Below are 144179 nucleotides of genomic sequence, written 5' to 3'. Positions count from 1 at the left end.
TTTTATTTGTGCCTTGCTGGCTCTTTGTCTAAAAGTCTATATAGTTTGGTCCTTGAGAGCTCTGAGCCTTTGTCCACAGTACAAAAGCTTAAATAGTGTTACATCCAGAAACCATTCTTCCATGTGCTGCCCTCAGCTGAGACCAATGGAGTCTGTACACTAACACTGTTCTCTTTTGATATATATCCTCCTATCCCCCTTCTGAGTAGTAATTAAGTATTGTTAATTGCTATTTCTCTGTAGAGAGAGAACTAGGTAGTACAGTGGATAAAATGTTGTGCTTAAAGTCAGGAAAATGCATCTTCTTGAGTTCAAATCTGGCCTCAGACACTTACTAGCTCTGTAACCCTGGACCATTCACTTAATCCTGTTTGCTTCAACCACTCCAGTTGATTTGTGCCAAGAAAACTCTAAATGGGGTTATAAGGAATTGGACACAACTGAATGACATCAAATTCCTATGTAGCTCTGTCACTCTTCATCCAGACTTTCTAGCACTATAGCTGGTCTAATTATTTTAAAGGAGGGTTCAATGGGAAGTTACTGCAGTATAAAAAACAAAGCTAAGCATCAATAGTTTTTCATAGGCAGTATTACCTGTGTTGCAACAAAAAAATGGTGAGGATTTCCATCTTCAATCATGGATAAGAGACATTCAGCACCACTGACTGCATCTTTGAAATGGGAACAACTTCGAACCTGACATCTTTGTGCAATTAGTTTTGCACCATATAACTCCTTCCCCAATGATTCTAATTCCTTTAATACACATCTGGAAAAAAAAAAGGCTTTTAAATATTGGTAAGCATTTATAGGAGAAATGGTTCTTTTTTACATATGTCAGTAAAAACAGGTCATATTTAAAATACATATTATTTTTGCTTTTAAAGAAAAGGTGTTAAAATTATACCATTAGTCATGATTACTATAATGTAAACCCAAACTAATAATTAACTTGGAATATTAACTTCCACCACTCCTATACAAAAGAGCAAACTTTGATTAAAAAAATAGTCAATCAACAAGGATTTATTAAATACCTAATTATCATGTGGCAGGCACTATGCTAGACATTGAGGATAAAAAGACAAAAATGAAAGTCATTATCCCAAAATACAGTCTGTCAAGGAAAATAACATGTACATCAAAGCAGACACAAAATAAGCTTGGACAGATAGACATTAGCAGCTGAGAGGACTCAGGAGAAGGTGCTGCATGTGTAAGGAATAGAAATTAATCTGATATTGCTATACATGGGTGGCATAAAGGGAAATAATATATAGAGACTGGAAAAGGAAGAAAGCAGTCAGGTTGTCAAAAGTTTTAAATGTCAAACAGAGGAGTTTGTATTTGATCCCAGAGATAAGAGGAAAGTACTGGAATGTGCCGAGTAGGAGGGAAATGATGTGGTCAAATCAACATTCCATAAAAGTTACTTTGGCTTTGAGTGATAAGACAGATTGGAATACCAAATTTCAGGCCAGAGAGACTACTCAAACTCATAAGCATTTATTAAGCACCTATTATGTATTGGGCCAGTAGCTAAAAATACAAATATAAAGAATAAATAATTCATACACATAAGGAGCCTAAGTAGAAAATTACAGCAATAGTCTGAGAGAGGTGCCTGAAGCTTGAATCAAAGTGGTGGTGGTGTGAATTGAGAGAAGGGGATGATTGCAAAAGATTTTATACAATTACAAATTATAAGATCTGAAGACTGATTAGACAAGTGGAGTGTGTAACTGTAAGACGTCAAGGACAAGAAGAGGTTTGTGAATATGGTGGACTTGGATGGCAGAAATCTGGGCCAAAAATAAAGCTGTTACTTCAAAGAACTGGTGTGTAGGAGAGGATATATAAGTTCTGTTTTGGACACATTGAGTTTGAGATGTCTAAGAGATCTGAAATATCCTATAGGCAGTTAGTAATAACGGACAGGAGGTCAGAACTAAGACTCACCTGCAAAGAAGAAACCTTGAAATCATGTCAGCTAATGGATCACTAAATGAGAGAATATAGAAAGACCCCTCCCCCCCCCAAAAAAAAGGCAGTTTTGAGCTACATCTATAATATGTATGGATATGACGTGAACAATGAACCAGTTAAAGGATACTGAGAAGGAACAGTCAGGTAGAAGAAAGAATGTGATCAAAAAAATTCAGAGAATAAAGAATCTAAGTGGTGAGGGGGAATAGTGTCAAATGCTGAGAAGACATCAGAAAAAAATGAGAAATGAGAAAATGCCCTTAGATTGGGTGAACACCTAACTGGTAATTTGAACATAATAGTTTTAAATGAGTGATTTAGGTTGGAGGCCAGAATGTATTAGAGGAAAAAACTAGATCAAATAGATGAACATAAATTAGGTAAAATAAAATGCTTTTATATTTTATATGTAATGTCTATGTTAGATATGTATGTGTACATATGTATATAACTATACTAGCATGTTCTATAAGAACATTATGTAGGAACAAACAGGCTTTCAAAAATCACATTCAACAATGGACCACATCTTTACCATTTCACAATTGAGTCAAAAATGTAGGGAATGAGATCCCATTGTACTTATTATTTATTGACTATAAAACAGGCTTTGTGACAAGGTGTCACTCATCTATACATGAAAATCATTGACTATTTCTTGGAAGAAATAAACTTATCCAATGACTGGAATGAGGCAAAAGGAAGATTTATACTTGCCCAAAGTATTACTAACAGTGGAGAGTATTCAGTACAGACTTTAAATCAAGGAGAATTTCCCTGCATTGTAACATCTGCCATACCCGCCTGTTCAGGGATGACATGTTGGACTTCCAGTACATTATCATTCTTGAACTAATTCTCATCTTCTTCAAATTTGGTATTGTTCTTATCTTTGCTTTAATATGAATGTATTATGTTTAACTTTAATGTCTGATGGATTACTCGCCATCTAGGGGAGGGGGTGGGAATAAGGGTGAAAAATTTGGAAAACAAGGTTTTGCAAGGATCAATGTTGAAAAATTATCCATGCATATGTTTTGAAAATAAAAAGCTTAAAAAAAAAAAAAAACTATGTATATATGTGTAAAATAAGAAGTTGGGAAAGGAAAATGAGTTGGACCCAGAAACTATATGGGAAAAAGAAAACAGTTTAAATTGCTTTTGGGAAATTGCAAAGCTTCTTTAATGACCTCAAACTTCCTCTAGAAATGTTGTGAGTCTGACAAAAATTGCTGGGAAAATTGGAAATTAATATGGCAGAAACTAGGCATTGACCCATACTTAACACCGTACACCAAGATAAGGTCAAAATGGGTTCATAACCTAGGCATAAAGAATGAGATTATAAATAAATTGGAAAAGCATAGGATAGTTTACCTCTCAGACCTGTGGAAGAGGAAGGAATTTATGACTAAAGAAGAACTAGAGACCATTATTGATCACAAAATAGAAAATTTTGATTATATCAAATTGAAATGTTTTTGTACAAACAAAACTAATGCAGACAAGATTAGAAGGGAAGCAATAAACTGGGAAAACATTTTTACAGTCAAAGGTTCTGATGAAGGCCTCATTTACAAAATATATGGAGAATTGATTCCAATTTATAAGAAACCCAAGCCATTTTCCAAATGATAAATGGTCAAAGGATATGAACAGACAATTCTCAGATGAAGAAATTGAAACTATTTCTAGCCATATGAAAAGATGCTGAGTCGTTATTAATCAGAGAATTGCAAATTAAGACAACTCCGAGATACCATTACACACCTGTCAGATTGGCTAGAATGACAGGAAAAGATAATGAGGAATGTTGGAGGGGATGTGGGAAAACAGGGACACTGAGGCATTGTTGGTGGAATTGTGAATACATCCAGCCATTCTGGAGAGCAATTTGGAACTGTGCTCAAAAAGTTATCAAACTGTGCATACCCTTTGATCCAGAAATGTTTCTACTGGGCTTATATCCCAAAGAGATACTAAAGAAGGGAAAGGGACCTGTATGTGCAAGAATGTTTGTGGCAGCCCTCTTTGTAGTGGCTAGAAACTGGAAACTGAGTGGATGCCCATCAATTGGAGAATGGCTGAATAAATTGTGGTATATGGAATATTATTGTTCGGTAAGAAATGACCCAGCAGGATGATTTCAGAAGGGCCTGGAGAGACTTACGCGAACTGATGCTAAGTGAAATGAGCAGGGCCAGTAGATCATTATATACTTCAATAACAATACTATATGATGATCAATTCTGATGCACGTGGCTATCTCCAGCAATGAGATGAACCAAATCAGTTCCAATGGAGCAGTAATGAACTGAACCAGCTACGCCCAGCGAAAGAACTCTGGGAGATGACTATGAACCACTACATAGAATTCCCAATCCCTCTATTTTTGTCCGCCTGCATTTTTTATTTCCTTCACAGGCTAATAGTACACTATTTCAAAGTCCGATTCTCTTTGTACAGCAAAATAACTGTTAGGACATGTATACTTATATTGTATTTAATTTATACTTTAACATATTTAACATGTATTGGTCAACCTGCCATGGGGGGGAACAGGATAGGGGGAAAGGAGGAGAAAAATTGGAACAAAAGGTTTGGCAACTGTCAATGCTATAAAATTACCCCATGCATATAACTTGTGAATAAAAAGTATAAAAGAAAAAAAAGAAATGTTGTGAGTAACATTACAGCATCTGACAATTTATAGATGGTTACAACACAAAAGTAATGGAAAGGCAAATGATGGATAAGTGTGGATAGTAACAATGTAGAATAGGTTTGTCACTATATTTCACTGAGCCGATTTTGTTCTAGAAAATGAAGTTGTTAAACTACACACTTTCTGAAATGTAATTATTTCCATTCTAACTCTAATGATAAGACAGTCAGCTCTCATATACAGATCATTAACAATAAAACTCAAATTACATTATAAGGACATTTGAAAGATGGAAAATAAAGTGCTTTGTGAAGTACAAGGAAAAAAATTATCATCAATGAACTTAAGGGAAAAATTTGCAAGAACAGTCACTAAAATTGGGCTTTAAAGAATGGGAAGAAATAAAACAAATTGGAGGACATTCAAGGAATAAGGTACTATGTACATCTCCAATAGCCTAGCAGAGTACTCAGAAAATGTCTAATGAATGTGCTAAATGAAGGCATGAAGTAAGAAAGGGTCTGTCTCTAGCCATAGCTTAGTCTCCAATGCTATAAATATAACTAATGCTAAGAATAATAAAATAGTCATAAGACCTGAGATTTCACTTCTTCAGCACTTTAGATTGCCCTATATGTGTGTATGTATGTATGTGAGTCTATATATTATATACGCCCTCAGCAGGTTGTTTCTATGGCAAAAATAAATTCTTGTTTCAACAACAATACTATATGATGATCAATTCTGATGGACTTGGCCATCCTCAGCAACGAGATCAACCAAATCATTTCCAATGGAGCAGTAATGAACTGAACCAGCTACGCCCAGAGAAAGAACTCTGGGTGATGACTAAAAACCGTTACATTTAATTCCCAATCCCTATATTTTTGCCCACCTGCATTTTTCATTTCCTTCACAAGCTAATTGTACAATATTTCAGAGTCTGATTCTTTTTGTACAGCAAAATAACGGTTTGGTCATGTATACCTATTGTGTATCTAATTTATATTTTAATATATTTAACATCTACTGGTCATCCTGCCATCTAGGGGAGGGGGGTAGGGGTAAGAGGTGAAAAATTGGAACAAGAGGTTTGGCAATTGTTAATGCTGTAAAGTTACCCATGCATATAACCTGTAAATAAAAGGCTATTAAAAAATAAATTCTTGGCCTATCCCACTTTTCTAAAAGTACTTTTAATATGTACCACAGTACCTGGTACACAGCAGATACTTAACAAATACTCACTGATCATATGATTGATGGCTAAACTTCTGTTGATGTGCCACTTTGCACTCAAGCTCTTTCTCCTAAAAAAAAAGGCTTTTTAGAGGTAAAGTGGAGAAATGCTTGGAGCGCTACGGTTGGACAAAGATCTGGATTCAAATCCTGCTTCACTTATCAATGTGAAGCGTGGCAAGTCCCTTCACCTCTCAACCTGTGTTTATCTGAAAAAATGCAAACAGCCCTGCCTGAGAGGATCACTAAGGAACTTTGGTGTCTCCGCCTCAGTTTCCCCAAAATGAAAATAAGGATAATAGCACCTAGTTCATAGGGTGGTAGTGACACTTAAATGTGATAATGTCTTCTTTCTAAAAAAGCGAAAGCGCTAAGCAAGTGCCACCTTGGTGGGACTTCTGACAGAAGTCCCATAGAATCTAATGCAAACTTTGAGCCAAAATGAAAAAACGTGGGAGATGGTGGATGTTCGATCTTGCCAGAGAGATGGATCTTTGGGCTGGGGGAGGAGATTGTCAAATTCAAACCTGCGCCCCACCCCCTCCCAGACCACTTAAGTTGGAGGACTACTCTCCTTATGCAGAATAAAAAACACTTCGATGTTTCCAATGTGTACAGTTCTTCATGGTTGACAAAGTTCCTTCCTCAAACACACAGCCCCGGTAACATTAATATCCCAGTCTAGAGAAAAGGTAACTGAGGTTTGCGAGTTAGTGACTTGCACAGCGAGCTCCGAAAGCCGGGGTCCGAATCCCGGCACGCCGTCCTCGCCCCGCCCCCATCCCGGCTCCGCCCCCATCCCGGCTCCGCCCCCATCCCGGCTCCGCCCCCATCCCGGCTCCGCCCCCATCCCGGCTCCGCCCCCATCCCGGCTCCGCCCCCCATCCCGGCTCCGCCCCCCCATCCCGGCTCCGCCCCCCATCCCGGCCGACCTGGTGGTGCAGAGCTGCGTCTCCCCCATAAGGTAGCGGGGCAGCTGCTCGCGGAGTTGGATGCGGCCCCGCAACGCCGCCTGACAAAAGGTGCCGTCCAACAGCAGCTGGTACGGCTCCCGCACGCCGAAGTTGTAGCGGAAAAAGCCGAGATGCTTCTTCGCGTGCTTCTGCCGCGTAATTTTCATGGCTGCCCGGCGGCGCGCTCACGAGAGGGACAGAGACAGCCTCCCGGCGTCCCGGGAGCCGCCACACCAACAACTGCCGGAACCGGCTTAAGCAGGAAGTGAAGCTCGCGCCTCCCGCTCGCTTCCAGCGAGCCGGAAGCTCTGCGAGAAAACTTGCCTCACACGAGTCCGGAGCCCGAAACGTGCTTTTTTTTTTTTTTTTTTTGCGACTGCGCGCTGCCGAAAGGGCGGGGCTTGAAGCTGGAAGCGCCCGCACATTCATTGCCCAAGCGCGGCCTTTTTGCATCCTGCCCATTATAGGGAAGCTGCCCTTGTGCTTGCCTCTGATCCTGGCGGAGATAGATAGTTAGTAGTACTTCTTCTGTAGGTTGTGAGTGATAACTCCACCGAGCAATATACACTCACGTGCAAACGTTCATTAGGATTAAGACCGATTGTAAGTCTAGAACTGAAGAAGGAGGTTAGAGGCAACTGAAGCCGACGGACATTTGTTGCTTTCTAGGCACTTACAAATGCTTGTTGATTAAGCCACATTTTTGAGGATGTGCTTCTTTGCACTCAGATATATTGCTCGTAAGGGAAAAAAAAAACCCTTTAAAGGCGGCTAGGCAGAGCAGTTCGTGAAGTGCTAGATTTGTCGTCCTAACAACCTGGTTTCACATTCTGTTTTCCAGGCACGGTTTAATGGATGAGGATAAGGCAAAAATTAGTCTGTGCTCCTCAAAAAATTTCAAATAATACCCAACTTGCAAGCCACTGCGTACTTTCTATCTATTTTTCTATCTACCTCCGCGTCTAGGTAGCTACTTATCTGCAGGATAAATTGGAGCTCATCTCAGATCCAGCGTAAAGGCAGAATGGGAAAGATTTCTAGCAGAAGATAGGATTTACAGGAAGTCCGGACAATGAGAAGAAGAGGAGGATTCCAAACATGGGGGACACTCAGTGAAAATACCCCGAGAGTCCAGAAATGGAGTGTCATGTTTGAGGAACTGCAAGTCCTCTAGTCACTAGTCACTAGTGTTGGAGAGGAAAGTGAAGTATAAGTAGACTGGATGTGTAGGAAGGCTTTAAATACCAAATAGATTTTGATCCTTAGAAAGCCAAGGAGTGTATTGATTAGGAAGATGACACGGTCAGACCCGCTTCTTAGAAGATCAATTTGCTAGTGGAGTAGGGAGAAACTCGAGGCAGGAAATAAAACTAGAAGGATATTGTCATAGTCCAGACATGAAATAAGGTTTTGCTCTATAGTGTCAGCTGTGTGAGAAGGATTTCTCCTATATACTAGGAGAAATGTCAAGGCGGAAATAAAAAGATGTGGCCAACAATTAGTTATATGAGATGAGTGAGGTTGAGGAATCAAGGATGACACCTAAATTGTGAGCCTGGGATCATAGGGCCAATTGATGATTTTAAGAAGTTAGAAAGAGGAGTAGAGTTTGGGGAGAAGATGAGCTCAGTTTTGAATGTGTTGAATTCAACATCTACAAGACATTTGGCTTGAGGTGTTCAATAGAGGGATGTATGTGTTGTATGTACTGATGTTAAAATATATGTGTGTTTGTGTGTGTACACATACACATTTAAAAGATGTAAAATTATAAGTTTTAAAGCTGGAGGGGATCATAGGTTAGAGATCTAGCTTGAAAGGGACTTTAGAGATCATTTAACTAAAGCTTCTCATTTTAAAGATAAAATAAGACACTAAGATGCTAAGAAATCTGCCCATGGAGGGTAGTAAGCACTGTTATGGCTGATTATATGCTGATAGTTTTCGTGATGTTGTATGAACCCTGCATTGCTGGTATAAATCCCACTTGGTCATAATGTATTATGTTGTTGATAAGTTGTTCCAATCTCTTTGCTAATAGTTTATTCGAAGATTTTTGCAACAATGTTCATTAGGGAAATTGGTCTATAATTTTGTTTCTTTGGACCCTTCCTGGTTTAGGTATCAGTTACATATCTGTGTCATAAAAAAAATTTGGCAGGATTCCATTTTCTTCAATTTTTCCAAATATGTTTATAGTATTGGAATTAATTATTCTTTAAATGTTTAGTAGAATTCTCTTGTAAATCCATGTAGCTCTGGAGACTTTTTCTCAGGGAGTTTTTTGATGACTTATTCAATTTCTTTTTCTAAAATGGAGTTATTTGAGTATTTTATTTCCTCATCTATTAATCTGGACAATCTGTGTTTGTAAGTATTCATTTCACTTAGATTATAGATTTATTGCCATGCAAGTGGGCAATTATTGCTTTAATTTCCTCTTCATTGGTAGTAAATTCAATCTTTTCATTTTTGAAACTAGTGATTTGGTTTTCTTCTTTCCTTTTTTTTAAATCAAATTAACCAAAGTTTTTATCTATTTTGATTTTTTCATAAAACCAACTCTTGTTTATCAATTCAATAGTTTTCTTATTTTCAATTTTATTAATCTCTCCTTTGTTTTTAGAATTCCTAATTTGGTGTTTAATTGGGAGTTTTTAATTTGTTGCTTTTCTAGCTTTTTTTAGTTGCATACTAAAAATTTCATTGATCTTCTATTTCTCTGTTTTATTCATGTAGTCATCTAGAGATATGACATTTCATTTTGGGTGTTTCTTTCAAGTGGTGATTGATGAATTCTTTCAATGATTATGTTACCCTCTGGTTCTAGGATATCAGGGCAGGTGTTTTTTTTTTTTTTTTTTTTTTTTTTTTTGATGATTTCTTTAAAGATATTGTCCAGTCTCTTTTTTTCATCATGGCTTTCAGGTAGTCCAATAACTCTTAGATTATCTCTCCTAGACCTATTTCCAGGTTAGTGGTTTTTTACATTTTATGATCAGCTATTTTACATTTTCTTCCATTTTTTCATATTTTTTTGTTTTGTTTGATTCATGATATCTCATTAAGTCATTTGCTTCCATTTGTCCAATTCTAATTTTTGGTAAATTATTTTCTTTGGTTAGCTTTTTACTTCCTTTTGCATTTGGCCAATTGTATTTTTAAAGGAATTGTTTTGTTCAGTGATTTTTTTTTCCATTTCACCAATTCTATTTTTTAAGGAGTTATATTTTTTCTGTTTCTTCAATTCTATTTTTTAAGGAGATTTTTTTTTCATTTTGCCAAATTTATCTTCTTATTCAATTAACTAATTTATTTGTTAATTTTTGCTGAGGCAATTGGGGTTAAGTGACTTGCCCAGGATCACACAGCTAGGAAGTGTTAAATGTCTGAGATCACATTTGAACTCAGGCCCTCCTGACTTTAGGGCTGATGCTCTAGTCACTGCATCACCTAGCTGACTCCCCCCAAATTTATTTTTTAAGGAGTTGTTTTCTTTAGTCAATTTCTATACTTCCTTTTTCAAGCTGTTGGTTTTCCCAAAACTATCATAATTCTCCTGCATAGCTCTAATTTCTTTTCCATATTTTTCTTCTCTCTTTTTTAAGATCTTTTTCTGAGATCTTATAAGAAAGCCTTTTGAGATCTCATAAACCCCTCTGAGGCATTATCTGTAGACATTTTGCCTTTGCTATTGTCTTCTTGATTTGTGTTCTGATATTCCCTGTCTCCATACTGGTTTTCTATGGTCAGTGCTCTTTTTTGCCTTTTTGCTCATTTTAAAAAGTTGAGCTCTGCCCTTAGGGTCCACTGCCCTAAGGTTCTTTTTCAGGGGGGCCTCTCATTGACTATTGGAGCTGGTGGTGCTGCATGCTTTCCCATTGTGCTGGATGGGCCTGCCCAAGTCCCACTTGTTATGCTGGATTTTGGGTACTCCCAATTTGTTTTCTGTGCTTGCATTGCAGGTCTCACAGCTGGTCTGCTTTTTCACTGGCCTGAATCAGGCCAGAGTAGCCAACACTGCTATATTTTGGCTAGATTCCCCTTGCCAGACCTTACCACACCTTACCACACCAAATATCTCTGCACTGTGCCTGTGTTGGACAATATTCCCTCTGCCTAATTTATATAGATCTTTTCTGAAATTCTTCCAAGATATCTTAAAGTGGAACATTATTGTACTCTGAATGTTTGTGGGTTCTGTCACTCCAAATTTTGATCAGAGGCTTGATCTAGTATTGATTCTGAGGGAAGGTGGGGAACTCGGATAATGTACTGTCTATTCTGCAAAACCTTGACTGTGCTCCCTCCACCTCAGGGTAGTAAGTAGTAAGCGGCAAAATTAGTGTGGGAACTCAGAATCAGGATTTAGACCCAGGCCAGATGATTTCCCAGATATAAGACTCTTTGCTTTAAATGAAATAACATTTGTAAAGCACTTAGCACAATGCCTGGCATGTATGCTTATTCCCTTTCCTCACCCCACCTTCAAGTTGCCTCCATTACATATTATCAATAGAGTAGAATATCAACTTATTTAATATTTTGGTTTTTGTCTTTGTCAAACATTCCTGACACATAGAAGGAGACATTAATAAAGCTTATTGGATTAGTTTAAATTAAAAATATATATCCATTATACATAAAAATTTTGGTTTAAATAATGAAAGCTGACATTTATTTAGTAATCTCATTTGTTCCTACCTATTAAGTAGATGCTGTTGGTCTTTCCATTTACAGAAGAAGAAACTGGAATTGAAAGATTAATTGATTAGCCCAGTCATATAACTAATAAGTATCTGAGGTAGGATTCAGTGCCTTTATAATCCTAAATCTTGTTCTCTAATCATAATGTAACACTGCTTCTCTAAAGACAGGAAGTTGTGGTATAATGGGAAAAGCCTTAAAATGACAGGCAAAGTTCCTCTGTTTCAATCTGGACTTCTAGATATATATTGTGTGTGTGTGTGTGTGTGTGTGTGTGTGTGTGTGTGTGTGTGTGTTGGGCCAGGGAACATTGTGACTTGGATCTTCATTAGGTTATCTTTCTGAACCTGAATTTCCTCATTTGTAAATGATGCATTAGGATTACTCAATAATAACAATTCATTCCTCAAAGGGAACTATGGGGCTTCTCTAAACTTAAGAATTTGTTTTGTATATATGTATATATGCACAGGTATGAATTTACATATCTATATACATATATACACACAGGTATAATTATATATGTATACTATATATATGCATATATATATACATCTAAAATATATATACATTATAAATATGTTTGTATATACATATATACATACACATTTTACTAGAACTAATATTTTATTAGTATATAGAGGATACTCTTGTGAAAATTTTTCTACCTATTCAGATGGATACCTACAGTTTAATTGTTTTAGGATTAACTCTAAGTAGTAAGAAATTAAGTGACTTGACAATGCTTATGTGGCTAGTTTTGCTAAACATAGAACTTGAACCCAGGGCTTTCTGACTCTAAGGTCAACTTAAATCATATGCAAAAGTATAAATTATATACAATTTTAAATAATGATTCTAAAAAGAAATAAACACAAATACATCTAAATAGCTCCTGTGATTTCTTTATAGAGCAAGCCTCACTAAACCCCATTTTGTTTGAGGTATAACAAAAACCCTCAAGCTCAAGAAAAAGTTGAGACACTTGGATTCTCAAACATTCCTCTCCACTTTCAGGAGGGGAGAACTCATAAAACTCCTCTAGACCCCTGTCTAGGCTAGCCTCTGAAGACTATGATTGGCTCCTACCAATATTGATCTTCTACTTAGTTCTGGTCCCTACTCTATTTACTGCAACAGGCAATAATCATTCTGATTTGATTATAGTCCCTACTATTTGATTTCCTGGGAAAAGAGTTTTATGATTAGACTTATCTTGTCTAGTCACTCACTAGTTCCAGGGTCAGAAAGATAGAATACATACATATCCAGAGAAAAGTCCGTAGTCTATTGAATAAATTTACATTAAATTTTAGACCAGAGTTCTTAATTTGTAGTCCATGGCCTGGGGTGTGGGAATAGAGCTCAGAAGGTCCATGAATTTGGAGAGGGAAAAAAAAAGCACATCTTTAGTTTCACTAACTTTTAACTGATTTAGCATGTCCTTTCATCATTAAATTAAAAAAATTAATAATTTTGAGGAGAGTTTTACAGACTTCACTAGACTGTCATGATAAAAACAAAATAAAACAAAAAAACAAAACCTGTCTTAGACTAAGAAGCTTAGCACTGCCAACCAAAAGGGGCATAGCAGAAAGTAAGAATACTAACTCTTAGCCAGTAAGCCAGGTGATTTTACCTGGCATTGGATAAAGCATATAATCATTAAGGATGAGTATTAAATTGAAAACATTTGATCCTTATCACTAAGAAAGATCAGGTCATCAGTGACCTTTGATGATTAATTTTTTTTAAGCCCTAAGCCTGTATTGGTAATTTGTCTGGCTTCTATATTAAAGAGTTAGGCAGGCAATTGAGTAGAGAGTGATTGTCTAGATATATCTGAAAGGGGTTATGTAGTGTAGTATTTTTAGCACCATCATTTCCAGATTACTTAGTAACTTGTTTTATTTTGTTTCTTTTTGTGGAATGTCATGGCCAGACAATTCATTACCAAATGAATTCCAAGTCATTTAAGGGACATAGGAGAAAACTCTGGTGAGTATGAGTAGGTTGCAACATGTTCCCAATAATGAATTGCGTACCTAAAACAAGGTAAAGGATACTACCAGAAGGTTGTACAACCAGAAAAGGAGTAGCAAGAGCAGTGGATAGCCAGTGACCAATCTCTGGGCTCCTCTGGTATCCATGCAATGCCAGAATATTTAGAAAATATCCCCATTGTATTGAACAGCATCTACAAAGATATGGATAAAATTCTCAAAGGATAAGAAGACTTGGATATATTTCAAAGTGTATCGTTGAAAGGAGAACCGATATCTTTGTGAGTTCATAGATCAATAGTGCTGAGGAATAGATAAGTCTAAGACAATCCTTCCTTTATCAAAAGATTACAATTTAGCAGCATTTATTTACTCCCTTTAGACACTGGCAATAATCATCTCTATTCCTCTGCAGTTTATTAATTTGTGTAGAAAATTGTTAGAATCCTTCCAAAATGTTAACTCATTAGAGTTGATAGAAACAATGCTTATGTAATTGGTTCACACCTTTAAGAGAGTTTACACATTAGAGCTCATACATTAGAGTTCACAAGTCCAGGAGATTCACAAGTTACACCTCCCATAATCCCACTCTCGGAGGAGGAGTTTACACCTCTAAAAGAGCATAAAAGGAGCTGAGTCAGTGGAGTCAGTCTGTGGAGGAGACTGAGAAGCCAGGAGTTGAGCTAGAGGCAGAAGCTGGAAGAGCTAAAAGACAAGCAACAAGAGCTGTTGGAACCAAGGAAAGCTTACCGGGCTATTTTGGAAGAGACAATAAAGGATTGTACTTTAATCCCTGGCTGCATTTGAGGTGATTATTACTTTGAACTGAAACTAAGGCTGTCTCCAGAAGCCCCCCGAGAAACCTGCTTACCAGAGAACCATCATATTTTAGAAAAGAGAAGAACACTATATAATCTATGAAACATGTAAAATCATTTTTAATGGTAATGTGAATGGAGTTGTGTAGAAAACTGAGTCATGTAAAATGTGCATATTAGAGAATCCACCCCAAATGTTCATAGGGACTATTTGGGTCCAACCTGTGGCAAACATTTTGAGTCTATATTGGTCTGATCAGCTGCAGTTAGACTCACTGCAATTTGACTCTAACATCGTGATGTCATTTTGATCTTCAAGAACAAAGGATAACACTCCTGGGCAAACTGGGCAAACTATTTGAATATTGCATTTGGAATCCCTTTATCTCTTGCAATGGTATCTTCTCCAAATTCCTTCTGTCTCTTCTCTTCATACCCTCTATTCTATCCTGCCTCCTATTGCTACCCATCTCTGCTAATTTGTTAAGTGATGGCTAATAATGAATACATCTTAAATATTGGCCCTTCCCTGTGGTATTTTAAATGAGAGCTTTACAAGATTGTTACTCAAACTCATTTTATAACCCACCTAATTCTATTAAGAGTTTTTCATTGTTTTTCCTTGAATTTAGCCCAAGGTGAACAGATTTTGACCTATACCTAAAGAATTTTTCAAGGAAGATATCCAAATATTGAGCATTTATTCTTATCACAAAATCACCAAACAATTTAACACAGTTTGGTTGCTTGGCTTAAGCAAAAGTCCAGAAAACAGAAGTGAATTATATTGGTAAATATGTTTGCAAGTGCTATGGTTCTGTAGAAGGGGTGTCTAGTGACCTGGGTTCCATTCCTAACTTTTATTTTCTATCTGTGGACCTTTATCAAATACTTCAATGCTATGGGTCTTCATTTTCTTATTTATAAAATGAGAGGCTTGGACTACATATCTTCCATGAATCCCTTTTAGCTCTAAATCTATATAGTATTTATTTTCTATTTCTCAGAACCTTATTCAACATACTTTCTCACAAAGGTGGTGGAGAATGGAAAACCAAATAATTTTCAAGGCAAAACTAACCAAACTCTTTATATTCTATAAGAATTCTTTTGACATTTAAGTTTTTTTTCTTTTGAAAGTATAAAAGATAAGGATGATTTGAGGATGACAGTGGGAGACATCTCCTATTGGGAAGGGTTAGTTAACAGCTGGGTTCCCAGCTTCATGGCCAAAAAACAACAGGGACATGTTCCCGTCAGCTAGTTGTCAATTAAGGAAAGCGAGCTGAATATCTGCATATTGTAAGACAGATATAAGATATTTTTCCCCCAAGGCAAATGACAACTACTAAGAAGTGCCTTTCTGCAAAGAAAATTCAAGGGATTTCTGTTTGTCAAAGACATCTTTACCCCAGACAGGAATAGAGGCAATACCTGCCTGTTAGGACATAGTCAATGAGTTGCCCGCCTATAAATTCAGACTAGCAAATCTGTTTGGCATGATGGATTGATTATATGGGTAAAACAATAAGTGCAGAGAACATCTGTTGTTATCAGGTTAGGTGAACAGTATTCAGTACTCTGTAACTAATTTGAATAATGTTTTGCTTTGGGACTGTATTACAAGATACTTAATGGAGTTAATTAATGTGGTGAAAAAAATTAGTAGCATAGGGAGAGGAAAATTAGGAAATGGAGGCAACAGGGGAAATATGCTTTCATATGTCATTTGGGATGAGATAGAGCATCATAGATAAAATAGCTTTCAAAATCATTAAAATCTTTGAGAGATGCTGTCATTAGTTGACTCCTGTTGGGTAAATAAATTCTTTTGTTTGCTTATTTTTAATAGTTTAAAATGGATTTTTCTGAAAAGAAAACTTTTTTGAAGCAAAGGTCCCAGACCCTGCTTTTTATTAATATGGGTAATCCCTGATGAGAAAAGTTCTACTGATGCAGTTACATCTGTTCTGCAATTTATATAGTCTTAGATATTGGTTGGGGCACTGAAATTACCTAACGACACTGAGTCAATGTATGTCAGAGAATAAGAACCCAAGTGTTCCTGACTCTGAGGATAGCTTTATCCCCTGGGCCTCACTGCCTCTCAGCTACTTATTGATGGGGGGAAGGAAGGAATCTCAAAGACCAATTTCTTTATGCATTATTTTACCCTTTTTAAAAATAGTAGATATATTCCAGTTTTATCTGCAAAAACTGGGATTTCTAGTAGCAAGAAGTTTAACATGTTTTTGAAATCTAGCTGAATGAAATTTTTAAGTCTATTATTTGTAATTGGATCATATTGACAGTGGTATTAGATCCATGATTTTATACAAAATAAAAGTACAATTTAATACCTTCACAAATGTTTCTGTTGCAAAATCATTTTTATCCTATTTTGCAATCCATATATCAAAAGACCTGTAGAAAAATGTCATTTATTCTATTATATGTGTTGCAGCAAATTTAAAGACTTTCTTTTCAGTGGCTGATGTTTTGTCTTTTCTCCTTTCATTTAGTTCTGCAAAATGAAATTTTGATTAACATCCTTTTGCATATATGCCTTGAACAAAACCTTATGGTACTTTCATTATATCTTAAATATAAATAAACAATGCATAAAAATAAATAGAAAATGGTTATGCTATGGCATATAAATATTGTTATAAGGATCAAATGTGATAATATTTGCACAGTGCCTGGTATATAGTAGACATTTCCTAAGTGTTTGGTCACTTCTCCCTTCCTCTTCCAAGATGCTGGTGTTGTCTAAGAACTTTCTTTATTTTGCTAGAGGTTCAAGTTCCAGAACTCTTAAAATTTAGGATTGCCTAAGAAATCCTTCTTTTCTTTCTTTCTTTTTTTTATTATTATAGCTTTTTATTGACAAAACATACGTATGGGTAATTTTTTACACTGACCCTTGCAAAAACTTCAGTTCCAACTTTTCCCCCCGTTCCTTCCACCCCTTCCCCTAGATGGCAAGTAGTCCATACATGTTAAATATGTTAAAGTATATGTCAAATACAATATATGTATACATATTTATACAGTCATCTTGCTGTACAGGAAAAATTAGATTTAGAAAGAAGGTAAAAATAACTTGGGAAGAAAAACAAAAAACAAGGAAACAACAGAAAGAAGGTAAATGCTGTGTTGTGGTCCACACTCATTTCCCAGTATTCTTTTGCTGGGTATAGCTGGTTCTGTTCATTACTGATTAATTGGAACTGGTTTGGATCCTCTCATTGTTGAAGATAGCTACTTCCATCAGAATTGATGCTCATATGGTATTGTTGTTGAAGTGTATAATGATCTCCTGGTTCTGCTCATTTCACTTTGCAACATTTCATGTAATTCTCTCTAAACCTCTCTGTATTCATCCTGTTGGTCATTTCTTACAGAACAATAATATTCCATAACATTTATATACCACAATTTACTCAACCATTCTCCAATTGATGGGCATCCATTCCATTTCCAGTTTCTAACCACTACGAAAAGGGCTTCCACAAACATTTTTGCATATATGGGTCCCTTTCCCTTCTTTAGGATAAAAGCCCAGCAGTAACACTGCTGGATCAAAAGGTATGCACAGTTTGATAACTTTTTGAGTATAGTTCCAAACTTCTCTCCAGAATGGCTGGCTCTGTTCACAGTTCCACCAACAATGCATCAGTGTCCCAGTTTTCCCACATCCCCTCCAACATTCGTCGTTATCTTTTCCTGTCATCTTAGCCAATCTGATGAGTGTGTAGTGGTATCTCAGAATTGTCTTAATTTGCAGTTCTCTGATCAATAGTGATTTGGAGCACCTTTTCATATGACTACAAATAGTTTCAATTTCTTCATCTGAAAATCGTTCATATCCTTTGATCATTTATCAATTGGAGAATATCTTGAACTATTATAAATTTGAGTCAATTCTCTATCTATTTTGGAAATGAGGCCTATAAATTTGAGTCAATTCTCTATATATTTTGGAAATGAGGCCTTTATCAGAACCTTTAGCTGTAAAAATGTTTTCCTGGTTTATTGCTTCCCTTCAAATCTTGTCTGCATTAGTTTTGTTTGTACAAAACCTTTTTAACTTAATATAATAATGAAAAATTTCTATTTTGTGATCAATAATGATCTCTAGTTCTTCTTTGGTCACAAATTCCTTTCTCCTCTACAGGTCTGAGAGGTAAACTATACTATGTTCTTCTAATTTATTTATAATCTCATTCTTTATGCCTAGATCATGAACCCATTTTGCTCTTATCTTGGTGTACAGTGTTAAGTGTAGGTCAGTGCCTAGTTTCTGCCATACTGATTTCCAATTTTCCCAGCAGTTTTTGTCAAATAATGAATTCTTATCCCAAAAGTTGGAGTTTTTGGGTTTGTCAAATACTAGATTGCTATAGTTATTGACTACTTTGTCCTGTGAACCTAATCTATTCCACTGATCAACTAATATATTTCTTAGCCAATACCAAATGGCTTTGGTGACTGCTGCTTTATAATATAATTTTAGATCAGGTAAAACTGGCTAGGCCACCTTCATTTAGAAATCCTTCTTTTCTTTCTAGAAGGCTGGATTTGAGGATTGAGTTGCTCAAGAACCTTCCCATATTTTATTTAGGAGCCTGTTATTCAGAATCTCTAGATGATTCTTTGTTAACTTATCACTAATACCATGTGATTATCCTTTCCCTGACTGCCATATGGTTGAAATCATGTAGGTCTCTGCCACTACCCATGAAAAGCTCATTTCTGGCATTTGGAATTATGGAACTTTGGGTCTTTTCTAAAACTACAGGTGAGAGTACATGCAAATTTTGTGAGAGCTATTAGTGGCTCTCTAGGGAGAACTATTCCCCTCATCTTCATTGCCAGTCCAGAGCTCAGTTCTAATCTTAGTTCTGTTATTCATTTAGTCTCACACATAACATAAGGAGAAAAGGATAACCCCACAAATGATTGTGCCTCCCCATTCCCCCAAATCATCTTTTTTAGAACCTTGCAAAAAGTTATGTCTCTTTCCACAAATTTTCTAACAGTATAAGCCAACCAATTTCATCTCCAAATAATTGACAATGAGTAAAATAGGCAACTGATTTTTTCTTTTATTTTCAGAGCTTTATCTGAAGGAAATAAATATATTTTTGTCCTTTCCTTGATTAGACTATTGTCCTAGATAAAAGTCATCTGGACATGAATCAATTCCTAAAATCTAATGCTAGGAGAAAGGAGAAAATAGATGCAATATTTGAGTCCTGTTCTTTTCATTCTACAAAGGAAAAGTGATGGATGCACAAAGGGACCAATGCTGAGAACCTCAAAATTCTTATAGTTTTTTTTTCTTATAACAAGTACATCCAGAACTGATTGGAAATAGATTCTTAATAGATAACCACAAACAACACAACTGTACTGAAACCTACTCAAGAATTGGGGCACTTGGGGCATTATGAGAGATGGATTGGAGAGGGGAAAGAACACCTACTTAAACTAGATTTAGCATTTAAATTTTTATTTTCACCAACATTATATATTGGCTCTCTCAGTTCCAAATAAGACTTAGAATTCCAGATAGAGGTGATGGTTATTGGAAGATATGGAAGAACTCCATTTTCATATTATTATTCTTCTTTTATTATTTTCAGTCTATTTTTGCCAGGCAAGAATATTCTCAATTATGTTATCAACTTCTTTGAAAATGATCTTCAGTTTGCTCCAAAGTCTTTCCATTTATTCCAGGAACACAGAATAATATGAAAATCATACCAAGGAGGCTAGAAGAGTGTGCCCTTTCTAGAGGAAGGTTTGAGACCCCAAATCACTTCCCCCACAGATTAAAGAGGACACAGTTTCAGGGCCCCCAAAGGTTAAAGGGGACATAATTTACATCATTTCTCTGCTCAAGCAGTCCCCCCAAATTTATTTGGACTACCGGGAGGAAGGTCTTATTTATAGGTGATGGCAGCAGCAGCATCCAGTACTGAATTTCAGAATCAGGTCTCAGGTGATTTCAGATTAACCAAATAGTTGGAATTTCATGACTCAGAGTTTGCAAGAAGCAACTCTCACAAGTTTATTAAAAATGCAAGGACTAAAGAGAAAGAATAAATAAAAATGTAGTGAATATGGAGGTTACTGGGGACAATCACCAGAAATGAGAAACCCACCCAGAGACAGGCTGGGCTGGGGAAATGAGGCTCTCATAAATGCCTTCCATCCAAACAGCTTTTCTAGGATAGATACCAAAGAATGTTTTTCCCAAATTCTTGCTTTTGTTTCCTCAAAGAAGTAGCTGCAATGGGTAGAACATGTGCCCTTCAGTGAGTAGGATCTCTTTTGGCAAAAAAATCCTAGAGCCTTACAAGGGAAGGTTTTTACCCAATTAGAACAGGTGAAAACAAAACCATTTGAATTAATTCCTAGTAGGAATTAATGCAAGGGGCACATGTGTAGGCCCTTTTCAGAATTTACTTGCTTGGGAGCCACATGATGGAATGCAGAAGTCAGGAATTGGGGAATTAAAGTTGCCATGGTTAGGGGCAAACAATCCAACAATCCTGAACTCCCCCATTACCAACACAGTTCCCTTGCTGAAAGGCTAAAAAGGAGTTAACTGCTGGCAGGCACCATAAAATGATATCAAGAAAAGTTGGGAGAAAATGCTAGGAGTAAAGTTCTCATCCTTGGAGTGAGAAAAAGTTAGGAAGGAGATTATAGTGAGAGAAAAAAGGAGGCAGATGATTTCACCTTTCTTTCTCCAGAGTTTTCACAAGAGCACTCTGAAATACCTGAGAAGTAAAAGCTGGACTATTTGTGGTTTTGCAAGGAGTTAAGCAGGTTTAGGTGAGGTATGATCTCTTTTAGCAAGCGTCTTGACACCTCTAGAACCTTCTCAGTCTTGCAGGGAAAAGCTTCTATGCAATTAGTAAAGGTGTGGACAAAGATCAAAAGCAACTTGAAACTAATCTCCTCTGGATGTATGCCCCTTCTCTGAATAGGCTTCTGGAGAGGGGGATGTTTAGCAGCTAAAAGTTGGCTTAAAGGTGTTTGTTCTGGTGGGCTGAGGGATAAAAGCCAGGGGTGAACAGGCAGCAACCCCAGCAGTTAGATCTACAAACCTTTTTCCCTTGGCTTGAAGTGAATCTCCCTTCTGATGTCCTTTACAAAATATGATTGAAATCTCTATGGGTTTATGGACAGCTTGTAGTAGCTGTAGAATTTCTTCTGCATATTCAATAGGAAAATTATTTTCTATCAAAAGTCCCCTTTCTTTCCATATAACCCTATGAGCATGCAAAATATGAAAAGCATATTTGGAGTCTATGTAGATGTTTACTCTCATTCCCTTCTCCAGTTCCAAAGCTCTAGTTAGGGCAATGAGTTCAGCTTTCAGGGCAGAAGTCCCAGGGGGCAGTGACTCCAGAGTGTTATTGATGGTCACCACAGAATAATCTGCCTTTTCCCCCGTTTTCAAGAAAGCTTGACCCATCTGTAAACCATTCATCATTTGGGTTGTCAAGAGGAATGTCCCTTAAGTCAGGTTGGCTGTAATAGAATCTAAAGCTTCCTCATGGTTATGAATAACATCTCCTGACTGAGTGGTGGCAGGATTAAGAGTGTGACAAACCTGGAGAGTCAGGTGGGACGTCTAGTAGGACAGCCTAATATCTAGTAAGCTTCCTACTAGAAAGCCACTGATGCCCTTTGGCTTCTAAAATGCTCTGAACCCATTTGGGGGGGGGTTAAAACCTGTAATGGCTGTCCCAAAGTTAGTTTTGAGGCTTCTTCAATTAAAAGGGCTATGGCGGTCACTGCTCTAAGGCAGTCACTGCTCTAAGGCAGAAGGGCCATCTCTTAGGGAAACTGAGTTCAGTTCCTTTGAGAAATAGGCGACTGGTCTGGGCATCTCCCAGGGCATGGCCCTGTCTGTTGGGACTGCAGATCAAGATAAGAATGCAGTTAATTGGCTTCGAATCTCTTAACTCTCTAGTTAAAAAGTTTGTGCTTAAGAAATTTCTCAATCCTGACTAAGGCTGGATAGGAGAAATCTATTTTCTCCCAGATTTCAGAAGAAATATGGGAGGACTTTGGAAGCATCACAAAAAGACCATCTGGAGGTCTGAGAAGAGAGAATTGGGTCCCCAATTTCACCATTAAATCATGCCTCAATAAGGGAGCAGGATATGAAGGAATAATAAGAAATGAGTGTTTAAATAACAGGTCACCAAACTGGCAAGGCAGAGGAACTCTCAAAAGTTCTTAAATTCCCCTGCAATCCCCATTCTATGGGGGGAGGGGTAAGTGAGACCAGAATGCCAGAGCAAGGAAGAAGAAATCCCCATAGCAAAAAGAAATGTAATGGTCTTACCAGCCACATACAGGTGTTGGGTTGTTGGGCGTTGGACTATCATGGTGGAACAAGGGGAAGCTTGACCAAGCCCCAAACTCCTGCCAAGGGCAGGGCATTGAGGGAGCATCTTGTCCCCTGTAGGCAGTTTCTCCTCCAGTGCTCCTCTTAGTCGAATTCAGGGTAAAGACTGGGGAGTTCCCTTGGACAGTTTCCATGACACCTCCAGCATAAACCTCTATGGTTTCCGGAAATGTCAGCAGCCAAAAGTAGGGACTGTTCTCCATGTCTTGCTTTAATATTGCGGTCTCTCTCCTCTACTGCAGTTTGATCCCTATCATTAAAGACTCCAACAGCTGTTTCTAGCAGCCGAGGGGAAGAAATTTGAGGGCCTCAAACTGGCTTCTGCAGCTTTCTCCGTATATCTGGGGCAGATTGTTTAATATTAACATCTACTCAGGAAAGATCAAGGAGGACATTGGCCTTGGACCCCTCAAAAAGTTGGGTGGGGTCCTCAGAGTAATGGCCAGGTTTTTCCTTAGTGTGGCAGAGATTTGATATTGAAAAAGGCACCTCTATTCTGAGTGTCTCTCTCTGAGAGTCTGCTGCTTCTCCCAGGGGTCAGAGGTTAAAATCAGTATCCCGAGGAGGAGAAAAATGGGTCTCACTATTGTATCAAAGGTATTGAGGAGTCGGGGCTGGGAAGTCTCAGGATCTGGTTCAGGTGAGTGGGATAGAGTTAAAGAAATATTGTTGGACATAAGGTCCTGTTTTGGAAGGGATTCAAAAGCCTCTTGATAAGGACTGCATAGGGGAACTAGAAGAGCAGGAAGGAGGGAATTTGATTTATCTCTAGCAAAAATATAAGCTGCATCCTGCAGTGCTGTTTTAATTTAAGGTTTTTAGTTTTGAGATCTTTTAAGCCGAATTTGTCTTGTTTTTTAAAGAGACTTTTTAAGGGAGAATCTTTAGGGATCAAAAGGGATTATCCCATTTTGCCACAAGCCTTAGATTTCCTAGATTCTATAGTGCTTCTTCCTTCTGTTAGGTATCCCTAGAGATGGAGAGATGACAAAACGATCCCTGATTAAGAGGACTTTTTGTCAGAGAACGCAGGAATTCTCATTTCAGTCATCCCTGAGAGACCTTCTCCCTTACCTTTATATTCCTTCATAAGGCTGCTTCTGCTTGTTTGTTCACCAGTACAGAAGGTGGAAAAGGAATAGAACTCCCTATTGTTTGAAGGTGATAACTTATTGGGGAAATATGATAAATAGGATTAAGGCTGGGCTTTGAAGCAAAGGAAAGGAGGCATCGTGATACTTGGGAAAGAAATATGGTTTGTAAATTAAAGGTTCTGCCTCCTGCACTTATGTAGTTTTAGGTAAGTCATAGCTTTCCTGAAATTTACTGCAGAATAAGATGGATGTATTTCTTCTCTTGACCCATTGGTGGACCAATTCAAGTCTTCATTGTCTTAAATCCTTAGCTTCCTTTTCATATCACCAATTATTTTCACATAATCCTTAGCCTTAGGTTACTTCTACCATTTTCTCCTTTTGCTCCTACACATGAACAAAGGTGATATAAATCATATAACCATTCTGACTGGATCCACAAGTTGTGTTGCCTTGGGATTGCTGCTTTTGTTGAATGCAAATGTTTAATTTGGAGAGAATACGTTTATGATCAGTCCAGCACTCTATGCCACTCTATATCATCTTTGTAACTCTCACATCCCTGCCTCTTATTTTTATAATGACAATCTATTAAATGTAGCACTTCATCCTTCCCTTCCCAAATGATTTATCTGATTGAACACAATGAGACAGAATTCACCCTATATTAAATTTTTTGTAAGTTTTTCTAGTTGGGTGGAACAACAACTCAATCTAGATAAGATGATAGTCTAGGTGTGTTAAAGTTTTGGGAAAGGTTAGGGATTTCCACAATAATTTGTTATCTAATATCAAGATATTAGAAGACACCCTGTTTTTCCAGAGCCAAGGCCAACAAGCAGATCTAAGAAGGACTGTGTTGGGTCCTGCCTTTTGTCGTTTTCATCCATAGAAGCCCTACTCCTGTCACAAACCACAAGCACCCCTTTTCAGGGGGACTTCAGTTTGCAAACCTATTTTCCTCACTCTGAAATTAAATTTCTATTTGATTCCTGACCTTCTTGTCTTAGTCTTCTTTGTTCAGCCCTGACCAACCACAGGATGGAGGCTAGTTACAGTCCAGTAGAAAATAATTATTTCTCTCATAGAAGACAATTCTGATGATAAGACGGTCATGAGATGCACAAATCTTTTAGTAGTCAGTGACCATGAATGCTGCTATTTTCAACTCCATTTCTCCCAAAGACTTCCTGCCAGGTCTAGTAGTCTGTGCCTATTCTGGTACTCAAATCACCCAGAATTACAAGTTTATTGTGTTTGGTATATTGATGATAAGTGTGGATGATAAGATGATAACTCTCCTAGTTTTCATAAAAAATTTTTTGATCATTCAGGTACTTCGCACTTCAGGATGATATTGAATATCTGTTGGCCACATCTTTGAATCTGCCCATTTAGTAGGTTCAAACCAACCTAACTATACCTATTCATCTCCTCTCTCAAAACCGCATGAGAACTATCAAATTCTTTATTAAAATTTAGCTAATCTATAAATGTAATATTTCCTTAACTTATTTGTTGTTGACTCATTTCAGTCATGTCTCTTTGTAACCCCATTTGGGGTTTTCTTGTCAAAGATTCTGGAATGAATCGCCATTTTCTTCTCCACCTCATGTTACAGGTGAGGAAAATGAAACCAAAAAGTTGAAGTGGCTTCCCCAGAGTCACCCAACTAGTAAGTATCTGAGGTCATATTTGAACTCAAGAAATGGAATCTTCTTGACTCCAGGCTTGGCACTCTATCATGTAGTTGCCCTGAGTTTTAGGATACTAAGAACTTAATTGTTTGTTGCCTTCACTTGATCTTTAACAAGAGTTTATTGAGCACTTATATGAAAGGCACTGAGAATAAAAAGATAGGATGAGAAAGTCCCAGATTTCAAGATGCTTATATTCTTTTGGGGGTGGGGTGGGGGATAGAATATAATTTGTACATGATATATTCATATAAAAATAAAGATTATACAAGTACACAAACATACATATGTATGTATATACATAAATATATGTGCATATGTTACATATACATCTCAAATGCAAAACAATTTTTGAAGGGGAGATCACTAATATTGGGGAATGTGGAAAAGGTCTTAAATTGGAAGTGATATCTAAACTGATCTTTTTCTCTCAACCTAGTGGAACCCATTGGTAATTTTTTCCTGGAACTTCCATTATCCATTCTTTATTTTCCAGGCTTCCAGACGGTATTTTTGAGTTGACTTCCTATGTCCTTCTTTTCTTCCTCTTTCAACTCCTTTTTATGTGTTATCTTCTCCAATTAGAATGTAGTTTCTAGAAGGGAAGGATTTGTATCTCTAGCACTTAGCACAGTGCTTGACACATAGCAAGTTCTTAAAAAATACATGTTAAAACTTTCTGAAGACATTCTGGGGAGCAAGATGGAGAAATATGGGCAAAATAATGGATTTGGAACTATTCGAATGACTGGATTCAAAATTGTTTATAGTTATTTATCCATGATTTAAAGTTAATTTATTCCTTCTTTGTTTCATTTCATAATTATTGAATTCATTTTCATTTTCTTTCTTTTCTTTTCTTTTCTTTTTTTTTTTTAAGTAAATTTTGTTATATGTTTATTATAGCTTGAAAAAATTCTAGTTTGCTTCTGGTGCTTCTATGAGAGCTGAGTATATTTTGCTTTTAATGTTTTCCACCTATGCCTTTTAAAAAAATCTATATTATTTATTTGTATTTTCTTAATATTAATTAGTTGATAGCTTTGAGAGTTAAACATTATTTTTAGTTTGCTTGTTTTTTTTACTCTCTCTTTTTCTATAGCTATTTTAGATTAACTAGACCCTTTTTAGATTTTTATTATCCCACTTTCAATAAGATTGTATTAAGAGAAACTTCTAGCTCTTTAGTACAGCGAATTCTCAAACTTTTTGATTTCAGGACCTATTTACACTGAAAAATTATTGAGGACTTTTGTATTTTTCCCTTATAACCTATATCTATTAATATTTGCCATGTTAGGAGTTAAAATATTTTAGTGTTATTATGACAAGTTTTCACCTCATAGGCTCCCTAAAAGGGTCTCAGGACTCCTGTTTTCTGCACTCAAGAATTTGGCAACCACAGTTCCAGGGAAATGCTTCAGGGATCTGTCCAAGGTCCTAAGCTGTTTCACGTTTTTTATTCATTGGATTAGACATAGGTAGCTCACTCACCAAATTTACAGACCACACACTGGAGTGCAAAAGATCTTCCCAAGCAAATCGTCTTAGTTTCTTAACGAGATAAATGAAGGATTCGGATAGCTAAGCTGCCTTCCAATTTCAAATTCTCCATGATTTTGGAGAAATTCAAGGGAAGAAAATCTGCAATCAAGGAACACTCTTCATGAACTACATTCTAATAGAATATGAGTTCCTTAAAGGCTGGAACCGTTTTTGGATGCTTGTTTTTTTCTTGTGTGTGAAGTAAGCACTAATGCTAGAAATGTAGGATCTTAGAGTTCCCAACGCCTATAGAACGAGTTATAATAAGTTCTCTACTTTAAGAGTAGAGGGGATGTTCAAAAAAATGTTTTCCAAATTGATGGCTCCTTAGATTATTTAGTAGCACCCCGCAGATGATTAATTAGTGATTACTGAATTAATTAACAGTTACTTACAAATCACTTAAAACCTAGAATTCACTTGTTAGGACAAATGATGTTAACTCATCAAATTATTAAAGGGGCCCTTTGTAAATGGACAGATTTCTAGTTGTTGGCGGAATCTCGTATGCTATTCCCCTCAAAGGGGGATAATCTATGGCAGAGGACAGAGTGGAAGCGGGATTAAACCTGGGTTCAAATCCCAACTCTGATACTGATTGCTACGTCACTCTAGGCCAGTCTCTCCGAATCTCATTTTTTCCATGTGTAAAAAGGGTGTAATACTGAGAAATACTTCACAGGCTCTAGGGAGGATCAAGAGAGATGGCATCGGAGCTCCGCATGCCTGCTGGCCGTCATTCCCGAGAAGGGTTCTTCCGGAAGTTTCTGCTTGAGCATACTGTACGGGACATTCTTGTTGGACTACTAACTCTATCTGGGAGGACCTTAGAGGGATCGCACCGTGCCCTGCGCAGTTAGCGCACCAAGAGAAAGCATTCAGGAAGTCTCCCCCGTGCCGCTCCGCCCCTGCCCCTGCCCCTGTTTCTATCTCCGCCCCGCCCCCGCCCCCGCCCCCGCCCCTGCCCCTGTCTCAATCTCCGCCCCGCCCCGCCCTGCCCGCACGAGAGCTAAAGATAACGCGCAGGCGCAAAAGCCCGCCCCTCCATGCGTCCTCCTACGCCTTACAGCCCACACCTTCATTCGGGACGTCGTAGTTCTACGTCGCGCTGAAGGGCTTCTTCCGGTTCCGGTCTCTCACATTTCTCTTTCCTCCGGTCCTTCCACTAAGATGGCGTCCCGTAAAGAAGGTACCGGCGCTGGCCCCACCAGTTCTACTTCTACAACCGGCGTGGCTTCCGGCAAAGGAAAAGGCAAAGGCAGCTCGGGAGATTCGGCTGTGAAGCAAGTACAGATCGATGGACTGGTGAGTGCGGAGCCCTCCGGACGCACGTGGGCGGGCGCTTTTCCCGGCGCTCCTCACGCCCAGCCCCGAACCCTGCGTTCGGCTCGTATCATTGTCTGCCTTTTGCTCCCCGGGGCTCCTGGAGGGAGGCGAGAGTGGTGCGGTTCTTGTCTCTACTCTTCCGTTTCTCTGGGGGCGCGTCCAGGCTGTGTCTCTGATGTTTTTGGGGAAGAGCTGGAGAGTTGGAGCTTGGTAGGCAGAAAAAAGGGCCAACTTTGGGGCTTGACCTTTTAAAAATAAATTTTTAAAGATACCTTTGTTTTTATGTAGCTGTGTATTTCCTTCTTCTCCCCTGCCCCCTCCTCAGAGTCATCCTAAGTAATAAAGAATTTTTATTGAGGGACGAAAATTTACACCCAACATCCAAAATCTGACAAAATAAGCCATTTTCACTCCTAGGGACTCTTCTCTCCTTAGACTCCCCTTTTTAAGAAAGGTGAGAAAGAGGGAGCTTTTCAAGTCGTCTTTAGTGCCAGGTTTGTTTTTCTTAATTTTGCCATATCAGCTTTCTATCGTCTTGGTGGATCTTTTCCATTCACATTGGTATAGCCATTATGTCCACCCTTCCTCCTTCATTGTGCTTATTTTTTTTGCATCCAAGTTGTCTCATTCATCAGCCAAAAAATCTATGTCAAAGGGGAAAAACTTGCGAAAATTAAAATTGAGTATGCTGAATTGGGTTTTCCCCCCCAACAAACATTGCTTTTGATTCTGTCTTTTTTTAAAAATTGATGTAACTTACACATAGATTTCATTTGTGAAGTGCCTTACACATATTCAGTTATTAAGTATTTATTGGTAATGAGAGTAGTTCCAAATAATTATTTACAGTGCACCAAACCATATGGTGAAGAAAAAGAAAAATTGGATTTGATAGACTATTTTCTTTAATGTTCTCAAGCATATGATCTTTTAATTTTTCTTGGAATTTTTTTGTTGTTGTTTTGGCTTGATTCATTACATATGACAGTAGTTTATATTTGTATGACATAACATTTTATAAAACACTAACATATACAATCTTAGTGGCAACATTTAACTCTCCTTTAGATTAAAGGAGTAAGTGTTGTTCTTTCGGTCTTATAGTGAAATGAATAAACTAATACTCAAAAAGGTAGTGATTTGCTGGATGTCCTAGAGTTACCAAATAAGAGATTTGAATCTAGAAGCAAAGTTTTCTCACCAACAGGTATTTCCATTCCTTAACGTACTTAGATTTGTAGAGTTAGCTAGAAAGTGTTTTTAGCCATCTAGTGTAGCTCCATACTTTTATAGAAGATGCAGCTGATGTCTGGAAGGGGAAGTGACTTGCTGAAGATCAATCTATAAGCATTTGTTAAAGCCTGCTGTGTGCCACAGCCAGCAGCTGTGGTAGTTGTTGGGAATATAAAGAATGATGAAAAGAGTCTTTGCTCCTCTTTTCCTGTATGACCTTATATCTCCAAGTCTTATATCTCTAACAGCCTATTAGAAACTCAAACTGGGTCCAGTTGACAACTTAAATTCAACATGTCCAAAACCAAACTCATACTTCCTCCTCCCCACCTTTCCTCAAATCAAGAAACTCCAGTGTCTTCTTTGATTTCCAGGATCAAATGGAAAATCCTTTGGTTTGGCATTCAAATCTCTTCATAAGCCTGGCCTCTCTTTACTTTCCCAGTCTTCTCGTACCTTACTTACTCCTACATGCGCTGAAATTCTGTGATACTGACTTGCTTGCCACTCCTCAAACATGACATTCTCAGCTCTGGGCATTTTCACTGATCTTCTCATCTCTCCCTCTTGGATTCCTTCTGAGTCTTGCTTAAATCCTGCCCTTTATAAGAAGAGAGGCCTTTCCCAGTCCCCCTTAATGTTACATGCCATTACTCAGCCATTCCTCAACTGATGGACATCTCAAATTCCAGTTCCTTGTCATCATTAAAAGGGCTGCCACAAACATTTTTGCACTTGTGGGTCCTTTTTTATGATCCCTTTAAAATACAGATCAGTAATGACATTGCTGCGTCAAAGGATTTGTACAGTTGGATAGCCCTTTGGGCATAATTACAAATTGCTCTCTAGAATGGTTGGATCATTTCACAACTGCACCAACAATGCATTAGTGTCCCAGTTTTCCCACATCTCCTTTGACATTTATCATTTTCTGTTCCTATCATCTTAGCTGATCTGAGAGGGTGAAGTGATGTCTCAAAACTTGTCTTAGTCTGATAATGAACAGTTTTATAGCCCTATGAGCATAATTCCAAATTGCTTTGTAGAATGATTGGATCAGTTCACAACTCTCTTCTCCAACATTTATCATCATTTTTCTTTTCTATCATATTAGTCAATCTGATAGATGTAAGGTTGTACCTCAGAATTTTAAAATTTGTATTTCTCTGATCAGTAGTGTTTTAGAGCATTTTCCTAATATGACTTTATATCTCCTTAATTTCTTCATCTGAAAACTGCCTTTTCATATTCTTTAACTATTCATCAATTGGGGAATGACTTCAGTTCTTTAAATATTTTTGAAGTGAAACTTTTATTAGAAACACTGTCTATAAACATTATTTCCTAGCTTTCTGCTTTCCTTTTAATCTTGTTGCATTGTCTTTATTTGTACAAAACCTTTTAAATGTGATGTAATCTAATTATCCATCTTGTATTTCATAAATTTTTTTTTTAAATAACTTTTTATTGACAGAACCCATGGCAGGGTAATTTTTTACATTATCCCTTGCACTCACTTGTGTTGTGATTTTTCCCCTCCCTTCCTCCACTCCATCACCCAGATGGCAAGCAGTCCTATACATGTTAAATAGGTTACAGTAGATCTTGGATACAATATATGTGTACAGAACCAAACAGTTCTCTTGTTGCTCAGGGAGAATTGGATTTAGAAGGTATAAATAACCCGGGAAGAAGAACAAAAATGGAAGCAGTTTACATTCATTTCCTAGTTGAACCCTAATATTTATAATGGCAAATTGAGTTTTCTTTCCATCATGTCATTCTGAGTATGTGAGAGTATATATATTGCAGTGATAGAGGTGGTCTATCATGGAATAAGAAGTATTTATTAGATGCTTTCATTGTGCTAAGACTGCAAAGGCCAAACAGAACATTCATATTTGACCCTTTGAAGTTTATTTACTAATAGTGGGAATAGGGGCATCTTATTACAGTTGGGAATAAATTATAGGCTAAAGAGAAATGGATAAAAAAGTTTTTGTAAATATTCATCCATTTCACTTATCTGATTTATTGGCATACAGGTGGGCAAAATAGCTTCTAATTATTGTTTTAATTTCCTCTTTATTGGTGGTGAATTCATTTCATTTTTGATACTGATAATTTGGTTTTTTTTTTTAATAAAATTAATCAAAGATTTATATATTTTGTAGATTTTTTTTCATGAAACCAGCTCTTAGTTTTAAGTATTAGTTAAATAGTTTTGTGAATTTTTATTTTATTAGTCTCTCCTTTGATTTTTGGAATTTCTAATTTGATGCACTATTGGAGATTTTAAATTTGTTCTTCTAGCTTTTTTAGTTACATGCTCAATTATTCATTGATCAGTTTCACTGCTTTATTTTATATAAGCATTTAGAAATATAAAGTTTCCCCTAAGAACTGCTTTGAGTGTATCCCATAAGTTTGTTGCCTCATTATTGTCATTCATTTGGATAAAATTATTGTTTTTATGATTTATTCTTTGGCTTATTTTTTAGAATTGGATTGTTTAGTTTCCATTTCCAGTCTACCTTCCCATGGCACTTTATTGCATGATTTGAAAAAAATGCATTTAATATTTCTGTCTTTCTGCCTTTGGTGATGAGGTTTTTTTCCCCTTAATATATGGTCAGTTTTTATGTGGGTACTATGTACTGCTGAGAAAAAGATATATTCCTCTTTATCTCCATTCAGTTTTCTCGAGAGGTCTATCATAGCTAACTTTTCTAAAATTCTGTTCTCCTTAATGTGTAGTTAGATATCTTGCTTATTTTGTGATTAGATTTATCTAATTCTGACAGGGTCCAAGTTGAGGTCTCCTATGAAAATGACTGCTACAAACATTTTTGCACATGAGTCCTTTTCCCTCTTTTATGATCTCTTTGGGCTACAGATCCAGTGAAGGCACTGCTGGATCAAGGGGTATGCAGTTTTTTATTCCTTTGGCCATTCAACTAGCATTTATTAAAGTGCTTACTGTGTACCAAGCACTATGCTTAACACTGATGATGCAAAGGCAAAAAAATGTCTTTTCCTCCAAAAAGCTCAAAATCTTATGGGGGAAGACAGATTGCAAAAACTAGTTTACTAACAATATCCATACATGATAAATTGGTGTAATCTCAGAGGAATGCATTAAAGTTAAGTAGGATTGGGAATGCTTCCTGCAGAAGGTAGGACTTTAGTTAAGATAGAGAGAATAGATCCAATAACCACTACAGGATACAAAGTAAGTACCATTTACTTTGCACTAAGGTTTTGCACTAAGACTTTGGGATACTTCCATGACCATATTTGATAGCAAAATGCAAACATTTCTTTTTATTATTTAAATTAAAACTTTTTATTTACAAAACATATGCATGAGTAATTTTTCAACATTGACCCTTGCAAAACCTTCTATTCCAAATTTTCCCCTCCTTCCCCTCCCCTAGATGGCAGGTAGTCCAATAATACATGTTAAATATGTTAAAATATATATGTTAAATCCAATATATGTGTACATATTTATAGTTATCTTGCTGCACACGAAAAATTTGGTCAAAAAAGGAAAAGAAAAAAAAAAACCTGAGAAAGAAAACAAAATCCAAGCAAACAACAACAAAGTGAAAATGCTATATTGTGGTCCACACTCAGTTCCCACAGTCCTCTCTATGGGTGTAGACGGCTCTCTTCATTACTGAATAGTTGGAACTGGTCTGAATCATCTCATTGTTGAAGATGGCCACATCCATCAGAATTTTGTTGTTGCCATGTCTAATGATCTCCTAGTTCTGCTCATTTCACTTAGCATCAGTTCATGTAAGTCTCTCCAGGCCTCTCTGAAATCATCCTGTTGGTCGTTTCTTACAGAACAATAATATTCCATAACATTCATATACCATAATTTATTTAGCCATTCTCCAATTGATGGGTATCCACTCAGTTTCCAGTTTCTTGCCACTATAAAAAGGCTGCCACAAACATTTTTGCACATATGGGTCCCTTTCCTTCCTTTAAGATCTCTTTTGGATATGATCCCAGTAGAAACACTGCTGGGTCAAAGGGTATACATAGTTTGATAACTTTGAGCAAAAGATTGCAGTAGTTGGAATATCTAAATTATAATAGTATTTTTTATTGGTTGTGAGGATCACAGCATGGAATAAATTTTAAATGAGTAATAACATCTTTATAGAAATTCCTGAGCCTGAACAATAGTTGTATTTTGAAGTGAAATAGGTTTTTATTTTAAATTAGTTATTAAATTAGACTTTGAATAGTTAAGTGATTGCCCCTTAAAGTCATAGTATCCTGCAATTAATTGAAATTTTTTCTGCTTACCTCTGTGCCAACAATTCACCTATTTTTCAATCATTCAGTCCTGCCTGATTCTTCATGACCTCTATGAATCATATATAATATGTTGGGCTCTTTTGTCCTTTAGTATTTTTGGAGGTCTGTCCAAGTTCATGTTTATTTCCAAGATTCTGTTTTATTCTCTGTTGTCTGCTTCTCCTTTTGCCTTCCGAATTCAGTCTTTTCCAGTGAGTCCTGTCTTATTATATAGCAAAAATATTTAAGCCTCAATATATGACCTTTCAAATACTGAAATAGCCTGAATTAATTTTAAGTATTGACAGATTTCATCTCCATGATATTTGAGGTACTCTCAAAAGTTTTCTCTAGCACCATAATTCAAAAGCATCAATTCTGTGGTGCTCAGTTTTCCTCATAGCCCATTTCTCACAGCCACTTATTATTACTAGAAGAAATTATAGCTTTGTTGGCAAGGTGATAATGTCTGCTTTTTACTGTCCAGATTTGCCATAGCTTTCGTTCCAAAGAGCAAGGATCTTTTAATTTCATGGCTGTAGTTGTCATCTACAGTGATCTTTAAATTCAAGAGTATAAGATCTGAAACTGTTTTCATTTTTTTTTTCTCCCTCTTATTTTCCAGGAAATGATAGGACAAAGATGTCATGATCTTAGTTTTTTTTAATATTAAGCTTCTAGCCAGCTTTTACATTCTCTTTCATCTTTATCAAGAGGCTTCTTAATTTCCTCTTCACTTTTTGTCACCACGTATCATAAGCATATCTGAGATTGTTGATATTTCTCCCTGCAATCTTAATTCTGGTTTTTAATTTGTCCAGCCTGGCATTTTGCATGATGTATTCTGCATATAAATTAAGCAAATGAGGTGACAATATTGTTGTTCACTTACCCAATTTTTTAAAACAGCTTTTTATTTACATTATATATGCATGGGTAATTTTTCAGCATTGATGATTGCAAAACCTTTTGTTCCAATTTTTCCCCTCCATCCCTCCACCACCTCCCCCAGATGGCAGACCAATACATGTTAAATATGTTAAAGTATATGTTAAAGACAATATAGGTATACATATCCATACAGTTATTTTGCTGCACAAGAAAAATTGGACTTTGAAATAATGTACAATTAACCTGTGAAGGAAATAAAAAATGCAGGCGGACAAAAATAGAGGGATTGGGAATTCTATGTAGTGGTTCACACTCATTTCCCAGAGTTCTTTCGGTGGGTGTAGCTGGTTCTATAAATTACTGAACAATTGGAACCGATTTGGTGTATCTCCTTGTTGAACACTTTCAGTTGTTCCCATGTTTGAGTCTTAACAACTGTTTCTTGACCCACATACAGGTTCTCCAGGAGACAAGTTAAAGAGGATCTGATCCTCCCATCTTTTTGAGGACTTGCTGTGATTATTTGTGATCTGCACAAGCAGAACCTTTAGTATAGTTAATAAGGCAGAAGTAAATTGTTTTTCTTGAACTCCTCCATAATCCAATAGATGTTAGCATTGTGGTCTCTTGTTCTTCTAATACAAAAACCAGCTTATACTTGTGGTAATTCTTGGTTCACATATTGTTGAAGCCTAGCTTGCAGAATTTTACGCATAGCTTTTCCTGTATATGAAATGAGTGGAGCTTTGATAGTTTGAATATTCTTTGGCATTGCCCTTTCTTAGGATTGGCATGTAAATTGATATTTTCCAATCTAGTAACTACCCTGTTGAATTTTCCAAATTTGACTGCATATTCAGTGCATCATCTTATAGGACTTTAAACAGGTTAGTTGGTATTAAAGAAGAAAGCAAATGTCTTCTTCATAAATATAGAAAACCTATTTGGCATTGATTTCAAGAATCATAGATAACTGATAGTCTGGAAAAATGGTGTGGTACTTTGAACATAATGCCTGGTAGGAAAGTTGTGTTTTGATTCAGTTTTTGGCAAACTGAGTCACTTAGCATTGTGGTTAGAAATCAAATCAGAAATAGCTATCTAGCTAGATATAAGTATATATCTATATCTCTTTATATTGGTTGTGTTAAAAAAAAATATTGGAAAACAGTTGCTTTCTGGAGAAGTTCTGAAAGTTACCTGTGTTAACCTGTGTTAAAATTATAAATCAAGAACTGTAAACAAAATTTTCATTTTAATTAGAAATCAAGAATGAGTTTTAATGAAAGAGAAAACAAAGAGTAATTTGTGTTGTTAAATTCTGATAATAACAGAGCCTTAGGCATTCGAGTAAAATGAACTATTGTAGATTACCAAAGTAGAAACAGTAATAAAATATGAGAAGAAGTTTAAATATACCTGGCATAAATAATATTGTTAGTAACTTCTGTATCTTATATATGATAATATTTGTGTTTGGGAATTTTTGATTTTCCAGCCTTATTTGGGACTCAGATATTATTTCTGCAGTCTTGTAATATTAACCTCACCTGAAGAAAAGCTGATACATGGAAAATTGTTAACTTTTCTTAGATTAGAAGTAAGAAAAAGAATTGGCAACATGTAAATCTTCCCCCTAGATCTTGGGAATCCTTTAAATGTAGTTTATCTATTGAGTTTCTTTGACAAAGTTTGTTGAGGATGTGTGAAATTATGAATTGGTTTGTACAATTTTTATGAAATTGAAAGAAGGATAGAATTATGTCTCTATTTTCTCTTTAACTTTTATAAAATGTATTAGATTTTAATATGGAAGAAACTTGTAAGAAGCTTCATGATTGTTCAACTTTTCTTTGAGGCCTGACTTTGTGTGCTTGACCATAATGATAAAAACCTAGGTTTTTACTTTCACAATTTCTTCTTTGTGACAATATTTGGCTACACTTACCCACTACATGAATTTAGAGAGAGATTGAAATGATTCATTAAAAACAACAGGATGCAGAGATGGGTGAGGATTTCAAGCTTGGGAGACTGAAAGTGCCAGAAGCCCAGAGAGTGGCATACCTTGTTTCTGAAATGGCAAGAAGGCCCATGTCAGGATCACAGAGCAGAAGTTAGGTGTGAGAAGACTGGAAAGGTAGGAAAGGTCCCAGTTATGAAGGGTTTATAATATATATATATATTTTTTTTTTAATAACTTTTTATTGACAGAACCCATGCCAGTGTAATTTTTTTTTTACAACATTATCCCTTGTACTTCTGTCCCGATTTTTCCCCTCCCTCCCTCCACCCCCTCCCCCAGATGGCAAGCAGTCCTATACATGTTAAATAGATTACAATAGATCTTGGATACAATATATGTGGGCAGAACTGAACAGTTCTCTTGTTGCCCAGGGAGAATTGGATTTAGAAGGTATAAATAACCTGGGAAGAAAAACAAAAATGCAAGCAGTTTACATTCATTTCCTAGTGTTCTTTTTTTGGGTGTAGCTGCTTCTGTCCATCCTTGATCAATTGAAACTGAATTAGATCTTCTCTTTGTCTAAGAAATTCAACATCAGAATACATCCTCATACAGTATCGTTGTTGAGGTATATAATGATCTCCTGTTTCTGCTCATTTTACTCAGCATCAGTTCACGTAAGTCTCGCCAATCCTCTCTGTATTCATCCTGCTGGTCATTTCTTACAGAACAATAATATTCCATAACATTCATATACCACAATTTACTCAACCATTCTCCAATTGATGGGCATCCACTCATTTTCCAGCTTCTAGCCACTACAAACAGGGCTGCCACAAACATTTTGGCACATAGAGATCCTTTTCCCTTCTTGACTATCTCTTTGGGATATAAGCCCAGTAGAAACACTGCTGGATCAAAGGGTATGCACAGTTTGATAACTTTTTGGGCATAGTTCCAAATTGCTCTCCAGAATGGCTGGATGTGTTCACAATTCCACCAACAACCTATCAGTGTCCCTGTTTTCCTACATCCCCTCCAACATTCCAAGTTTTCTTTCCCTGTCATTCTAGCCAATCTGACAGGTATGTAGTGGTATCTCAGAGTTGTCTTAATTTGCATTTCTCTGATCAATAGTGATTTGGAACACTCATATGAGTGGTAATAGTTTCAATCTCATCATCTGAAAATTGTCTGTTCATATCCTTTGACCATTTATCAATTGGAGAATGGCTTGATTTCTTATAAATTAGAGTCAATTCTCCATATATTTTGGAAATGAGGTCTTTATCAGAACCTTTGACTGTAAAAATGTTTTCCCAGTTTATTGTTTCCCTTCTAATCTTGCCTGCATTAGTTTTGTTTGTACAAAAACTTTTCAATATGATATAATCAGAAATTTCTATTTTGTAGTCAATAGTGATCTCTAGTTCTTCTTTGGTCATAAATTCCTTCCTCTTCCACAGGTCTGAGAGGTAAACTATCCTATGCTCTTCCAGTTTATTTATAAGCTCATTCTTTATGCTGAGGTCATGAACCCATTTTGACCTTATCTTGGTGTACAGTGTTAAGTGTGGGTCAATGCCTAGTTTTTGCCATACTAATTTCCAATTTTCCCAGCAATTTTTGTCAAATAATGCATTCTTATCCCCAAAACTGGGGTCTTTGGGTTTGTCAAACACTAGATAATTAAAGTTATTGGATGTTTTGTCCTTTGAACCTAACCTATTCCATTGATCAACTAGTTTATTTCTTAGCCAATACCAGATGGTTTTATTAACCACTGCTTTATAATATTATATTAGAACTGGTACAGCTAACCACCTTCATTTGATTTTTTTTCATGAGTTCCCTTGAAATTCTTGACCTTTTGTTTTTCCATATGAACTTTGTTGTTATTTTTTTAGGTCATCAAAATAGTTTTTTTGGAGTCTGGTATAGCGCTAAATAAATAGATTAGTTTAGGTAGTATTGTCATTTTTATTATATTTGCTCGCCCAATCCAAGAGCATTTAATATTTTTCAAGTTGGTTAGATCAGACTTAATTTGTGTGGAAAGTGTTTTGTAATTTTGCTCATAAAGTTTCTGATTTTCCCTTGGCAGATAGATTCCTAAATATTTTATACAATCAGTAGTTACTTTAAAGTGAATTTCTCTTTGTAACTCTAACTGTTGGGTTTTGTTAGTGGTGTATAAGAATGCTGATGACTTATGTGAGTTTATTTTGTATCCAGTAACTTTGCTAAAGGTGTGGATTGTTTCTAATAACTTTTTAGTAGAATCTCTGGGGTTCTCTAAGTATACCATCATATTATCAGCAAAGAGTGATAATTTGGTTTCCTCATTGCCTATTCTTATTTCTTTAATCTCTTTTTCAACTCTTATTGCCAAAGCTAGCATTTCTAATACAATATTAAATAGTAGGTCTCAGTTATGAAGTGTTTATAATATTAACAAAACGTTTTATATTTGTTCTTGGAGATAATGGCCACTGGAATTTATTGAATATTTTTGTGTGGGGGGGTGTATATGTCTTGGCTAGACCTGGACTTTAGGAAGATTACTTGGTTAGCTGAATGGAGGATGTATCAGTTTGGGGAGACTTTTGGCAGGTAGACCAATTAGCAGACTTTTGTAGTATTCCAGGCATGAGGTAATGGGGGCCTGTACTAGGTTGGTGCCAGTGTCAGAGGAGAGCATGGAGCATATGCAAGATAAAACTTGACAGCAGATTGGATGTGAAACTGAGGCTGATGACTCAGGTTGTGATCCTGAGTGACTGAGAGAAGAGAGATATCTTGAGTTAAATAAGAATTAAGAAGACAGAAGCATTTGTGTGTGTAGGAAGATAATGAAATGAATTGGATATTTTGAGTTTAAGATGTTTATGAAACATCTATTTTGACATGTTCAGTAGACAGCTGCACTTATGAGATTGGTGGTCAGGAGAGAGCTTAGAGATGGATAAGCAGATTTGAGAATCATCATTATAGAGCAAAATGATGTTTTAATGACTTTTGTCAAACAAGATACCTCTTTTATACATATCAGAATCATGATGGTTCTTGGAGTGATGAAAAAAGAAATAATTTTATTTAGTGATCCTCTGATTATTAATATTCGGATAGGAAAAACACTAGGGAGGAAGCTGTTTTCATCCATCTTGGATGAAGTCCAACATATAGTCCATTTGGAAGAGTGATTTCCTATAGATGAGGTTCTCCAAATACTTCTCCTTAAGGACAGTATTGAGACAATTGCATTGAGCCTCAAAACATTGCAGACCCTCCCAAATGAGAGCCTACATATATCCACACCAGAGAAGTCATGTGGATAAAAGAATGCTTATTGAATGGACTATTATTTTCAGTTGAGTGCAAGCACATTGAAACATCTAGTGCAAAGAAATTGGAACATCAGAGTATTGTGAGTTAATATGTGTTTATTCAGAGCCTGCTTTGTGCTAGGCTCAGGACTCTTTACCTTGCTTGGATTGAGCCTGTGCATAGAAAGTGAGGTTGGCTCAGAACTGCTAAGCTGGAGGAGAGGAGGGAGATTGTGGAGTATCTATCATAACTCCCTGTTCTTCCTGAAACAAAGTCCCTTCTTTTTGTTATCATTGATTTAGATCTGGAAGAGATATAGATAGGAGGAGAAAACTGAGGCTCTGAGTGATTGATTTGCCAAGGGTCACAGAGTAAATTCTGAGGTCATGTTGAGCCCTTCTCATCATGCCTCCATATTGGCTGCTCCATCCACTGGGGCTACCCTGCCCAGACGGGTGGCTGGTATCTTGCTTGTCTTGCATCATGGAGATTATTGAATATATGAGAGCTGATGACATAACCAGATGAATTATATATAGAGGAAGAAGAGGGTCCTAGACAGAACTTTGAGGGACTGCTACAGTCAGCAGATGAGCTTAATGAAAATCTAGTAAGTGGGGGCAGCTAGATGGCTCAGAATTAAGTGCCTTTGTTGGGGACATGTATAGGAATAGTAGTATAAAGGACCTTTAAATTGATGAAAAGAAATGAATTGGAGGTGTTAGGTTATAAAATAATGACTGCATTTCATGAACAGATACTTTTTCCCCCTCAAAATAGCAAGTTTTTTTCTTTTGAGCTGTCTCTAAATTTGATGTTTAATAATCAAATAATTATTTGATAGTATATGGCATATTTTTACACTTAAAGTAGTTTTCCCCGTTGAATTTCCTGTGGTTACTTCATTTAACTTAATTTTAGACCATTGATAATACTGAATATTTTCATTAGGCTGAAATATATTACAGGGATTATGTTGATTAAGTGTAGGGAAGCATTATTACATATTACAATATGTGTCAGAAACAAAATGAATTTTGTCTTTTTGAAAACTTTCATATCACAACTTTTTGTAGTTCTGATTTAAATCCTATTTTTTACTTGACTTAGCTATTTATGAAATGGAACCATTGTCCCAAGTGAGCTGTAGAATGTGTTTTATTTAAGACTAATACAGCCCTCTATTTTTCAATTTTATATTCTGGCAATAACTACTTTCTTTTTTCAATGTTAGAAAAATGATCTAAGTTTACTCAAACAAGAAATCTGCCAAGGTGACAGGTCAGTCATTACAAAAAACCAGAATTAAATGAAAGTCCAAATATTGCCTTTAAGTGTATGCTAGGATAAGATTTTGTGTCATTTCCATTTCTTTAAAAAAAAACAAACTGATCTGAGATAATAGCTTTTCTGAGATTGATTGGTATAAGATTTGGGTTGTGGGTCTTTACCTCCCAGAATTTCTAAGATTGGTTTAAATATACCAAATAGAAGTTGTCCATCCTGTCCTGCTGACCTTTTTTCCTACTGGCTACTGGCTGTAAAATTATATTTTTGCCATTTTTCATTTTTTTTTTTTTTAAGAAATATTTTGAATGGATGTAGGGCTCATTCTCAATAAGTAACATTGGGGTGTCAGAGAAAAATTACATTTACAAAGATAGTTAAAAGCATAATAAGTGGGAGGGTCACCCTGATTTCAGAGTTTCTGAATATCTGGTCATCTTGAGATAATAGTTCAGGGTCATGCAGATCTTTCAGCAATTCAATTTTTAAAATGCCATTTTATTAAGTGCTTATTATATGCAAGATTCTGTACTAGACTCAGGGAATTACAAGACAAAAAATATGACCATTCCTGACTTCAAAGAGATAACAATCTACTTGTGGTTAGGGGTGATAGATCTGATTAAGTCCTTATTGTCAGAGATTCTTAGGTGTTTGGTATTCCACTGGAAATCTCCTGACATTGAACTCTGAATCTGGCCATCCAACCACTTCTAAGTTTATCTGATAATAGTATTATATCATCTAATCTTTCTCTCTCCATTTTCTTCGTTATGTCAAAAGTTTTGCTGAAATCTAGATGAACTCTATTCCCAGCATTCCTCTTAATCATTAGCTTATAGAAATCTCTCCATGTTTCTTTAAGTCCACTACACGCTTTTTTTTTTAATCACATTTAATTCAGGAATTCCCCAATCAATGAGCATGTGGGTTTTTGGTTTTTGATACTAGAAAGAATGCTATATATATTTTCTTATATATGGATTTTTCCTTTCTTTGAATTCCTTTATACTTTAGAAGTAAGATGGTTGGAGCAAGGATTAATTATTATGATCAGTTTAGTCATTTTTCTCACATAATTCCAAAATGTTTTGCAGAAATGTTGGACTGATTCACAGTATCATCAGCAGTGTATTAGTGTGTCATTTTCCTCATAGTCATTCCATCATTAGTTTTTTCCTCATTTTTTGTCATCCTACATGTGAGGTGAAAGGTATAGCATTCTTTCTTGATGGATTTTTATTATGAGGGATTTGAAATGAGTGGTTGGCAACTTCTAGATGATAATGTGTATTTGCATTTAATTTCTCTGCATGAATTTTGTAATTTTTGAATATTTCATTTTTTTTCTAATTCCATGTGTAAACAGCTTTTAACATTTACATTTTTAAAATTTCAAATTCTGTCCTTTCTTCCTTCCCTTATGTTCTCTCTGTTACAATAAACAATTTGATATAGGTTATACATATACAATCATGCAAACATTTCCGTACTAGTCATGTTGTGAAAGAAAATACTGACCAAAATAAAGTGAAAAATAGTATTTTTGTTCAGCATTCATACTTACATTATCATTTCTTTCTTGAGAGAGCATTTTTCATCATTGAGTCCTTTTGGATTGTCTTGGATCATTGTATTGCTGAAAATAGCTAAGCCATTCAGTCATAATTGTACAATATTGCTGTTACTGTGAACAGTGTTATCCTGCTTCTGTTAATTTCACTCAGCATCTATTCATTTAAGTCCAGTTTTTCTGAACGCATCCTGCTCATCATTTCTTAAAACACAATAGTATTCCATTACAATTGTATACCATAACTTAATGGGTATCCCCTTAATTTCCAATTCTTTGTCACCACTAAAAGAGCTACTATAAACATTTTTGTACAAGTAGGGCCTTTTTCTGGTTTTCTGTTAGTTTTGTTTTTTTGTTTTAATCTCTGAGGTATAGACTTAATACTAGCTTCGCTGGGTCAAAGGCATGCACAGATATATACCCCTATGAGCATAGTTGCAAATTGCTCTCCGTAAGGATCAGTTCATACTCTACCAATAATGCCTCAGTATCCCAATTTTCCCACATCTTCTTCAACATTTGTCATTATTTCTCCCTTCTATTTTAGCCAATCCAGTACTAGTTGTTAAATGATATCTCAGAGTTGTTTTGATTTATATTTCTCAGATCAATAGTAATTTAGAACATTTTTTCATATGATTAGGTAGCTTTGCTTTCTTCTGGAAACTGCTTGTACATATCTTTTGCCTATTTGTCAATTGGGCAGTGATTTGTATTCTTTAGTTTTCCTTATATTGGATAAATGAGGCCTTTATCAGAAATACTTGCTGTAAAATATTTTTTTCCCCAACTTCTTACCTTTTAATCTTGGCTACATTGGTTTTGTTTGTACAAAATCTAATATGATCAGAAATTTCCATTTTACAGCAATGATTCTCTCTGAGTTTAGTCATTTTTTTTTTTTTTTGCTTTATCGATAAATGTGACATATAAATTATTTTATGCTCCTCCAATATGGTTATGGGGTCACTTATAATGTCAAAGCCATGTACTCATTTTGACCTTATTGTGGCCTATGATGTGAAATATTCATCTATACCTCTCTGCTAGAGTGTTTTCCAGTTTTCTCAGCAGTTTTTGTTATTTTGTTCTGTGTCCAAGAAATGTGGATTTTGGGGTTTATTGTATACCTAATCTATTCTACTGATAAGCCTGTTCCAGATTGTTTTGATGACAACCCTTTTTGTAATATGGTTTGAGATCAGAATTGGGTAGGCCACCTTGCTTCACATTCAGCTTGTAATTCTTTAATGGAAATTTACTATTTGAACAGTAATATTCCATTACTTTAGTATACATAACTTATTAAGCCATTTCCCATCTGCTATCTAGTAATTTTCCAATTCTTTGCTACTACAAAAAGGACTGCTACAAACATTTTTGCACATTGGTCCTTTCTGCCTCTTTTATGATCTCTTTGAGAAACAGACCCAGTAGTGACACTGCTAGATCAAAGGCTATGCAAAGTTTTATAACCTTTTTGGCATAGTTCCAACTTACTCTCCAGAATGGTTGGATCATTTTACAACTCCTCCAGTAATGCATTAGTGTCCCAATTTTCCCATATCCCCTCCTAACATTTACCATTATCTTTTCTTGTCATCTTAGCCAACCTGAGAGCTTTGAGGTGGTACTTCCCGAATTGTTTTAATTTGCATTTCTCTACTTAGTAGTGATTTAAAGCATTTTTTCATTTATAGATGGCTTTAATTTTTTCATTTGAAAATTGTTTTGTTCATATCCTTTGGCCATTTATAAATTGGGGAATTACTGTATTAGAAATTTGACTTAGGTCCTTTATTTTAGAAACGAGGCCTTTATCATAAATGCTGGATGTAAAAATTGTTTCCTACCTTTCTCCTTTCCTTCTAATCTTGGCTGCATTGGTTTTGTTTGTGCAAAAATTTTTAAAATGTAATGCAAAAGTCATTTTACATTTTATAATGTTCTGTAGTTCATGGTTAACCATAAACTCCTCCCTTCTCCAGAGATCTGATAGGTAAATTATCTCTTGCTCTCCTAACTTTGCATTAAGTATCACCCTTGAGGTCTAAATCATGTACCTGGAAATTTGTTATTTGGAGACATTTTGGTATTTTAATCAACTTTGTTGATGCTTTAATTAAAAAAAAAATCCTTTTTTTTTTTTTTGCCTTTAAATTGTTATTTTTTTATAATTATCATATCTTGATAATTTTCTTCTTACCTCTTGGCTATTCTTGAGGAAGCCTCTAGAAATTGGCTTTACTTCCTGCTAATTTCTTTTAATTCTGTGGCAAATGGGTCTTTTTCCTGTTCCTTCAGTAAGTATGATCATATTGAATTGAAATGTCATATCTTTTTTATAGCTTCATCAATTGTTTTTTCTCTTCAGTATTAGCTTCTTATAGTTGTTTAACTTTGACGTTAATTTCAATTCTTTCTTAACATTAAAAATATACCTGGTTTTCTTCCAGTCAACATAAGAATGTTTCATTTTACCTGATAACCTGGAATATTCCTCCCTTTGACCATACAGTATATAGACTGTTGGACTTTGAGTTAGGAAGATCTGAATTCACATTGATTTCAGACACTTTTTGGCTGTATGATCTTGGGCAAATCACTTAACCTCTATTCACCTCAGCTTTCACATTTGTAAAAGGGGAACAATAACTGTGCCTATCTCCTAGAGTTGTTGTGAAGGTCAAATGAGATAATAATTGCAAAGCTCATTAGCAGTATGCCTACCTAAGATCTCTATAAAAATGAATTATTATTGTTGTTTTTAAGGGGGCAAAGGTTTGCTTTTTTTCTCACATAATAATAACTTACGTTCAAAGTTTACTGTGACTTTTCTTCCTTCACATGTCTGTGGTAAAGGTTAAATGTCATCCTGTAGTTGACAAACTGTTGAATTTCGAACCTCGAAGAAGACTAGTATGCATATTTTATTTACCTCAAGTGGATGCATTTGATTGTAGGCAAGGTATTTCATCTTTTTTACTTTCAGTTTTCTCAGTAATTAAAAAACAGTAATTGGTAAATAAACAGGGTTTCAAATATAATGGTCAAAGGGGATGATTTTTGTAAATCAAAACCTTGCGATTCACTCAAATAATCCCCCCAGTTTATTGGTGGAATAAATTAAAGAAAATTATTTAGTAACTTTCTATAATGTCTAGACTAGCTTTCTGGAGGGCCTTGGGAGCAGCCTTGGTCTCAGCAGAATAATCACCACGAGAATAGTCAGGAATAAAATCCAAAATCTTTATTGTCCACTTCACAGTCTGTATCTGTCATAGTCTGACCCAGTCTGCTTGCCTGCCCGCCTATCCTGCAGGACTGTCTTAATAAGCATTTCTAATAAGTACTCTATTCTGCCATTTGTCCTCAGTTTAAATACCCTATTACAATTACATCAATTCTAGAACTATTACATCACCATGCTAAGTACTAAGTATATGTAAACTAGATAACAATTCCACTGAGTTAATACCTTGTTTCAAGTGTACTTCTCCAAAGTTCTGCCCTCTACATCTGCTTTCTTTTGTTTTAGAACACAGATGGTCATGCCCTCCCTGACTTCTCAGGAAGGGAGATGAAAACACCAAATGGAAATGGGGAATCAAACTGGATATTGTTAGTGGGTTTCCTCTGGGTTGAAATTGAAACAGGTATACATAAATCCATCAGCATGGAAGGTATTAAGCAAGCACATAGTAATATATAGTAATATAACGTAATGTTCATAAGTCCTAGTAGTTGTCCAGAACCAATCTATTGTCCATTGCTTCACGTGTCAGGGAATCCAATGATTCCTGCAAGTTTTGAAGTCCTGCAATAATCTCATCATGTCTCAGAGAATCCAATGATTCCTGGGGGTTTTGAAATCCTGCATCAGTCTCAATAACAATTTTTTATGTTCATGAGGCAATTGCCATAACTGCTATTATGCTCTTTCAGTGGTGGGCACAGTCAGCGATAGAACCATCTGATATTTCTTGGGTCTTCTCTGTCTCTCTCCCATGAACAAAGAGAATATGGCTCATTGGCACCCATCTAATTCTTTCTCCATCTGTAGAGATACAAGCAAACCCTTTCCCCCCAAGCAGTTAACCTATGTGGTCCCTTCCATTCACCACTTTCTGGATCTCTACACATCACTTGGCAATTACATTGGAGCTGCTTGCACTGGACACTGCCTTTCTGGTGGGTTATAAAACCTATCTGCTGCAGCCAGTGCATCTTTATCAAAAATCAAGAAGTTAATTGTATAAAGAACTAAATTTAAAAGTTCTCTAGGGTTACCTGTGGCTCCCCCTTTCTTTTGTTTTTGTCTTGATGTCTGTTTCTCTTCTCTACTATTGCCTGTCCTTGAGGATTAAAAGGTATGTCAGTGGTGTGCAAAATCTGATACTGTGCACAAAAGTGTGCAAAATGTTTAGAAATATATGCAGGTCCATTATCTGTTTTTATTGCTTGTGGTCCTATTTTTTATGGAAATTCAAAGGCAGTCTTCTAACCATGTTGGTTTGAATTTCCATAAAAAATTGGACTTGGAAGTTCACTATGAGAGTGGACATACAAAATATAAATCTTATCTGGATGCCTTCTCACTCGCTCTTGAAATTCCTTAAAGAGCCGATATATATTGGAGGCTGCAAATTTTATTTGGGCTGTGGCACCTACTAAATGGGCCGAATCAGGTATTATATTTATATCTCCTGAATAATAAGTAAGAGCCAGCATGATTGCATACAATTCCTTCTGCTGAGTGGACTGAAAAGGAGTTCTGATTACTCTGTTTATAGTTAAATCATGAGAGTATACAGCACAAATGTTAGATTTGGATGCATCTGTAAAAGAGAGTTGGTCCTTTAAGAGGAACCTTAGAAATCCATCACCAATTATGTAATAGTCAGGTTATCTTTAATGGAGACCCATGTGTAAAATTTGGAACCGGGCTAATAAAATTTGCCATTCTGGGATGGTTTCACAGCATACATTAATTTGTGCATTGGTATAAAAGGTGTATATCTTGTCAGGTCTCATCCCAGATAATTGTACTGCTTGCTTAATGGCCTTTAATAAAATTCTAGTCACAAGCACTGGGTAAGGAGTAAGGTCTGGTTGTGCTAGGAAGTTCACCCACTATCACATTATGCCCTTGATGAAGTACTATTGTGGGTGCCTCTTGTGTAGCAAACTGATATTTCCAAGGGTTTTTGAGTCTCTTTCAACCACATTGGATAAAGCCAGTTCAACTTCTCTCAAAGCCTCTTGAGCTTTTTTTGTAAACTGGCATGGTGAGTTTAAAGCACTGTCTCGCCTTAAAATAATCATATAATGATTGCAATTGATAGGTAGTCAAGCCTAACACTGGTTGTATCCATTGGATATCTCCTATCAATTTTTGAAAGTCCTTTAAGGTATTTAGCGTCTCTGTTCTTAAGGACAGTTTTTGTATTGTAAGCACCTGAGTGTATACTTCATATCCTAAATATTGAAAAGAAGGATGTCTTTGAATTTTCTCTAGAGCTATATGCAATTTGTAGTTCTTTAGTGTTTCTATGGTCTTTTGTAGACATGCTTCAAACATTTGCTCCTTAGGTGCATACCCCAAGATATCATCCATATAATGTAACAACATAACTTGCAGCAACATACATGTGACACATAGTAGGGCTATTTTTCATTCCCTGTGCCAAAACTGTCCATTTATATCTTTTATAAGGCTCAGCTAAGTTAATGCTGGGCACTGAGAAGGCAAATCTTTTCATATCCTTTTTGTCCAGAGGGATAGAATAGAAACCATCTTTAATGTCTGTAACCCAAATAGGCCTTTCTCTAGGCAATTGAATAGGAAATGGAAGTCCAGGCTGAAGAGTTCTTATAGTTTCCATCTGTTCGTTTACTTTTCTTAAATCGGTCAACACCCTCCATTTTTGAGATTTTAAAATTGGTTAGAATCTCTCTCAGGACCCATGATTAATCACCAGAATTTATATGCGTTTCGCTTTTAGTTTTGCAGTTATGACATTCTGTATTCATTGAATGTTTTTTTTTTTTTTTTCTCTCAATTTTCTTTCCTTCTTTTTTGGCAAGAAATTGGGGGGAGGAGGATTAAGTGACTTGCTCAGAGTCACATAGCTAGTGTTAAGTGTCTGAGGCTGGATTTGAACTGCTGTCCTCCTGAATTCAAGGCTGGTGCTTTATCCACTGCCCCTTTTTTCATTGAATATGCATTGCTGTTCTTATAGGCTACTTAGTTGCATCTTTTCTTGTAAATGTCCTCAAGTTTCTTCAAGTTTTACATGTTTTTTTCTACATATTGTTATTGCTTAATTATAATATGCCCAGACATTCCTGAATTGGCATCCTTTGAATTTCAGGTCTGTTGATACTACGAAGATTACTCTTGTAAGCATTGTGTTTAAATATAAGACCATTCCTTCGGTTTGACTTTCTTGGGCTATTTGCCCAGCTTGGTCAAAGAATATGAACAACTTAATTACTTTTCCTGCATAATTGAAGTTTGTTTTCCAGAATTATTGAAATTATTGTACCACAATGAGTTAATTGTCTTCTCTTCCCATAGCCCTTTCACTGTTGACTGATTTTTATTTTATCATTGTCAGTTTGGTGTGAGCAGAAAATTCAGAGCTTTTTTTTTTTTTTTTTTTTTTCCATTTCTAATAGTGATCTGCAGCATTTGTTCATGTGTTAGCATGGATAGTTTGCAATTTTTCTTTTGAAAGCTATTTTGTCTTTTGGGAATGATGCTTAGTCTTATACAAAGCATCCCAAAAGTCTTAGTGCAATTTTAAGCATTAATGACTTAGATGGTTTAAGATTGTACTACTACTTAAGAAGCTTAAATAAGTTTTAATGACTTAAACTGACACTAAATATTTTAGGGAGAGCTATGTGGGTTTGTGCTAATTCCCTGCACATCTTACTTTTCCTCTAAAATATACAAAGATTTATATTGATATTAGCAATCTCATGATAATATATGTGCTTTGATCCCTTACTTCATTCTTTTCTTAACAATTGTTAATAGTTGTAATTTTTTTTTGGGGGGGGGGGGTTATGTGACTTCTACATAAGTAGCCTCTATTGCTACTGTATTGTGGTAGATTAATGTACAGATCTATTTTGTATTCTACCAATCTTTTCTTTTTTTTTTTTTTTATTATAGCTTTTTACTGACAAAACATATGCATGAGTAATTTTTCAACATTGACCTTTGCAAAAACTTCTGTTCCAACTTTTCCCCTCCTTACCTCCACCCCCCTCTCCTAGATAGCAGGTAGTCCCAAACATTTTAAATATGTTAAGGTATATGTTAAATTATATATATATATACGGTTATCTTGTTGCACAAGAAAAAATCAGATTTAAAAAGAAGGTAAAAATAACTTGGGTGGGGGGGAACAAAAAACAAACAAACAATAACAAAAAGAATGTAAATGCTGTGTTGTGGTCCACACTCATTTCCCAGTATTCTTTTGCTGGGTATAGCTGGTTCTGTTCATTACTGATTAATTGGAACTGAATTGGATCCTCTCATTGTTGGAGATAGCTACTTCCATCGGAATTGGTCCTCATATGGTATTGTTGTTGAAGTGTATAATGATCTCCTGGTTCTGCTCATTTCACTTAGCAACAGTTCATGTAAGTCTCTCCAAACGTCTGTGTTCATCTTGCTGCTGGTCATTTCTTACAGAACAATAATATTCCATAACATTTATATACCACAATTTACTCAGCCATTCTCCAATTGATGGGCATCCATTCAATTTCCAGTTTCTAGCCACTACAAAAAGGGCTGCCACAAACATTTTTTCTGTCAGTCTTTCCTAGTTCCTCCCCCCCCGCCCCCCCAGGAAATATGGATTGACTTAAAAAATGAATTATTGTTGAAGTCCTTTTAGTTATAAACAGTCATAAATAATACTTCAGCATATTCAGCCAACCTAGATTCTAGTAAACATAACTGTTCCTAAAAGCATATGGGTATTTAGCTAGTTTAAAAAAATAACTCTAACAGCATTTCCATTCCTTAGGGTACAAACTTGGTAGAAGAAACTGGCAGAAATGCCAAACCTAACATGGAATAATAAGTTTTTTGGTTTTGTTTTTAAAGTTTTTTCTATAATCTTTGAGGGAACTTTTTAAAGTATTATTTAAAGAAATATTCAAAGCAAAGTTCATTTAAAAATATAACTAATTTAGGCCTCTTATGGAATTGACAATTAATGGTATGAGTTTGACAGATCAGTTTTAGAAGTTATGCCAATAGAAACAATTCTTCACTGTTTCATTTTCATTATTCAGAGCAGGTTTAGCCAAACTGCTTTGTTTTTTTAAGGGCTTCAGTTCACAGACATCTATCTTAGCTAGTTACAATTTTTATATATATACAATTACAGTTAATTTGTTCCTCTATTGAATTAAGAATTATATACTCGTATCCTTTTTTGCTTCTTATTTTTATCTTTTGGGAAAAAGAAGATTCAAAGTAAGGGTCAAATGATTTTTTAAAGCAATTATTTTTTCCCCGATGCTGTAGTAATTAGTGCAACTAATGTAGTAGGACTACATAGTAGTCTGGAGCTGCATCTACACTGAATAATAAAGAATAGGAGTAAAAATAATAAAAAAAAAAAATCATTTTAGAAGATAACATCTAGTTGGCTTCTTGCAGTTTGGGATTCCTTGCTGAGTATTTTCCAAGTGAGAACAGAAACTTCAGAAGAATGTGGTGACTATATTTTAGGAAACATTATTATATAAGATGTGTGCCAGTGGGAATAGGAATAAGGCAAAGTATAGGAAGTTCAGAACAGTTTACCTTATTGGTCTTTTGTGGCATCTTCACATGGTTTATGGAATTATATTAGTTTATATAAGCAAGCTTCTGGAGAAAGGAAAATATTCAGCAAGTTTTCCCATCTGATCTTTAGCATGGGGTAGTACCTGAAGTGTTAGCCATTTTGTTTTAGAAAATCTCCAAGAAAGAACACCCCTTTCCATTTAATTACTGAGGATTAACATTTTCAAGAAAAATTTGAGCCCCTTTAGCACAACTGCAGGAACTTTTTGGGATTACTGAACTTCAAAAGAAAAATTGATCCAGAGAGACGGATATGTAAAAAAAATGTACATTAAATTAAGTTTTTGTTTTTTGAGAGAAATATAACATGTTCCATTTGCCTTCTTTTTCCGTGTTGAAACATGAAGCAACTTGAGTAAATAAAATTCTTAATTTTTATATTATTTACAGTTAAAAAGACAGAAGAAGAAAGAAATGTAGAGATACAGCAGAGTATATGCTTAAGGGAAAAGCAGATTTTGGATTGAAAAGATAGGTTTCTTTACTGGTTTTGCTACTTACTACAATGTGATTTTGGGCAGATAACTTCTCTCTGAATCCCTTTCTTTATATATAAGATGAAGGTGTTGTATTAGATGGTTCCTTCTATGATACTGGTACTGACAGAAGACTTGCATAGAGAGACAGCCTTTCATTGGGGTAATATCCCCATCTTGTGGTTTCTATGGACATTGCCATTAAAGGCCTAATGCTATATTGCATTTTTGTAACTAAAAGTCTCCCAAGTAAAATACCATGCAGATAAATGATACCTTCCCATCCTCTAGAATGTTCTATCTTTATCCTGTTTCATAGACAATAGCCATATTCTCTTACTGCTTCTTGTAGGAGATAGATTCTCTATTTCTTCTAGTAGCATTGGAATGGGAGAGAAGAAAGAAGTGTTTTACCTCTCTATCACCTTCCTATCTTCCCCATTGATGAGAGAGAACTTCTACTTCCATGGCCTGGTTGGTCCCTATTCTGAAACTCTCAAAGGGTTTCTTTGTTTTATTTCTGAATACTTTTCCATAGATCTCACCAGTTTTTAGGACAAAGGACTGTCTTAATAAGCATTTCTAATAAGTACTCTATTCTAAATTTGTAAATTGAGTTTCTAGTTAATGAGTTTTAATGAGCACTATCACTTCAATGTAAGGAGGACCTACAAAATATTTCCTTCATCAACCAGGTAAGTCAAGCTCAAGTTTAGGATTTAGTCAAAGCTACTGAGGAGTTAGTTGCCTGATGTCACACAATTAAGAAATTATAGAGGAGATTTCAACTCAAGTCCCCCAACTCAGATCTTTATCTGGCATTGTACCTTTACTGTATAATGTAAACAGATACTATTAAGAAGAGGGTGCCAGCTTTTGGCAGTGTTATGGAGCTATTTATCACCACAATGGCAAAAATACAATTTGTTGTAACAACTTTTTTTTTTTTTTTTTTTTTTTTTTTGGCCAACCTGCCTTTTGCATGTCCTCCTCCCCCCATTTCAATTTGAGATAAAGGTTAATAACCAAATTGCTAGTATGTAACTGAATAGTTAATTGTGGTCTGAAGGCAGGAATGGCAAGTGAAAACATAGTCTCAAACTAATGGACAGAAACTTTGAACTAGATAATATTTCAAAGTTACTGTGGTTAAAATAAAAATAACTATTTTATCAGCCTTTTGATAAGTTAATGAATTTACAGGATATAAAGTCTCCTACTCTGGTTCTTTCTGTTGATGTCTCTCTTCCTTCAGTTTCAGTATGCTCCTGTATGGTACATTTTCTAATTTTTTTTAATCAATTGAATTTGGCTTCATTGCAATCTGCTTCATATATTTTTTTTCAGATAAAAGATTTTGGAACTCTGCAAATACCTGTAAAATTATTTATATGGTTTTCTTTTAGGTTGTTTTGAAAATAATTAAACATTACCAAGAAGAAGGACAAGGAAATGAAGTTGTCCAAGGAGTACTTTTGGGTCTGGTAGTGGAAGACAGACTTGAAATCACCAATTGTTTTCCTTTTCCCCAACACACAGAGGATGATGCTGATTTTGATGAAGGTAATAGTATTTCTCTTGTGTCTTTTAAGTATTTTTAAATTAGCTGACATTTTAAGAACATTCTCTACAGTAAACTTTAATTTTCTATTATAAGAATTGATTTGGGGTCACTATTGTGTCAACCTTTTTTGTTTGTTTTTGTAAAGCATGTGAGTGCTTTGGGTATATGTTTTAAAATATATAGTAAAATTTGATTCAGCTTTATCTTCCTTGTCATTTGTGATAATTTGGGAAGGAACTGGATGAAGCTTTTCCATCATTAAAATGATTCTCTAAATATATCATTTACAAGATTTCCTTAGGATATTGTCACCTATTTAAGAGAACAAGCTATTTTCTACCATTTTAGAAAGGCAGTTTCAGTATAATTGAATGACAGCATAATTATTTTGTTTGTGTGGAGGTAAGTAGTTGGGACATTAATGTATTAATTACAAATTTTCCTTTTTATGATATGCTTTTATGTGGCATTGCATAGTATCTGTATTTTAGGTATTTTTATTTCATAAATATGTTTAGCAATTCATACTTCAATAAAACTATGTCCAGAGGTACCAAACCATGAAGGTGGGGGTTAGTGTTGCCCACAACTTTCTTGAGACCAGACCATATTAAAATGTAACTGGGGGAATATTATTGTTTAAATTTCACACTTTTGATCTAGTCTGTTCCTCTAACATTTTTGATTTTGTTTGCTATAGTTCCCCACTTTGAGATTTTCATCATCTAGATTCCCTCCCCTCCGCTCAGCAATACCTAATTATTTTGTTTCTATTGTAACCTTTAAATAATCACTCAGTAAAAACATTTATTAAGTACCTACTGTTTGCCATGCACTGTGCTAAGAGCAAAGTATTCAAAAATGGGCAAAATAGTTCCCACTCTCAAGTTGCTCATAATCTAATGAGGGAGATAGCAAATAAAGTATATACAAAACAGAGTACTGGGAAAGACTTCCTAGAGTTAGGTCTTAAAAGATGCCAAGGAAGCCAAAAGACAGAGATAAGAAGGGAGAACATTGTAGACCTGGGGAGGGACTTGAGGCAGGTAGCCCTATCAGCAAGCCTTTTCCTGGCTCAGTGGTCAATTTTATGTGAAAAAGTCTTCTTCCCTCCAACCCTTCCACACAAAATGGAGGTCAATTGCTGAAAACCATTTAGAAAGCTCTTGCTGAGCTACAATTTAGTCCAAACTCCAAATCTAGCCTGCCTTTTTTTTTTTTTTTAAACACTATCAAATGGTTTGAGTATCTTTTTTTAGGGGGAGGGAAACATTATCTTTATGAACTGTGATTATTAGCAATTTGGGATTATTAGCAATTGGGAAGAATTATTATAGAATTTAGGCAGCCAAAAAAGTTGATGTGATCTTGAGCTATGTTATTGGGTCTAAGATATTGGAAGTCATAGAGTTTTCTGTAGTTTGCTGGTTAGATGATTTCTTAAGTATTATTTTTCATGATAGGTGCCACATTTTGGGAGAAACATCATTGAAAAAGCTGAATTTTGTTTAGAGGAGAGTGACTGTTGAGGGATTGGTTGAAGAAACTGGGAATATCTTGCCTGGAGATTGAGACAGCCTGATGTTTTATAGTGCACTGGTCTTAGAGGCAAGGTGGATCTAGATTAGAGTCTTGCCTCCCATACTTTGTGTTATAATCCTGGGTCAGGGTTCTCATTTAGCCTCAATTTATTTGTAAAATGAGATAGTTGGATACAGTGATCTTTAATAATCTTTTTAAGTTCTTTTAGCATCACATCCACGATCCTATAATTTTGTAAGAGACTGAAGTGTTTGTTGTGGGTATGGGAGGACATGATTCCTCCCTTAAACATTTGAAAATTATATTGTGTGAGTGTAAATAGTTTTGCTTTCTGTGATTCCAAAGAGGATGAGCAGCACTAATATGTGGAAGTATTTACAGAGAAGTAGGCTTTCCTTTAGTATAAGCAAAATAGGATAAAGATTGGGAAGTGGCAGGGAAGTACTTCTTAATATTTTGAAATAAAATAGACTCAGAAACAATTCCTCATCATTGGGGCTAGAATTGAGGTCCATTCTAACTCTGATTCTGAGTGCAAAAGCCCCTCCCCATTAGCCTGAATTAGTGTGTTTTAGTACCTAAACTTGTTTTTCATTCAGGACTTTAATGGAGCTGACAATTGCAGTTTAAAAAATTTATTTTTTGCCAGTCTTAAAACAAACCTGATGTTTTTTAAGCATACTTGAGATTAGGATTCATAGAACTATAGAATTTCAGACTTTATACATTGGTAATTTGAATGATACTATTTAGTGAATGAATTCATTTCAGTGCTCAGTGTTAATCTGAGTTAAGGAATGAGGAATATATTCAAATAAAACTGAATTATATATAAAGAACATTGGGAATACTAGTTAGAAAGGAAAAAATGGATCAAAGACCCAGGCAAGGTAAGTTAGACACAGAAGCAATTGAATCTAGTAGTCTAGTGTTTCATAAATTCAAGAATACTAATTGTTGACATGTGTAAAGAAAAGTCTTACAGATAAAATAATATTTTTAGAAGTAGGGTTTTTTGTTTGTTTGTTTGTTTGTTTGTTTGTTTTTCCTGAGGCAATTGGGATTAAGTGACTTGCTCAGGGCCACACAGCTAGAAAGTGGTAAGTGTCTGAGATCAAGATTTGAACTCGAGTCATCCTGACTTCAGGAGCCCCAAAGAAGCAGTTTTTGTAGTAGCAAAGTATTGACACCAAAGGATGACTTTTGATGAAATAGCTGAACAAATCATGGTATCTCAATGGAGCCACAAGAAATGAAGAATGATGGAGAGCCAAATAGAATCAGGAACCAATTTAAAGTATGAACACAAAGAAAAAAACATTGAGTTTTCCTTCTAAATGGCTCCCTGAAATAAGGTATATCAAATAGCTCCTATATTGTATTTTTTTTTTTTTCAAAAACCAAAAGATGGCACTAACTGGAATAATTATCAATAAATTCATTGAACAACTGCAGTAAATGACTTCTTCCACCTTAAGAATTGTAGTTAGCAAGAAACTTACAGACAATAGAAAAGTCAGAACAAGTATCTTTGGTAGCTTCAAAATGTGTCAGAGACTGACCAAAGATACCAACAGCAAAAGACTGCGGGAAGTGTATAAATACCTATGAGAAATAAAGCAAGATATAGTTTAGTGAAATAAAAGCACTGGTAGAAAAGAATTGGAATGAGAGTAAATGGATTCAAAGAGAAAATGATAAACTTATCCAAGGAGTTTTTTACTCCTTACAAATTCAAGTAAGCCAGAAAAATCAAGAAGCAGTAAGAAATATTTGAAGAAAACCAAAAAGTTGAAAAAAAATCAAAAGAATATTTAAATTAGCTTTTTTCAAAAAGAACTGATCTTGGAAACAGGTAAAAGAAAGATAATTTAAAAATCATCATACTCCCTGAAAACTATGATTAAAAGAAAAACAAATCATCTGAACACTTAGGTTTCCAAAAATAAATGAAAACTCCAATTAGAATCATAGGGTAAAGTAAAGATAGAATCAGCTGATCATGTCCTGAGAGGATCCAGGACAAATCTCAAGAATATTATAGCCAAAATCCAGAGCTTTCTTATTTAAAAAAAAAAAAAAATCAGAAAGCATCAGTTCAGATACTAAGAGATCACAGTCAAGATCATCACATAGGATCTGGGGGATTTTGTGATAAATGAGAGAGGGTCCTTTAATGCATTATTTCTAAAATGCAAAAAAAAACAAGCTTACAACCAAGAATTATTATAACTCCACAAAGCTTAGTATAATCCTGAAGGGGGGAAGTGGGCTTATAATTGAATATAAAACTTTCAAATGTTTTTGATTTTAAAAAATCCCATAATTGAGTAGGAACTTTGAAGTGCAAATGAAGTGAAGAGAAACCTGGAAAGGCAAGGAACAGATTCTCCTTTAAAATCTTGATGTCTTCAAATGATACCGAGAAGGAATTAAATACAAAAAAAAACAGGATTTAAGGATATATTATTTTTAGTCTGGGAGCATCAAGAGAGAAAAAAATATAAAGGAGGAACTCACTATTACAAGAAAACATCAAGAAGGCGGTAAGACTAAAAAAGACTGAGAAGAGGGAGGGAAGCAGCCATTTTCTGAAGTTTACTCTTATTTGAATCAGACAAAGGAGGGTTTGAATGTACACATACACACACACATAGACATAGACACATACAAAGAGATGAAAATACACTAAACTCATCAGGAAAAGGGGGAGAATTTTTAGAAGGGCAGTGCAGTGAATGGAATGCGAAACTTGAAGTTAGGAAGACTTAGGTTAAATGTGACTTCACATACTAGCTGGGTGACCTGGGCAAGCCACTTAATTTCATTTGCCTCCGTTTCCTTATCTGTAAAATGAGCTGGAAAAGGAAATAGCAAATCAGTTCATTATCTCTACCAAAAAAATCCCAAATGAGATCTGGAAATGTTGGACTAGATTGTCATAGGGGTTAAGAGGAGATTAAAAGAAAAGAAGGTAAGTACTTACCTGCCACTTGAAGAATGACTGAATAAATTGAAGTATATGAATATGATGAATTATTTTTATATCATAAAAACCAAACAGGAAAGCAATAAGCATTTAAATGCCTAATGACTGCCAGGCATTAGAAAAGCAAAAGATGGATTCTGCCTTCAAGTAAGTCATAGTGAAATCTGGAAGACAACATTCAAAGTATCTATGTACAAATAAGATTAAAGACTGAAACATTAAGAAACTAGGATGTTGACATGAGGAGAGATGCATTCCAGACTGGACAGCCAATGAAAGTGCACAGAATTAAGGAGGTGGAGGGTGAGGTGAGGGTGGAGGGAAATGGTGGAGAGGTCGTTACTATGAGCACATAAAATGTACGATTGTAAAGGTAGTAGAGGACCCAGTTATAATATAAGAGTATGAAAGTCAAGAGTATTAGTATTAGTATCTAGAGGTGATAAAGAATCACAGGTATGTTAATTGATAGGAGAGGCAGAGGAGTGGAGAAAGGACCTTGGGAGATTGACTTGGCTAGATCTGCAAGATCACCTTGACAGCTGAATGGAGAAATCAGTAAAGTGGATTGAGTAGTGGATAGAGACTTAAGGCAAAAAGACTGACCAGAAGTCTAAGGGTCGTAGCTTAGGAGAGAAAGGAGTGCAAACAAATGTAATGAAGGCGAAATTGGTACGATTTAGTGCCACATTGCATATGGGAGGAGGAATGAAGAGTGAAGAGTTGAGACCTAGGTCTTTTAAACTTGGGTGGCTCTGAGTGTGGTGGTACCCATTACATTAATAGGAAAGTTTGGAGGTTGGAATAGTTGGTATGGAAAGTGAATTGGGAATTTTTTTTTTTAATGTTAACTTCAAAACTAAAAATGTAAATAAAGTTCCATTGAAAGGATTGTGATAGAAATTTTGATGACTTTAAATATTTTTTCAAAATACATGCAAAGATAGTTGTCAACATTCACCCTTGCAAAACCTTGTGTTCCACATTTTTTCCCCTCCCTCTCTTGTCCCCCCTCTCCTAGAGGTCAAATAATCCAATATGGGTTAAATATGTGCAATTCTCCTAAACATATTTCCACATTTAGATGATTTTAAATCTTTACAAAAGAGTACTAATGGTGAAGCCTGCTTCCTTTCATCTGAGAGATAGTTCGGTATGGGTATGGAATGAAGTTTATTTTCATGAGTAATGTGTTATTTGTTTTGTTTGACTATTTGATCTCCCTAAGGTGGGTTTTAAGCTTATTAAAAATAATTTATTTTTAAAAGAACACTGAACTCTGAAGAGTCAGTGTAATAAAGCCTTCACTTACTTCACTGACTCTTCAGTTCAGGCTTTGTTACCTACCCTTTTGATTTTAGCCAAGCTACTGAATCTCTATCAGTAATATAGGATAGTAATACCTCACTCACCTACTGTATTAGGATTGTTGGAAACATGGATTGAAATAATGTATATGAAAACACTTTGAATAGTACAGAACCTTTTATGACTGGAAATTGTTATTTTGGGGGTATGATTTCTAAGTTTAGATTTTGTCTTTTAGCTACTGGTACAACAAACGTTCATACCCAGTGACTCTATATTAACTATCATTGTTTTGGTGCTTAGAATTACAAATAAAGATAACTGTATTCTCTCTTATTGTTTAATGGTTTTACCTTTTTGCCCTATTTTCTCAAGTAGATGAAAAGTTACTGAAGAATAGAGGGACTAGATAGTATTTCTTTCTCTTTTCTAAAAATCTCTTTTTAAAGGATTATCTAATAGGTCAGTGGATATTCATTGAATGTTCTTGGTACACATGAATAAATTGGAAAATATATTCATTTAAATGTCATCAGAATTTGTTGTAGGAGTAGAGAATGCTGAACAATATTTCCATAATATTTATTATGTATCCTCGTGTGGAGATCACTGATAAGCACTGGGGAAAATATACATTTTAGTAAAATATTATGTTTGTCGTTATGGAGCTTATAGTATATTAGGAAGATATGACATAAAAGGAAATTATTTATTATAACCAATATCGTCCTTGGTTTATGCCTAATGACCACAATGTACTAAGTTCCATTATGTGAAAATGCAGTTGTACTGGGCATGTGGTAATGAAGGTCCATATTATGGTGGTAGCAGGAACATTCTTTCTTTCAATTACTAAGCAAAGTTAGTTGGCACTAAGAAAAAGACAACTATATAGCCATAAATTTAGAGGCAATTTTATTTGGCTTTTACTAGTTTTATTTCCTTAAAAATGAAGCTCTATTTCCTATTCCACATCCACAGTATGACTCTGGTTCCTTGTGTGGTTCAAGTCATCCAGTAGTTGACATGACATAGTACAAAACATTTGAATTTTTGAATCTCTCTCAGATAGGTAAGGTCATATTCAGACACATAGTAATCATGGAAGAGTCATAATTTGAACCCAAATTCTTTAAATCTAAATTCTGCACTTTTCTTAAGTGCAGAAATTATTATTTTTCCATTGTTCATTGTTTTGCTGTTCTTTGTATTTTGTTACACATATGCCATTAAGTGTTTATGTATTCATTTTATATAGTATAGCAAAAGTTCATTGAATTTGTGTATAATAATTTGCTTAGCTTTCTCTAATGTTCAATAACTATTTTGCTGTATATGGAATCTTTTTATTATTATTGTTGTTATTATTATTATTATTAACCTCCATTTCAGAATGTGCCTAACTTTGGGATCTCAGTTAAAGATAAGAACATTTTTGTTATTTCCTTAATTTCTTAGTATAATTACAAAATCTTATTGCACAACTATCTTCCCAGTCCCTCAAGTTCATATCTAGGAGTCATCCTGAATTCTTCACCATCTTTTACTCCCCATATCCATCTGTTGCCAAGGCCCGTCAATGTTACCGTTGCAACATACATCTCTTGAATATGCTCCTCTTCTTCTTTCAGATACTGCCATTACTGTATTGCAGACCCTCATCAACTCACACCTGCTTGCTGGTGGGTTAATTTTCCTAAAACTCAGGTCTGACTATATCTTTCCTATCTGGGATTGAATTAAAAAAATCTTGTTTGGCATTCAGAGCCCTTCATAATCTCTAGTCTTCTTATACCTTGCAACCACGTACTCTTCAGATTAATTAACACTACTCTGGCTATTCTAGGAACAAGACCCTCCATGTGTGTAGGCCAAGACTGGCTGCAAGATCTGGAATGATCTCCTTCCTCATTTCTGACTGCTATTCTCTTTGGCTTCTGTTATATCCTAACCAAAATCTCTTCTTTCCCCAAGAAATCTTTCCCAGGCCCTCTCAATTCTTGGACTTTATCCTTGTTAATTATTTTCTACTTATGTTGTACCTAACTTATTTGTATTTGTTTTTGCATTGTCTCTCCTTTTTGATTGTGAGCTTCTTGAGGTCATGAACTGGTTTTTATATATAACCCGGTTCTTTTAACATATTGCCTTGCACACAAGTAGATGCTTAATAAATAAATGTTTGGCTGATTCTGGGAACTTTTAGCAATGAAAAAATATTCTATGGTAAAATCTATCACTTTGCTGCCAAGAGAAAGCAAATGTTTTGATAAAAGGTCCTTTTGAACCAATAGCAGTCATTGTATTTAATCTGAATTCTCATAGCTTTTAGTGTTGTTTATTTTATTGTCTTTATTGTATATAATGTGCTTCTTTTCGTATATCAATTTATATAAATGGGAGTATTTTTAATGCTCTTTCTTCCTAGTTTCATTTGGATTAAAAATTAGATTAATATTTCATTGCCATTTAGTCTTGCATTTCTCAGCATTTGCCTTAACAGTGATTTTATGTTGTGTCTGTGCAGAGATTAGCCCAAGTGAAATTTTTGGCTTAACAGACTATGGACTTTGGGTATTGTTGTTTTTATAATTGAACTAAGTTGAACTAAGAAAAGTCAGAAGTAGATTTTTTTACTTCTTGACATATATAAATGAGACTTAAAATTTTTGTTTTATCAACTATTATGGTATCTGAGGAAAGATGCCATAGAATTCAAAGTGAGTCAGGTAAGAATGTTAAAGGAATTCGTTGGATTGTAGAAATCAACTACAATAATCTCATTTTACAAATCAGTATCCTGAAGTCCATTAAGATGATTTTTCCCAAAGGCAAAACAACTAGTAAGTAACTGGTATTTGGACCTTGGTCTTCTGACCTCAATTACAAAACCTTTTTTTTTTTTTTTTCCCTACTGCTGTCCTAAAAGAAGAAACTGGTTAAAATTTTGGCATATGATCACAGACTTGTATGCTTTTTTCAAATCTAGTGCTTCATGAAAAGCAAACTGAATCCATAATATGTTCCACACAGGAATTGTTAGCTGTTTTTAACTGTTAACTTGTTCTGAGCTATTAGTGTTTATGATGTGTGCACAAGGTTAAAAAATCAGTGTTGCATGTAGTTTTTCTCTCTCTCCTCCCACTCCATGTTTGCTTTCCTTAAATTTTATTATTATTTTTTTTAAATCCTGGGTACTTGCATGTGTCATTTATCTGTGAAATAATGCTGGCTATATTAAAACGTATTTGGTTGAAGACCTCACTAAATTTCCCATTAGGGGGCACTATTATCAAGCTTAGAAAATCAGGGACTAATTTGTTTTCTGAGACACAACCTGAGGTTTACGAAAAGGGAAAAATGTTCATCTGATAAGACTCAGATATTGTTTTATACATTTGAATTCCTAAAATGTTATAAAGTGCACTGATTAAATATAGAACTAATAATTCACTGTCTTGTTTTTCAGCAGGCTAACTTTAATATTACAGGTGCTAAAAAGCCATAACTTATATGATCAGTTTCAGACCAAAATAGTTTTCATACATTGGTTGCTTTTTTGGGGGGTGGGGAGGGAATGAGTGAGAGTGGAGGGGAGAAGGATGAAGAGAAGCATTAAGATTTTGCCTTGGCCAGTTCCTGATTTGAGAAAATGAATGACCCTTGGTTTACCTAAGTAGGTTGTTTCCCAAAAAGAAGCATGGAGATATGTGTAAGCTTTCCAGCTGCCTATTAATAGGTTTTGGTGTTAAAGTTTTTAGCTTATTTCTTCAATGTATCAATAATGACTAATCAAAAGATATTTGAAAATACATGCAATTTAGTTATACAAAGTCTTTTTCCTTTTAAAAGATGTATACATATTTATTCTTTAATAGATCAAATATTATAATACTGGCATCCTTTTGTTTCCATTATTTAGAGTTTTTTTTTTTTAAGTCAAATTATGGTAAAGAAAAAGCTGTTGAGAGTTAGAAATAGTATTCTTCTGTATATAATATCCCCAAATGTTAAAATTTTATTTTGGGGGGGTGGCGAGTATGGAAAGGGATAGTGGTGTATTATAATAAAATCTATATGAAGAAATAATACTTAACATCTTATTCTTTTTCTCTGCTTAATCATTTATTTTCTTTGGTGCTTTACTTTCCTTCCTATTACATTTAGTTTGCTTAAAGGTTACAATAGGAATAAAGCTTTCGGGAAATTGAAAAGATTTGTGAGAATTTTTTATTGTATTTGAGTAAAAATTGTTGCTTTGTATGTATCACTTGGATTATACTGAGATGAGCTATTTAGTCCTAGAAGGATTTGGGCTATAACTATAGAAAACCTGGAAAACTTTACTATTACCTTTTTCTCTTTATTTAGTGTGACTTAATTATTTTATAAATATAAATTATTTTGGAGCATTAAAAGTAATTTTTTTATGCTTTTTAACTGTTTCTTACCATTATTTAATATGTCAGCTATTTCATTATCTTGGTTTTTTTTTTCCCCTAAAAATACTTCCTTTTCCAAGTTATCTCTTTTAAGAGATAAGGAATACTAGGAAATATTCAAAATACATAGGAATTTTGAAAACTCAAATTATCTTCAATTAAAAAAACAGTGAAAAAAGACAACTTACACCTGTAGTTAAAACACCAAAGACACAAAAATTGAATGCTCTTTGCTTTATGTAATTATTGGTGAGGAATTTTGATCTACTTATTCATGTTTAAATATCCAGGTTTCTCTCAAAATATTTTAAGGGTCCACAAATAATTGGGTCTTGTAGATATTAGTTCATGGTGCTTGGTCACAGAACAGACTGAATTTATGAATTAATTGATTTGGAAAATTCAGTCCTACGAATTTTGACCCTGAGGCCTGGCACTGGGGAACATAAAAATAAAACACAACTCGGGCATTGCTATCACCAATTATAATGGAAATGTTGTTTTGATCAGTATGAAATTTAAAAATTAGAATGTAGATAGTTTTCCCTATACTCATTTTTCACATTTCCCAACATTTATATTAAAGAAATTGTGGTTACTGGTCTGGTAGCCAAATAAGAAAAGTCATCAGGTTTTTGATGTGTTTGGAAAGAAAAAGAATTCATTGTAATATCAAAATCGGCTTCTATGTTTAATAAAAATTGAGTAACTGAACTGGCACTTAGCCTTATTTAAATCATTCACCTAAATTAACATTTAAAAATAACCATCTAAGGACTTTGTAAAATGAATTTTGTTTCAAATCCTGTGGGTTTTGTAATTGTATTATTATTCATGGAAGTGTTTTGAAGATGTTAAAACTTTCCCATATATTGATTTTTTTTTCCCCCTCTGAGCATTTGCAGGAATATAGTTGTAGGTTTTACTTGTGTTATTCTGATCACCCAGAGTTCTTTGATTAATAAAAACAAAATAATTTAAAAACAATCTCTTGATCCACTACACAAAAGAACTAAAGTTTATTTATGAAGAAAATCCATGCTGATATTTTAATATATTTCATTCTCTAAATTTTAGAGTATAGGATCTGAAAATGCAAAGTTAATTTGTTTCATGTATTTTTAGGGAGCAATTTTTTGTTTTAATTTAGAAAAGTGCGTGTGCATTATATGGATCTATGATTGAAAATGTGGTTAAGGTAAAAGATTTTCTGCTTAAAGAAATTAAAGAGTTTTATGTTATGACCTCCCTTGGTCCCCAAACTTTTAAGTGCTATGGTTTGGAATGAATCCAAATAAAACCTATTCAAATTTTGAGTAGACTTAAAATAATACTTTAAGATTTTAAAATTACAGGTGGATACAGTATTTTAAGCAGTTTTTAAAATTCCCGGTTTTAAAGTCTAAAGAAATAATCCTTAAATTACTATTCCCAACAGTTTAAATTTCAGATTTTACACATATAAATACATACACATTTAACTTTGGAATGAGAACAATTTAAACATTTATGTGATTTCTCATTTTTCTTTAAGTTAATATTAAGTAATAAATTGGCTTGGTATTGGCTAACTTGAAATTTAAAAAAAAATTATATGTAAACATAGCACAATTTAACAGGTCACTACTGTTATTTCCTTTAAATTTTCTTGATTCTTTTGAAGTTTAGCTTCTCGGCCAGTTTACCTCCTAATTTATTTAAATTATATAGAATGATCTGCAGATAGATGATCTTATTTTTATGGTTAATTCTGGTAGTTTTTCACATAATTACAATAGTCTGTAATAATCCTATTGTCTTTCCCAATAAGTTTTTAGTCCTAGCTTTTCTACTTAACCTTAGATGATTTTTTTCATAGCTTATGAGGTTTCTTTCTGTTTGGGGGTTGACTACTTGTCCCATTTTGGCTTCGTGGCTTAACTACTTCCATTTTAGAGGGGGGTTTCCACTTCCTTTTTTAGTAGGAAAGAGAAGGAGGGGCAGTTTGAGGTTTGTATTCCTTTTCTTGTGGTAGTACTGTAGCTTTTATTTGGTAAATTTTAGACTTCTTGGACGACAGTGGAAAAGCAGTGCTTAAATTTTTAGCTGAGGTCACTACTTGATTTATAATGTAGTAGCTTTTCAGATAAGTCTAGTTTTTCTCTTTTGCCTTCATCACAAATATATATTAGTAATATTTAGACTTCAGTTTTTACTTATTTCAGTAACATGTACAGAAATGTATGGTTATTACTGTTTTGAGTTTATTAAATTGGCAAAGTAATGATTATTCAGATGTTGCAGAAATATTTCACTTTTATATATACATATATATATATATATATGTTCATATAATTTGCATCATATATGTAAATGTACATACAAATAAATACTTAGTGTCAGACAATCTGTGCTTTTAAATAAGAGCTACATACCACAGTCATATTCCTTAAGGTGACGAAAATGTCAGTCTATTTATTCTTCTACCAGGGTTCAGTTTTAATTTGCGATTAATCAGTGGTTGATATTAATGTGCACCTTGGCTGTAGACAGTTTGAGGCATTTCTGTATTGGTCCAGTACAAATATAGACTACACCCCTAAAATGAGGCTTCTTTGAACACTTTAAAAAATGTGCAAGTAAAAATTGAAAAGTACAGCTTATATTTAAGAAACTCAAATTCAACATATATGAAGATGCAAGCTTGACTTGAAGCTCCGAACCTCAGGCAGATAGTATAAAATGCTGACTTGTTGAATTATATTACTGGATAAGAGTATGAAAATTATTTTGTGGACTTGTAAATTCTCTTTTTATTTGCAATGTTATTATCAAAGAATTCTGAGACCACATAACTTGATTATAAAAGTTGCAGTAGAAAGTGATACCAATTGTATATTATGTGCTTATTATTCCTTAAATTATATGTAAATTTGTTGACTTACCTTTTTGTTCTAGAGATGCTTTTTTAAAAATTGAGAACCTACTTAGTTGCCCTTCTGTGACAGTTAATAATCTGTATATGTATGACTTTCAAAAGGAACAATTTTTATAACTTGGGTATCCTTTTCCAGTTTTTTGAATTTCACATTTCACTTGATAAATTTTCACTTTCTCTTGTGCTCTCTGGAGTATGGGAGCATTTTTTACTGGTAGTCCATAGAACCTGAAATTTTAAAGCCTCAATTGCACTAAGCTCTTGTCCTAAATAATGCTATTTATCACTGTACAATTTGCTGCTATCTCAGATTGAGTTATTTTTTGTCAAGGTTTGGGACTAGGGCCACAGGATTGAAGAAAGTCTGAAAATGGATAAATTATCTCGTTTTGGTTATCTTCATTTTGTCTGGTTCTGAAAAAATACGAATATGCATGATCATAAAGGTTCTGAAGCTATAGATCACCTGTACTTCATTTGCTTGTGTAAAAAAAAATAGTTTAAGGAGACCAAATAATATATGATTTTTGGCTAAATTCTTATAGACAGTTGGATTGGTTTACTGAATGAAGTTCTTGGTTCTTAATTAACTTTATTTTTTAAGAGTAATAACATTTGTTGAAGCTATAATCTCATAATAAAGAAAAATTTATTGAGTGTTAAATATACTTCTGATCATTGAATTGCTAGGGCACCAAAGTGAATCCTAAATTTCAACCTAATAGTTTGGTATTCTTCATGGTGATGAAGATAGGCTTTTTAAAAACTAGAACACTGGATTCTGGAATTTTGAATCTGTTTAGGTACATCTTCTGATTCTTAAAGCATCTTTCCCATTCTTTAAAATTTCTCAGTTAATTTGATCCAAGAAAAATGAACATATTATGTGAAGGCCTATTTAGGTCTCCTTTATCAGCCAGCTTTACATTTTTATATGTCTGCCATTTTTACTTCCAAAGAAGTAAATGAAAATTCATTATAGGCATTTCCTCCCTTTCTCTGCTTTACACTTGACTGTGTTGTTCATTGGGTATCACTTAATAGACTTATTCCTCATTTCCTGAACATAGTAGTTTATGTAGTGCTTTATAGTTAGGAAAAATGGTCTATCTCTTTGAATATAAAGCATTGATTAAGTGCCTACTATGTCTCTGGCACACTTTTAATCCATTGTACAGATATTATTCTTAATCCCAATTCCCTGAGCATTTTTAAGTATATGTCAGGCACTCCTTGGGTTCTGTGGCTACAAAGATAAATACCATTCTGTTTTCTCCTCAGGCATTGCTTTTTGAACATGTTCAAACAAATGCATGTTTGCTCATTTCAATTTAAAATGTCTTTTTGTGCTCTCAAGAACACTTGTCACAAAAGTTGGGACCATTTATATTAAAATTTAGCTTAAAATAAATACTTACAAATCATTGGTGCTTGCGAAGGAGGAGGTTGCTAAAGGTTTTCGTGGATTGTTTTGCTTGAGACATTTAATAACAGGGTACAACTTGCTTATTTCTTAACTCTTGGCATCTTTTAGGCTCAGTAGGAGGCATAAATAGTGAGGCCCTGATAGGTTGAATCCAGCCTTAAAATTCATTTACATGCTTCAATGTGTTATGTGTCTGTTATATTCTATTCCCTTGTTTGTCCTAGAGGCAAATTGATAATACTAATATTCTATTATTTTTATCTATATTTACCTGCTAAACCTACTCAATTGATGTTATTTGCCAATAGCTCAGTTGTTGCCTTGTGCTAGAATGTGAAAATTTTCATGAAATAATGATTTTTGAAATCTTAATCTTTCTCATTAAAAAAACAACAGTTTTATCAAAGTAAAGGGAAAATGTGGGGACATTTTTATGATCTGTAGTGTAGAAGAAAATAGTAAAGCTTTAATATTTCATAGGTGTTAAGTAAAATTAATATGAAATTGTGGCCTTTAAGGTAGAAAACTACTATTATATGGCTGTTTAGTAGTTATTTAGTAAAATGACTTAATCTGAGTTAACTTGTAATCCAGTATTGTTTAGAGCGGTTTCTGTTCATAACTAATGTTTATATAGCACTGATTATGTGCCAAGCATTGTAGCAATGTAGGTAATTTATTAAACGCTTTATAATTATTATTTCACTTGATCTTCACAACAGCCATGGAAGGTAGGAGTTTTTATTATCCTTATTATACAGATGAAGAAACTGAGGCAAACAAAAGTCAAGGGACTTACCCAGATATCTGAGATTGGATTTGAATTTAGTTCTTTTTGACTCTGTCTGACATTGTCTACATTGTGTGACTTAACAGCTCTCATATGATATACTAAATCAGTTTAACAATTTTGATAAAGCTGAGAATTTCAGAAAAAGTTTAATTTATGTTGTCATGTTAAATCCCAGTGAATAGAGTTTTAATAAATGAATTAGTTTGCCTTAAATATAAATATGATTGATTAAATATCACGATTGTTCTGGAATTGAAGCTGTTTTCATTGCTTTGTGGATGACTTAATCAGACAATACTGATAAAGCCTGTCATGCAAGTTTCCTACTTTACTGAGTACACAGTATGGTTAAATGGTACATTGTGTAGTGTTAGCAATCTGCTGTGAATACCATCTGGGAGAGCAGAATGAAAGAATATGAAAAGGGAAATCTATTTGAACACTGGGTGCTACTTCTAGAATTCTTGAACAGTTAAGGTGAATCTTTTAGGATTAAAACAATAAATTGTCTTTAAAATTGAAATATCTTTGATAGTGATTACTTTGTAAGACAAACTTCATAAGAACATTTTTGACTCTTTAAAAGAATGGCACTGAGGACTACATACATGGATCATTTTCTAAATAATGCAAGTTATAATAAAAAAGTATTAACAAAAATATTTGAATTATTGCATATTATACCTCATGTATGACTTGAATGATGGAAAAGTTGTGTATGGTAATACATTGGATAGTAGATTTATACATATAACCTTACTTATCATTGGATCAGTCTCTTATTTGGATATCAAGTTTGTAACTTTATGCAACAGTTTTCTCTCTCTCTCTCTCTCTCTCTCTCTCTCTCTCTCTCTCTCTCTCTCTGTGTGTGTGTGTGTGTTTGGTGGAGTAAACATTTTAGCCCATTGGCAGCCATGGTAAGCATGAGTCATTTGCTCCCTTTGTGATTAATCTGGCTTGATATTTATTGTTGCTTAGATATTTCCATCCTGTCTGATACTTTGTGACCCCATTTGGGATTTCCCAGCAAAGATATTTGAGAGGTTTGCTGTTTTTTTTCAGTTTATTTTATAGTTAAGGAAACTGAGGTAACTGGGTTAAGTGACTTGCCTAGGATCACTGTCTCTGGGGCTGAATTTGAACTCGGGTCTTCCTGACTCTAGGCCCAACATTCTATCTACTGGGTCATCTAGTTGCCCATGCCTGCTTTTTAACATCTTGGCTACAGGTCTTAAAACTTTTAAAATGAGGCTTTTCCTTGTTTTAGCTTTTCTTTGCACAAAAAGCTATCTTATCAGAAAGCTGAAGTAACTTAACCAGTTCCATAACTGGAAGAATTAATAACAGAAACTTTTGTTGACACCAGGAAATCGATTAAATAGGGCAGTTGAGGTAATAAGGACCATATATGATAAGCCTCAGCCACCTGGGTTTTATTAGACTGCTTGATACTTTGATCACAATATTATTTCAAGGCTTGTCTACTTAAATTGTTAAGGTTCCTTGTCATCTCAGTGTTTTAGACTTTAATTTGATGTAATTCAAAGAAGACTTGGGAAAAAAGAAAAGCCTTGCTCAAACTATGAGTAAATTCTAAAAAAGGATAAGCACAACAGTTATTTTTACGTAAAACAAAAACCTTGTTAAAGATTAAAAGCTTGCCAGTAGAGCAATTGGTCAAGTTCAGTTGACCATGCTTCTTTGTTTTATTCATGTATCTTTTGTATAATACTCTTCTAAAAAAGTAAAAATGAAGATGCAGTTTAGTGTTGTCACTATTTTAAATTATTGTATATATAATTCAACTATTTAATGTAGCAGAATGAATGAATATGAGTTTTTATGAGGATACATTGCCATTTATTTAGTATTTCTTCAAATGGTTTTGACCAACTTCTCTGAGGCCTTATAGAATAGATTTAGCTTCATTAATAGTTAATACCTGAATCACACATTTTCACAAAATTTAACTTGCTTTGTAAAACTCGTCTTGTTTAGCCTTGGAACTTGAAGTGTAGCTTTTTAATCCCAATGTTTTTATTTGATTAACACTGATAAATGGAAATAGTGTGGTAATTTAATAGTACAAAAACATTTAGAAGTGATTCTTATTAATAAAATTTTGTGTGTAGTTTTTTTCAGAGCTATTAAATGGTTTTTCTAATTGAATTTATCATGCATAATGATGTTTTTACTAACAAGTTTTGTGAAGTAAAATAGGAGACTGAGAAAAAATATAATGTATAGATCCCAATGTGATAAAAATGCAGTTTGTTTTGGAAAATTAATATACCAGTAAAATTTTTAAAAATTATTTAAACCATTTTTCCATTGATTCATTATTTTCAATACATTTTATTTTAACAGTTCCTCACAGTTTGTTTCTCTGCTTAGAAGTTGTAAACTAGTTCTCTTGTTACATAGTGTGGTAGATTGGTGAAGATTCACTTTAAAGTTTCAAGTAGTGACCTTGCTACGTTGTTTTGGTGAAGTGATTTGTAAAATAATGAATCTGTATTAGGTGACCAGCAAGGGCCCTCTCCCATCTCTAAATCTATAATTTTATGATCTTTATGAAATACATATATTAAAAAGTCAAAGAATAGAAAATTTCACTTGTAGTGCAAAATAATTAATTCCAAATAATATTCTTTCTCTCAGATATATTTTTAAGGTGCCAATATATATACTGTTGCACTAATATGTTCATACATTATAAAACACAAAAATTTGAAATTAAAAAAGATGAAATAAACAATATTTTCAATTAATTTTTGTTTTTAATGGCTCAAAAACCTCTCTGTCCTCATTTTAGAAAATTAATGTTAATAGCATACTATTATATATACATAATATAACACATGACTGACATGGACCAAATAAGATTACTCATATCATTCTTTATATTTACTATTAACAAATTTTAATTTTAAATTTTATTTTAATAAACCCTTAAAATTAAGTAATTTGGCAAATACTTAATTAGTGACTATCTAATGTGAGTTAGAATAATCATGACTGTTTCATGTTTTAAAGATCCTTTTGTTCTTGGGAATAGGAAGTTTATGCAATTTTAAAAAAGTTTTAAAAAGATTTTCCAGCTAAGTTAGCCATTGTAAATACAACGAGCATGTGAATTTATAACTGAAAAGAACACTTCCTCTCAGTGTGCCATGTGGTGATCTGGGGAAATTGGCAATGAATTTTCCCTTTGGTATTGGGTTGTGGTCATAATCTGGATTAGCTGGTGTAGAAATCTGAGAGTGGCTAATGTCTTCAGTTTCATAGGTGACAGAAGGGAAAAAAGTTTGTCACCTTAGCTGGCAGCAGTTAGGAGTCGTGGTGATAATGGGTGGAAAAGGTAGTGGATTTGTGTTAGAAACTCTGGTGATTTAAATATTCATGTATATGATCGGACCCATCTTCATATTGTTTGGTCCCAATCCCCTAGTGAGCCACCACAATCAGTCTACTTTAGAAACTACTGATTGAGACAATGAAGAAACATCTTGCGATTGATTTCTTTTCCTACTGATAAAACAGAAGCAGCAAAGATTTAGAAATTAGAAGCTATGACTTGGCTTTTTTAAGAATTTGAAAACATCGAATAGGATTGCTTAGTTTTTTTCTTGACACTCAGGAAATGAGTACTGTCACCAGAAAGTGACAGAAGGAATTTGATAAGCCTAGTAATTTCCTATTAAAGTTTGTGCTATGCGTGCTTTTATATGTTAACTGGAGAAGAGTAGAGTTTCTCTGGTTATTAAAAGGAAACTATGAAATAATAGATTTGATAGTTTGTCTCTTTGATACTGAAACAGTTTGGGATAATCTGTATGTATATGACATCTAATATGGTTTCTAGTTGGTATTCTATAGCAATATCCATGATTTTGTATTGAGTATGAATTTTGCTTAATTTTTAATCAAATGTAGCTCTGTAGGAAATGGGTAATCAGGCAATTCATAGGGATTTTGTTATTTTGTGGAATAAAATTGAGAATTAATATCCTTAGGAATCATGAGAATGAGTTTAAAAATGAAGGAAAAAACTAAGACTCCAGTGAAATTCAGCCTAATGTCAGACATAATAAGCACCAGTGCTAAGATTTGAACCCCAAACTTCTGGCTTCAAATTCAACATTCTTTCTACTGTACTATGCTGCAGCATTTCTCAAGATTCATGCTTTGACAAATGCACTTCTAGCACAACATTTTAGGAAATTTAGAGGAGATAGGGAAATTCATCTTGTAATGTATTAAACACTTCCTAGAGAAATATTGTTGCACTTGGCTCATAGAGATTGAGGTAGACCAAGGTCTTTCTTTTCTTTCCTTCCTTTTCTTTCTTTTCCTCCCTCCCTCCCTCTCTTCCTTCCTTCCTAGAATAAAATAACCACAACATCTAGTGAAAACATTTTAGTGAGAGAATATGAAGAGAATATGAATACTTCTAAGGAGGTTTGAACATGTGCAATGAAAGTAAAGCTTTGTAGAAAAAGTAGATTTGCAAACAAAAAATAACTTTTTTTTTTTTAACATTAATGTCTTTTTAAAATTCCTATCTTCCCTTCAACATTTGTCTTTTTCTGTCCCATTTGTCATTTTTTGTCCCATTAGCCAATCTAGGAGATAAAAGGTAGTTCCTCAGAATCATTCTGATTTTCATTTCTTCAATCAATAGGAGTTAGAGTTCTTTCTTTCTTCCTCCCTCCCCCCCCCCCTTTCTCTTCCCCTCTCTCTCCCCCTCTTTCTCCCTCTCCCTCCCCCCTCCCCCTCCTCCGTCCTTCCCTCTCTCTCCCTCTCTCTCTCTCTCTCTCTCTCCCTCTCTCTCCCTCTCTCTTTTCAAAACACATGCAAGAATAATTTTTCACCATTGACCCTTGCAAAAACCTTGTGTTCCAATTCCCCCCATACCCCGCACTCCCTCTCCTAGATGACAAATACTCCAATTTCAATATGATAGAATTATATGTAAATTCAATATAGGCATACATATTTATACAATTATCTTGCTGCATAAGAATCAGATCAAAAAGGAAAAAAAGAGAAAGAAAATAAAATTCAAGCAAACCACAACAAAAGAAGTGAAAATGCTATGCTGTGATCCACACTCAGTTCCCATAGTTCCCTCTGTTTTGGATCATCTCAAGATTATTGGAATTAGTCTGAATCACTTCATTGTTGAGAAGAGCCATGTCCATCAAAATTGATCATCGTATAATCTTTTATTATTTTTTTTTTATTTTGCTGAGGCAATTGGGGTTAAATGACTTGCTTAAGGTCACACAGCTAAGAAGTGTCTGAGGCCAGATTTGAACTCAGGCCCTCCTGACTTCGGGCTGGTGCTCTATCTACTGCACCACCTACCTGCCCTATGATCAGTGCATAATCTTGCTGTTGTCGTGTACAATAAAATCCTGGTTCTGATCATTTCACTTAGCATTAGTTCATGTAACTCTCTCCAGGCCTCTCCAAAATCATCCTGCTGATTGTATCTTATAAAACAATAATATTCCATAACATTCATATACCATAACTTATTCAGCCATTTTCCAAAAAAATTACTCAGTTTTCAGCAGAAAATAATATTCTAAGAAAACTGCTATATATGTAATATAAATATAATATAAAACATAAATGGAGTGAATAAGTGAGATTTGGAGAAGATAGAGTTTGTTTAATGGTGTTATCAAGGAAGCTTTCCTGGAAGAACAAATACTTTTTAAATCTTTAAATGAAAGAAAATAATTTTAATGTTTGGAGATATTTGGGAAGGGGTATAATTCTGGACATAGGCAAAATGGAGTATGGAAATATATAGTAATCAAGATGAGATCAGATGTTTCTGTATACTTTAGCTTTGTCTACTATTATAGAAGTATGAAATATGGATGTAAATCTAGGCTAAAGTCAGATTGCAAAGAACTATGAATGTTAGGCTAAAAAGAATTTGTTATCTTGTTTAGGTATTAGGTTGAAGGTTTTTGTAACCACAAAATTAGACCTGTATGTAAGGAAGATGACTTTGGTATTAATCTGATAGTTGGGCTATAAAGAGGAGAGGGTCTGGAGAAGGCATGCCAATTACAGTAGTCCAGTTGAAAGGTCATATGAATTACCATGGTTGTTGCAGAAATGCAAAGATGACAATGCAAGAGCTCTTGTGGAGCTAGATTCATAATCAATAAGCAGTTTTTTTTCATGGTTAACTATGTACTAAGAATGAGGATACAAAGAAAAGCAAAAAATTATCCCTGTCCTCAAGTCTTTAATTTTAGCAAATTTAGGCATGATTAAATCCAGAATTTAAAAGATGATAGAGGAATCAAAATTGACTTGAAGGTTTTTAGGCTTAGTGACTGTTAGATGGTAGTAATAAGGACAAAAAGAGAAAATTCAAAAAATTCCTTAGGCCCTTGTATTCTGAAATTATCTTGCTTATTCCTGTTTATATTGTCTTTCACTATAGAGTATAAGCTACTTGAAAGCAGAGACTGTTTTAATTTGTGTCTTAGTGCTGGAGTGTATCAGAGATACAGTAAAGCATTTAATTTTATATTGATTGATTGGTCAAGGGAGAAGAAAATTGTTCACTTTTGTATATAGAATGTTGGATTTGGCAAAGACTTCTGAAATCAATTAGTTCAACATCCTCATTTTGTAGTTTAGGAAAGTACTATAGGAACAACAATCTTAAACTGCATTATCCTGAATAAGAGAATGTAATAGTTATATTATACTTATGTTGTGATGAATGATATGGCATATGGAGCATTGTGTTTACGTGTCAGATTTTATCGAATTAGAATGTGTCCAGAGTGATTAACCAAAGTGAAGAGCACTGGAGATGTAAAAAGATAGGTTGAAGAAACTGAGGATCTTTAACTTGGAAAAGACTAAGTTCAAATAGCTGAGGGGGCCTAGTAAATGAATTGTATAATTGTAAATAGATAGTAAATGGATTCAGAAGACCTGAATTTTTGAATCCTGTCTCAGACACTTAACTAGTTCTGAGAACCTAGCTAAGTCACTTTTACTTAACCTTTCTAATCTTTGATTTCCTTATCTCTAAAATGTTGATGATAATAGCACTTACCTTTGAGTTATTATGAAGACTAAGTAGAATAACAAAATGCTTTGCAAACTGCTCAAAAACTAGTTGTGGTGATTTGTATTATGTAATTGTTTTTGATATAATTATCTTTAAGTTTTTGATGTGTTGTGGTCTTTTAGAAGAATTATATTATTTAGCTCTAAGGAACTGGGATAAATAAAGATTGTAACCACAGTTTTTGGCTTACTATAAAGGGAGGGGAAAGAAAACTACCTAGGGTTATAGCTTTCTAAAAGTAGAATAAAATGGACTGCCAAGCAGAATTCAAGTGATACTAGTGCTGAAAGTCTTTAGGCAGAGACTAGATGACAATTTGTTAAAGATATTGTAGGAGAAATCCTTACTGTGCTTGGCATAAGAATTTTTTTTTTTTTTTCTGTAATTTCAACCTTCATTCAGAATCCATCTAGATTTGAATAAAAACTAAAAATTTTATACGATTTTGTCACATGTGTTATCTCATTTGATTATAATTCTGAAAGGTAGGGAAAGTGTAGTTATAACTTTTACATAAGAGGAAATAGGAAAACAAAAATGTTTTTTGATTTACATTCCCAAAACTATTAATTAGCAGTTTTTCTCTTAATAAGATATGGTATATGAAGTTGACTTTTTGTCTTTGTTGTTGTTTTCAACATTCCCACAGTAAGCAATAGCATTGTTCCTTGTTAGTCCATTTTGGTATTGTTATCTGATCATTAGGGATGGTTAAGCCCAATTCCATAATAAGTGTCCCACCATTGCCAGTTTATGTTATCTCAAGTCACCCTCTGTTTCTGTCTCAGAGCTCTCTGACTTCCTAAGTTGTGTTGGGTTGGAATATTATCTCACTTTGACCTTTTATTGGCTTTGCCATACTAGAATTCTACTTGAGGTATTTTAGAGTTGTTTGGAGGGGAATGTTGAAAAAGCTTGGCTGAATCCTTTGTCTATATTGCCATCTTGGCTTCATCCTAGGAAGTTAGTTTTGCATAGACACTTCTTCCCTGGTGTTCTCTCTCCTCTCTCCTTTTTTCTTTTCCTGAGTTCCATGTATTTCCACACTAGGCTTTTATCTGAGTCTCTTTAATCCTTCTTTCTTCATATCAGAATTTTTTCTGATGATTCTTCTCATCTACTCCAATTATGAGAAATATACCTAAATCAAGATTCTCTCTTTTTTTCTCCCCTTCCCATTAGGGTATTCCTTTTATCCTTTTTGTGCTTTTTCAAATAAAACTAATGCACCCTTGGAAGTTTTGGTTTTCCCTCAATATCATTTGAAGACCTTAAAAGTTCTAGACCAACATTTATTTCTTCTCCTTTGATATTAGAATGTTAGCATTATTTCATCATTAGCTTTTCTGGATGATCAAATAATTTACCTTTTTAGGTTTTTCTTGATTCCTATTTTTGTATTTCAAAGTTCCTGCTCAACTCTGGTCATTTCTGCTTAAAAATTCCCATTTCACTAAAAATATATTCTGTTCTCCTGTTACTCCCCCTCCTCCCCATCTCAACATTTTAGCATAAATTATTTTTAGGTGGATGGGTATCTCTGATTTCTTTTGAGAAATATTTGCTAGATTAAAATAAGGTGTGGCAGCAAAATCTTTTACCTTGACTTTTAAGCTTTTTTTATTTTCAATAATACCTTTTTATTTTCAAAATACATGCAGATTGTTTTCAACATCCACCCTTGCAAAACCTTGTGTTCCAACTTTTTGTTCCACCCTTCCCTTCACCCCCTCCTCTAGATACCAAGTAATCCAATATATGTTAGACATATATAATTCTTTGTAGAGGGTTGGAACTCTGAAAAGTTGTACTTAAGATTCAGTATAGTTGACAAGATGATAATTCTCTAGCTATTGATGTATTCCCTTTAGTCAAGTACAGTGATGTGTGATGGCTCTCCTGACAAGTTGGCGCATGCTCAAATGTGATTGGGCAAGCTCTATATGAGGCTGTGATGTGATTGTACTGGAGTATTTAAAGGAGTCACAGAGGACTCTCATTCTCCTGGCTGCCGTGATCTCAGCCACAGAGAAGACTTCAGACTCCAGAGTCTAGTCCAGAGTCCATCTTTGACCAGCCATGTAGCGGCTCTCCTGCCTCCTTCACTTCACTCCTCCACTAAGCCTAAGACCTCGGGCTGAAATGGAGGCTCACCAAAGAGCTAGCCCGGACATTACAGTTCTTCTATATGTATTTCCTTATTTGTCATGCTGCACTAGAAAAAAAATCAGAATGAGAGAGAAAAAACCAAAAAGCAAGCAAACAACAACAAAAAAGGTGAAAAACTGTTTTGAATCCCATTCAGTGTCCATAATTCCCTTTCTAGGTGCAGATGGCCCTTTGCATCACAAGTCAGTTGGAAATAGCCTGAATCACTTCATTGTCTATCAGAGTTGATCATCACATAATCTTCTTGTTGCCATGTACAGTGTTCTCTTGGTTCTACTCACTTCACTTAGCATCAGTTCATATAAGTCTCTTCAGACTTTTCTGAAATCATCCTGCTGATGGTTTTTATAGAACCATAATATTCCATAACATTCACATACCATAACTTCTGTATCCGTTGCTCAACTAATGGGTATCTATATTTTGTTTCCAGTTCTTTGACACTACAAAAAGGGCTGCTACAGACATTTTTGCATTTGTAGATCTTGTTTTCTCTCTGTCTCTCTCTCTCTCTCTCTCTTTCTCTCTCTCTCTCTCTCTCTCTCTCTCTTTTTTTAATGATCTCTTGGGGATAGAGATCTAGTAAAGACACTGTTGGATCAAAAGCTTATTGCAGAGTTTTATAGCCCTTTGGGCATAGTTCCAAATTGCTCTCCAGAATGATTGGATCAGTTAGTTCACAACTCCACCAGCAATGTATTAACATTCCAGTTTTCCTACATCTCCTCCAACATTTGTCAGTATTTTTTCCTTTCATTTTAGACAATCTGACAGGTGTGAAGTGGTATGTCAGAGTTATCTTAATTTGTATTTCTCTGATCAATAGTGATTTAGAGCATTTTTTTTTATATGACTAGAAATGTTTTAATTTTTTCATCTGAAAATTGTCTGCTCATATCCTTTGACCACTTATCAAATGGAAAATAACTTGTATTCTTATATATTTGAATAAATTATATATTTTAGAAATGAAACCTGTATCAGAAACCTTGGGTGTAAAAGATTTTTTCCCAGTTTTTTGTTTCCCTTCTAATCTTGTCTGTATTATTTTGTTTATACAAAACCTTTTTACTTTAATGTAATCAAATTTATCAGTTTTACATTTCATACTGTACTCTAGTTCTTCTTGGCCATAAATTCCTTTTCCACAGATCTGAGAGATAGGCTATCCTTTGTTCTTCTAATGTGCTTTCTCTTTATGTCTAAACCCATGAATCCATTTCTACCTTAGCTTGATAGGAATAGGTTCAATGTCTAGTTTCTGCCATATGATTTTCTAATTTTCCCAGCAATTTTTGTCAGTTAGTGGGTTCTTATCCCAGAAAGTTTATGAAACACTAGATTACCATAGTCATTGACTATTGTGTTTGACTAAACTTTAAAAAAAAAAAAAAAACCCACAGGAGTAGTAATCATAGAAATCATTATTTAAGACAAAGAAACAAAAATAAACTTGGAGGAAAACCAAGATGTTAAAATAGCAAAAGTACAGTGAGCTCTTCCTCCCTCTCACCCCGAACAACTCTTCTAAATGGATCTACAATATCTATTAGATTGAACTCTGATCAAGAATTTTTGGGGGAAATTCACAGTGAATCATTTTTCCAACCCAGATAGGCATTGGGAGACAGAAAGAAAGGTGTATGGTCACCAAGGACAAGATCTTGCCAGGGGCATCCAGTCTAGATCTTCCCTTCAAAAATTACAGAGCCCAGACATAAAGTAAAATCCAAAATCAATAAGTAGGCTGGAAGAATAAGCAAACAATAAAATCCCCATAAAAGGATTATTTTAGTGATAGAGACACTTGAGAAAGACAGTTCTTAGAAGAAGGTAATGATAACAAAATATGAGTAAAATTTCAAGAAAAAAAAAGACAGCTTGGGTACATTCAACTAGAATATCTGGAAGAGATGATTCAGAGACTTTAAAATAAATGAAATGAAAACAGTAGTAGAAAAAAATGGAAGCATAAACTACAGAAAAAGAATTGAAAAGAAAATTAATAGGCTAACATAAGAGATTTAAAACTTTAACCAAGCATCAAATTCTCTGAAGATGAGAGTGAAACAGATAAAAGAAGTATTGACATATACTTATTTAACTAAAAAAAGTGTAATGTGTCAGAAAAACCTGTTCTGGAGAACAAACTTATGCTTAGAGAGTGTCCATGGATGAAAAGGAGCTACAAAATAAATTCAATAAATCATTTAAAAAAAAAATTTGCCTAGATATCTTAGATCCCTAAGATAAAGTATTCTCATTCATTCTCTCTCTTCTCTTCTCCTCTCCCTCTGCTCTCCTCTCCTCTCCCTCTCCTTTCTCCTCTCTCTCTCTCTCCCTGTCCCTCTCCTCTCCCTCTCCTTTCTCCTCTCTCTCTCTCTCCCTCTCCGCTCTCTCTCCTCTCTTTTCTTCTCTCCTCTTCTCTCTCTCTCTCTCTCCCTCTCCTCTCCTCTCTCTCTCCTCTCTCTCCTCTCTGTCCTGCTCTCCCTCCTTCCCCTCTTCCTCTTTCCCCTCTTTCCCCAGATCTACACTTTCTCAAAGGTTGATTGCAAACAGCCAGAAATAAGAATTCAGGTTCTAAAAACTACTGTTAGGATCATAAATAATTTCATACCCAGCACTTTAAAAGAGGAAAGTTTTGGTTTTGGAAGGCAAAGAAACTTACAAACAAATATCACTTACTTAGCCAAGCTAAGTATAATCCTCTAAAATAGGAAAATGGTGAAATGTAAGACAATAAAAGGATTTCCAAGTATTCCTGATTAAAAAGACTAAAGCTAAGTAGAATATTTGAAATGCAAATGCTGAAGTCGAGAAAAATAAAAGTTATTACTCATGGGACTAAACAATGATCAATTCTATGTTTTGCTATGTAGAAATGTTGTGCATCTCTTCAAACTCTGATTATCAGGTTCATAGAGGAAGTCTAATTAGATAGAAAGCATGAAGGAGTTGATCTTAAAAATGAAGAATAGAAAAGAGGGAAGAGAGTTGGTCTAGAAAAGGTGCATTCTCTGTAATCTTTAAAAATTATTTTGAGACTAAATAATTTAATATTAAAAAATTAAGTGTGCCAAAGAACAAATAATAGATAATTTCCTTAAAGATGACAACAATAAGTTAACATATCAAAATTTGGGGCATGCAGCATTATATAAACAAAAATTTCTATGTGTACACTTATTTATCTGCAAAAGACATAATATACTAGAAAACCAACATATTAAAAACAAAATAAAACATGATAATGCCCCTCTTTAAAGGAAGAAAAACAAAATTGAAAGTAAACTTACTGAATTAATAAAATTAATTGTTCAAAAAGCTAATAAAGTTATAAAGCCATATGCTAATTGCTTTAAAAAAAAAAAAAAGGACAAAACCAAATTATGAGCCAAAAGGACAAATAGTAAGACCGTAGACAGATAACAGAATAAAAAAAACAAATAAGTTCAGGACATGATTACAATTTTTTTTTTTAAATTTAGTGGTAATTTGAAAAATGGAAAATCAAAATCACAACAAATATAGGATATCATTAAAAACTATGTTCTGTTATTTTCCATTAAAATCAACAACTTAAAATGGATAAATGTTTACAAATACGTAAAATGCTCACATTCCCAGAATAAATAATGGAGAATAATATAAAAAAGGAAAGTGAACAAGCCATAAATCAGCCTGGGAGAAGGGGAGTCACTGAGGCTGTATAGATTTTATATAAATCTTCTAAGGGGAAAAAAAAAAAAACTAAATGAAAAATTAATTGCAATATTACATAGATTGCCAAAATAAATAAACAAGTGATTTCTAACCAGTTTTGAATTTTTTTATGCATGTTTCTTGTAAATAGATCATAGGGTTTTGTTTTCATATACAATTTTTTTGCAGAGTTAGATAAACTTTTCTGTCTTTAATGTTTTCTCCCAAGTTATGATTTTTCCACTTAAGTAAACACTACTATATTCTTTAATCTTTTTTTTTTTTTTAAGGTGGCCTCATTCCTACTGGCTGTTTTCTCTTTGATCTTTTTCCCCTTCTCTGATTTGTTAACCTTTTTTCCTTTGAGAGTTTGATGTATTTATATTTCTTGTGCTTTATCTGGTTACATAATTATTCCTCTTTTTCCTAGTCTTCCATCTTTTTTTTGTTCATGTGGCCCACTATCAAATTCTATATTACAAATGACATATATGTGCACACACATGTGATGGGGACAAAGTAGAAAACTTTCCAGTAAGATCAAGGAGAAAGTCAAGAGCTCCTTTGTCACCACTATTATTTATTATTGTACTAAAATTTCTAGCCTATAACAAGAAGAGAAAAAAATTGATTAATAAGTAAAGGAAAATAAGAAATAAGACTTTTGATTTTTACAGATAGTCAACTAAAAATTAATTCAAACGATAACAATATTTCAGGATGCAAAATAACTCATTTGTTCTGCATATTACCAATAATCCTCCAGCAGAAAGTTTAGAAAGGAATTTAGAAATAGAGGAAATGCAGGAGAAATATAAATACAACTATAAAACACTAATGGAAGTACAGATCTGAATAACTGAGGAAATCTATTAATTGCTCATAGATAGGCTGAACTAGTGTAACAATAGTGACCTTAATAAGATTTCTTCTGAGATTTCTTGAGAGATTTCTTTTTCATTGTCATAACCATCAAACTACCCCACAAGACATAACATAGTAAACTTCAAGTGGTTACGTGCCCTAGATATAAAAACTGATATTTATAAATTATTGGTTGATTAGGTCAAGAGCTTTCTTTCAGTGTTGAGCTACTTCACAGCAATTTCTTTCATTCTGTTAGTCTGACTTTGAACTTTAACTCGTTGCTTATTTTTGAGTATCTTAATATTTAAAGTAATAGGTTTTCTTTCAGCATATGCCATCTAAATTATTTTTATAAATAGTAATTAGAATTCCAAAATTTGTTATTAATTCTGTGTTCAAACAATAAAGATTCAAGAAAATTCAAAGAGTTCTCTTTCTATGTTGATGACTTCCTGAGTTTGATGGTAGGATTAGTATGTGATTGTATTCTCTTTCCAATATGAGTAAGGTTCATTGCATTAATAACACTGAGTAAAATCTAGTGTCTCTTTCATCAGTACTAATGGAAGTAGCTGATAGTATGAAATGATGGAAACATTTTATTTCTAAACACTTCAGTTTGCAGTTGATTTCAATTACTCCAGAGAACTGATTTTTCACAGCTGTTATAAAACAAATGGGTTTTTCCTCCTGCTGTGCAAATTTTTCCTTGTTTTTTGAACCCTTCATGACAGAATCGGGACCTTTAAAAATGTCACAAATGCAGAGCAGTATATGTTGGTAGTAAGCATAACATTTTATTGTGATTATGACTAAAAATAAAAGGTTAAGAAGTAAATGGAGAAGAAATGTTTTAGAATACGGAGCATGAAAGTATCTCGCTTTGAGTTTTTGATAATGTGGATTTTACTGCTTGCTTAGATTTTTAAACTCATTTTTTTTCATTAAATCATTAAACTGATTTTATTTTTCTTCTAGATTCTTAATTATATTAGTGGCAGCTATTTGTCTTAATAATTGTAATTGTAATTATGTTATATAAACAGATTAATCAATAACTGATTATTTCTTAAAAGTATTCTCCTGATTGGATGCAAATGAGCTAACTAGTAGAAATTATGTAATGAAACTCTGTAATCTTTATTTGGATTGTGCAAAGATGGCTCTGATTCCTAAAGATAACATACCTTTTGATAGCATAAATTTCTTAATTTAAGTTATCCTTTTACAGTTTAGTATGAAGCATGTAGCTATCCATTGGAATACTCATTTCAGTAGCAGATGTGAGCCTAAAGCTTATTACATGTTTCACCAGATGTTTCATTTATCTTTAGGTTAACTTTCTGTTTTGTTTCATATATCAAACACTGTAAGAAATAAGAATTTGAAGTTTGTTTTAAACATATTAAGGTTGTTTACAGATAAGAGGAAAATGTCTCTAGCCCTTTCATAAGCTGAAGGAAAGAGAACTCTCTTGCATAATATCAAGTAAGCTGTTGCTACAAATATTCTGATATGTTCTATAAATATTTTGCTTTTTGATATTTTGTCCATTCGACCAAAAAAATGGTAAATGAGCAGATATTTAAGGAAAAAATGTTTTATGACAAAAATATGTAAAACTATTAATACTGATTTTTGAAAAGAGGGCAGAAGTGAGCAAGCTAAAATTAATGTGTTGTTTACTCTGCTAGATACATTAGCCTGTTAATTTGGTTATCATAAACCTTTTATAATTGAACAAATTATAGATATTCCTAATGATAAGATCTTCAGAATGCTAGCTTAAAAAACAAAAAAACAACCACATTGTAGTAGGATGTTGTTTTCATGCTATGCACATTGATTGTAGTGTGTTCAGTTCAAAAGCATTATTGTCTTATCTGCTTCCTTCGATCTTTGTTTTTTTTTTTCCTTAATAGTCATAATTCTGAATTTCTGGAAAAAGATTTCCTTGATATTTTTTATTAATTCCTTTTGTTTTTACATCACAGTTAGTTTTTCTATCTGCCAGCGAATTCTTATGATAAAAAAAAGTTGTATAAAATCAATCAATCATTGACGTTTTGATACCATTATATATCTACTGTTTCAATCTTAAAACTTTACATCCAGTTACTTCCAAAAACCTCATAAATGAGTAGATAAAGACATTTTTGTTGTATATAGAAGTAAGAAGTAGGAAAGAGAAATTAGTGGTCAGCACTTTTTGTAATACTTAACTTGTGAGGAAGAGCCATTAGTTTATTTCTTTAAGATTTATTTTATTTTTTGAACTGGAAGGGGCAATGGGTATAATCTGCTCTATTTTCCTGCATTAGGTCTCAAAAAAATTATTTGGTGCTATGATAATGCTAATATTTGGTTATTCTGGATCCACTTGTCCTCTTTCAGGGATTAGGAGTTTAGAACCTAAAAACTAGCCCTATTCTATATTTGGTAGCCCCAAATATTTAGTGTAATTGTTTCCTTTTCCAAGTAACTTTTCATATAGAGGAAGAAAAAAGAATAAGCACTTATTAAGCTCCTGCTGTCTTCTAGACATTGAACTGAGTGTTTTACAGTTACGATTTCATTTTTTGATAGTAAGAGAATTCATTTGTAGTACCTCCCTTTTGTTTTATCTAGGTCAGATTTCTTCAGCCATTCCTTATGGGAGGTTATTTTGAGTCATTTTCCTATGCTAGTTGTCCTCATGAGACAGTTTATCAGGTCCCAAATTGGGCTTTGGATTACACACAGCATTATACAAGGAGTTTGACAAATGTAGAATAAATAGGACTATTATGCCCTCAAGTTTTTTTATACTATGTTTTTAATAATGCAGTCTCCAAAAATATGTTAGGTTTTTGGTATCCAGGAAACAGTTGGTATGCCCCTGCCCTTGAGGACATAATCTGCTTTTGAGTCATGAATTCTCTACCTTATAGCTGGATTTTAAAAAAATTACATATGATCTTGCATTTTTTTCATATTAAATTTTATTTTGTGCAATGAATTCAACATTTCATCCCTTATATATGGATATTGTTCCTTTTCTTTCATTTTATTTATCTTCCATTGTTTTCAATATCCATACATTTAATAAACATGCTTTCTGTGTCTTTATTGAGAAGAATTTGATGAAGCGTGTCACTAGAAGCTTCCTTTAAATCTACATTTCTTTATCATATCCACAGAAGATTTCCTGAGAGATGTCAAAATAATGAACCATGTTACTTTGGCTTGAATTGTTATTAGTGAACTCATGCTGGCTCTTATTAATTTATGCCTGTCTTTATTAAAATTTAGGATTCCTCTGTTTTTGAAATATGTTACCTGTTCACATAAAGGGCACTAATTTTGTGTGTATTTTTTTTAATCTTTCTATTCCCCTCTTTTGAAAATAAGAACATTTGTCCAGTGTCAGTCTTCTGCTACTGTAACTTTTATCCATGATTTCTCCTCAGTGGTCACTGTTACAGGTTGCTTAATATCTTGGGATGTAATTAATTCAGATTTGGAGACCTGAAGTTATTTGAGAACAGGGAGGTATTTTTCCCCCTACCTTTTTAATTATGTGTCCAAACCAGAGGAGATAGGTGGTGTAGTTAAGTAGTAGAACCGAAGTCAAGAAGATCTCAACTTCCTGAGTTCAGATCAGGCCTCAGACCCTGGGCAAATCACTTAATCCTGTTTGCCTCTGTTTCCTCATCTATTAAATGAGCTGGAGAAGGAATGACTAACCAACCACTCTAGTATCTTGTCAAGAAAACCTCAAACGGGGTTGTACAATCAGATGAAATTGAAATGACTGAATGGCCCCAGGGACAACAATCCAACCTAGAAAATCTTGAAATTTTTTTCATTACTTCTTATTGAAGGGGAGGAAATACATTTGTTTTGTGATACTGTTAGTGAAAGCCAGTCACTTTGAGATTTTTTTTATCAACTTTTGAACATTTGTGATGTAAAAATTTAATATTCAGTATGGTACAGTGAAAGGAGTGTTTTCATAAATGTGGATTATGTTAACATTTAAAAAGACTGCATTTAGACAGATATTTAGTTTACAAATGAATTTCAGATTCTTTTGCCCATTTGATTCTTATGATGACCTTGTTCGTAATTTTAGTTTCTTTTTTAAGAATAATTCTAAAACCAAAGCTCAGAGAAATGATTTGATTTTATGCTCTCATAGCCAGTAAGTGGCAGTTTTTCATCTAATTGAATTCTTACATCTTCTGGTTCGCAAATTATTTTTTATATCAATTATATTTCCCAATGTGTCTATACCTTCCTCCCATCCTGTTAATGGATTCATTGCATTTCCCAATATATTCCTCCTTCCATTGTAGCCAGGGAGCCTTTGTTATTTAAAAAATTTGAAGAAAGGAAGAAAGAAAATAATAGCTAACCTTTTTGTTTCACTTGAAATTATTTAGATATTATGTAATCAAAGAGCATTTATGTTGTTGTTGTTGTTGTTGTTGTTGTTTTATTTGGTCCCAGAAAAGAAAGTGCTGCTATAAATATTTGGTTGTATGTAGGAGTGTGTATATGTGTGTGTGTGATAGAGACAGAAACACACACACACACACACACACACAGAGATTGAGGTACTTGCTTAGAAGTCTAATACTTACATTAACACACACACACAGATTGAGGTACTTGCTTAGAAGTCTAATACTTACATTAAGGATGGACATCTATCCAGCCTTTTTTTGACACTTTAACCAGTCATTAAGTCAGTAACCTTGCTAAATGATGGAGATAGAATGAAAGGCAAAAATAATCCCTGCCTTCCAGAAATTCACTTTCTAGTGTGGGGAAGGATCTAACTAAGATCAAGAATTCAATTTGGGATTTCCTGAATATTGGGAACTTACTTAGTGAGGAAACTCCCTGAACCAGTGCAGATTGATACTCTGTCTACAGTCTTGAAGATGTGCCTGTATTTAATGATTTGTCTAGTGTCACAGCCAGTAGAGCAACTTGAATCCAGGACTTCTTGGCTAGTTCTCTATCCATTTTATCAGCAAAAGTAGTTTTATTATATCACTAGGTACATAAAAATAATTGAGAACACAAAAGCACTGGTGCAGTTTTAGGCTGGTAAAGCTTATGTAATATATTGCCCCCTTTAAATATAGCATAAATAGAAGAGACTTATCAGAAGAGAAAGCATTTGTATTAGGAAGGGCCTTTTGCAGAAGGTAGATTATGAGCTGATTCTTGAAGTTAAGCCAGGAAAACTAAGAGGTAGTGAAATTTAAATTTAGAAATTCAAATATTTCTAGTAGTTAAAAAAAATCTTAGTAAAGTTTCCCCTTTCCTTTTGTTACAGAGTTAGAATTGACAGGAACTGATCTAAACATTGGGGCTTATTTTATTTAGATACATGATTTGTAGAGTTTTTTTTTACAACCATTAGATACCATTATAGGCCTAGAAGGGGATTATTTAAGGACATTCTAATAGAAGATGTAACATCAATTCAGCTTTTTTTTGGAGGGGAAGTGATATTTGCACAGATTCATTAAAAATATTACTAAAGGATATTAGAGATGGGCACACAGAGAAAGATGCACCATGTAAATAAAATGAAAGGACTTATAGAATAATAAATATTTACTATTTCTTTTAAACAATCTGAAATAGATACATTTCAATCATATTCTTGACCTCAGAATTTAGCCTGATTGCCAAGCTTCCTTTTCTAAGTAAAGTGCTTGAGGAAGTGATCTTCTCATCTTTCTTAATCCTTCTTAGACTGCATCTTAGACTGCAGTACCCTCAACTGATTTCAATTTGAGTTTTGCTTGAAGCTTAGTATGTCTTGATTCCTTCCACATAATGGACAGTTCTGTAGCTGATGGCTCCTCCTTTTATTCTCTTTGATCTGAGTAGCCTTTGACATTATGGGGTTTCTGTCTCCTGGACCCTCTGCCATAGCTTTATATAGAAACATCTGGTTTACCTCCTGAAATTCTAAACTCCTCTTATTACCAAACTTTTCAAACTCTTACATGGCTTTCTTTCTCTTAATCTTATCTGTATCTTTAAACTTAACTACCACTTTTTAGAGCATGTGAATTTTGTTATGAATTAGAGAACAGAATGTACTCTCTTTGAACTCATAGTCCTGGTTATATTTTTCTCTATCTTTGAAATTTTTTGATGTGTTATGAAATTATTTCTAGTGCTAAAAACACCAGTTGATTCTTAGCCTATTTAGTCTAATCAAGTGTAAATCTATGGATGTTAGCAAGATTTGAAAACTTTCTGATAACATTCAGATTACCTATTTTAAATATATTGATATGACTGACTCACATAAGTTTTTAGATTCCTTTTACAGGTAGTATTACGTTAACATCCTTATTGTATGTATCTGGTTGTATATGCTGAGTGAAGTTGTTTTCATAAAGATTGTTTAACTTGGCATTTTAAAGTCTGACAGCCAAAAAATCATGCTTTCTCTTTGTATCGTCCGAAGTCAGGGAACTATAAGTATTCCTATTGCAAAGAATCTCTTTATGAGGAATGCATTTTTAAAAGAATATGGCTTTTTTTTTAAAAGAAATTTTCACCATATTACCTATAACAGTTTTCAAATTTTTTGAATTCTGCACTTCATGGTATTTTTGAATTATTGAAAACTCCTCCCAGACCCATTAACTTTTGCTTATATAGATTATAATTATATTTTCTGTGTTAGAAATGAACACATCTTAGTATTATTATGAAAATTGTTTTTGACTTAACCGATCTCCTGAAAAGGTCTTGAATATCTCAGGATACATTTTGAAAACCTTCACCATAGAGAATCAATGCACATCTTTGCTAATTTTCTTAACCAAAGTAACTCTTATTCTAAATTGATGGTTTTACCTGCTATTTAGAATATTGAGATTATCTGATCTTGAACTTCAGCTTTCCTTTATACTCTTCTAACCTTTCTCTTAACATCTCCACCCATTCTTTTCCTTTTCCTGTCTGCCTTCTTTAGCTTAACTTTTTCAAGAGTATCTTTGGGCCTTTTCTCCTCCTCTTTAACCTTGCTACATCAATTTTCCTATCTCTCACTTCTTGAGTGTTTCTGTCTTTTTTCCCTGGCCATAAATGAGATACTCTATCTTTCAGTATTGGGCATTCTCTCTTACTGTCTCCCATTTCTGGAATATCCTCCTTAACTCCCAACTAAAATTACATTGTCACAGCAATCATTTTCCAATCACTCTTAATTCTAGTGCCTTACTTTTGTTAATTATTTCTTGTTTATCGTTGTGTATAACTTGCCATGAGTATGTTTGTTTGCATGTTGTTTCCCTCATTAAGTTCATTATGGTCAGGAATTTGTCCTTTGTCTTTTTTTTTGGGGGGGGGGGGGAGGTGTTATCCCTAGTGTTTATGCTATGCTTGGCACATAATAGGTGCTTGATAAATGTTTACCAAGTGATTTTTCTTTCAACTTGAGCATGCTTTTAAGCCTCCTGTTGCCTTTAAAAAAAAAAAAAAAAAAGCAAATAGAAATCACCTTTATTGATCTGGCCATCCCCTGAAAGCAGTTTCTTTCCCCACCCCCCTCTATTTTCTTATAGTGGAAGAAACTGAGGCTGAAGTAAAATAATTTGTTCAGGATTGATCAGTTATTATATGGGGCAGGGTTTGATGGTCTTCCTGACTTCAAGTCTGTTGCTCTCTACACAGAACCCCCTGATTGCCTGCAAAAGCAGGCAAACCCCGTGACTTTTTCCCTGTCTTCCTTGTCATAATTAATAAGGATTTATTAAATGCTTACTATGTACCAAGTAAATATTAGTATAAAGGTAACTTATCCTTTCTCTTAATGAACTGGCATCTGTTGTGGGGATAGAATACATTTGTATAACACAGCAAAAAAAAATTATATATTATATATATAATGATGTGAGAACTTAAACTTATTGGGGCAAAATAATTATTGATTTGTATAATAACTATTACATCTCTAAAAGAACTTGTAATATGCAGTAATCACTTATTTTAATTGAGTTGTCACTGAATTCACAAGATTTTGACAGTTTTTGGATTCTTTGTCATGAAATTAGTTTTTATAATATTGTATATTAAGCATGCCTTTGGTAAATTGTTCATTTTTTAAGATTCGCTTTTAAGGTAGTGCATGTATTTTGAGTGGGGTTTAAATTTGAATTCTCCTGGCCATCAAAGCATGTTTATCTCCATCTCCTGGATACCTGTTTTTCAAGTTTTCATGACATTTCAAGATAGGTTTTAATATTTCATTTCCATCTGGGAATTTAGTTAATTCCAAAACAATTACAATTTTTTCAGCATATTGATTTTTTAAAACTGTATTTCAGCATTCTTTTAGTAGCGACAAGATTTCTTTTAAAAATTTCCAAAACTTTTTGGGGAGGTAGATGTCTTTTAATCTGATGAAAAATGCTAACTTTTTTTAGGCTTACCTAGACTTTTACCAATGATTTTTTTTTTTTTTTTTCACATTGAGTGAAAAAGATGAGTAAAACACCGGTCTTTAAGGTTCACAAACTAATTGGATACAATATGCAAACAACTATGTATATATAATAAAATGAACATGTGCGTGTATGTATGTGTGTATACATATACATATGTATAAGAAATTGGAGATAACAAGGAGGAGGTAATAGAATTAATAAGGATTGGAAGAATTAGCTGTACAAGATGGGATTTTAGCCAAGATTTGAAGGTAACTAGGAAAGGCAAGTGAAGATGTGGATGAGAAGAGAATTCTGCTTATAGGAGATAGACAAAAAATGTCCAGAGTTTGGAGATGAAGTGTGTCTTGTGTGAGGAATAGTGAGGAGGCCACTATCATTGGATTGCAGAATACATGGGGGATGAGAAGGAATGTATGAAGACTGGAAAGATTGGAAGGGGCCAGGGCAGGAAGGGCTTTGAATGCCAAAGTAATTTATATTTGATCTTTGTGATGATAGAGACTCACTGAAGTTTATTGAATGGAATGTAGGAGAAAATGACATAGTCAGATTTGTACTTTTGATAATGATCATTTTGAATAGCAGAGTAGATTATAGTCTATACTGGGGGGGAGAGGGAAGGGAGAGGCAGGAGAACCAACCAGCAGGCTGTTTACATATTAGTCCATGTTTGATCATGATGAGGATTTGCACCAGGAAAGAAAGGGACATGTGTGAGAGATGTAGCTAAAGTAAAATAGATGTGCCTTGGCAACACATTGGATATGAGAGGTGAGAGAGAGAGATAGAAAGGGTAGGAGTGGGAAGGGAGGGAGAGAAGGGGAGGAGTCCAGGATGCAAACTTGAGTAATTGGGAGGAAGGTGGCATCTTTGACAATGATAGGAAACTTTAGTAGAGGGCATGGTTTTGAAAGAAAGATAATGAGCTTAGCTTTGGACTTTTGAGTTTAAGATGTCTATAGAAATATAATATCTAGTTTGAGAAATCCATCAGGCAGTCAGAAATAAAAAATTCTGGAGTTCATTGAATAGTGGGTTATAGTCATTTTTAGGTAGATCACTTTGATTGATAAGGACATCTAGTAGATAGAAACTTGAGGCAGGAAGACCAACCAAAAGACTCGGAGTAGCCCAGGCATAAGGTGATGAGAATCTATATTTGAGTGATGGTAGTAGCTGTGTCAGAGGAAAGAAGCGAGTGTATAGGAGCGATGTTGTCACTGTGAAAATGACATGATGATTTGACAATTGATTGGGTGAGAATGAGGATCCATAGGATGTGACCCTGAGAGATGAGGAGACTCTGAGAAGGAGGGTTATGGTGTTTCAGACTGAAGGATAGAGAAGGGGGAATAGGCAGAGGGAATTTTGGGATTCTTTTTTGGTGGGGGAAGAGAGAATGAATTCCATTTTCAATTTTAAGCTGTCCAGGGGTCATTCACTTTGAGGTGTCCAGCAGATAGTTGGAGAAAGAAGAGGAGAGGTTAGGTCTGGATAAGTAGATCTGAAAAACATCAATGTAGATTTGATTGTTTTATACATAAGAGCTTAGAGCAGTGGTTCTCAAACTTTTGTTTTCAGTATCTTTATCCTATTAAAAATTATTGAGGATCTCTCCAAAGAGTTTTTGTTTATCTGGATTATATTTATAGACATTTACCATATTGGAAATAAAATCTATTTTTGAATTTGTAGACCCTCTAAAAGGGTTTCAGAAATCCCCAGGATTCTCTAGACCATACTTTGAGAACCACTGGCTTAGAGCATTTGTTAAAGAGAAAAGGAACCCCCTCTGCCCCCAGGACAGAGCCCTTGGGTATAAGGCAAAAGGGGGATGAGTAAAGATGATAAGACAGTAAAGAAGACCTAGTGGAAAGAAAAGCACTAGGGGCAGTTTCCAGAAGCAGGGTGTGGCTTAGCAGTGGCCAATGCTTCAGAGAATTGAAGACATGTCCATTGGATTTAAAAATAAAAGGATGGATCTTTGGTGACCTTTCAGAGAACAGTTTTGGTTCAGTGGTGGAGATGAAAACCAGATTGCAAGTGATTAAGGAAAAAAGAGGATCTGAGAAAGTAAAGTCAAGGAATGCAGTGTCTGTCTGTCTGTATCCCCTTACAGTCCCCATCCCCACCCCACCATTTCCATACACACATGGCAAAACAAACAAAAAAAAAGGATTCTATATGAAACTGCATCCCCATTTCATGCCACTTGCGTTTAAATATATGTATTTATAATAAATTCCACATGTTACTTGTTACTTTCAAAACTGCTCTGCTTGTTTGTCTTCTTTCTGAATTTCTCTTCACTTCTGTGCATGAAAAAAAGTTTCAATGGCTCTCTGTCTCTCCCTCTCCCTTTCTTCGTCTCTCCCCCCTCCCCCCTTTCCTCTCATTACTGTTTACTAACCCCTTCTCCCCAAACTGCCACTCATAAAAACAGAGGGGGGGGGGAACCTCATGTCACAAAAAGGCATAATTAAAGAAAATGAATCCACACCTTGGCCAGATCCCAAAATATCTCACTTTTGAGCCCTTTACCTGTATTATGAAGTTCTTTACCTGTGTTATAATATTTCCTTATAGACCCTCTGGAAGCTTTTGATAATTAGGTTGATCATTGTTCTTAAGTCTTTCAAAGTTATTTTTCTTAACATTTGGTGCTATTTTTATATAAATTGCTTTTCTGGTTCTGTTCACTTCACTCTGTCACAGTTCATATTAAAGATTTTCTGGAAAAAAAAAAAAAAAAAAAAACGAAGGTAGCTTAGCTGTACCAGATCTAAAATTATATTATAGAACAGCAGTTAGCAAAACCATTTGGTATTGGCTAAGGAATAGATTAGTTGATCAGTGGAATAGGTTAGGTTCAAGGGACAAAACAGTCAACAACTATAGCAACCTAGTCTTTGACAAACCCAAAGATCCCAGCTTTTGGGATAAGAACTTACTGTTTGACAAAAATTGCTGGGAAAATTGGAAACTAATATGGCAGAAACTAAGCATTTGATCCACACTTAACACCATCACCAAGATAAGGTCAAAATGGGTTCATGACCTAGGCATAAAGAATGAAATTATTAATAAATTAGAGGAACCCAGGATAGTTTACCTCTCAGACCTGTGGAAGGGGAAGGAATTTATGACCAAAGAAGAACTAAAGATCATTACTGATCACAAGAAAATAAAAAATTTCGACTATACCAAACTGAAAAGTTTTTGTACAAACAAAACTAATGCAGACAAGATTAGAAGGGAAGCAATAAACTGGGAAAATATTTTTACAGTCAAAGGTTCTGATAAAGGCTTCATTTCCAAAATATATAGAGAATTAACTCTAATTTATAAAAAATCAAGCCATTCTCCAATTGAAAAATGGTCAAAGGATATGAACAGACAATTCTCAGATGAAGAAATTGAAATTATTTCTAGTCATATGAAAAGATGCTCCAAGTCATTATTAATCAGAGAAATGCAAATTAAGACAACTCTAAGATACCACTACACACCTGTCAGATTGGCTAAGATGACAGGAAAAAATAATGATGATTGTTGGAGGGGATGCGGGAAAACTGGGACATTGATGCATTTGGTTGGTGGAGTTGTGAACGAATCCAACCATTCTGGAGAGTAGTTTGGAACTATGCTCAAAAAGTTATGAAATTGTGCATACCCTTTGATCCAGCAGTGTTACTACTGGGCTTATATCCCAAAGAGATCATAAAGAAAGGAAAGGGACCTGTATGTGCACGAATGTTTGTGGCAGCCCTTTTTGTAGTGGCTAGAAACTGGAAACTGAGTGGATGCCCATCAGTTGGAGAATGGCTGAATAAATTGTGGTATATGAATATTATGAAATATTATTGTTCTGTAAGAAATGACCAACAGCATGATTTCAGAAAGGCCTGGAGAGACTTACACAAACTGATGCTGAGTGAAATGAGCAGGACCAGGAGATCATTATATACTTCAACAACAACACTATATGATGACCAGTTCTGATGGACCTGGCCATCCTCAGCAATGAGATCAACCAAATCATTTCCAATGGAGCAGTAATGAACTGAACCAGCTACGCCCAGAGAAAGAACTCTGGGAAATGACTAAAAACCATTACATTGAATTCCCAATCCCTATATTTATGCCCACCTGCATTTTTGATTTCCTTCACAAGCTAATTGTACAATATTTCAGAGTCTGATTCTTTTTGTACAGCAAAATAATGGTTTGGTCATGTATACTTATTGTGTATCTAATTTATATTTTAATATATTTAACATCTACTGGTCATCCTGCCATCTGGGGGAGGGGGTGGGGGGTAAGAGGTGAAAAATTGGAACAAGAGGTTTGGCAATTGTTAATGCTGTAAAGTTACCCATACATATAACCTGTAAGTAAAAGGCTATTAAATTAAAAAAAAAAAAAAAGATTTTCTGAAATCATCTTGTGCAGGTGTAGTCATAATCCATTGCATTCAAATACCAGTTTGTTTCACTATTCCCTGTGTATGAGTCTGAGGCATTCCTTTAAATCCTGTTTTATCTACTTAACCTAGCCATTTGGCTTTTTGCCACATTCATTTTCTGCCACAATACCTTTGAGACTGTTCTTCACCATTCTTGAAATGTATCTTCTGCCTACTTTTTTTTTTTTGGTGGTCCTTCAAGACCTTGTATAGGAATCCTTTCTTGACCCCCCAAGGTTACTTTTTATTAGCTTTGTATGTATTTTGTTTATACTTCCATGTACTTGTCTTAACTCCTTGAAGACAGAATCTTTGTATCCTCGAGGTCTAGCACAATGCCTATCACCTTGTTGTTTCAATTATGCTTTTTTGCGTGATTAAATCCTCTGGCTTAATAGAAATCCTTTTTTTGTGATACCAAAATAATATTCTATTTAAATTCCATTTGCTGAATTAATAATACCAGATATATTTAAAATCACGCTATACTGCTACTAGTGCACACATAGTCAGGTGGTTTGTATTTTTGTTACTTTGAGGCTGTATTTAGCATATTTTTTGGGGGGTGGGATGGGTTTAGTGTTGTCCTTTATAGTGGCTTTTATTTAACAATTTCCTTGAGTTACTTTGATAGTTCCTAAAATAAAAGTTCTAGCCCTTGATTTTCAAACTGGTTCCCATGATTAGTCTCCCAGACAGTATTTTTTTTTTATCTTAAATACCTCCTCACAATCACCCATGGTACTATATTATTTTCATTGAGAAGTTCTAAATCTTTGCCAATCACAAATTCTATATTTATTTATTTATATTTTATTTTATATTAATTAAAATATTTAAATAAATAAAATGAATTAATCTATAAGTTTATAAATATATATTTATATATTACACATATAAATATGTATAAACATATAAATACACAAAATAAGTAAATAAATTAAATTAAATATAAGTTATATTTATAAATGATACTTTAAAAATTTTTATTTTCTACATTGTTAGATAAGAGAAATTTTTTATCTTTGCCCATCAGAACAGAGCATTATAACAAATCATTTTCTTGGTTTAAGGGTATGTGTTTTGTAGTGTTGATGTTATTTTTAGTAGTCCTATTTCATCAGCTTTATTTGTGTCTCTTTCAGTGAACTGGTTATTTCATCAAATGACAATAAAAGATTAAGTGAATATACCAATATTAAGCTTCATAAATTTTTAATTTTGCTACTTTATCCATCCTCAAAATCTGCTAAGGTATCATCTTGGGTTCTGCCTCGATATGTTGTATCTTATTGATAAATTGTTCTTATAATTTTTGGTTTAAAAAAATGCCAGATAATATATACATTTTATTTTCTTACATGTAATTTGTATTATACTTGTTTCCTTCCCTCCCTCCCCCCATTTATGAGAAGCCTAATCTAAAATAATATCAGCCATGCATGTTTTTTTTTAATTTTTAACCATAATATATCTCTTAGGTTTGGACTTCTGAAAGAATGAATATGCATATTTTCAGTCTAACATTGACAGGATTCTAAATATGTGTAATTACAAGATTTATTACATAAGGAACTGTTTGACTTATTTAAGGAACACTCCCAAATCTTATTCAAAATTATAGTTCTGTTATTCAATCATTTTCAGTTCAGATATTCACTCATTTCCAACTTTTCATGACACTATTAGGATCTTCTTGGCAAAGATATTGCAGTTGTTTTGCCATTTCCTTCTTCAGTTCATTTTACAGATGAGCAACTGAGGCAAATGGGTGAAGTGAGTTGTGCAAGGTCACATAGCTAGTGTGTCAGAGACCAAATTTGAACTAAATAAGGTAAATCTTCCAAACTTAGTCTTGACAGGCTATCTGTTGCACCACCTTCATTGTACCATTTCATTGCCCCAGATTATGTCACTAAAAATAAAAACCTTTTTGCTAAATGAATGGGATTTTTCTGTTAACTCACCTGTATTGCTTTTATTCAGTGATCAATTTTGACAGAATTTCACTTTTAAATTAATTTTATTTTGAACTTGAAACACTAAATAAAATCTTTATATATAAAATACAAGAGAAAATTTTAAAAGAGAGAATTTTCATGAAGCAATGAATTATCTTGTAGTATTCTTTTTCTTTTAAATGTTTTAAAACTCCTCCCACATGTAATTTTTAAAGTTGTCATGCTTATTTTCTATATATTCTTCAAGCCTTTTTCTCTTTGCATTAAGGAAAAAGATCTCTTCTTTTTTCCCTTTCCCCTAGTGGAGAAAAAAGGAAAAAGAAAACCATTTTAACAAATATGTGAAGTCAAAGAAAACCAATTCTTGTTTTGGCTGTTTGCAAAAGTATTTCATCTTCAAGTTTCAGTGTTTCTTGAAGATATATGTGAGGAATGATAAAATTAATATCAAGTCTTCCCTTCCCTAAACTGATTTGTTTCCATCAATGTGTAGTCTACATAAATTAATTCTGTTTTAAATAAATGGCAGGATAGATTCTGCTAAATTGATTAACAAATCTTTGTTTTTTCCTTGTGACTTCAAACATCTTTGTGTGGTGTCATGTATGCTAGTGGTTAGTGTGGCCTTCTTGGTGTCTATACCATATGCATAAAAAATGAATCAAGACAGCTGTTAATCACTGGATAATAATTAATATCTTTTAAACAACAAATTATAGAAGTATTTTTTTTTATTAAGTTAGGTTAAATTTAAAAATTTATGGGCAACATGAAGGACATTCTTCAGGTTTAAAAATATTCCTCTTTTGACTCCATTTCATTTCTGAAGGTGATTCTTTTTGCATGTTTTCTCCATTCAGGTGGCAGCCAACCTTGAATATGCCTGCTAAAAGTAGCAGGTACTTATCTATTTACTCTTTCCCCAATGAACAGTTTTGGCCTTCAACTGTCTGTCTGTGTGTGTGTGTGTGTGTGTGTGTGTGTGTGTGTGTGTGTGTGTGTGTTAGAGACAGAGACAATATCGAAGCTTAGAAAGGCTGATAATAATCTTTACTTAATAGGGTAGATGAACAGCACATATGAGTAGTACCATCTGGTTTAGGTTTTGTATCATCCTGAAAAAATTTTTTTTTAGAAACCGTGAATGTAAAAGTCACTTCTCAAAATTCAGAACATACATGGACACACAGTAGAAAATAATAAATCTATTACTAATTTACATACACTTAATCTACCTTTCTCCTTTCATTCAGTATGTGGAATTGAAAGGAAGAGTTTGAAAGAAAGTGGTTAGAGATTTCCTTTTGTAGAAACTCTAATTTCATGAATCTAATTACAGATTCAGAACTGTCTAATGAGCAATTTATTCTGAGTTATGCTTACTAATTATACTTTGCTTAAGGGAATAAAATAGGTTATCATCAGAAGTTCCATATAGTAGATATTCACAAGTTCATTAATTACTCCTAAAGTTGTTGTTGTCTTAATATATTATAGCATCTGAGTACTCTTTAGTGATACATTCAGTTTAAACATTTTAAATGTATATAATTACAAAAACATGTTTTAGAATTTTTTACTCTATAAATTTTTAAATTTTGTGAGTGATAGTATTTAGCTACTAAATGCAATAAAATATATTCTTTCAGTGTTTGAAATTGAAACAAAAACAATATAAATATAACTATACTTTTCACAGTTTTTTTTTCTACTCAGTAATTATGCTTATCTTTGTTTTCAGTATTCAAGAAGATAGACACTTCACACTTGGAATTTCTGTAATTAGAAATTTAAATATTAAGACAATTTTTCTTAGATTTATCATTTATCTATCATTTTTAAGTGAATTCTTGATATTGTTAAATATGCCTTGTAGGTTTTTCCTTTGTCCTGCTTTTTCCTTTTGAACTAACAACCTTAATTAGTGTACCTGTTTATTAGCTTCATTTTTTTTCTTGAGGCAATTGGGGTTAAGTGACTTGCCTAGGGTCATATAACCAAGTGTTAAGTGTCACAAGGCCAGATTTGAACTCAGGTCCTCCTGACTTCAGGGATGGTACTATTAGCTCCATTTTCGAAGTCCTAAATAATTAATACTGCTCATTTTGGAACTTAATCCTGAATTGTCTTATGTAATATATGTAACCAAACTGGTTAAACCAAAGTTTGTTTAACCATTCTGTTTAATTATTCTTTGATTAGTAAGTTCTTTAAAGAAAGGGCTATTTCTGTAAGCTTTATTTCCTTTGATTGGTAAAATATTTTCAAAATCATTGGTATACTTTGCTCTATTACTGATTTACTTTTTTACTTTAATTTCAGAATCTTTGTCATTAATGGAAGTTTTAATAAATCCACATTTCACTTGTCATTGTGGAATAACAACTAGAATAATTCACTTACTTTATCTTTCGATTAAAAAGAAAAAATTGGCAATGTATCTTTTTAATTTTAGATGATTTTTCTACTATAGATATCTAGTTTTCTATTTTGAGTCCTTGACTTGGAATGAAGATGACCCAGGATTGAACTCTGCATCACACTAATATTATATATATATATATATATCTGCAAGTCATTTTAATCTCTATCATTCTTTGTTTCCTTAGCTGTAAAAGACTGCAGATGACTGTAGGGGTAACATAAAATTGGAGAAGAGCAAAACTGAAATGAAAGTTTAATCTGTACATGGTTGGCCAGTATATCAGTGTTGGTACAGTGTTTAATCTATACATGGTTGGCCAGGACTTTCATTCCTGAGAAAATTCTAATTGAAGTCATTAAATATATGGTAAATGAACAACTGGAAAGGAAAGCAGTGATTACAAAGAGCTAGCATGGGTTCATCAAAAGCAGACCATTCAGATTGAGCTATTTTTCTTTCTCTTTTTTGGAAGTTATTACAGAATTTCATTTAACAAATCTTTTGATAAAATCTCATACTGGTATAGAAGATGAGGAGAAATGGATGAACTGAAAACTGAATAGTTAGATTGAAAGAGTAATTGTAAATGCTTCAATGTCTTTGTGACAAACTATACAGTATAATATTTTAGGTCCGTTTTTGGCACTATGCTGTTTAACATTTAAATCAGTGATTTGACTAAAGTGTTTTGACAGTGGTGTGCTCATCAAATTTGTAGATGATACTAAGCTTGGAAAAATAGCTAAAGCATTGAATGACAGTAGTATAATGCTGGAGAAACTGAGGCAAGATAGAGATTAGAGAATTTTTAATATATTATTTGAAAGGGAGAGATTGTGCAGGGGGCATGGTGCGTCCAGGGCTGATGTCCTAAGCATCCAGCAGCAAATGTGTACTTCCCATGAAGTATATATACACATGTGGCTCCAAGTTTACCGGGGGGTTAGACCTAGGCAGGGGAAGAGGCAAGAGCACTGAGAGTGGGAACGGACTATCAATCCCATTCTGACAGGGTGAGGGGAGGCACCAGATATTCTGATCGAGTTGGGATCAAGAAAATCAATGGCAGAATGGGGGGAGGCACCAGACATTTTGATAAGTAGGTCAGGTCTGAGGTCATGATGTCTTAAGATAGAAGATCTTTCTCTTTATCAAACATCCTGATGATTAAGAGGAAAGGGTGGTATTGCAACCTAGGGATTGGGGCAGAATAACTGAGGTAGGATAGTTCAAGGAGACTGTGGCATAATAGTAGGACTATAAAGGAAACTTGATGAAGCATCGGACTGAATCTAAGTAGTAAGTTCAAATTCATTTCTTACATTTACGTTAAAAAAAAAAAAAAAAAAACAAACCCAACTTCATTAGTTAAGGTTTAGTTAGCCGCAGTTTGAAAAAGATCTGGATGTTTTATGGGCCTGCAAGCTTAGTAACAGTTATTTAATGGAGTAACCAAAAATGCTAATATAGTTTTGGGTGCTGTCTTGATGAAGAAGACTATATGTATGTACTTTGCTCCTACTGGAATTCATCTTAATATTGTGTTTATTCAATTCAGAAAGTACATTGATAAGGCATATAGGTGAGGATAACCAGAATGATGGAAGTCCTTGAGTCCATTTCCTGAGAATTATTTGAAAGAATTGGGGATATTTATTGTGAAGAAAAAATAGATGAGTTTAGATCCTCTGTTCTTCCCTTGATTACCAATATGAAAAATAAGAAAGAAAATAATTTATATGTTATTTAACTAGTATTACATTGATAATTTGCCTTATCTCTATTACTTGATTTGTAATATTTTCAAGTAGCCCCAGTTAATAGTATGTTAAGCTGTATGCTTTATTTTCTCTTATGTTAAACTGTCCTGTCCATTCAGGGGAATCCTTGCCAATTTGGTTGACACCAACCCTCTTAATGTAGGTGATGATTGGCTTCTTTCCCCCCTCTCTCAAGGAAGCATCAAGAAAAGCTAGAGGATATTTACTCCATGTTTTTCCCATTTGGTATCTTGTGCTATATAACTACCCAGAGGTCCATGAAAGTGCATAGGAAGGAAAGGAACATCATTATTTACATTAAGAGTTAGCTAACAATTTGCATTTATTCAATTGCTTAAAAACATTGTCATGAGAAGATGTCATTAAGCTTCACCAAATTAGAGGGAGAAGTGTCTAATTCATTTGGAGATGCTGAGCAGAAAGTTAAAGGAGAGAATGAGGCTAAATATAGCTTAAAATTGTTGAGGCTTTTGGGATACCTTGTATACTTAAGTCACCTAAATAAAGATGATAGACTCATTCAATCACTTATTTATTGAGTTTTTTTGGTATTAAGTTAAAGAGGAGATTCTTGCCTCTATTGCTACCTAGTTTGAATCACTGAATTGAATGGGTACAGTCTCAGTCAAACTAAGACCTATTGAAGACCAGAGCTCTTTTTTGTTTGTTTGTTTTAAGGCGAGGCAGTTGGGATTAAGTTACTTGCCCATGGTCACACAGCCAGGAAGTGTTGTGTCTGAGGCCAGGTTTGAACTCAAATCCTCCTATTCAGAGTTGGTACTTTATCCACTACACCAACTAGGTGCCCCAAGACCTTAGCTTAAAAAGACCAAAATCTCCCATTTTATCCAGGGCCATCTCCTGTCGTCTTCTTGATCTAACTCTTGCCATTGGACCCATGTGGCTCTGAAGGGGAAAATGAGGCAGGTGACCTTGCACAGCCTTCTTTCACTTAAATCCAATTCACTTGAATGTCATGGTGATAGGATACAGCTTTCAGGGGAAATAGAACAGTAATCCTGAGGTCCCCTGACCTTAGAATTCTATTGTTCTGACAATCTGTCAATGATTTTAAAGTCTCCTGGCCTTATGAATAGCATAGCACAGTCCTATAAACATTGCTGACTGTCAGATTATCTGACCAACCAACAGATTGTTGGTCAATGACAACCCGATTACTGAGACAGTAGTGAATAGCCCACCCTTCAAACCTACCTGTAAACCATAAAGTTAATCAAATCCATAGGATTTCGATGAGATTACTCAGTGAGAATGTAGAGAGGAGAATGCAGAGAACCTAGAACAGAATCCCTGGCAAAGAGACACAGTTCAGAGCAGTGATGTGGAAAATGGACCAACAAAAGAAACTAAGAAAAACTAGGCAGGCGAACTTGGAGGGACAGTTCCATGAAACCTAAAATGGAGAATTATGTGTGAAGAGAAAGTGATCAATAGTATCAAATGAAGTAGGATAAAGATTGAGAACAGGCAGCCTGATTTAACAATTAATAAAACTTTGATGTTAGCCAGGATACATAGAAAACTTAGAAGACCAAAAGCATTTCCCCAGTAAACAAGTGTTCAGAAGATATAAACAAAATTCTCAAAAGAATAACTGCAAACTGTTAAATCATAAGAAAGAATATTCTACTGGAGTAAGGAGGATCTGAATTCAAATCCAGTTTCAGACACTTGATGCTTAAATAATTTTGTGACCCTCTGGTCAGGTCACTTAACCTCAATTACCTTACCAACCCCCTCCTCAAAGGAAGAATATTTCAAATAATTTACAAGAAAAGTAAACCAAAACAATCTAGTAAATTGATCAGATAGTCAGTGTTGAAGGGTCAGTAGAAAAAATAGGCACATAAATACAATTTTGTTGGTATTGTAAAGCAGGGAACCCATTCTGGAAAGCAGTTTAGAATTGTGACTCTGTAATAACCAAAACGTTCTATATGCTTTGATCCAAAGGTTGCTTTACTAAGATTATACTTAAAGGAGATTGTTAATAAGAAAAAAGCACCCTTATGCACCAAAATACTAATAGTATTCTTTGTGTTAGGTATTATAACTTTAGTTCTTTGCTAACATAAAGATATGACTGATAGGTATTATAACTTTAGTTCTTTGCTATCAGTCATCTATATTTAATTATTTAAGTATGGGGACTAAAGTATATGCTCATCATTTGAGAAATGGCTTAACAAATTGCTATGCAAGAATGTACAATATTATTGTGATATAAGTAATATAGTAACATTAATAATATGGTATGTATTGTTATACATAGCATGTAATAACATGTGTTTATATAACATATAGCATGTTATAATCCTATAATAGAATAGTAATAAGTATTATTGTGATATAATATATTCAAGCGAATTGATTACAGAGAAGCATGAAAAGATTTATATGACCTGATGCAATGAAGAGCCTAGAAGACAACATTATGATTAGATCCATTTAGATGGAGAGATTAAATATAAAACAATAAAAAAAGAATGCTGCAAAAGTATTTTTAAAAAATCATGACTCGATAAAAAAGAAATGAGAAGATACTCCCATTTCTACAAAGAAATGAGGTGGGGTGCATGCATGTGATGTGGTTCATGTTTTCAGTTTATTCAGTGAATTGGTTGGTTTTGATGATCTCCATCTCCCTGCTTCCTCACCCCTTTGTTTTTATATCATTTTTTTGATAGCTTGACTTTCTTCCTTTAAAAGCTGCCTGTTTTTAACCTGGTTTTTCATCTATTAGGGAATAGATTTTTTTATTCTTTTACATTCAAATCAGTTTCCCCTGTATCTTAAAAATGAGACTTTTATCAGCAAAATTTGTTGTGAAAATTTGTGATGCTGGTTTTATTTTTGCTAAAACATGAATTGTATTTAATCAGAATGATCCATTTTACCTGAAACATGGTTAACGTGGTGTTTTATAAATGAGAGCTCTCCATGGTAAGTGAACTCCTTGTTTCTGTGTTCCCTAGGTAGAATTTCAGAAATTGAAATTGAGTGAAGAAACAGATCTCATGACATTTTTAATGACCGACTTTTTCATTTCATCTTCAACCTACTCATATACTTTCGTAATTGACAGCAATAAATTTGTAGCTTTAACACCAGTAGCTAAAATGAAATAGATTTGCAAGGATATCTTGAGTTATTTGCTTTGAAAAAGCTCAGTATGAATCTCTTGCAATATTTACATAACACATAATATTTATGTCTTGAGAAAGGTCCAACTTGGAAACAACTACAAAAAACTCTTTCATTTCTGGTATTTTTTCAGAACTTTTTAAAATGGAATTTGAAATACAAAATCCCTTCCTCTTGTCCTGCAAAATATAAGTAAAGCATAGCTTCACTTGCTGTCCATATTGCTTGCTACTTGGCAAGTGAATTATTTGTCAGAACTCATTAACACTTTAAAGGAGAATTATCCAGGAACAAAATGAAGTTCTTTTTCTAAAAATGTTTTGTAAGTCCACTAATGTTACAGGAGAAAGACTGTATTTATGATGCTTGTTGAATGGAATGACTAATTACCTAGGTACATGAGAATTTGTGTGGGATATTTTAATGAGAAACAGTGAATGCTTAATAAAATTCTTAGGCGATCATATGGGTGGTATTAATAACAGATGTATTTATTTATTTGGGGGTGAATTAATGAATATTTGATGCATGCTAGTGGACAGAATGCAGACGTTTTAAATAATCCATACACATCATAGTTCTGAGTGTACAGAGAACCCATTTTAACTTATTTTCAAATGCAAAAGATGTTTGCTTGAATCTGCTTCTTCTAAATTCTACTTGCCTCCAACATTGTCTGAAATGTATGTGTGGTTTGGCAAACATCCTATTAGAAGAATAGCACAGTGAAAGTTTTGTCCAGCTAAATGAAGGACCAGGGCCTTCATGCTGGTTGTCACATGGTACTGTTATAAAAGAGGGCTGGAAGCATTCTCTAGGAAGTGCTACTTGTTAACACTGATGCCAGAACAGAGGCCTGAAACTTGTGTATACTTCAGTGTTTGCCCAATCTGTTAAATTCAGTGATAGGTTTCAGAGGATATTCTTTCCTTACTATCCTTCCTCCCTTCCTCCCTCAATCTTTCCTGTTCCCCAGAGGCCATCTAAATATATATATTTTAAAAATTATAACTTTTTATTGACAACTCATGCCTGGGTAATTTTTTACAACATTATCCCTTGCACTCACTTCTGTTCCGACTTTTCCCTTCCCTCCCTCCACCCCCTCCCCCAGATGGCAAGCAGTCCTATCATGTTAAATATGGCACAGTATTTCCTATATACAATGTATGTGTGCAGAACTGAGCAGTTCTCTTGTTGTACAGGAAGAGATGTATTCAGAAGGTAAAAATGACCTGAGAAGAAAAATAAAAATGCAAACAACTTATATCCATTTCCCAGTGTTCTTTCTTTGGGTGTAGCTGCTTCTGTCCATCCTTGATCAATTGAAACCGAGTTAGATCTTCTCTTTGTCGAAGAAATCCACTTCCATCAGAATACATCCTCATACAGTATCGTTGTTGAAGTATATAATGATCTCCTGGTTCTGCTCATTTCACTTTAGCATCAGTTCATGTAAGTCTCTCCAATCATCTCTGTATTCATTCTGCTGGTCATTTCTTACAGAAGAATAATATTCCATAACATTCATATACCACAATTTACCCAACCATATTCCAATTGATGAACATCTATTCATTTTCCAGTTTCTAGCCACTACAAACAGGGCTGCCACAAACATTTTGGCACATACAGGTCCCTTTCCCTTTAGTATCTCTTTGGGGTATAAGCCCAATAGTAGCACTGCTGGATCAAAGGGTATGCAGTTTGATAACTAGGCCATCTAAATATTCATCCTGCTGGTCATTTCTTACAGAAGAATAATATTCCATAACATTTATATACCACAATTTACCCAACCATTCTCCAATTGATGACCATCTATTCATTTTCCAGTTTCTAGCCACTACAAACAGGGCTGCTACAAACATTTTGGCACATACAGGTCCCTTTCCCTTTAGTATCTCTTTGGGGTATAAGCCCGATAGTAGCACTGCTGGATCAAAGGGTATGCAGTTTGATAACTAGGCCATCTAAATATTCAACAAACAGGGCTGCTACAAACATTTTGGCACATACAGGTCCCTTTCCCTTTAGTATCTCTTTGGGGTATAAGCCCGATAGTAGCACTGCTGGATCAAAGGGTATGCAGTTTGATAACTAGGCCATCTAAATATTCTGACTGAGTCAGTAACACTTAATCGGGATTATTCATCTCCCTGCTGACCTTCATGGTCATCTTTAATCCCATTAATATCCAGCACTTGAGTAGTTCTGTTAAAAATATCACCATGGCCCAAGATGTTTTCCTTTTGGGAAACAGTTAACCTTTATTAATTTAGAATTCTTTAAATTATCCATCGTCTTTGGAGGAGCTTTTATTCTAATAAATGATTTGTCTATTATTTCTCATGCCCAGCACTTTACTTTATATTTAATATTCATTTAATAAGATCATCTAAAACTCATTTCTTGATATCATGATAAGATTATTATTGATTACATATAAATTTAGTCCCCTTGGAAATTACAGTTGCAATTGAACTATATGTGTGAAGTACGATGCAGTTTTTAAAAGGAAGTTGTGAAATTTTGTTGAAAGTTTTGAACTATTTAGAAGCATTTCTATTTGATAGACTGTTAGCATGTAGTCTCTTAATTGTTAATTATGATAATTAGATAATTATGTTGAATTTTATTAGTGGTTAGTTTTATATCACCTAGAGATAAATAGAGATATAGTGGCCAGACTTCTGGACCTGGAGTTAGGAAGACCCAAAATCACATGTAGCCTCAAACACTTGCTGAACTATGCTCTGTTTGCCTCAGTTTCCTCAACTCTAAAATGAAGGTGATAAACATATCTATTTCACACAGTTGTTGTGAGGATCAAATGAGATGTTTGAATAGGGCTTAACACAGTCCTATTCAATTTAAGAAAAGCTTTAAGCAAAATTTAATTCACTTAAAAATCAAATTGACAATATTAGATATTTCTTTTCCAAGTAATTTTGATCTACTTTTTATAAATTTCATTCGATTCATTTACAAATTTCAAATGACTAAATAACCACTTAGCTTATGCAAATAATGAGTTCCTGAAATTGACTAAGGTATTTTGAAGAATTCCTTAAGAAGTAACTTGTAAAATATAGCTCATTTTATTATTTTTCTTTGGCTTACATGTGTTTCATAGATGTTCAGCTTGGGATAGCCCTTTCCACCAGTTTAGTAGGGCATCTCTGTTATTGATTCACTTTCATTGCGCTTTGCTAGGTTAGTGAGTATTGTCTCCCCCACCCACCCACCCATTACTCCTCTTTAGATTGAGTCAAGTATATTCAATAGTTTCTTCCTACTTTATAATAAGAAAATGATTTTCTAAAGTAGATGTATTAAATAAAAGGAAGGGGGCATTTTTTTTCTTTTTATTATTTTAAAGTATGTCTGGTTGAGATTGAGGGTAAAAGAAGGAAATTACAGAGCTGGATAGAGAAACAAAAAGGCATCGGGCTTTTTTTTTTTTTTTTTTTTTTTAAACTTGAGTGAAGATGAGGCTTTCTTATTCAATATTTCTAATTATTTTATCTTATATAGTTATTATTAGATGATAGATTATATACTTTCATTTCATTGCATGCTCCTGTTTTATCTAAGCTACATATATTAAAACTTAAATTTAAAAAATGATAGTTACTCAGCCAGATTTTTTTTTTTCTAACAAATCCAGGTTCATTTAAATTGTTAGATTTTAAAAATTTACCGTTGCCAAAACACACACACACACACACACACACACACACATATACACACAATTTTTTTTTTTTTTTTTTTGCTTCTTTGTTGTTGTTGGTAGTGGTGTTTTTTTTTTTTTTTAAGTAAATATGAATGTCTTGGTGCCATGCTATGCAAAGAGCTACTCAGTGTTGTAGAGGTTGTAGGTTAGTGTAAAACTGAAGCTCACTTTTAAAGCCCTTCCAATTTTTTTAAGCACTTACTCAGTTGCTTCTAATTACTGCTTTGTGTTCATAATCTTAGTTGCTTCAGTGATAGTGAATAGCTTGTTTTTGCAATTCATTGACTTACTTGCTCTTCTCCTTTAGTGGAAAGAGTTTAATTCTAAATTTATTATTATTATTATTATTTTACTTAAAACCAGCACGACAGTTTCCTACTCTTGAACACTAACAAATTTGGTTTTATGTTACCTGATATTACAAATTTGAAGCCATAATTTTCTGGAAAAGATGTTTTGTAATTTGTTTTTAGTCTAATAGTCACTTCTTTCCATTTATAGTCTATCACTTAAACATTTTTTGTCATTAATTCAGATGAGAATAATGAAAATTGCTAGTAAGAGTGTGTAGGTAAAAGGACATCATTATGAGAAGCAAAACCATTATTCCTAGCACCAAATTGCTTTCACAAAGTTGTCTATGACCTCTTATATATGCTTCCAAGGAGCAATCATTAATTCAAAAAATATGTACTTTCTGTGAAAATTTCTTTTTTCTTTTTATTTATGTTTGCCTTCCTTTTGGTCTTATTTCTGCCCATCTGTTCTTTTTAATTACATCTTATTTCTTAATCAACAAGCATTTTTTTTTCTGCCTCCCACCTGGTTTTCCATGTTCTTTTTCCTTTTTCTCTCGGATGTTAACCTTGTAATAAATGTAATAAATGTGACCTTCATAGTCAAAGAAAACAAGTTCCCCCATTGTTGGTGTTCAAAATCTGTGTCTCTGCAAATTTTTCATCATTTCTGTTCTTCCTCTCCTTTGATATCTGGTCTAGATTTCGTAGTTGCTGTTCATTCTTCATTTTTGAAGAGAACTAGTGACATCACAGTATTGGGGTCACAATACATTGGCTGATCAATCCTATGTGAATTTGGAAGGCTTTACCACAAGTCAGGCACAAGTAATCATCAGAACATTTTCAGATGGAGATGTCTCTGAATTTGCACAATTCATATTTTATTTGTGCTATTGCTATTCTGCTTTGTTCATGGTGCCTTCTTTCATGTGACTATCCTGTGCCAGCACATCCCATGTCTTACAATCCTAAAGTTTTAGTGTCCTTGAACTATTTTTTCTGATCATGTGGGTGTTTGCCTTATTGAGATCTTCATAAAATATTCTTTTACATAAGTGTGCATTTGCCTTTTGGGCTGTGTGACCAGTCCATCAAGAGTTGTGCACTCTGTAGTAATTTGAATACTTGGCTGTTGTTTGTCCTTCATTCTCAAAGAAGACCATGACATTAGGAAGGTGATGCCATTGTTGAGGTTCAAAAGGACATTCCAAAAAGTTGGTAGACCAGTGTCATGATTTACCTCAAAAGAATTTGCAGATTTGAGTATGGACTCCAAGTTAAGAGGCAAAGTTTACTTTAGTTGTAATGCCAGTTGAAGCAGACTTAAATTCCAGAAGGATTTAGCAAAGAACCAGGAATAACAAGATAACTCTATAGGACAAAATTAGAGAGACCAAAGCTTCGTGTTACTTTTTTGCTAACTATATGACTTTACAGGTAAGTTTAAGGGGTGGGCTATTCACTTTTGTTTCAGGAACTTGGTTGTCACTTACTAACAGATTGTCTTTCTGACAGTCAGCAATGTTTGTAGGACTGTGCTATACTACTATTCCTAAGGCCAGAAGATGATTAATGACAGACAGATTGTTAGAACAATAGCACTCTAAGGTCAAGGGATCTCAGGATTACTGCTGTATTTCCCCTAAAAGCTGTACCCATGTGGATCCAGTGGCAAGATTTAGATCTAAGGTCAAGGGATCTCAGGATTACTGCTGTATTTCCCCTAGAAGCTGTATCCATGTGGATCCAGTGGCAAGATTTAGATCAAGACAACTGGAGATGGCCCTGGATAAAATGGGAGAACTTGGCCTTTTTAAGATAAAGTCTTCTGTTTGACTGAGGCTGCATCACTCCAGTGATTCAGGCTAGGTAACAATTGAGGCAAGAATCTCCTCCTTAGCTTAGGTCAAAAAAATCTCAATAAATAAATAAGTGAATGAATGAATCTGGAAGAGGAAGACCCTTATGTTTCTAGCCAAAGCAGAAATGACTGGCATTTACATTCAGTCTCAGTTGATGAGGACCCAGGCAATGACCAAATGGAACTTGGCCTAGGACCTATTGGTGGCCAATTAGAATCAGATTGGTTTTGGTTTAAGTTCTTGTCCTTAAGAAAGAAATCTAGCAAGCAAAATTCGCCTTGAAAGAGAACCTCAGTGTCTTGCCAAGTAATATTCAGAATCCTCCTAAGACAATTCAAGTGGAAGAAGTTCAGTTTTTTGGCCTGGCACTGATAGACCCTCAAGTTTCACAGGTATATATAACAGTAACAGTAAAGCCAGCACATTGACTCTGTCAGCATCAAGAATGCTAGGCAATCTACTAATAGTATCAAAAGATATACCCATTTAGTAGTGGGTGGAGCTTCCCATTCTTCAATACCAAGTAGATATTTGAAAATAGCTGACCACAAATTCTCCTGAATATAACTTTTGTGCTTAAAATTGTAAAAGTTTGGGAACAGTTGAACTTATATTGTCACATAATCACTGCCATTTCAGAAATAGCAGCACTATTTATTATTCCAATTACTTTGAAATGCTACTTCCCTGAGTACAAATATGGCTTACAGGTCTTGAAGTTCTCTAAAAATAATATTTGGAAGGGATCTTACAGGTTCCCTCTAGTCCAGTCTCATTTTATGGGAAACCTGAAGATGAAAGATATTAAAATTAAGTGATTTTTCCAGGCTTCACAGGTTTTAAGTGGTTCAGCTGGGATTTGAACTCAGGTTCTAATTTTCAAAATCTAGCATACTTTTCACTATGTTAAATTTCTGAAGGATAGGAGTAGAGACAGAAAGAACTCTATATAACTACTTTAAAAGAAGTTTAATGCTTCCATATGAAAATGTCTTTTTTTAAAAGCAAGATATTTATAGTGAATATAAAGTCCCTTCTCTGTTAAATCCAAGGAACTTTTGAAAGTACATTTACATTGAAACTTGTCATAATATGTGTCACCATGGATCACTATTTATAAAAATTATTTTTACCTTTCAAGAATCACCTTTTCAGACAGACTCTTTAATTCCCAGGAGGAGGTCTTTTGTGAATAGACTTTAGAAAAATCATTGTTTGATGGTGGGAATTGTGGGGAATAGATCAGCAGCTCTCTTTTGGAATTTTAATTGCAGAATTTACACAGAATTCTCATTTAAAGTTTGTACAGGAGACCAAAGTGTACCAAAGTACTCTTTTAGGTATGTTATCCCCTTTGATTAACCGGCAAACTCCAGGGTAGTTAGGTCTTTAGATTACATTTACCAAGGCATTGGCAGTTTCATTATGTACATTTGAATTTACATTTATATATATTATTTTATTTACATTTATATATATTTACATTTATTTACATATTTACATTTATATATATTATTTTGGCCTTAGAGTTTTACGGAGGCAAAATCAAGATATAACCAACAGTGGTTAGATTGACTTGACAAAAATGTGCATGCTAAGACAAGGGATTGGTGTTAAGGTGGGAGCAAGTAGTTAAAGCAGAAATAACTGCCAGCTAAGGGAAAAGGTAGGTAATGTTGAAAAGTATCATACAAGAATATTTCTTTCTCTCTTTTTAATATTAATAGGGCCTTAGATATAAGTAAAAATCGCTTTTGCACAAGGTGCTTAATGTATGGGGTAAATGATAATTTCACATCATTGTTGGAACAGATTGGCTAGATATCTTGGAAAATAACTTTATTCCTAATGATTGATGATCAAAGATTCACCCTTCTGAGCCTCAGTTTCCTCATCTAAGTGAACATAATGAAAACATGTTGTACAAAACAATGAGTTACAGTTATGTAAAACCAATTTACTTTAACTCTTCCAAGAATCTCTGACCTCTTAGGTTTCGATGACCTGAATTTAATAACAGTTTTGCTTCTGATTAGCAATCATTTCACTCGGGGGCCTCAATTTTCTTGACTAAATATTGTAGTAATCTTAGTTTGCTTTGAATTTTTAAATTTATGATTAATTTTAAGTTCTACATATTTAAAAGTTATACCTTATTTTAAAAGAGATATTAAGGTGTAATTTACAGTGTTGGATTTGCAGGTGGGAAGGACCTGCCTATAATTTTATTCATTGGTTTTGTTATCATTAATGAGCAAGTTTACTTAAGCTCTCAGTTTCAGATAATTTGTGGAGGCTAAATTGAGACAGTGAGGTAGGGAGTTCCCATATAAAGCTCTGAGATTGGACATTTTCAGGGACAAAAAAAAATATTTCTTAGTAGAGACCCTACTTTGTCTCTTCTAGCTCCTAACATTTTAGAAGATTTATATTTGTGATGTTTTGTAGTTAGACGATCAAAGCAATGCTAAACAAAACTCTGCTTACATTGTAAATATTGAATTTTGTATATGAATGGTTAATTAGGAGTACTCTGGAGTTTTGTTTAGTAGGTTAAATTTTTTTTTCAAATATCTTTTTAACCCTTGTTTCAACTGTCACTAGTTCTAGACTTTTAACTTAATTTTTTGAAACTAATTATAATTTTATTATATTTACTAGAGTACACAATTTTTCCTGCCATTTATTGAACTGTTTCAAATCATAGAATTACCAAGCCATTTGAAAATTTCCTCCTCATAAAGACAAATTCATTGTAATGTTAGCAAACATGCTTACATGTACTGCCATTTTGGGTATGCCTAGATTTACTTAATGCATAAAACATAGCAAAAAGACTTCAGATAGCTGAGTATAAATAAGTTTTTTTGGATATCTTCTGTTTCTTATATCATTGTAGGTATTCCCAACATCTTTTCCCCCTCCCATCCAAATAGCTATCCCATATAAAAAATAGTTATTTTTTAAGAGAAAAAAAAAATTGGTACAACTGACTGAGACATTGAAAAACAAAAATAAACAAAAAGTAATAATAACTGTGTAATAACTGTAGACATCCTACCTTCTGCAAGAGTGAAATGGAACTAGAAATGTCTTTTCCTCTCTCTTCATTTGAGTCCCACTTGATCGTTATAATTTTGTCCCAATCAGTTTTTATTTTTTTGTTGTTGATTATGTGTGTAGTTATTTCCATTTACATTGCTGTAGTTATTTTAAAGATTGTTTTCTTGGCTCTGTATACTTAACTGCATCAGTTCATTTAGGTATTGTGCATTTAGTACATCAATGTACTAATTGTCTATTACATTTATATACCATAGTGTGTTTAGCCATTCCCCAATCAAAGGGCATCTACTTTGTTTCTAATTCTTTCTATTACCAAATAAATGGCTGGAATATATAGGGACTTTATTCTTTTGATATCTTCCTTGGGATATAAGACCAGTTAATGAATTCAGTTTTTTGTTCAAAGGTCATAATTATGTATTATTTTTTAAGAAAAATATTCATATTCAGAGTTACAAACATTGGAACTTGGAAAATCTTTAGGCATGTTTCTAATTCCTTTGAAAAAACACTGTATTAGATAGAAGCTCTGTGAAATCAGCCTTTAAATGAGAAATCTGAAATCTTTGTCATAGCCTAATGAGTCAAAAAGACTCTTTATGCTCTGCTAGATTTTTTTTTAATGAGCATGAAAAGAATATTTTTTTAAAATAGTAATATACATTTTATTCTCAAATAGTTCAGTGAATCAACTGGGAAATACCAATAAGCAAATTTTTAGCCTTGTCTGATGGGGGTGGGGGGAAGAATTGTCCACTCCATAGAGAGGTTTTTTTGTGTAACTTAAGGCATTCTTTGACTACTTTTTTACCCTCCACAATCAGAGGCTCTAGTTTAAAGTTTTGAAGGGCAATTTTTTTTTTCCCCATTTGACTCCAGTGTGTTATAAACCTTTTGCAAAATTTTCCAGTAAATTCTTAGTTCTTGGTTGAAGATGTAGACATCATCAAAATTTAGTTTTGATGCATTTAGAAATTAATAAAAATAATTATTTCACAATCTTAAGATTATTTTTCTCAGTGTATTTAAAGAATGTAGACTGCGGTTTTGAACTGCTCAACTTTCTAATTCTTGAAACTTAATTCTTTGTTAAGTAGACTATTACATATAATGTGTTCAGCACATTATAGACTTAAAATGTCTGTATACAATATTTTCTTAGTTAATATGTTCAGATCATTGGTAATTTTCTTTTATTCTTTATAACTTGCTACGCTGATGAGCACACAGTAACAAATATGAAGAATTTTTTAAAAATCAGTATGTGCAGTAGGGGGCACCAGATGAAGACAAAAAGGAATTCTGATTTTTTAAAATCTTTTTCAATCAGCTTAGTATACATTGCTTCCTCTTATGGTTTCAACTTTTCTGTTGTACATAAGTAGTGGGGGGAAAACAGGTAGAACTCATTTATAACCCTCAGTGAAACTTTGAGCCCAAGTTAATTGTATACATGAAAATTTTCCTCTTGAATTATTTACATCAAGTTATTGAGAATTAAGTTAACTAGTTTAATAATTATATATTTGCATTATATTAATATCATATTATTTTCTTACTGTTTCCTAACTCAAAATCTCATGTTACTGTTTAAAAAGGAAGGAAATATTGTCAGTGAAATAATAAGAAATTCAAAGATATTCAGTTATCTTTTTATCAAGTGCATTAAATAAATTGACCTTAAAAAAAGATCTGGAAATGGACAGTGCTGCTTTGAATATTTCATTTAGTTTGTTTTAGATGCTTTTGTGTAATGTAGTTGCATTTCTGTGTGGTTTAAAAATTTAATGCTGTGTCTTTTTATTTAGTCCAATATCAGATGGAAATGATGCGCAGTCTTCGTCATGTAAATATCGATCATCTTCATGTTGGTTGGTACCAGTCTACATACTATGGCTCTTTTGTAACCCGTGCTCTTCTGGATTCCCAATTCAGTTACCAACATGCAATTGAAGAGTCTGTAGTTCTCATTTATGGTTCGTAGAAATTTTTCTTTATTATTCTTTTCTCCCTTAATATTATTACTACTATTTTTGCATTCTGTCTTTTTTGTCTATAAGAGTAGCCTGGCAGGCCCTCTGAAGTAAATACCAACCCTGTGTCTGCAGCAGCCTCAGCAGCAGCTAAGTCTAGACAGGGTTTCCTTCTTTCTGTTTATTTTTCTTGCTATCAGAGCCCTGATGTGTATGTTTTGGAATGCTGGAGTAGCTGCTTCATTTTTATTCCTCCATCTCCCCTCCCTTGTTGAAGGGGCTAGTGGAACTAGACCAGATGTCTAACAAACCCCGATTGCTAGAGTGTCTGGCTCTGTACGTGACTGACCAATCATAACACAACTTGCCAAGATTTTTTTTTTTAATACCTCTGACAGGAGTGTACAAAACCTGGACTGTTTCTTAGCACAAAGATTTTTTTCTTTTCTGCCTGTTTAATGGTGTTTCCTCAAGCTCTCCAGACCAGATGTTCTGTGCTGTATCAGAACCGTAGGCAATTTAACAGCTTTATAGCCTCCCCCTCCCCAAACACTCACAGTTTGCCATATCTGGCAGACTTGCATATAGTTTCCAGCTGAGAAGTAAATGTAACGTCCTGAGTATCTGTCAGAAAAAATACTAATGAATACGATCAATCTTATGAGCTGCCCCAAAATTGTTTCAGTATGTTAACAATTGGATTACAGTAAAGAACAAGTTGTTAAAGTGTACTTATATTGGCTGGAAACATTGCATCATCAGACCTTGATGAATTTTCCACTTGTTTCAGTCTATTTTGGTTTTCATTTTATCACCTATTGCTAAAAGTTTCACTGTGTTAAGTTTCAGACAACATGAATGTTAACACAGGTTTTAGTCTAATATTGGCTTGCCTGAGCCATTATCATGCTCCAAGTGTTAAGCTTCCTTATTGTAGGAGTTTTTAAACAGTTAGTTTTAACAAAATTATTTCCCCTCAATGTAAAGAGACAATGTCAAGACAGCATTCTTAATCTCTGTGATCTTTGTTTTGAAATCACTTTCATTTAAGCAGTCTAGATTTAATCAGGTTAAAAATATAGAAGAAATAGCTAGCAGGACACATAAATTTAGATATAACTTATTTTTTAAGGAACTGTTTACTATAATTTTCATATTTAAATTGATTTCCTTTTTATTTAAGATGAAAATAATACATCTTTAAAAGGTGGTATTTTTTTAATTGCAGAAAATTATAAATTCAAATGATTTTTTTTCTTTCTACAGAAAGATATTTTGCTCCATTTACATATCTTATACTTTGTAGTTTTTAGTTATCATGTACTTGCTTACATTCTTTTTTTCTATTCTGAATTATAGTCAGATTGATTTCTCTTTTGTATATCTACTTTGCAAAATAATTTTGTGGAAAGTAGTAGATTTCATTTAGAATGAATCAAAGAATGATGGCAGATTTTTTTTTTTTTTTTTGGGGGGTAATTATTCTTTTTCTTATTCAAGATCCCATAAAAACTGCTCAAGGGTCTCTGTCATTGAAGGCATACAGGCTGACTCCTAAACTGATGGAAGTTTGTAAAGAGAAAGATTTTTCTCCTGAAGCGTAAGTGTTTTTTGATCTTTTAAAAAGGGATTAAAACATTTTGGTTTCTGAAATATTTGATGAATTTACCTTATACTTCCTAGTACTATCTAGGTGTTAATTTGATATACTGGATTTACCTTATATGTAGTAGAGGCTGTCAAAATTACTTAGCACAAACCCCTTTCTCCCTTTCCAAATTTAGTATCTCCTTCACAGAATGTCTCTTCTAAGAAGAATTTCAATTAATTAAATTAAATTAAATTATATATTCATAGAAATGAATCACTGAATTTGGTTGGGTTGAATTGAATGGAATGAAGGGAGATGTGAAGAATGACCAGACAGTCTTTTCTGGTGTGTTGAATTCATTCTCGGTCAGCTAACAGACTGGAAGAAGACATAAATGATCTTTTAAAAGGCTTAAGTTAAAAATATTGTGTAGGAGAAGCTTTAGAGAATTTTTTAAATCAGGTTGGTAGTTGGAATAGGAATTAGCTTATCAATATTGGTGCTTTGTAATTCCACTTAGTCATAACATTCTCTTGTATTGTGCATTAGAACTTTTTCCATATTTTCACATTTCATTTTTTTGTCTTAGCACTCAAAATGTTCTTTTGCCCTGTACTTCCCTCTCCTCCAGAATAGTGAAATTTTTGCATGTTATAGAATTTATTTCCTGAGTAAACACAATTAATATGGGGGAAATAATATAGCTTCCCAGATAGTGAAGAGATATCAGTAGATTTTTAAATATCAGTGAGCTCTTAGAGAAATTAAAATTGAAAGAATTTGAAATGAAAAACATTCTTTAAGAAATGTTATTACAAACTTTCCTTAATACTGCACTGATAGTATTCTCAACTATTTTATGTCTAATTTCAAGTACTTAGTCTTTCTATTAATTGTTAATTTCTTTTCCTTTGAAGGCTTCTTTTGATAGGCTTTTAAGATTAAATTATTGAGTACTAACCTATTTCTTGTTGCATAAAAAATAATTTAAGTTTTTTTCATGTTGTAAATATAGACTTCTAAGTTTAAGTGACTATGAAATTAAAATTTTATTATTTCTGGCACTATTTTAAAGATATCTATTGGGAAGGGAAGGACTAAGTAAAATTGCTAGGTTTATAAACTGTATAAATACTCTAATAACCTAATATTTAATTATCCTAATAATTTGTCTTTTGATTGGCCTTTAGAATAATCCCTACCCATTTTGGGGGTGGTATTATAACCAACATTAACTCCAAGGGATAGCAAGCCAAATGGAATAAAAATGTTAAAATACAAGCGATTTTAACATTTATTTATGACCATAAAGACTGAAATATTTTTAACTTGTTTCACAGATTGAAAAAGGCAAACATCACCTTTGAGCACATGTTTGAAGAAGTACCGATTATAATTAAAAATTCACATCTGATCAACGTACTAATGTGGGAGCTAGAAAAGAAATCAGCTGTGGCAGATAAACATGAATTGCTCAGTCTAGCCAGCAGGTAAGTGGGCCTGTCTAATCTAATGGAAATTTTATATGTTTTTTGCCACTTTTCTGGAAAGGATACTTTTACTCAGTCTTCACAACTTCCCTAAAGGAAATGATTTTCTCATAGCATTAGGCAGTTACTGAAATACATAAAAACTTGTTAGCAGTTGCCTGCATATGCTAGCAGTACTTTCTAGACTTTGCTAAGAAATACGAATGAAAAAGCATTCAACTGATAAATGTTGGGACTTCAATCCTTACTACCCAAATGATAATCTCCTAATTACTTTCTTTATTAGTTTTGTACTTTGATATGCCTTGAGTGGTAGGGATTTTAAACTTTGACATAGCTTTGTTGTCCTATGGCTTCATACTTAAGGAGCCATTTAGAGAATAAATAAATGTCTGTTGAAATATACTTTTTATCTAAGCAATGTTTTCACTTTTTTTTCCCCCATTCACCTGAGCAATATAGAAGCTTGGGGCAAGAAATTCTATCGCTATAGTGAGATATTAGTTTAACTATTTGGTCTTCAATTAAAATCAGATTAAAAAAAATTCAGTGGTGACATTTTCTTATTCAATTGCTAATGAGGTTTTGAAAAATTATTCTTAATTTACAAGGAAATTTCTTTAAGAAGGAACTGTAATTTTAGCATTAAAAAATACAGAAAAAGCAAATTAAGGTGATAGCAATGAATGGCTCCAGTTTGTATTTTCTTATGATCAGTTTTGATTTCTTTTGCAAGGAGGAAGCAGGTTGGAGAGCTGTAGAGTGAAATAGGATGTTGCTTTCTTCAGCTTTTGTTTTTTTTCAGTTTTTGATGTCATAGTTCCAGTGATTTGAAAAATAATATCAGAACATGAACGGAAGACCACACTGGATTGCTGCTTCTTTATTCTACTACAACTTCTGGGCTTAAGTTGGAGTATATTGGAAGTTTCTTGTTCTATTTTCTCTCAGGCCATCAGTAGGTTTAATGTTCAACTGGAAGAGACCAGGAATTAAAAAAGCAAATAATAATAAAGACTTGAAGAAGGATTATGAAAAGAGTTTAGCACCAATGACTCAGTTTTCTAGGAGAATTCTGAGCACTAGACTATTTATGACTGAATGCTAAAATAGTCATGAATAAATATTCATTTTATAACTTATTTTTAAAATTAAAACAAAAATTATTGTTACATTTTAAGTTCCAAAGTGTTTCCCTCCTTTCTTCCTCTTCCTTATTCTGCACCAGAGAAGTTCACCATTTGACATAAATTTGTAAATATATGTAAAACCAAACTGTATATACTTTTGTTTCAGTTTTTTTCTCTGGAGCTAGAGAGCATCTTTTTTTCATAGGTCCTTTATTTGAGTGTGTGTGTGTGTGTGTGTGTGTGTGTGTGTGTCTATATATATATTACTTAGAATAAGGTGATTTTTTACAATTATTCTTCAAATGATATGATTGTTTTTGTATACGATGTTATCTTGGTTCTGTTCATTTCACTTTTCATTATTTCATGTAAGTCTTCCCAAGTTTTTTCTAAAGCCAATCATCTCAACTATTGCTCATAGCACAGTACAGTCATATAGTACAACTTGTTTAGTCATTTCAAGTTGATTCCCCTCAATTTCCAGTTCTGTCATCATAGAAGAGCTGCTGTAAATATTTAGAACAGATAGTTGGTTAGAACAGATAGAACAGATACCCTGCTACTCTGCTAAAATTATTGTTTTAACTAACTTTTTAATTGAATCTTTCAGATTTTCCAAGTATATTGTTATATCTGCAAAGAGAGATAGTGTTATTACCTCTTCCTGTTCCGAGTTCTTCAGTTTCTTTTCCTTCATTTCTAATAGAATATTGAATAATATATTGATGATAATAGGCATTCTCACTATATTGGGAACACTTTGCTTGTCCCCAGTACAGATGATACTTGGCTGATGGTTTAGGTAGATGCTTCTTATCATCTTAAGGAAAGCTCTATTTATATCTATGTTTTGGGATATACATGCATGCATCTATGTGTGTATATTTATATATATAATAGAAATAAGTGTATTTTGTCGGCAGTTCTTTCTGTATCTATTGATATAACCTTGTGATATTTTTTATTGATTATTGTAATTCTATTTTTACTTTTCTTTGTTTTTTCTTAAGTTTGAACTTTGTTGTATTTAGAACAGGTTAAATATTTAATGTATTACCTAATAGAATATACCATTTTTCAAAAAGTAAATACAATCATCTTTTTTTCCCTTTCAATTAGCCAGTGAGTTAGTATGTGGAATCTCTATTCAAAGTGGCACTTAATAATGGCCAAGAAAACGTTCACTATTCAGTGCAACAACAAAGATTTAGGCAGAAATGTTTATTTCAGTTTTCATCTGCTGCATTTAATTTTAGTGAAATAAGGAAAGGGCTGCTTGCTTTTCATATGAAGTTGTTTAAAGACTCAATTGGTCTTTTTGTTGCAAGAACAAATGAGACAGCATTGAAGCTGAAAATATAATGGACCATTGAATTTAACAGTTACGAATATTTTTTTAAAATTGGAGCATTATTGCCATACATTTCACTTTCCTTATTAGTAACTTCATTTAGTATGCTGATTTGTTCTGCCAGTTGCCATAATATTTTTACAAATTCATCAAGAATTGTAGTTAAGCAATTCCTTAAGCATTTTGCTTGGGCCCTGTCTTTCATCACCCACAAGTGGATAGGGTACCCAGTGATTTGATTTACATGTCAATTTGTTCTACATTATGAATAAAGCATAGTAACAGACTTCATTCCTTTAAAAAATAGTGCTGTATTTTTACTTTATTAGGTAAAATTTTCAGTTACAATTATTCATAATAGCTTTTATTATGGGGTAAAGGGAAAGTGACAGAAGTCTGAAGCTTTACTTAGGCAAAAAAATAATTGTGACTTTTTTTTTTTTTTGTACATTTTAGAATTAAAGTTAGTCCAGTGTTGGGCATCAAACACCAAAGATAAGGAAGAATAAGAGTATACTTGTTACTTTGTATCTCTGTTCACATCTGTTTAAGTTATCTGTTTTTAGTTTGTTTCCTTGGCAATGAAAGCAAACACTATATTACTGCAACTTCTAAAAACAAACTAGTCCAGAAGATATTCACATAAAATCAATCTCTATGCCTGATCTGATTTCCTGTGAATGTTATCTGTAATAGAATTGTGAATTTGTTAGACCTGATGTCCTCTGAGGTCAGTATTCAAGTTTTTCAAATTTCTGATACTATTCCATTCTAATAATTTCAGTGTGCTACAAACTCTATAAAAAGCTCATTGTAACATAATAGAATATTCTTGTCATAACATTGAGCATAATTTATAGCGTCACATATCATACAGTTACCAGATGTAAACGCTCAATAGTAGGATAGTTTTCAAAAGATTCCTTTAGTGGTAGCTTTTTATATTGGAATCATTTTCACAATGTGTCTGTATCTCAAATTAGAAGGCAGATCATATATATGATAAGTGCAACTTCATATATATGGTTAGTCTTGGTGCAATTTTAAGATGTTTTTTAAAAAGCCTATATGCATTTAAAAGTTAATTTTGGGGACACTATACATATGTTGGATATTTAATTATTAGGCTAGTTTTTGAAGGAGTAAAAATAATTTCAGAGAAAATTAGATCAAGTACTAAATATTTAATTGGAGAAAGTAAACAATATGGTGTCTTTTTTGCCATCTTCCCTTATTTCTCACTTGCCATAATCTTAATGCTATTCTGGTTTCTGTAGCATCCCCATGCACACATTTCCATCACTCCATGAAATTGAAATTTTACACCAAAAGGTTACAAATGATTTCTTCATTGACAGAGACATCATCATTTTCTTAGCCCTTATTTTCTTTATAAATACATTAGTAATGTTGAATTGTTCTTTGCTGCTGCTGCTTCTTCCTGGACATTTTAATATATTTGTTCGCTTTCTCCTTTTTCTATTTCCTTTGGTAATTCTTCCATATATTCCTTGAGCTCATGCCATTTTTCAAACAAGGACCAGTCCTTAGTCTTAGCTCCTTTGTGCCTTTTTTTTTTTTTTTTCTTCCCTATTAGATTTTATCAACTCTTCTGTCCTTTCACTGACAGTTGGAAACCCCTCCATTCCTTGAGTGGCATTTTTTCTTCTTGACTGTCTTTAGCATTATTTTATAGATTTTACAGATGCAACCAATATCTTGGGGACAGGTATTGATTCCCAAATATTCTATGAATTTTGCATTTTAAAAATGGAATATCCCATTCCCATCCTTTTCTTGGATTTTGTTATTTTTACGTAGATGTTGATTTTAGTAGTTTTTGTTTTGCAGCCTGCAATTTGACTGAAGCTATTCATCATCTTAATTAGTTTATGATTTCCTAGAATTCTTTTTTTAGCATAAACCATTTTAACATCAGCATATATAGAATCTCTTCACCTCCTCCATCTTTGTACATTTAATTTCTCACTCTTATTTCTGATTACTCTTATTAGCATTTCTAATGTCAAAGAAGTCTCTTTTTAATGTGGGAAAAAATTGTTATAAAATAGAAAATTATTTGCATTGGAAAGACACTCCTTGAAGGTTCTTGATAAATACAGAAGCTAAGCAAAAATGCCTTGATTACTTGATGTAATTCTAGAAATGCTGGCTATGACAAGAAAGGATAAGGTGATTAAAGGAATGAACATAAAAAAGGAGAGACCACAGTTGCTGAAAGCAAGATTTTATTTAAAAATTAAGATAATTAGTACTGTTACAAAAGTAGTTATCAATAAATCCACAAAGATCAGTATTTTTTTTTAGCAGTAAGAAAATTTATGTGGAAATAAAACTAAAAGTTCCATTTAAAATAGCTATGAAGTACACGAAAACATACTTATCAGGACATGCTTAAGGGTTAGATACAATTAGAGAACATTTTCAAGAAATAAAAATTTAAAATAATGATGATGTATTTGTTGCCCATGCTACCAAAATTAATTGATACTTTTAGTTGTAATAACAAAACAAAGGAAATACAATATTGAACCTTACTGAACGATATTAGAATTCATTTGGAGAAACAAAACATTAGAATTTCAAAAGAAATATTAAAAAGTAAGAATAAAAGCAAAATTTTACTGTTGGACCTTGTTAAATTAAAATGTTAATCAGTAGTTCAGAAAATAGAGAATATGATCGATGGAACAAACTAGATAAAGAAAAATTGGAAACAGTAACACATTTAAAAATACAAATCCATTACATTATATATAATTTGATATAGACTTTCTGGAAAACTGGAAAGTAATTTGGCAGAAATTAAGTTCATTCCAACATCTTATACAAAGTGCTATAGTGACCTGATTTCTAAACTGCCAAAGAGTGGCAAAATTTGAGAATTTGAGTGGACCACAGTGGTATTTCAGCCATCATATGTGTGGGAGTTAATGTATAGTCATATTGAATCTTGAGTCACTCACTTTCTTTTTGGGATTGCTATAATTATTGCAAAGGTTTTCCTAACTATCCTTAGAAAACTAACAAAATTTGAGGCCAGTAGCTACCCCTGAGTAGACTTAAGTCAAAAAGCATGTGCAAACCATTCCCAAAAGAATTGCAAATTAAATCTTTAATAATTAAGAGACATGCAAATCCAGACAATTCTTAGGCTTTAATCTCACAGTAAAATAGTAATGAAAAATAAAGTAAAATAGTATTGAAATTAGGGTCAGCTGAGGCACAAGGTTCTAAGCATGTAATTGACTGGAAATTTGGAATAGAGGGCTAGCTACCTCTTCTTCCATCTTGTTGCTATGGCAAGCATATTCCATGCTTGTTTTGCTATGGAAAGCTCATTGATAGTGTCCACCTGCATGGCTAGTTTCACAGCAATAATGAATCAAACTTCCTCTAAGGACAATCATTGTTATAGAAATAACCACTCAAGACTCCTTGGTAATTACCTTCATCCTTCAAGGATAACAGATTTCCCTGATACAGGAATAAAACACCTGTTAGCAGGAAACCTGATTTTCTAAACTTAATTTCAAAAAAAGAAAGCTTAACTCCTGAATTTAATTTAGGGACAAAGAAATAACTTAGTGAATACAAAACATGTTGGCAGTAATGACAAATTAGAATCATTTACAAAGTAGAATCTGTTTGATTTTCTCAGAAAAGATGATAAAAAATTTGGGAATAGTGTTAGAAGTACTGTGGAAAGATATACCAACATACAGTTGATGTTTCTATTTGTTGGTCCAGTTATTCCAAAACGCTCTATCGAATTAAGCTAAAGAAGTGATCAAAATGTTAATAACTCTGAGCCAGAGATCTCTTTAGTATTTTGCCAATTGGCTATCGGGCTGGTAGAACTAAATTAGAATTTCATATACTGTTTAATGTTTCCCTGTCTGTTTTTAGGTATTTATTCTTTTTTCAGTGACGGCACAGAATTTGATCCGTATCTGATGTCACAGTGAAGATGATGGGGTAACATAATAAAATAATTGGGCTTGACCTAAAAAAGGGAGGGGTGCTTTTTAACCTCCCATTTATAGTTCACTAATAAAGCTGAAAGCTTATGTGTTTATATGTATTTAGCATTGTCGATCTTCTAATCCAGTGGATTTTATAAAAAGGGTAACAAGTTGATAAATGCTATCTCATGGCTTTCTTATTGCTAGTGTAAGAACCAAAATCCAAATCTATTTGGAGTTAATCTGTAAAGATTTTTTTGCAGTGTAGTCATAATAAAAACATATTAAATGAGTGTCTTTCACATACTTGGCACTATAGATGATACAAAAAAATATATTGTAGCTTAGTCTAGAATGAGGAAGTAACCTGAAATGACCTAAACAGCCATCATGCATGACTTACTCTAATGTAGAAAACACTGGCTTTTAGTAAGATAAGATTTTTATTTAAATTTAACTGACAGTTAACTACACAGTTAACTGTGACTATAGGCAAATTACTTGACTTTTGAGCTTCAGAATCCTGAAGCAAAATGGCTGCTTATTTACTTAACCTTAACTAACTGCATCCTTTGGTGATTTGGAGGGAAAGGACTTTGTAAACCTGAAGATACCTTAAATCTGAGTTTTGTTCTTCTTTCTTTATATAGAGCTGGTCATCAGGTTTTTATGTTTATAGCAGAAGATTAGAAATGGGAAACTAAGGGAGAAAGGCTCTTATCAATAGGCATATACATTGACAGCATTTCAGATGAGATGATGGGAAAAAATAAGATAGTAAAATTATAAAAACTGATCAGAATAACTACTATAAACTATTTCAAACAGTTTAAATACATAGACTTTAAAAAGTGTTACTAGATTTTAGACAGACATATGTATCATTGTATAAAATGGTGATATTCATAATAATGATCTTAAATCATTAAAAATTTAGTTTAGGGCAGCTAGCTATTATAATGACCTCTTATTTGGTCTTCCTATGTCACAATCTCTCCTTTTCAGTCCCCCATCCACAAAGTTGTCAAATTGCTTTTCATTAAATTTCTATCTATGTCAATTCCCAACCTCTTAACTCCAAGGGCTTTTTATTTTTTCCTTATTTCTATAAAATATAAACTGGTCTGTTTAGTTTTTTAGGTTTTTGTTATTGTTGTTGTTTTTTATTTTGCTGAGGCAATTGGGGTTAAGTGACTTGCCCAGGGTCACACAGCTATGAAGTGTTAAGTGTTTGAACTTGGGTCCTCAAGGGACTTCAGGGCTAGTGCTTTCTCCACTGCTCCACCTAGCTGCCCTTGTCTGTTTAGTTTTTACAGCCTTTTACTTCTTGCCACCAAACTATCTTTCTAGCATCATTGCACTTTGCTTTCTACTCCCTGCACTGAGATCCATACTGGCCTTTTCTCTGTTCCTTGCATATGATACTCGTTTTCTTTCCTCAGTGCCTCTGTACTGGCCATACCCTTATCCCTGGAATGCACTTTTCTTTGACTTGTTCCTCACAGAATCTTTCACTCCTTACCATCTCACCAAACAAAACAAAAGAATACACCCTTAATTGGTACCGTTTTCTGTCTCTACCTTGTAATCAATTGCATTTGTTTTATTTATGTCTATTCTATATATACTTATGTTTGTACATGTTAAACACTTCCCTCCCCCATTAAAATGTAAACTCTTTGATGGTAAGAATTATTTCATTCTTAATATTTTTAGTTAATTTGATCATTCATTGGATTGTTGGAAGAGAGTGTGGGGAAAGAGAGGGGGAGGGAGGAGACAGAAAGGGAGGGGGGAAGAGAGAGGGAAGGAAGGTGGAGAGAGAGAAAAGAATTGAAGGAGGAAATAGGGCAGGAAAAAAATGAAGGGACTGTATGGAAAGAATATCCTTAATATTTACAAGTCCTTTTTCCTGAATGAGGAAGAAATTTTTGATAGGACAACAGAAAGATGTCTCAGTGTAGAAATGAAAAAGCATTCATAACAGTATTTAAAGGGTTTCAAAATGAACATTAACAAGCTTTCTTGTTTAATATATTAATTTTTTTGTCCTCTATTAAATGTTGTACGTGTATTTAAAGATCTTTAAAAAATATATATATATATACCTTCAACTCTTTCACGTTTCATATAGTACATTATTGGATCTATATAAGATTTTTGTAGCATAGCAATTCTTTTTGTGTAAGACTTTCTCATGAATATGAAATTTACTCTCAATATCCAGAGAACTGGTTGACTTTGAACCCCAGTAAAGGAAAATGTTAGCATCACCAATAGAATTTCCCTATTTCCTCATCTTATATCCTTACTTCTAAGTAAACTTGTTTTTTCTTTAAATTCCAGTAATCATCTGGGGAAGAGCCTACAGTTATTGATGGACAGAGTGGATGAAATGAGCCAGGATATTGTTAAATATAACACCTATATGAGAAATACCAGTAAGCAGCAGCAACAGAAACATCAGGTAGGTATCATGTAGAGACTTAACAAAGACTAACCACTATTTTTGGAATATTCTGTTTCATTACATTATCTCTGGAGAAGCATTGAGAATAAACTGATAACTGTTAAAAGTTTATAAGTTTTGTTTGAGTATAGACATTTTCTCTAATGTTATTTTTTTTTTTTTAGCAGTTGTTAATAGTGATTGTTCCTTTTAAAAGTGTTGGTAAGATCAGCAGGCATACTTCACTGATATTTTCATTGCCAAGGTTATGCAAATAACAGGGATGTATTTATTTGGAAAAGAGTTTCCAGAATTTCACGCCTTATTTCATTACTAACTATAATTGTTTTAGTAGTATAGCAGATTTTTACTTCATTTAAAAAACTGAGCAATTGTGATTAAGAACAAGCAATTTTATTAGGAAATAAGCCAACCACTGTGAAATGTAAGAATATAATTCAAATACAAATCAATGGCAACTGAATAATACAAATACACATACAAAATTATAAAGAACAAGCTTGGTCGTATTGAAAAGATGTAAAATTCTCTTCCCTCTTGAAGACATTCTTCCTCCTTGCAACATAATTCTCCTTTATATAGCTGGGAGTCCTCAATTGTGAAGCACTAAATATCATTGTCAGATTGGGGGCGAAGGGAAACATTGATATTTTTTTTTTTCTCTAAAAATATTCTTTGTTATAAGGAATAGGTCTTTGAATCGGGAAAGGAAGGATATGGGGAAATGTAAGCCACATAGAAACAAAATATGTCGATGAAAATCTCTTATGTAAAAGGAGAATGGTAATACGTAGTTGAGGTGAGAGAGCAAACAGTAGTGTTGGCCATGTTAAGGTAGCAGGCAGTTCCCTTACCTCTCCCTGGCCAATCTACTCTAGATTGATACTGATTTAAAAGAACATTTTGGAGGAGCCTAATAGGGCAAATGAACTTGTCACAGGCTGTAACCTGGCCAAATAAAAAATGAGAGGAAGGGAGAAAATCTGTAGCAAATAGCACTGGAAGAAAAGACAGGTGAGCAGTATGTAACTTTTTTATGAACAGTTACAAAACTGTGAAATAATTTTTACATGGATATCTTTGTTACTATAGTGTTTAGCCAAAATATTGATGAGTCTGTACCTATTTTAAATTATTATTGTATATTCATTGAAAAGAAATTTAATTTAAAAATTTTACCAGAACTTTCAACAAAGTAAAGGAAAAAAAGGTAAATTTGAGCTTTCTCCTGGACATTTTTTTGATGTGAAAAGAAGGCAGTGAAATGATTAATAAATATATCTAGATTCTCAAACTCCAAGAGTTTTTTAACACATTTTCTTATCTTCTTACTAAAAGTAAGTTAATTTTGAATGTAGTTTTCATAAATAATCTGTGTCTTCAACATTTGGTATTTGATAGCCTCCTGACCTTTGTCAGCCTGTGCTGCAGGGAATGTTTTTGATAAATATCAGAATATCTACCCAGTTTTAGTTTAGTTTAGTTTATCAGGGATCCTCAAACTACAGCCCGCGGGCCAGATGTGGCAGCTGAGGATGTTTATCCCCCTCACCCAGGGCTATGAAGTTTCTTTATTTAAAGGCCCACAAAACAAAGTTTTTGTTTTTACTATAGTCTGGCCCTCCAACAGTCTGAGGGGACAGTGAACTGGCCCCCTATTTAAAAAGTTTGGGGACCCCTGGTTAGATGAATAAGATTCCTTCCTGGGACTTTCATTACAAGTGAGTCTGAATTCTGGTTGTTCCTTGAAATATCATGCAAGGGCATTTTCTAGGTCAGTTTGGTAGATGCTTCCAGACCTTAGAGCTTTTGAGAACACAAATCATCTGTACATCCATGTTATACATTAGAATTGGACTTTAGTGGATGGTTTTATTCCTTGAGCAAAATCAAGAACTGTTAAGATGGCTCCAGATTTTGTGAATTAACAATAACCTGTTATAATTTCTTTCTTTCATTATTTAATGCAATCATCAGTCATTTAGAAGTTGTCTGGAATATAATTAAGCTGATCTTGCATTTTCTTCTTAATTCTTCATAAAATCATAAAAATCAATATATTCAGGCCAGCTAGGTGGCGCAATGGATAGAGCACCAGCCCTGAAGTCAAGAAAATCTAAGTTCAAATCTGTTCTCAGACACTTTTAATACTTCCTGGCTGTGTGACCCTGGGCAAGTCACTTAACCCTAATTGCCTCAGCAAAAGAAAGAAGGAAGGTAAGGAAAGGAGTAAAGGAAGAAAACATTTTAAAGAACTTCAAGACGTTTTAATTGGCTCAAGCAAATCTAAATCCAACCAGGATAAATGGTTTTCTATCCAGTTCCTTTAGCTCTTTGGAAACATTCATGCTTTTCTCAAGTAATTGTTAACTATTGAAATTATTGAACATTTTTTCCTGTTTAAATAGGCACTCTATTTGCCAAGCCTCTTATCCCTTTTTTATAAAATCTGCTTTTGACTTGATTGTATTTTATGCAAAAATTACTACATAGTATCATCGAGAACTCTCCCCCCCCCTTTTTTTTTTTTTTTTTTCATTTTGGGCACACATTTTTCTGCTTTTTCAAACTAGTCATATCTCAGCCTCTTTATGACCAGACAGATTTTAAAGATTGTAAAGTTGAACACAAATACATGTCTTTTGACTCAAATGCTGTTACACTGTCTTTTCCTATTAAAATGATTTAGTCTTAACATAGTATTTTCTGGTGACAAAATTCTTTGAAATAATTTTCAGCTGTTCAAGAACACCTGTCAGGTGAAGAGACATTTTTCTTTGTTTTTACAGTAATAACAGGGTCATGTAGTCAATACAGAATTTGGATTAGAATTGAAAGCCTTAAAACGATTAAGTAAGTGGGGGAAGGAAGGTAATAGGTTATAGGGAAGAAGATTGTAGTGGAGAATCCAGAGCTTTAGAGTCATTGCTTATTGCATAGAGACCATTTTCCCTTAAGCTGGTGGCAAATTTGACAATAATACAAACTTGATTTTCCTTTTCCAGTATCAGCAACGTCGTCAGCAGGAGAATTTGCAGCGCCAGAGCCGAGGAGAACCTCCTCTCCCTGAAGAGGACATGTCCAAACTCTTCAAACCTCTTCAGCCCCCTGCCAGGATGGAGTCTCTTCTTATTGCAGGTATTATCTCTTTCCTGGTATCAACCATTTTTCAGCTCTTCTCACTTGTATTGATACTAGATATAAGAAAAGGAAAATATGGAAAGAAAAAACCCATCACAGGTTGGTTGAGGATAAATGAAAAGTCATTAAAAGGATTTGTGGTAATGAATTACTTTTCAGTGTACCAGTGCTTTAGCAGTGGATAAAGTAGCAGTTTAATAGGCCTTAAAAAAAAATCAAGTTTATTTTTCTCTCTGGAGTCCCAGGATTCTTTTAAGGTGAAGTGGTTTTGTTTCAGCCGTATATATCAATCCTTTCAGTAATACTTTCTCAGAATACATCTAAACTTAAACATTTTAAATAAGGCATCATTGCATTTGCAGATTCTTTACAATTACGTGGTTTTATTGTGAGGCCTTTTTCAAATTTAGCAAGAAGACAATTATACTCTAACAAGAAACATGTTTATGCTTTTTCCCCCTCTTTTACACATATGGCAGTAAGTACCATTCTCTTAATGTGGACCTAAATTTGGGTTAAAGAATATAGTTCTTGACTGGTTTGCCTTTGTCTCTTATCCCTTTCAACCTTTAAATGATGAGATATTATCTTGACCTATTAATATTATAAATGTAAATAAATCTCTTTTGATTTTTACTTCATTATGATGAAGTTAAAAAATGTGATTAGGATGTGGTTTGAGTCAGTTTATCATTTATCTTTGAAAAATTCAAAACAGTAATCTTCAAGGTTTCCATTTAGATGAGCTAGAACTGTATTTCATAGTATTTAAAAGATGCAAATGTCATAAAATTATACAGAATAATTTACAAATTGAGTATGAGTCTTGTAAATTGATTACCATGTGGTTTAGATACAAAGTTGTGTTTCCATTGAATTCTAGAAATCAAAATAAACTAGAGTTACATACTTAAGAGATACTAGAATTTTTATTGCTTTCTCATTATTTTTATGTGAAGTCTTTGTAAATCAGTACTTGGACCAAAATGGACAAAAGCCACTTCTCCATTAGACTTAGGACAATCCCAACCATATTCCTGAGTAGTCAGCAATCTGTGATTGATTAGACTAAAGTTAACTAGTTAACAACTTTCTTAACAGTTTTTTCCCTTTTTTTTTTTGTGGTACTGTATCATGCAAATGTTTTGACTAAAATTTGAATTTGTTTTTAAAAGATGCATTGATGTCAGGAACAACAGCTAAAGAGTTATTAAAAAATAGAATGATCTAATTTTAGCATTGATCTTTCTTCTTAGAGGTTTTCAAGCAGAAACTAGATCATTACTAATTGAATATGTGATCTTGGGGATTCTTTTAGTGTATTGATTCAACTAGCTGATTGCCAAGGTTTAATTCTTACATTCTGTGATTCTGATACTTTTTTTGTACCCTGTTTTTTTTTTTTTTTTAAATAGGGTATTTTCTTATAAGCATCATAATTGATAAGAATGAATTCTTTCATTCTAATTTTTTTATTGTAGATATTATTGCCTTCACTTAATTAAAGCTCATGGCACTCTTAATTTCTCTCCTTCATTGATAGGCCAAATTAACACTTACTGCCAGAACATCAAAGAGTTCACTGCACAGAACTTGGGCAAACTCTTCATGGCTCAGGCTCTCCAAGAGTACAACAACTAGAAAGAGGAAATCCACTACTTCTGGTTTGCTGGTTTGATTAGTTATTTCCAGATAAGGTGCTGATAAAGTATTCTGAGATCATCGGCCGACAGCTCTTTCAAGAAATAAGATTTTCTTAATGAAATTGATAGTAATAATTTGATATCATTGACTTAAACTTTAGCAGTAAAATTGTTCTTAAGAAAAAATAAAATTTGTTTTTAATATTCCTACTGTTTCCTTATTTGGTTCTTAGTCTGATTTGCAACTGATTTGCTCCCTATGTTTTTATAAGCATACACAAAATACTGAATAGAGTTTCCCTAAGTCCTCTGATCTTAAACTCCGAGTTCACGTCTTAATCTGAAAGTGCTGCATTTTAGTCACAACATTTCAACTTTGTTGTCCCCAAACCTGCTCGTGGAGCACTACCCTTAATGTTACTTATGTCAATTATAATTGCTACCAGCTCACTGTTTTGGCTTTAGAGACTTATATGCATGGTAAGATTTCACTACCTACACCAGGAGTTCTTAAACTTTTTTCACTTGCAGTCCCTTTTTGCCTGAAAATTTTTTACACGACTCCCATTGCAAATCCGAGCTGAGATGTTTCTGGCTGTAGAATGTGTTCAATGTGTTCAGCACCAACACTTCAGTGAAGTTGTGCAATACAACATGGGCAAGTGCTGTCAGAAACATCTCAGATACATTACCTTTGATTTTGAAATGAATTTTGGTTTTTGCATTCAGAAATTTTTTACTCTTAACAAATTTTTTGCAACTTCTACATTCAGTTACACAACAAATATTTCAGGGATTTTTCAAAACTGTTCAAAATGTCTGTTACAACAGAGTTGATAAACTAATTACTGTTCTTTTCTTTGAAACTGGCATATAATTGCCAGATATTAGTACTGAAACTTGAAATAAACCCTGAGTTTTTACATTTGGATATGTATTTTGCTTAAGATTCGACTTTCTCTTCCCTGCATCTTAAATGGGGGAAGGGAGGGAGAGAAGGGAAGCAAATGCTTGAAATATACAGTACTGATGAAGTCCTGGGTATCACTGTGTTAGCAGAGAAAGCCTAAGCATTAGTAGGATTATAATACTCCCTGGCAAGATGGGAAGGGCCTAGATGGGATCCTTTCAGCTTTAAGCAGGATTACAGTCCCACCCCAAGTGGAGGTCTCTTGAAATGCTGTCTTTATTTTTATTTATTTATTAATAGCTTTTTATTTACAAATTATATACATGAGCAATTTTACAGCATTGACAATTGCCATATCTTTTGTTCCAATTTTTTCCCTCCTTCCCCCCACTCCCTCCCCTAGGTGGCAGGATGACCAATACATGTTAAATATGTTAAAGTATAACTTAAATACAAAATAAGTATACATGTCCAAACCGTTATTTTGCTGTGCAAAAAGAATTGGACTTTGAAATATTGTACAATTAGCCTGTGAAGGAAAAATGCAGGTGGACAAAAATTTAGGGATTGGGAATTCTATATAATGGTTCTTAGTCATCTCCCAGAGTTCTTTCGCTGGGTGTAGCTGGTTCAGTTCATTACTGCTCCATTGGAACTGATTTGGTTCATCTCATTGCTGAGGATGGCCAGGTCCATCAGAATTGATCATCATATAGTATTGTTGTTGAAGTATATAATGATCTCCTGGTCCTGCTCATTTCACTCAGCAATCCTGTCTTTATTATATGCAATCATGATATTAAACCCCTGAGATTTTATTTCCCCTATAAAAGATCTGCTCATACTAACTTTCTTGAATTTTTTTTCACTTTATTGAGTTTTTCCTGTAGGTCAATGGCAGTCTCCTTAATACAGCTAACTTCTCTGAATTTAGCGTGCTGACTTGTCAGTGGCATACTCCCAATTCATGTCTTCCATTTTATAGGGTTTTCCTCCTTGTTAATTGTGAATTTTTCTAAGGAATTTGTCTTCCTTTGTTAGTTGCTAAAATCCCTTCCTCTTGGAAGTTAGCCCCCTTCTTAACAGTGCAATAAAATCTTTGCCCTTTGATTTGGAGGTCTATGCCTACAGATTCTTTTGGGATGACTTGTGACACCAGCTTTAACTCCAATATACTTTTGAGGTTTCACCTTGTGCCCCATAATTTAGTGGCTAACCCCCATCATTCTGGTGACCTGGTACAGGAAGAGTCTGTACTCGTTAACAATTTGTCCCAAAGCTTGCATCACTCCTAACTCCCCATTTACTGTACAAGGCACCCTCTTATATCATTTAAACTCAAAATCCTGGTGTTATCCTTCCTTACTCTCTCGCCCAACACATCCAAACTGTTGCTAAGTCCTGCCAACTGTATCTTTTCACATTGCTACTATAGATCCTCTCTTTCCTCTAAAATGGGCAACACTATAGTGATGACTGTCATCTCCCAGGGACCAACATCACCAGTGCTGGACTTACTGCAGTAGCCAAGTTGGCCTTCCTGCCACATCTTTCCCCATTCAATCCATCCTCCACTCGGCTGTCAAATGGACAGTCATAAAGTACAGATCTGTCCATGTTCTACTTACCTATTTGATAAATTCCAGTGGCTTCCTATTAACCTCCAAGATCACATAAAAAATCCTTTAAAATCTGACCCCTTCCTAATTTTCCAATCATTCTTACTCTGTACCACTTATCAACTAGTGATACTGGCCTCCTTGTAGTTTCTTGAAAAAAGATGCTGTAGAACAATTTATAAAATGCCAGGCCTGGAGTCAGGAAGCCTCGCACACTTGGGTGATCTTGGACAAGTCACTTAACCCAGTTTGCTTCAGTTTTCTCATGTGTAAATGAGTTGGAGGAAAAAAAATGGCAAACCACTCCAATATTTTTGTCAAGAAAACCCCAAATGGGGTCACAAAGAGTCTAATGACTGAGAATGACAGAACAAAGGAGGAGAGGGAAACACAAGAAGAGAAGAGAGAACATTTATTCAAGAAATTTTTTCTTCACCTATTATTTAAGGCAACAAAACATAACTAAATTTTTCCTCCTGTATTCTGAAATAGTTTTCTCTACAACTTTTGACTTCTTTATGTAGACTCCAGCTAGGAGTGTGCTCATCTTAAGTAATTCATATAATACCATTCACCCATCACTTTGGAACACAATTTCAGCATATCTTCAAATAACCTAAGTCATTTGGATCCAGTGGAGAAAGCCTTGCCTCAGAAGTTAAGGTTTTTGAATGGAGTCTCTTCTCTACTAGTTGCAACCTGTGTGAGCTTAGCAAGCTCCCTTAATCTCTCTGAGGCTGTTTGACAGAGCTGGTTGGACTAGATGACCTGAATTGCTTTCAGGATTTAGTCTTTTCATCCTTGCTGGGCAGTGAAGTTGCCATCTGGTATTATCAGTTTGTTCCTCTATTATCACGCATGCTTCCACCATATTGTCCCATTCTATCCAGAAACACATTTTTATTCACTGTTTCCTCTTTCTTAATGGCTATGTAGACATCTTCTCTTTTCAGGTGGCCCAGTGAATTTTAAAATATTCATGTGCAGTACAAAAGAAGAAAGGATAAAAATTCTAGCATGTTATTTGGAAAAGGACTAAACTATTCTAATCTATTCTGCAGTAGTCTATTCTAGACTGTTCTACATTAAATTCAAGCTTTACCAAATCAAGTTTTTCCCAAGAGGAATTATGCTCCCTGATCCAAAGTATTATTGCCAGTATGGTTCAAAAGTCAAAATTGAAAATGGCTTATAAAAAAGCTTGGTAGCAAGTATCTTAAGGAAAATCCGATTTATCAATCGCCATAACAACCACAAAAAAGTTCTAAAATACTAATAAATTAATGAATAATAAATGAAAATTAAAGCAACTCTGGGATTACTTTACAAAACCACCAGCTTGATAAAGTTGACCAGAAAATTGACAAAGGTCAATTTTTGGAGCTGTGGGAAAATAGGCATTAACATGTACTATCGTATTGGTAGAGTTGTAGATTGGTCCTGGCATTTTGGAAAAGCAAGTTTTTAGATTAAGCTTATTCTCAACACAGTTATACCACTAGAAGAGATCAAAGAGGAAAAGTAATCCATATGCACAAAAATTATAGCAGATCTTTTTGTAGTAGCAAACAACTGAAAACCAAGGCAGGCTCATCAATTAGGAAAGGTTAAAGAAAAGGTATATGATTGCAATGGAATACTATTGTTCTTGTTTTAAAAAAATGATGTAAAGGATGATTTCAGAAAAACCTGGGAAGACTTAAATGAACTGATGAACCAGGAGAACAATTTACATGCTAACAATCATTTTAAAGACAAATCATATTTAAAAGACAGAAATTAATGCAATGACAATCATGAAAGAATGGTAACAGAATCTAAGTAAATTACCTCTTTTTAAAAAACACAGCCAATGTGGCAAATTTCTTTATACATATGTTACATATTTTTGTTAACATTTAAAAAAAAAAGGGTAATTCTCTTCCTAGCTGTACGACCTTGGACAAGTCACTTAAACCCAACTGCCTCAGCAATTCTTAGCCACCACAAAAAGAGTTGGTATAAATATTTTTATACAAATAGATCCTTTTACCTCTTTTTGTGTCTCTTTGGAATGTAGACTTAGAAGTGATATTGCTAGATCAAAAAGTATATACAGTTTGATTGCCCTTTGGGCATAGTTCCAAATTGTTTTCCAAATGATTGGGTCAATTCACAGCTCCACCAATAGTGCATTAATATCCCATTTTTCCAACATCTAACATTTTCCTTTTTTTGTCCTATTAGCCCCTCTGATTATAGAACAAACTGAGTTGTGCTAATATGCATGTGGAGCATTTATGTTGAATTTAAGATGCCCTAATAGATTATAAACTCAAGTGCAAAGACTATATTCCTTTTTGTATCACTGGTGCAATAGGGTACTTAGGATATAAGGTGTATAATGTTTATTGAATTGAACTCTTAAAACCTGCTTTCAAGTATTAACTTGCCTTAATAAGGAGAATTAATGTCGATTCTCGAGTTTAGGATCTTTATACCTCAGGCTCATCATTCTGACTCCAAATTACCATTGTTAGGTCTATAGATCATGAAAGTCATTGGTTTGCCTCTGTAGAGATCCCAGGAAATGTTATTTGAAGGAACTGTTTTGAACAATTATCTCTTATGATCTTGTTTTTTTGTCAGGTGCCCCTTTCAACTTAGACACAGAAAAAAATCATTTCAATTAACTGAGTTTTTACACTGATGGAAATTAAAAGGTATTAAAATGAGATATTGGCATAGATTTCCAGGTTTCCTTTACCTCCATAACTGAAAAAATAAAAGCCTAATTTTCTTTACTATATTATAACATACTATGTTATATGAAAGGAAGAGATTGCCTTCTTTTTTTTAAAAGCAATAGTTTCACATTTCTATCATATTAAAATAATTTGATCTGTACTTAAGTGATCCTATAATTCTAAGTAGGTCCATTTTTATGGTTGAATTCATCACAATAGGAAAACACGGGCAGCTAGGTGGCACAGTAGATAGAATGCTGGGCCTGGACCCATTTTCCTGAATTCAAATCTCAACTCAGACATTAGCTGGGTGATTCTGGGCAAATCACAAAACCCTGTTTGACTCAGTTTCCTCAGCTGCAAAATGAACTGGAGAAGGAAATGACAAAGTATCTCTGCCAAGAAAACCCCAAATGGGTTTGCAAAGTTAGACACTACTTAAAAATTACTGAAAAAAAAAAAAAAAAAAAAGGGAAAACATTTTCATTTACCCCAAGATTTTCAATAATTGGAGGGAAAGAAGTCAGGTACCACTTAAATATTAATATTTTTTTTTCATCAGTCCCTTTCCAAGATATGTATTTTTTCTAGCATTTTGCTTTCACCCACCTCTGTGGATATGAACAAAGAAGTTTTGTTTAGTTTTTAGAAGTGTTGACTTTGTCCAATAAATGGTTCTTGCCATCTCTTCTGGGCCCTGTGGCCTCTAGCACTGATTTCTGTAAGTTTGACTCAATTCATAAGTTTTCAGATCCCATAAGTAATTTCTTTTTCTCTACCTTTTTTTTTTTTTTTTTTTTTTTGATCACTTGCCTTTCACTTTTTTCCTTTAAGTGAGTTTTTGGTTTCCATATTTGCCTTTTGTCTTAAATGGTTTTGTTTTTACAAGAGAACCTTTCTATTAAATCAGAATTCACAAACTAGACAGTTATATGTCCCAGTAACTTCATGTGTGATATCACAGTGATGAGAAGTCTATTTTTTAATTTCATTCCAACTCCTGTTGTAGCTGATGAGACATTTCCATGTATGTTAAGGGAAAATTAAACTTCAATTAAAATAAAGAGAGGAAATACTGCTAATAATTTCAACTTCATCCTGAAATATACTGTGAACAAAATATACTATCAATAGGTAGTAATCCAAAGAATGACCATGTGCTTATACTACAAGTAACTGGTTCAAATTTAAAGAATGATTACGTAATGTTTTGGTTGACATGCTTTGTGTTCAATTTCACCTGTCAAAGGTGATAACTATCATGGAGAGCTTGAGCAAAATGTTTAAAGAAAGGAATTGGGTTGATTTTATTCTTGTCCTCCATAAAAGGACATATGCTCACACTTGAGGGCAATTAGTGATTGCAAAAGAGTAATGGTTTGGCCCTTTCTAGTATATGAGGTTTTCTAAACCACTATTGATCAGAGAAATCTAAATTAAGACAATTCTGAGATACTACACACCTCACAGATTGGCTAAAATGACAGGAAAAGATAATGATGAATGTTGGAGGGGATGTGGGAAAACTGGGACACTGATGCATTGTTGGTGGAATTGTAAATAAATCCAGCCATTCGGGAGAGCAATTTGGAATTATGCCCAAAAAGTTATCAAACAGCATATCTTTGACCCAGCAGTGTTTCTACTGGGCTTATCTCCCAAAGAGATCTTAAAGGAGGGAAAGGGACCCACATGTGCAAAAATGTTTGTGGCAACCCTCTTTGTAGTGGCTAGAAGCTGGAAACTGAATGGATGTCCATCAGTTGAAAGATGGTTGATATGTGAATGTCATAGAATATTATTGTTCTGTAAGAAACAACCAGCAGGATGATTTCAGAGAGACTTACTTGGAGAGACCTACATGAACTGATGCTAAGTGAAGTGGGCAGAACCAGATCATTGTACATGGCAACAAGATTATACAATGATCAATTCTGATAGATGTGGCTCTTTTCAACGATGAGATGATTTAGGCCACTTCCAATGGTCTTGTGATGGACAGAGCCACCTGCACCCAAAGGAGTATAGGAACTGAGTGTGGATCACAACAAGCATTTTTATTCTTTTTATTGTTGTTTGCTTACATTTTATTTTCTTTCTCTATTTTTCTTTTTGATTTGATTTTTCTTGTGTAGCAAGATAATTGTATAAATATGTATGCAAATATTGGATTTAACATATATTTTTACTGTGTTTAACATATATTGGATTACTTGCCATCTAGGGGAGGGGGTGAGGAAAAGGGAGGAAATTCGGACACAGTTTTGCAAGGGTTAATGTTGAAAAATAATCCATGTATATGTTTTGAAAATAAAAAGCTTTAATTAAAAAAGAATAATGGTTAGTTTAGGACTCATGCTATAGGCACATGTCTTTTTAATGAAATACTTAGAACAGTCTCTTTAGACAGGTTGCTTGGAAGAGATTTGAACCAATGGGGAAAATGCAGATCCAAAGGTTAATTGGGTGGATTAAGAGGAGTAAACATTTTGCAAAAAGTTCACCAATTCATTTTAATTTAGAGCTGGGAGAGAAGTTAGAGATCATCCACTCCAACCAGATCATTTTATAGTTGAGGAAATTGAGATTGAGGAGGCCAAATGACATACCTCAAGGGGCACCCAACCAATCATTAGCCTGCCTAGAACTAAAATCCCCAGGTGTTACTAACCTACCATTCTCCTCAAAATGCTTATGACTGCACCCAGGTCCTTTAACTGACCTATATGCAAGGGGCCTTTGTTCTTCAGTGAAGCCCCTTAGAGTCAGTGTCTGCTTTCAGACAGACATAAGACAATCGGAATACAGAGGTGTTATGTGACTCACTCAAGATGGAACAGGAAATCAGTGGCAGATCATAGCTCCCTTGAGCCTCCCTGTAGTTTTGGCTGGCCTTGTTGGAAGGTGCATGGAAGAGGTCAGTGCATTGCCTTTGGGTGAAGGGTAGGGGGTTCTGGGATTGTAAGCAGGTGGTGGTGCTAATAGTAAGTGGTTGATGATTCTCAAGTCTGAAACATTTCAAGCAAACCAAATTACATTGGACTTTTCTGACAGTGAAATATTTCTTTGGAAATGCAGATGTCAGTTTTATGAAAGTGTAAACTAGTATTGGAAAGAACTTTGGAATGTTTTTTTAGAGCTACTCTTGATAGTTAAACTTTTTTGGAGGGGAGAAACATTTATATAAGTGTGTGTGTATGTGTCTGTGTGTGAGTATGTGAAAACTGATTTAACTCTTCCAGTCCTGGAGTCAGTTCACTCACCTATGAAAATAGGAGAAACTAAAACAACTTATAAAAACAGAAAAATTTGCATTTTTTATGTTCTAATCTTTCAGTTCCAGCTTCCAAGAACTCAAAACTTAGAGAAATTTAGGACCTCTTTAGGGGGCTGAAAGGGAAGAGGGAAAGAGGTTGTTTTACATTTTGGTGAAGCAAGCCTTGATGTGGCAAATCATTGATGACACTCTCCCCAGAGCTGTAGATATTTTATGATCAGGCCTTGCCAGTGAATGAGCTAGAATCATTTGGGGGGCTCCACTTAGAAGTTATTAGAGGATAGTGATGCAAATCATAGCTGTATCCTGAGCATATGCAGTATCAGCATTACTTTTCAGTTTGCACACTTCAAAGTAAAGATTTACCAACCCTGTGTTGGTAAATCTAGGCACTTTCTTTGCCATTTGCCTTGATTATTGTGACTCCTCGCTGCTTTTCCTTAAGTTAAAAAATATTTTCAAGCATATTTCTAATGCAACAGTAACAACAATATTTTTTTAAAAAATGATTTTGAGTGAATAAGTTATTTTGACTTATAAATACCCAAATTAGCTGTGAAGGACATATGAAGAAAGACCCTATCTGCATCCAGAGAAAAAATTAATAAATAGCTGTATAGGATAACTTCTCTCTCTCCCCCTCTCCTCCTTCCTCCCCTCTTAATTTGTGTCTAATCATAGCCATCTGGGGGTGGGGGGAGAGTAAGGAACGGGAAAAATATATTTATATGATAATATTGTATATTTCAAAGGTATAGCAAGCTGTGCATAGTGAATTTACAGTTTCATGTACAGTAATCTTATTTGTGGAAATGTATATTTTATTCCATAAACTGAATCTTAAATAATTTTTAAAAGCATGTTTATATTGCATTTTAAGGCTTGCAAAATGTTTTAATATACTTTGTCTCACACTCATCCTGTGAGGTAAGTGTTATTTTTGTTCTACTTTTACAAATGAAGACACCCAAGCTCATACAGGTTAAATGTCACCCAGGGTCACATAACTAGTGTCTGAGTCAGAATTTGAACACAAGTCTTCTTGGTTTTGAAAGTACTAAAACTTAAAAAGGTAAACAACTCTGAAAGAATTAAGAACTTTGATCTTGCAATGACCAACTATAATTTTAGAGGACTTGTGATAAAACATACCACTATCCTGACAGAGATGTGATGGGCTTGGGGTACAGATTGAGACATTTTATTTTATTTTTTTGGACGTTACAAAGGTGGGAATTTGTTTTGCTTGACTACCCATGTTTGTTACAATAATTTTGTCCTTTTTCCTTCCTTCCTTCCTTCCTTCCTTCCTTCCTTCCTTCCTTCCTTCCTTCCTTCCTTCCTTCCTTCCTTCCTTTCCTTCTTCTTTCCTTCCATCCCTCCCTCTTTATCTCCCTGTCTTCTTTCCTCTCCTTCCCTTTCTCCTTCCCTCCTTCCCTCCCTTCTTCCTCCTTTCCTTCCTTCTTCCCTTCCTCCCTCCTTCCATCACTCCCTTCCTTCCTTTCTTCCTCCCTTCTTCTCCTTCCTTCCTTTCTTTTTTCTTTCCGTCCCTTCCTTTCCACCCCTTTACCCCTTCTCTCTCTCTCTCTCTCTTTCTCTCTCTCTCTCTCTCTCTCTCTCTTTCTGTTTTCAATCAGGGGTGGGAAGTGCAAGACAAGAATGAAAAAATAGATTTTTGTTTATTGAAAAAAATAAAATATTTTTTTTAAGCACTGAAAAGATTCCTGCTGAACAATGAAAAATCATTAATCTCTAATCTGCTCCTGTTAGTGGATATGAAAAGAATGAGCTATTATCAACCACTAGCCTTTGTCCTATTCCAAATATGTGGTTCACCAGCATTTCCATCTAGATTTACAGCTGTATATCTAGGTTTATCTCGAAGCAGGGCCTTTCTTTTACTTATGTTTGTTTGACTGGACAGATTGTTGTTGACATAATTCATCATGCACTGAGCAGTGACAAATGCTCTTGTGCTGGTAAGGGATGACAAGCTTGACTATGCAGAAATTTGGCACCAGGGAAGTAACTTAGCCACATTATTTCTGAATTCATACATACATACATATATATATATATATGATTGTGTATGTAAATACTATAATACATATGGATATAGAGAAATGCATACATATATTCTTATATACACATACGACTGGATTTAAGCATGGACATATCCATATATATATATATGTATATATATATACTAGACATGCACATGTGTATGCATTTATGTTCCTGTTGAAATCCAACAAGTAAAAGTCAGAGGAATGGTGAGAGTCTGCCTACTGGTCCCACCCTTAACTCTTTTCTGGTTAGGGTCAAGGAGTTTCATAAGGGAAAAAAAGGAAAATAGAAAATATTATAATATGTAC

At 34.1% G+C, this 144179-nt stretch overlaps 2 protein-coding genes across 2 annotated transcripts in view; one reads left to right on the top strand and one right to left on the bottom strand.

Moving 5' to 3' along the window:
• Nucleotides 1-7207, bottom strand: part of UTP23 (UTP23 small subunit processome component) — an 8668-nt gene extending 1461 nt beyond the window's left edge. Inside the window, exons 1-2 of the mRNA XM_031947135.1 lie at nucleotides 6826-7207; nucleotides 598-772 (exon numbers count right to left, since the gene is read on the bottom strand). Coding sequence (XP_031802995.1) covers nucleotides 598-772; nucleotides 6826-7013 — 363 coding nt within the window. The 5' untranslated portion in view covers nucleotides 7014-7207. The remainder of the gene's footprint in view (nucleotides 1-597; nucleotides 773-6825) is intronic.
• A 21070-nt stretch (nucleotides 7208-28277) lies between these two features.
• On the top strand, nucleotides 28278-133479 carry EIF3H (eukaryotic translation initiation factor 3 subunit H). The gene is made up of 8 exons (XM_003760335.3): nucleotides 28278-28455; nucleotides 53837-53993; nucleotides 116306-116473; nucleotides 117971-118070; nucleotides 119402-119551; nucleotides 128365-128485; nucleotides 131494-131626; nucleotides 133173-133479. Exons 1-8 carry the CDS (start codon nucleotides 28321-28323, stop codon nucleotides 133268-133270), a joined length of 1062 nt encoding a protein of 353 aa, XP_003760383.1. The 5' UTR covers nucleotides 28278-28320; the 3' UTR covers nucleotides 133271-133479.
• Nucleotides 133480-144179: the final 10700 nt, after the last annotated feature.

The sequence above is a fragment of the Sarcophilus harrisii genome, chromosome 1, assembly GCF_902635505.1.
Source record: "Sarcophilus harrisii chromosome 1, mSarHar1.11, whole genome shotgun sequence".
NCBI classification, from domain to species: Eukaryota; Metazoa; Chordata; class Mammalia; order Dasyuromorphia; family Dasyuridae; genus Sarcophilus; species Sarcophilus harrisii.
Note: the sequence above shows the minus strand (reverse complement) of the source record. Positions and strands in the feature narration are given on the sequence as shown.

Excerpts from the sequence above, each read along its gene's own strand:
- EIF3H (XM_003760335.3), top strand. The coding sequence starts at position 28,321 with ATGGCGTCCCGTAAAGAAGGTACCGGCGCTGGCCCCACCAGTTCTACT. Across the intron at positions 28,456-53,836 it reads AAGTACAGATCGATGGACTG|GTTGTTTTGAAAATAATTAA; the intron begins GTGAGTGCGGAG and ends GTTTTCTTTTAG. Across the intron at positions 116,474-117,970 it reads GTCTGTAGTTCTCATTTATG|ATCCCATAAAAACTGCTCAA; the intron begins GTTCGTAGAAAT and ends TTCTTATTCAAG.